Below are 144,179 nucleotides of genomic sequence, written 5' to 3' on the forward strand. Positions count from 1 at the left end.
TGCCCAGAGTTCAGGCCCCATAACCAGACTCCCCCCCCCCCCACAAAAAAAAAAAAACACCAAAAACAATCTTCCCAGCTATGGTGGTAAACAGAAGTAGGAGGATGTTAGACCAGTCCACCCCAGAAAAGCAAGACCTTATCTCGGCAAATAACCATTGCAAAAAGGGTTAAGGAAGTTTAAACCCTCAGTCTTGCCAAACCCAACAAAATGCAAGGAATAAAAAGTAAATAGCAAAATAATTTTAGAAAGACATGAGTACAAAATCCAGACTAGTCATGGGACTGAAATTCAAGCACTATAATGCTCATCAACATATGGAGTGCTGTAGAAATGTACTTTAATTTAGACTGTCAAATGTAAAAATGTAGGCAATTTTTTTTTTTTTGGTTGGTTGTGGGGACTGAACTCTGGGCCTGGGCACTGTCCTTCAGCTCTTCAGCTAGTGCTCTACCACTTGGGCCACAGCTCCACTTCCAGCTTTTTCTGCTTATGTGGTGCTGAGGAATCGAACCCAGGGCTTCATGCATGCAAGGCAAGCACTCTATAACTCAGCCACCTTCCCAGCCCTAGCAATTCATTTTTAATACAGCCATAACTTTTGAATAAATGTACCACATAACTCTTAGATTCTGCTAGTTCTGTGAGTAAAAGCCATTAAATATATGGAGCATGCTTACCCCTCAATACTTGCTGCTGGTACTGGGGACTGAACTCAGGGTTTTGTGCTTTAGATTGGGACTTTTACTCGTGATTGGCACTCAAATTACTTGAGCTATGCCTCCTTTTCAAGCATGTTGCAGGCTAACACTCAAGAGGTGAGAATCTTGGAGGTCTGCCTGGCTGGCTTTGAACCAAAATCCTCAGATCTCAGCTGAGTAGCTAAGGTTATAAATATGAGCTACTGGCTAGAACATGCTTCCAAATGCAGTATTACAATTCTAATACAAGTATTGTCAACATCAGCTGCAACCATATACTTATTATATTACCACTTTAAGGCATACTGTTAGCAAGTTTACAAAATTAGTTTTGTAATTTGTATAATTGCTTGAACTCCTTGAACAAACTAAAATGCATTATACTGCTTAATTTAATTTCACTATTTACAAAGGGCTCTAAGTTAGGCCAGCCAGGTCTCAAACTGGTGGAGGCTGGCTCTAAACCTAGGATCCTCCTCCTCCTTCTATGCCTCCCTAGGGCTGGTTTTACTGCGGTATGTCACGCCACCATACCCACAGAGGAAGTTCATGCAGACAGAATCGTCGGTTTCCTATTAAATTAAGACTTAAAGTACCTAGCTATAATTACTTACAGTTGGGCATCTGTTTGAATTTCTTTAAATGGCTGTATTCATGAACATTAATGTGCATATATTTTTGTAAATGTTTCCTACTGTACTCTATTTACAAAACTTGGAAAAATAAGAAAACAAAACCATGAAGACTGTTCACTATGATCATTAACTGAGCATTTTTTTTTCTTTTGTTGTTCGTGGGGCTTGGGTGCTGTCCCTGGACTCTTCAGCTCAAGGCAAGTACTCTACCGCTTGAGCCACAGCACCACTTCCGGTTTACTAGTGGTTTATTAGAGTTAAGTCTCATGGACTTTCCTTCCCGGGCTGCCTTTGAACTGTGATCCTCAGATCTCAGCCTGCTGAGTTGCTAGGATTACAGGCGTGAGCCACTAGAGTACAGCTATTATAAGCATTCATATTTCAAATGACCTTAGGATACCTACTGCATTGATCTCCAATGGCAATATATTAAGTACAACAGCCAAACTTGTGCTGTTACAATTAAATCACTAATCAAGACAAGAAAACACTTTTACCTCTTGAATATCAACCTGAAGTTAAAATAGTTAAAAGTATGAAGAACTAAAAGTGTTTTTAGTTGGGTGCTAGTGGCTCACACTTATAATTCTAGTTTTTCAGGAGGCTGAGGATCACAGTTCAAAGCCAGCTTTTCTCTAGCAGGAAAGTCTCCAATTAATCACCAAAAAAAGCTGAAGTGTAGCTGTGGCTCAAGGGGTAGAACACTAGCTTTGAGCACATAAGCTCAGGGACAACACCCCAGCTCTGAGTTCAAGAACGAGGACTGGCACACAGTTTTCTTGCTTTCTTGCTAGGTTTAAGTGGCTCATAGCTGTAATACTAGCTACTAAGGAGCTGAGATCTAAGAACTATAGATTGAAACCAATCCTACAGGAAAATCTCTTAAGATATCTTTTTTTTTTTGCTAGTCCTGGGGCTTGACTCAGGTTCTGGGCACTATCTTTGAGCTTCTTTTGATCAAGGCTAGCACTCTACCACTTGAGCCACAGCAGTGCCACTTCCAGTTTTTCTTTCTTTTTTGGGTCCGATTGTGGGGCCTGAACTCTGGGCCTGGATGCTGTCCCCCTCAGCTCTTCAGCTCAAGGCTAGCATTCTACCACTTGAGCCACAGCACCACTTCTGGCTTTTTTTTCTTTTTGCTTATGTGGTGCTGAGGAATCATACCCAGGGCCCTATGCATGCAAGGCAAGCGCTCTACCACTGAGCCACCTTCCCAGCCCAACTTCCAGTTTTTCTTTCTTTTCTTTTTTTTTTTGTCGGTTGTGGGGCTTGAACTCTGGGCCTGGGCGCTGTCCCTCAGCTCTTCAGCTCAAGGTGAGCGCTCTACCACTTGAGCTACAGCGCCACTTCCGGTTTTCTGGTGGTTTATTGGAGATAGGAGTCTCACGGTCTCTCCTGCCCGGGCTGGCTTTGAACCGCTATCCTCAGATCTCAGCCTCCTGAGTAGTTAGGATTACAGGCGTGAGCCACCAGCGCCCGGCAACTTCCAGTTTTTCTGTTTATGCGGTACTAAGGAATTGAATGGAAGGCTTCATGCCATGCTAGGCAAGTACTTTACCACTAAGCCACATTCTCAGCCCCAAGACTCTTGTCTTTAACTACTAAGAAGTCCGAGGTGAGGTGGAGCTGTGGCTCAAGTGGTAGAGTACTAGCCTTGAGCAAAAAACCTAAGAGAGGGCTGGGAAGGTGGCCCAGTGGTAGAGCGCTTGCCTTGCATGCATGAGGCCCTGCGTTCCATTCCTCAGCACCACATAAGCAAAAAGAAAAAAGCCGGAAGTGGCACTGTAGCTCAAGTGGTAGAGTGCTAGCCTTGAGCTGAAGAGCTGAGGGACAGTGCCCAGGCCCAGAGTTCAGGCCCCAAGACCAGACTTCCCCTCGCCCCCCAAAAAGCTAAGAGATATAGTGCCTAGGCCCTGAGTTCAAGACCCAGAATTGGCGCATATGCATGTACACACACGTGTGCGTACACCCACACATTTACACACTAACTGTCCAGAATAAAGATCTTCCACTGATAAATTCCATTTGCTAAACTCAAATGGTATGGTCAACCAATTCACTTATGGAAATAGACTATAGTAAACATTTAATTCATTCTAAGGGGAGGCCTAAAAAGAAAGGTATGTTGTTACCTTTTTGTTTTCTGCCTTATCGTCTCAAGTACATGATTTCCTTTTGTTGGTACTTCATTTTGGACTGGTTAAGATTTTAGATCAGAGATACAGAAAGGCATAAGACATAATAGCGGTGCTTTAAACTTCACAAACTGAAATATAAAGGATTATACAAACCCTTTGTATATAATGTACAAAACACTTCTTTCTCACAAGTTAGATACTTTTACCTGTTTCTTTTAGGGAATCAGTGTCTCAACAAAAACAGGGGCTGCTTTTTATAATGAACCATGGGCCTTTTTCAAGCTGTACAGGTACTTTGGCAAAATCACTTCATAATCACTGACTTCCCAGTCAACCCAGGCATTATTGTAATTGTTAATAATACAATTCAGTATGGGCTGAAACACAGTTTCCCTATATCCCCACTGTTTTGAAGAAACAGAACTGTATGTTGAGATCTTGTCATACAAACCTGACTTCTGATGAAATACCTTTTTTTTTTCTTTGCCAGTCCTGGGGCTTGAAGTCAGGGCCTGGCCACTGTCCCTGAGCCTCTTTTGATCAAGGCTAGCACTCTACCACTTGAGCCACAGCACCACTTCTGGTTTTTTCTGTTTATGTGGTACTGAGGAATCAAACCCTGGGCTTTATGCATGCTAGGCAAGCACTCTACCACTAAGCAACATTCCTAGTCCATGATGAAATACTTTTGAAGGTAACTGTAGTGTTTGCCTTTCAGGTCCCAACCAAAAACAACAACAACAACAACAACAAAAATCCTTTATACACATTCTCACCACCACTCATATTGTCACAGAGGCTCAGAATGCTCCAAATTTTTGTAATATCAAGTAAGCCATTCAAAATAGACTTCACAATCTTTTTTTTTTTTGGTCAGTTGTGGGGCTTGAACTCTGGGCCTGGGCGCTGTCCCTCAGCTCTTCAGCTCAAGGCAAGCGCTCTACCACTTGAGCCACAGAGCCATTTCTGGTTTTTCTGGTGGTTAATTGGAAATAAGAATGTCATGAAATTTCCTGCCTGGGCTGGCTTTGAATTCTGATCCTGAGTAGCTAGGATTACAGGCGTGAGCTACCAGCATCCTGCCAAAATAGACTTGAACCTGAAGAAGCAGAAATACATGATACAGATACTATTCAACACATTAGGTCAGTTTTGAGATAGAACATTCTTAAGAGGGGCTTCCTTCTAAAGACTGACCGGCTAAATAAATTTTGGTTCAACTCCTTGTTCTCTTGGTTCTTATTGTTCATTGGATAAGGATGGAAAGAACATGACAGGACTCTGAATACTGACTGAAAAAATTTAGTGAGCCAAAGAATTTGCACAAGCTAGGCACAGAGCCTGTAGTCCCAAACTTGGGAAACTGAGGTGGGCTTGCTTGAACATGGGAGCCTGAGGTCAGCCTGGGCAACAGTTATACTTCACCATTAAAAAAATAGTAATAGGGGCTGGGAAGGTGGCTCAGTGGTAGAATGCTTGCCTTGCAAGCATGAGGCCCTGGGTGCGATTCCTGAGCACCACATAAACAGAAAAAGCCAAAAGTGGCGCTGTGGCTCCAGTGGTAGAGCACTAGCCTTGAGCTGAAGAGCTGAGGGACAGCGCCCAGACCCAGAGTTCAGGCTCCATGACATGCAAAAAAAAAAAAAAAAAAAGTAATAAAAACAAGCTGGCTGTAACCGAAGTTACTCAGGAGGCTGGGATCTATGGACCGTGCTTCTGAGCCACCCTGGGCATATAAACTTTTGAGACCTTATTTCTAATAAATCAGCAAAAATAAAGCCAGAGTTGGAGGGTTGGAAAAAGCCCAGCAAGGGCTCGAGGCTAAGTTTAAAACCCCAGTACTAGCACCCAAACCAACAAAATAAAAAGGCAAAATAAATCTAAAACAACACATGCTTCTTTGTATTTTTCCTGTGTTTCTATTTTTAAAATTGAGATTCCAAAATTAAGATTAAGTAGAGACTGAATTGAATAACATAAGGAATTAAAACCTGAGTATAAAGAAAGAGGGAAACATAAAATGAGTTTGGGGGAAAGGGTTGGAAGAAGTAACTCTATAATCAAGAAGCACTGGACACATAAATGGATACGTTAAATTGCAACCCCATGGTACAACCATTTGAACTTTAAAAACAAAACACAAACAAAAACCCGGATTGTAAGAAAAAAAATCTAAAGCTTAAACAGGGAAAGAAAACTCAACTTGAAAAGGAATAGTTTCTAGTTTAGCTTTCCTCTTACTAATGTTGGTATTAGTACTAAAAATTTTTAATTCTATTGTTCTTTCTCCTTATATGAAAAAGACAAAATGATTTATATAATTTCTCAGTTCTCAGACCTCAAAATGAGGTTTACATTTACTCAAATATGAATACTAGCATCTATGACCTAAAAAAAAATTTAAGGCAAGAAATGGAGTTATTAAGGACATTTCAAAAAAATTTTAAAAATCCCTCAACTATCCTATTGCCTCTTTCTAGATACATTTCTTTCACATTTCTGTATAATAATTTTTGCACTGCACTGAGCTCTTATTGAGTGCCCCTTATTTGACTTTCTTTTCTTTTTTTTTTTTTTTTGGGCCGGGTCGTGGGGCCTGAACTCTGGGCCTGGGTGTGGTCCCTCAGCTCTACCACTTGAGCCACAGCGCCACTTCCGGCTTTTTTCTTTTTGCTTATGTGGTGCTGAGGAATCGAACCCAGGGCCTCAGGCATGCAAGGCAAGTGCTCTACCACTGAGCCACCTTCCCAGCCCTGACTTTCTTAATATCAAGCTAAACCCTTATCTTCAGAAATATCCAAGTAACTCAGTATATAGGAACTCATAAAGGTGATTTCTTCTCCCTACCTTCAATCAACTCTGCCCCCTATGCCATGTCTAAGGTTGAACACCAAGGGAATTCCTCTAAACATTTTTAGAGTTCAATGAGTAAAGCTAACAATAAATCTAGACTCTTTGTTCAAACCTTTCTTATTTGCACTACACATAACAAAAACAAATATAAGAGGGAGATGATTCCACTCAGTCTCTGTAGATGCACAAATAGTTTTAAAAATACACAGTATTGATAATTCAATTGGGATCTAGAGGCAACAATTCTATCCCTGTTGAAAACATTCTTGCTGCCAACAGTAACTGAATATACTTTAGTAAGCTATATGATTGTAGTACAAATCAACTTTCTAATTATATTTAAATAATACACTCTGCTTTCTCTAAGGCACTTCTAATTGCATTTTAGGATTATTTTCTTAGGAGTTGGGAGTGTGGTTCAGTGGCAGAGATGCCCACCATTCCCGAGGACCTAGGCTTGCTCCTCACCACTGAAAAAAATAAGAAAGTACTTCGTTAACCAGTGTTTCTTCTGCAACATGGGTTTATTTTAGAAGTTGGCAACATCAACTTGGCAAATATTAATTTTTAAAGAGTACAGAATATTTTTCTAAAAATTAAAAGTACAAAATAAGCAACTACTGAACGTAGAGAGTGGGAGGAGAAGTTCAAGGTCACTTTGGGCAAAAACTTAAAAAGAGATTTTATTCCAGCAACACACACAAAAAGTAGTGTAATCCCAGCTACAAAGGAAACCTAGATAGGAGGATTGTGATCCAAGGCCCATGTTGGTAAAAACAGACTATCTTAAAAAATAACTGAATGCCAGGTGCCAGTGGCTTATATCTCTAATCCTAGCTGCTCAGGAGGCTGAGATCTGAAGACTGTGGCTCAAAGCCAGATCAGGCAGGAAAGTATATAGACTCTTATCTCAAATTAACAAGCAAAAATGCCATAATGGAACTGTGGCTTGAGGGTAGAGTGCTAAATATAACCCAGAGACAGAACCCAGGCCCAGAGTTCAAGCCCCAGGATCTGCATCTCTCTCTCTCTCTCTCTCTCTCTCTCTCTCTCACTCTCACACACACACACACACACACACACACACACACACACTCACATTCCTAAAAGCACAAAATACACATGTATTAAATATGCCCCATGAATTTAAAGTATGCTAAATGTCTAGATTTAAGACTAGAAAACCCGATGTTATTAAACACATGACAAATTATAGAAATCACTACATTACACAGGTCTCATTTTTTTACATGCAAGATTTCAGGGCAATCTGTTACTTTTTCTCTGGATGTATTTGTCTTCCATATGTCAAAGTAGTTACGGCTTATATAAATATAAAATGTTAGCAGAGAACATCTCTATTATTACAGATCAGAAAGAAAATGTGTATGTCCCTTTTCCAATACTTACCACTTTTATGTGCAAAAGTATTTCTGAGTAATGCAAATATCTGTATGGGCAGCTGCACTTGAAAGGCTAATGCAAATGGGCAAAGGACACCAACACATACTATCCTTCCCTTTCCCTACATATTAAACACAGTAATTCATCTTGTGGCTTGTTCCCAGAAACAAGACATATAACTTGAATCTTCTACAGATGATATCTACCATGTTTTGGTCATTTAAAATCAGTCCTCCTAGCCTTTTTCTGATAAGAGAATCTATCAGCTGTAATTTTACTAACTTCTAACAGACATATTGTGCATACTTTTACTGGTTCAAAGAGACCAGTTAGTCTGAAGAATAAGGTGCAGAAGGTGGGAGGGACAACATAAAACACATATTATATCGTTTTTAACCTTCTGACACCCTCAGAAGGAAATGAAATTTCTCATCTATCCAGAGTGTAGCAAGAATCTGAAAAAGAACACACAGCACTGATTTAGTAAAACAACTGGAAACAAAACAGTTAGTTTGAAACACTGGACAGAATGACTTTAAAAGTTCTTAATCACACTATAGAGTACCCCAAACTAAACACTAAGTACATCTCTAATATAAATTGGTGAGGGGAAAGAGAGATTGGTAATGAGGCACGTGTGAGTGATTTTAAGTTTTATGCATGCAGGAAAATGTCACAAAGAAGCCCATTATTATGTACAATCAATATATGCTAATCAAACATCAAGGTGATCACACTAACGAGTCTTGGCCGCGTTTGGGCATACACCCTAGGTTTACCCAATAACCGTGGCTATTAAGCCTATTACCAATAATAGCTTCTTTCAGGTGCTTTCCCTGCTGGGTGAGATGTTTCAAACCCGGCATTACTCCTTTCGGCCGCTCCTGTGGTCTTAGTTGCAGGGCCAAAGCACTGTCCCGCGATCCCTGGCACATTTCTTGGGACCCCTTTGTTTGCAGGTCATTCCTATATGGCAAAAAAGCAAACCGGTGGGGGAATCCTAAACCTGAGGGAAGGAGGTAAGAGAGTGGGAAAGGAAGGAGAAGGAAGGAAAAAAATAAATCTGACAGGCTGGCGTGACTCTGGGCGAGGGCGGGTTTCCACGTAAAGGCGCGACAGTCGCCACCCGAGACCCCCTACAACCTCAACAAAGGCCACCGTCGACCCGACTGCCTGGCTAGCGGGTTTAAAGAGACCGGTCCAGCCCAGAAATAACACGATGCCCTCGATCCCTCGGCGACGAGACTGAGCAGAGGCGAGGGGCCTGCGCAGCCCCGCAGGACCGTGAGGCCCAGGTCGGCCTCCTTCAGTCAGACCCACCCTGCGTCCGTCTCCGGCGAGACCACCACCCCGTCCCACGCTGGCGCCCAGAGCTCTCCAGAAAGCTCGTCCTTCACCTCACCGTCCCCACCGCACCATCATTCTGCTCCTCAGTCCCTAAAAACTCGGCCAGCTCCGCGGAGTCGTCCCGCAGCACCTAACATGGCGGCCCAACTCTCTGCTTCTTTGCGCTGGGCGCGCCCGGCCGTGGTGCATCTTGGGCATTGTAGTTCGATGTCGGCTTTGGCTTTCCTTTCCTGGACGAAAGGGGACTACAATTCCCAGAATGCATGGCTCTCGAGCATGATTATTGGGGCCGCTAGAGCAGAGGGATGATGTCATTGCAAAACCCCACTGCATTCATTGTGCTACGGTTAATCCTCCCCCCTGCTGCTGTTGGGCTGGCGATTGCCGCTCGCTCCAGCTGAGCTCAGAGTAGCAGCCGCACCGGGGCAGGGACGGACTGCAGCCCTTGGACTCGGGACACCGCAGCACCTTCCCTTGCGAGCGTGACTCATTCTCACATCATTTCTGTTTATGCCCGGGGTGGGGAGAAAAATCCCAAACCAGGTGAGTTGCAGTGATTTATTCAGATGGTTCTTCCAAGTTATCCCTCGCGCCTAGTTCTCAAGGCTTTCTTTGCAGAAGATGGGGAGGGGGCGTGGGAAGGACGGTGATGGTGGGGTCCCCTCAGGCTCTTGTGCAATTTGGGTCACTGCCAGGAACAACTCCGGCAACCTGCCCCCGCCAGAAGACGGTGCTTGCCAGATTCCCTCGTCGCAACTCCCTTCAACCTTTTTTTTTTTTTGGAGGCTGGGAGAGGGGGCTGGGCTGGGAAGGATGTTGAGAAATGCTCTTGGAAAAATCAGAAGAGGGCAAAGGTGGAGGACTGCAGTCCTGTCACCACGGCCCGGGTGCGGAGGTTTGAGTGCGAAGGGGTCATGAGTGGGGAGACATGGAGACAGTGTTTCAATGTGATCGCACTACTTTGAAACATTTCTGTGTCGCTTGGACGGACATAGACTATTTTTTTTTTTTTAAAGATGAGCATACTGCTTCTGAGTAGCTTAAGTTTCTCAGGTCTTTATGTCGTGTGTGTGTGTGTGTGTGTGTGTGTGTGTGTGTGTGTGTGTGTGTGGTTTGTCTCGCCTTTTCTGCTAATTTGAGGTGACAGTGTCCTTTAATGGTGCACTAGTCAGAAACATTTCACGTGTCCGGGGAAGGTTCTCTTAGGCTGCTGGAAGCATCATTTTAGTTAGCGTTTTCTGTTCTCCCCATTGCAGGATTCAGGATTGTTTGGGAGTGGAGCCGAGAGACAGATTTGTGCTTGTGTGAGTGTTGTAAGTTACAATGCCATAGGTTCTTGCCGCTGACAATGGTACCCTAATGAGCTGCGGGTTCTCGAGGCTCAGTTACCTCTCACAAATAACTGTTTGCAACAGGATGGATTAGGGAACCTGGGGTTCCTTTGAACACACTATGTAAAGGGAAAGTTAGAAGTGTTATCAACCTTTACTGGCTGTCGCTGAAAGGCACCCCCAAAAGAGTGATCCTGGCCTAGGAAACCAAGGAGCATCGTAATGTGCCTTAAAACAAACAAACAAACAAAAAAAAACCAACTTTAATGAGAAACAAAACGTTCTGGCTTGTGTGATACTGGCTGTCCTTTTTCATAAAAGTTACAGGGATGATCAGTGCAACAACTATGTTACTTTCAGATAAACAGCTGACCGAGTCCAGAACAGATGGGGCAAGTCTTCCCTGAGAGATCTACAACCTTGGAAATGAATAGATCTGGGGTCAACCACACCCCCTCTTGGAATGTCAAAAGAAGGAAAAAAGCCAAAAGTATTTGCTTAACTTTAAAAAAGGTTAAACCTTTTCTTAAGCTGAGTCAGGCTTTGGGAGAAAGTCTTTACTAGCTGTCTCAGCTGCTTTGAATCAATTTTGATGATTTTTAAATTCAGATGTTTAGGTCTTCAAAGTTGCTGCTGGGTGATAACTTTGTTAATTGCTGCTTTTACTGAATACAAAGGAGAGACCATTGTATGGACTTTGTGGTTGAGTGATTTATTGGGATGCTGTGAGCAGCTTTTGGATTTGGGAAAAGAACAACTATAGGTCTTTGCCTTTTGCTTCATCTCAGTTTTGATTACTCTCTGCTCTTCTAGGTCCTCTTTACTTTTGTTTTTTACCTTCCTTTCTTGCCTTACCTCATCCACATCTATTGAAATTCTTTCTTTCCCTGTCTCTTCACTTACAGTTTACATTTTCTTCTGCTTTAGGATCTCCCCCTTACCAGCATATCACATCTGTTTGTCTGTCTGTCTGTCTGTCTGTCTGTCTTTCTTAGCCATGGGGCTTGAACTCTGGGCCTGGGCACTGTGCCTCAACTCCTCAGCTCAAGGCTAGCACTCTACCACTGAGCCACAGTGCCGCTTCTGGCCTTTTCTGTTTATTTGGTGCTGAGGAATTGAGCCCAGGGTCATGCATGGAAGGCAAGCGCTCTACCACTGAGCCACCTCCCAGCTCTCACATCTCTTTTTTCTAAGTCTCTTTCAAACCTCTGAATATCCTAACCCACTCAGTAACCCACTCAGTTTCTCTTCTCTCACTTTTGAACCCCAGGGTAGATGGAGACTGTGTGTGAATGTTTATTCAGAGTCCTCTATTATATACCTATGTACACGGCACGTGTGTGTATACGTATCTATGTATTTGGGTTTTTTTGGAGACAGGATCTTGCTATGTAGCCTTGAGCTTGTCATTCTTCTGCCTCTATCTTCTGAGTGCTATAATTTCAGGTATCACCATATTTATCGGGCTCAGTGCTCTTTGAAGGTTTGGTTTTGGTTTTCCTTGGGGTCTGTATTTGGCAGGGTAACCAGCAAAGATCCTGATTCTCAGCCTAGTGTGCAGTTTGTGTGACAGACATAATCTGGCCTCAGCAACATGAGAACAATTAAATGTTATATAGTTGAGCTCATGTCACTTTCCCTTTTGATGGGCACCTGTGAAGAACTTGCCAATGGGTTAGCAAGATTTTAAATGCTTTCTATGAAATGTTCTCTTAATTCCCAAAGAATAATTCTTCTTCAGATAGCTTCAACATCATTTAATTCTTTTCCCCCCCTTTCCCCACTCCTGTGAGTAGTGGAAAGAATACCTTTCTCCCTCACTTACTGTTTTCTACTGATTGCTAAAGATTTCAAATGTCCAAACTGTCCACTTGTTATTTTGAAGGTACCTGAAAGGATAACACCTTTCATTCCATCTCTTCTTCTTTGTGGAGGAAATGCATCTATTGTTTTGTACCCTTCTCAGGAAGAAGGATGTAGTGGTGGTTGAATGGTTTTGCTTAGCAGCAGTATTCCTTCAAGGCCTGAGGAGTCTACCTGCTGTCTCTTTGAAGGCAAGTGACAAGTGACTGGACAGGCAAATTCATATGCTGTCACTAAGACCTTATGATTTTTAATTTTCTTCTCAATATTTTGTTACACACCGAGAAATGTCATAGGGAGGAGAAGTAAGCTGAAATAAGCTTTCTCTGTGATCTTGCATAACTATGCAACAATTCTTTAGGTATAAATTGGTTTTGGGGAATTTGCTGAAGGAAGGGAGACAAACATAAACAATAATGTATGCAGAGGTATGAGAGCAATTACAGGAGCATAACCCCATGGAAGCAGTTTATTCTTACGTGATAGGGATGTCCAAAAGTGTCAGGGAACTTTTGACCCAAGACATCAAGGCAAAAACAGCCTTCATGAGTGCCTGTGTTCTCAGGCACCTAATAGTGTCTCACACAAATGGAGACTCAATTTATATTGAACTACTAAGCTAACCTAATTGTCTAAGGATCCATTGCAAAGCAGGAAATACTAGGACAATGGAAAGAGGGAATTAGTAATGCAAATGTCACACAAAAATCCAGTTAGCACATCTATTCCTGAGACCTGTGGTCTTTATGATATTTTGTAGGTAACTTTTAGGGAAATTCAAAAATATTTCAGTTCTGGTTTCTTTTGAGTTCAACTTCCTTGATTCTAATTGCATAGAGTTCCCCAAGTCAATGGGTCTCAGACTTTTGAATTTTCTAATAGAATAAAGTTGGGAGAGGTTTTTTTTTTTTTTTTGGGTCCGGTCATGGGGTCTGAACTCTGAGCCTGGGTGCTGTTCCTCAGCTCTTCAGCTCAAGGCTAGTGCTCTACCACTTGAGCCACTGTACCACTTCCAGCTTTTTCCTTTTTGCTTATGTGGTGCTGAGGAATTGAACCCAGGGCCTCAGGCATGCAAAGCAAGTGCTCTACCACTGAGCCACCTTCCCAGTCCCATGGGAGAGTTTTTAACAGTTATTTTTTTATAGTAAAGAAATACTTAAAAGTATCTCCTCTCTTTTATCTCACAAAAGTATATTTAACTTTATGAGGAATTTTCTATCCTGTTTTTCTTTTTCTTATTTTGTTCCACCAGAGGAAAATATAAGATGACAAACAAAACATCACAATGTTGCCACAATTTTAGGGAATCATCCTATTTTCTTGGCTATGGTGGAAATGTGGCTTGTCTCCAAATAAGAACAAACACTTGGGCTGAGAATGTGGCTTAGTTATAGAGTGCTTGCCTAGTATGCATGAAGCCTTGGGTTCGATTCCTCAGTACCACATATACAGAAAAAGCTGGAAGTGGTGCTGTGGCTCAAGTGGTAGAGTGCTAGCCTTGAGCAAAACAAGCTCAGGGACAGTGGCCAGGCCCTGAGTTCAAGCCCCAGGACTGGAAAAAAAAAAGGACTAACATTTCCAATTACAGAGGAATTTTATATGACCTACAGATAGATCACTTATTTGTGGTTCTTCTCCATAGGAATTCAACCCTAAAGGCTTTCTCAAGATCAGAGTACCATAAAAGCTTTAGCTTGACTCCAGAAAGTCCTCTGAATGACAGTAGACCCAGAAGGTCATGTTAAATGTGTGAGTGTTTATATTCTGAGCTCATATATAAGTCTATGCACTTTCTACCACTACTTGTGTGTGTTTGGGCAATTACTTAACTTCGTTGAACCACTATTTCTTTTGAATTTGTGCTCAGGCTTGAACTTAAGGCATACTTTTCTCTCTCAATTGGATTTTTTTTTTGTTCAAGGCTGATGCTCTACTACTTGTGCCACACTTCTACTTCTGGCTTTTTGCTAGTTAATTGGAGATAAAAAGTCAAAGACTTTTCTGCCCAGGCCAACTTAAACTAGGACCCTCAGATCTCAGCCTACTGAATAGCTAGGATTCTAGGCCTAAGCCACTAATGCTGTATTTCTTTGTAAGATTGTTGTAAGGATTAAATAAGAATGAATTTAAAATATCTGGCACTATGCCTGGTATAGTCGGTATTTATAGTATCTATCATTCACACTATTTATTGATCATTTTCAACATTTTATTTCTTGAGTGATACCTTGTAGTACCCATAGGGACAAGGTAAGGAAAAAGATAACAGTGTATCAGACAACCTGATGCCATCAAAGTACATACACATCAGCATAAAAATGTTGATATGGAAATCAGTATTGTCCAGAAATGTTTAACTTAGATTTAATCATGAGGCTATCTATAGACAAATCCAGATTGTGGGACATACTGCAAAACAGCTGGCCTGTGATCTTCAAAAATGTCACCGGAATAAACAACACACAGAAGAAAACAAAAGTTATCTGGGGATTGATGTACATTAAAGGAACAAGAGATAAAACAAAAAATTCAAGAGTTCATGCTAGACTGGATCCTGAATTAAAAGAAAACACACCAAAATAAAAGCTTAGCCAAGCACCAGTGGCTCACACCTGTAAATCCTAGCTACTCAGGAAGCTGAGAAATAAGGATTGAGGTTCAAAGCCAGCCCTACAGAAAACTCCCATGAGATTCTTATCACCAATAAGACACCCCAAAAAAACCAGAAGTGGCATGTGGCTCAAGTGGTAGAATGCTAGCCTTGAGCACAAAGAGGCTCAAGGACAGCACCTAGGCCCTGATTCAAGCTCCAGGACTGGCAAGAAAAGCTTATTATAAAGGTCACTTTGGGGACAGTTGAGGGAAATTTGAGTGGTAACTGCACATTAGGTAACAGTAAGGACAGTGGAACTTTTGGAGTGATAGTTCCCCTATTCCTTCAGGTTGACATCTAATTTAGTGTGTGCAACAGTTGCTGTCTTCAGAAGTGTCACCTCAAAGCCAGAGGTGTCCTTCTGAAGACTGCTTCAGGAGGTAGTAATTTTCATTGTCACAGCAAGTATCCAGTCTGTGGGCTAAAGTAGTATTTTTAGTTTTTGAATAGTGTATGTCCCTTTTATATCTTTCTGAACACAATCTTGTAATTTTCCAATGAAAATACATAGATGTACAGCCAGCACTCTGGTCTTGATATTGTTACTAGTGATAATGCTGGTGGGACATTGTTATTTCCCCAGCCTGGACTCAACCTATGATCCTCCTCATCTCAGCCTCCTATGTACTTGAGCCGCTAGCACTAAGCTTGCTTTTCCCTTTCTTTTCTTTTTTCTTTCTTTCTTTTTTTTTTCATGCTGGTACTGGGGCTTGAATTCATTGCTTTGCATTTTTGTTTACTCTTTTTTTTTTCACTCAAACTGGTACTCTGTCTCACTCAAATTGGCCCTCTGTCACATGAACCACACCTCCACTTCCAGCTTTTTGCTGGATGTTTCTGCCCTGGCTGGTTTCAAACTACTATCCTCCGATATCAGCCTCCTGAAAAGTTAAGATTACAACTGTAAGCTCACCAGTGCGTGGCTTATTTTTTTTTTTTTTTTTTGCTTTTTGTTCTATAGTTTAAAAAGTTTTCAAAATAAGTTGTGAAAAAAAATCAAACAAAGCATATAAATGGTCTGCTACCTCTTTGATCTTCAGTTGATACTATAATTGAGTATTTCTGGCCTCAGATAGCTAAGTAGGTCTACAGAAAATTTCCTCTATGCCTGAAAATAAACAGTCAGTCAGTCCTATCTTCAGGGGACTCAGTATTAGTTTTGGTTCTGGAAAACCTACCTAGGATCTACCATCTGCATTTTTCTTTCTTTCCTTTTTTTGGGGGTAGAGGGTAGGGAACATTTAGGGGAAAGATAACTTCAAAAAACAAGTTTCTTAGCCTTACTCAGAAATGTTTCCTCATTTGCCTGTAAAAATGGCGGTGAAGTTGATTGCACAGGATTAAGAGCATGAGGCAACATTCACAGTATACCTTTGTAGAGCATCTTGTATTGAAGACCAGCAGAAACTCTCTGATTCCATTTTACCACATTTTGTATGCTCTTTTCATCCCCATTCCCTTAGAGTTTTAGCCCAAGTGGCTAAGGGTTTGGCAAAGGTATATAGAACTAGAACTCTCGAATATTGCTGAGAAGAATTTAAATCAGGAGGAAATTAAAGGGAAACTTTGTGCCCTTTGGCTCACAATAGAAGTTGGGAAGAAAGGAAGTTATGGATGGCTGCAGCTTTGTTTCCCCGTTTTTGTTTTTGTTTTCATTTTACTTTTTAAAATCAGAACCCTCAGTACAGAACCTTATCTTTAACTTACATGTGCAGCACTGGCTGAAGAAATAACTCTTAAGATTTGAAAGAGAATTCCTAAATGCAAAACAAAACACCAAAAACAACCTTTCTGTCTACACATGCTATGGAACTAAAAGGCAAGATCTGTGTGAACTCACTCAGTTAGAGGTAGCAGTATATTAACAACAGCGGTTTCCCTTATTTGCATTAACTAGTATATGTCTGAGTCAAGCAGAAAAGGTCAGATAAGTTGATGTTAGGGGAATGAACCCCAAGATAAGTCTTCAAATTTTTTTTTTATTTTTTTTCCTTTCATGCAATTGTTTCTAACATATTTATAAGATGATTTCTATGTTGCTTTGTATATCCCTCTCCCACGGTATAACCCATGCTTTCACTGTATTTGATGTTGGTATAATTTGTGGAGGGGAAGGGAAAAAACAAATCGTTTAACTAGGGATACAGGTGGACCCATTGCAACAATGAGATGTACAAGTCGTTATGTCGAAAAATGAACTTTACAACTTTGGTAGGGGGTGGGGGCAGGATTGGGTGGCAGGACGTGGGGAGTATGAGAAGGGATGGGAAGGGGAAACAAAGAGGAGGCAACAATGCTTGATAAGAAATGTACTCGTTATCTTGCCCATGTAATTGTAACTCCTCTGTATGGTATTCTCACAAAAAAAAACAAACAAACAGCACATACTTATATACACATTTCATACACGTTGAGCCTCACAATAAACCCTGTTACAGATAAATAAACTGAGGCTTGAAATGGTAAGTTGCCCCAGTAATAACAACCCACATTCTCAGGTACAATGGCTAACAAGATGGAAATAATGAATGGCTGATGAGCTATTAAGATTGGCAAAGCCAATCCTAAGATCATAACTGCTTTTCTACAGAAAATGCCAGAACTCTTGCTCTAAGATTCCTTCTATTGAAGCTCAGAAAGATAACCATTTTGTCAGTGTTCCAAATTGTAAGTGGAGCTTGAGTTCTTCCCACTTTTTGTGGTTGTTATTTTTGTCAGCATACATTAATTTGTTGTACCAGGGAAGAGATTTCATTTTGATAATTCAACACATATATACGGTGTTGTGAGAGCCCAAAAGGCTAAGGTGTGAGGCCAGAAAAGATTGGACATCTAGAAGGCTGTTCTCCCAGTAAAAACTCTCAGAATGCTAAGAGTTCCCTTGAAGGATCAATCAGCCCTGGCTTAACAGGAATTCAGATTTCTTCCTTCCTTTTTGTTATTTGTTGGTTTTTTTTTTTCAGTCCTGAGCTTTAACTCAGGGCCTGGGCACTGTCTCTGAGCTTCTTTTGCTCAAGGTAAGCAACAGTGCTACTTCTGCCTTTTTCTGTTTATGTAGTACTGAGCAATCGAACCCAGGACTTCATGCATGCTAGGCAAGCACTCTACCACCACATTCCCATCTTAACCCCATGGGATTCAGATTTCTCTCCTAGGTGTGGGCTATTTCAACCCTAAACTGCCTGGGTTGGGGAATGGCACAGAGGAGCGTAGACCAAGGTTTATGCAATTTTTAACTGTTTACTGTTTAGCTGTAGTTCTGAAGATAAGGAAGTCATCTACCCCTTGTATATAAATTGTCACCTATTCTACTATTCTATTTTCTTTTTTTTTTATTGTGAAAATACTGTACAGAGGGATTACAATTACATGGGCAAGATAATGAGTACATTTCTTATCAAGCATTGTTGCCTCCTCCTTTGTTTCCTCTTCCCATCCCTTCCCATCTTTAAGTCAGAAATTAATAGAGATAAAAATGATAAAATTGAAGGGAGTGGAGATACCAATACTTACAGCATAGAGTGGTTGTAAATATTAAACAAAGCTCATGTCTCAGCTTTGTGCCCATTACCTGAAATATTATCTGATGTCATCAGACAATAGTGAGGCTGACTATAGCTCTTATCCATTATTAAGAAGTCAAATTAAACTCAGCTTGTGGCAGATAATGGCAGTATAGCTCCGAATCCAAAATTAGAACTCTTGGCCTAACAAAAAATTTTCTCCCTCCTTTGTAAGTTCATTTAATTGCAAAGTCCTACAAAAGTACATATGTTAAATTGTATTTAATTTTCCATTTAAAATTATCTCAATACAATGTTAAAGTTACATGAGGTTATGATATTCCTCGGAAAGCTAAGGGCAATGGCTTCTTTCCATTTGGACAGTACTAGCATTTGGACAACTACCCCGTATCCCACTACCTCCAAGTTTCTGATGTTGTCTTAAAGAGTGGTTTTAATTAGCCAAGCCAAATTTTGATAGTTTTGGCAGACAAAAGAAACTTGAATAGCCTTTTCCTTTCAAGATTCAAAAATTTTGCTTTCTAAGAGCTAACTGTGGAAAGGATGCTTGTAGCCTGGAAAATTCAGGTAGTAACCTGAAAAGAATTTATGTCCTAGAGGAGCTCTGAATAGGATGGGGAACTCAACTTCTTTTGAGAGGGACTGAAAGAAACATTTCTCTGAAATATAATACAGATCTCACTTACTTTTCCATTGCTTTGTTAAAAGCCTCAATAAGTGAATAATTAAACCCAAAATAGATTAAGCCACACACACACACACACACACACACACACACACACACACACACACACACACACACACACACAGAGGCTACTTTGCTTAGATAATTCTTACTGTAACATTTAAGCTTGCTTCTTTGAAGTGTTAAAATTTCCAGGCTGGGAAGGTAGTTTAGTGGAGAGTGCTTGTCTAGCATGCATGCAGCCCTGGGTTTGATTCCACAGTACCACATGAACAGAAAAGGCCAGAAGTGGTGCTGTGGCTCAAGCGGTAGAGTGCTAGCCTTGAGCACAGAATGGATCAGGGACAAAGCCTGGGCCCTGAGTTCAAGCCTCAGCACTGGCCAAAAAACCCCACAACAAACAAAACAAAATTTCCAACAGATTTAAAACTCAGGAGTTCACATTGAGTAACACCAATCTGGAGTCATTGTTACTGCTCCAGTACTATCCTTTTGTTTTGACTACTAACGGACATAAATTGATCTTAGAATTCTACCTTTTTTTTTGGGGGGGGGGCAGTACCAGGGTTTGAGCTCAGGGATTTTCACACTTGCTAGACTGGTGAGTACTCTTCAAGTCTTGCTTTTTGCTGGTTGTTTTGGAGATAGAGTCTAGTGAATTTTTTTGCATGGGTTGGCCTTGAACTACCATGCTCTAGATCTCCGCCTCTTCAGTAGCTAGGGTTATAGGCATGAACCACTGGCACTTTGCTTGCTTTTCACTTTTACAATTAGGGATAATATATAAAATGAGAGTGTGCACAATAAGTCACTTTTATTGTGTAATTTTATGCTAATAACACTGTCAACATTAAAAAAATTATATACCAGGTACTGCATTGGCTGCTTTACATAATTTATATCATTTAGCGGTTACAAAAAATAAAAGATGAAACTGAATCTCTGGCAGTTTAAGTAACATGCCTTACATCATTTGATTAGTAAGAGTCAAGAGTGTTGCCTGAGTTTTCTGTTGTGTATTTTATAACTGTGACAAAGATGTTTCGTATTTTACTTTATCTGTGAAGTGAGTCCTGTCTTTACTGAATAGGTATTTGTTGTGTGCCCCTCATATGTGAGGTACCTTGAGAATTATAGAGATAGTTGAGGCAGACATAGTCTTTATCTTTAGGGAGTTTAAACTCCATTAGAAGAGGTAAAATAGGTATACTCTAGTAACTCCATGCTCATAGAAAGATTATCTACTGTAGTCAAAAGAGTGGAAGCAACCCAAATGCCTGTTGATGGATGAGTAGATAAGCAAAATGTGAAATATGCATCCAGTAGACTATCACTCATCCTTCCAAGGGAAGGTTCTGATATAATTTGTAAAAAAGATGACTCAAAGATATGCTAGCTGAAGTAATAAGTCCATCATAAAAGGATAAAAACTATATGATCCTATCCCTTTGGTATATCTTGAGTAGTCAAACTAATAGCATCAGAAAATAGAACAGAGGTTTTTAGGGGCTAGAGGTGGAGGAGGAAATGGAAAATTGTTTAATGGGTATAGAATTTCATTTCTGCAAGATGAAAAATTTCTAGAGATTGTGTAAATTATTAAGATGATAAAGATCATGTTCTGTATATTTACCATTTACCATTTGTGCTGCCATAACAAAACACCTGAGCTTGGGTAATTTATAAACGATAAAATTTTGTAATATACAGTTCTACAGACTGGGAAGGCCAAGTTCAAGGCATCGACAGACAGTTTATGTTAGAACTACTGTCTGCTCCCAATGCAATGCTTTGTTCCTATGCTCTCACATACTGGCATAGTGACCTTGCCCACTCAAATGCTTTTATTTACTTATTTTAATTTAATTTTATTTTTTGCCAGTCCCTGGGGTTTGAACTCAGGGCCTGGGTGCTATCCTTAAGCTTTTTCTGCTCAAGGCTTAAACTCTGTGGCCACTTTGGGCCACAGTGCCACTTCTGGCTTTTTCTGAGTAGTTTTTTGGAGATAAGAGTCTCATGGACTTTCCTGCTGTCTTCTAACAGTGATCTTCAGATCTCAGCCTCTTGAGTAGCTAGGATTACAGGTGTGAACCACCTGTGCTGGGCTCTTAAATACTTTTATAAGATATTGATGCATTCATTCATTCATGAGTGCAGAGACCTCACCAGGAGTGGGAGCCTTTAGATACTTTATAATCCATGGGCCACCCAAAATTAATAATACAGCCATTGAGAAGCATAATTGTCTCTCCTATAATGTACCAAATGATAAAGCTCCAGGCCCAGATGTTCCTTGGCCCAGATATTCCTTGGCCCCACACCTTAATATTTTATTATTGAAACTTCAGTTTCAGGGTGGGACACACACCAAAGCACCCTTTTCTGTATAGTGGAAAACAATTGGGCAACCAGTGAGGACTGCTGACACCCTGGGGACTTGCTGTGGCTTCCCATGGGTGGGCCATGGCAGATGGGTCAGATTGGTATGGCAATGAGAAGAGTAGAAAGGGCCACTCAAGTGATGAGAACAATATGCAGTTATAAGAGAAGTTGGAGAGCAGCCTTAAGCCAACCTGTGTGGCTTTATAATTATGGGTAACCCAGTGACCTCCCAGGTAGGCAGAGACTTGAAAGCAAAGTCTAAACGAAGTTTCTGAAGTTGTGGTATGTTGACCAGGGACTCATTCATGACTCAGTAAACATGTATTTAGCACACATAGCTAGGTGCCATCCCAGGCATTGTATGTATGTTGGCAGGTTTATTAACCCCAACAACTCTGGAGTTATTCGTAGCCCACTTACCAGAAGCACAAATTGTAACTGGGAGAGATGAAGTAATTTGTCCAAAGTCACAGGACTAATGGGGGCAGAAGCAATACTTTGCCTACAGCCCATGCTATATCCATTAAGCAACACTGCCTCCCTTTGGGGGTGTGAAGTGATGCCGTTCTTGAGCTCACAAAGTGGAATGTGACCGCACCACTTGCCTTGCTGCTTTTTGAAGGTGCCTCGGGTGAGTTATCTAATATCTTTGTTTCAGCTTTCTCATCTGTGAAATGAAGACCTGTATTAGAGTAGATTATTTCTAAAAATTTGTTCCAAATCTAAAACCTTAATTCACTCATCAAGCGCTCATTGAATACTAATCTATTCACTGGGTGCCATCTGTGCTGTGGAGTATTGGAGATTTACTTTGACACTGTTCTTATATATGAGGAGATTTTAGGCTAGTGAAGGAGACCTAAAGAGACAATTGCGCAACTTGCTCACAGTATTGGTAGTGGTGATTATGGAGAATATCAGAGCATTGAGGGGGGTACCTGATTATGACTTGGATAAGAGGAAATGACCCCAAACCCGGAAGATAATACAGAAGACCACAAGAACTTCATCCTTCATGTTGTTCTTATGGTCAGCATAGCTTTGGTACACTTAGAACTTTTAGTAATTGAATTCAAGTATACACTATTTATCTATAAGGATTTTCTCTCAGATTGGAATAAGATTATAAAGTTAAATTATTTTTAAGAGAATTTAGGAAGCATGGAACAGGTTAGCAAGAGGCCCAGGGACCCAGGGTTAGTTATGTGAGATGTTCTCAACTAAAGTCACAGTTTGTTGTTTTAAAGAAGCAAGTGAAATGAACAAGATATTGAGCAAAAGGCCGATTTTTCTCACAAGTACATGGAGTAATAGTGCAAGGTCAAGTTAGTCCAAGTCAGTGTCTTTGCCTCTTCTTCTACCTCAAGCTTCTTCAAGAGCCTACTCTAGCCATTTCTGGAGGAACTGTGGAGCATCAGTGGAGTTCTTTATGGAATACAGGTGAGTGTAGGCATGAATGACCAGCTTGTCAAAGGTTTTAACATTTTCCATTTCCCATGTCACCCTTCTCAAGTAGTAGTAGATCATCAGCTTCCAGAGATAAGTCATTTTTTCACTAAAAAAAAATCATTCTCCCAACTCTTGTTTCCTAGGTAGTATCTGAGTGTTTGATCTTGGCAATTTGTCTCTTAAAAATGGCTCATAAAAATTATTTGGGAGTTTGTTGATTGAGGCCAGTCTTGCTTATGTAGTTAATTCTCTCTTCCCATTGAAGAATAATTTCAGCTTATTTCTCTAGATTCTGTCTTTGGAGACCTGAGAATCCTTGTCAACTGGTCCTCAGATGCCCAAACTCTTCAGATTTTGACTGGATCACACGGAGGTCTTGGCATTTCTTAATCCTCTGCCTCAGGTGTTCCTTCCATCCTACACGGGATCCCTGGTGGGCAAGGCATGTAAGGAATATGTTCCCAGCTGGCCTAGGAGTCAGGCAATGCTTTTGTCTCAAGCCTTTTAACCTTCTAGTAAGTTTCCCCATAGAGCTGTATGAAATGTGGAAAACCAACCTCTAAACATAGGTTGAATTATGAGAGTGGGGTGGGGGTGGGGGAAGTCTCCTTCAAGTTGTTTCTCTGCCCTGGTGTTCCATAGTTTGGGGTAAATGGATAAAAGATCAGAGTTCAGGAGATTAGAGTTTATGTCTTGGCACCATTCACAAGTCTTGGGTTTGTGAGCACTACCCTACTTGCTTGGGCCTCTTTTCCTAGCTGTAAATAAAGGGCTGATGACAACCCAGCTTCATTCTGTTCTTCTGAGAGTCAGGGAACTCAATGTGTAGTGCAAAAGGGCTTTCTAACAAGCCTGTAGCATGTATTATGTTGTATTAACAAGGCTTGTTGTTACAGACCAAATTGGCTTCAGAAGAAACCTTTCTGGATATGGGTGCAGCATGCCTACTCTGTCATCACTGGCTTTGGTTCCTGGCAAATCTATCATTGCACAAGGAGGGCTTTGTAGCATCCTTCTCCTGTTTATTCCTGTAATCTTTTATTTATGGTCTTGTAAATGCTACCAGAAGCTTTGATGATTACTGAATACTCATCTTTGAAAACTCTAGCTGGGCTTGTATGCTCATACCCAGAACTATTTACCCTAAAATAATCATTGGAATTCTTGAAGCTGCATGTGCGTTCACTCCCAGTAACTTCAGAGATAGGAGAGCAGACTATTTAAGATGACTGAAGTTTAGCTTGCTTGCTAGAATTCTGGATGATTAAGGACTCTTGAGATAGACCCTAAGGCAAGGCAGTTATACCTTTATGCAGTCTGGGAGAGAAAGGAAGGGGAAGACAGTCGCTTACTATAAGTAGTTTAAGTGCTTAATGCTAGCAACCCCTGGAAACTGGAAAGGGTCTTTGTGTCTTGTCATCAGTTTGAGGAATTTTTGAGAAGTTCCCTAGACACTTGGGAATTATTGCGTGCTCCCAGCTCCCTGGAGCCTCACATGATTGCTGTTTATTCTTCCTTGATGTTAATGAGAACTCTCTAAGTTTTAAATGAAAGAAACTCACCCCTCATTTGAGTCCAGAGAGAATCTGTGCGAAGAATACTGATGTATTTTATGTAACCATGAGAAGACTAAAACTGGAACAGGTGGTATTGGACCAGATAATTGCCCAAATCACCCCCAAGTTTCAGTGGTTAAATACAAATGAAGTTTGTTTCTGTTTTCTGTATTTATTTTTAATTTTTGGTTTTACTTCTTTTGTACTTTCTAGTCAGATAGTCTATCATTGAGCCACGCCTCCAGTTCTTTTTTGCTTTCTTTTTTCTTTCTTTCTTCTTCTTTTTTTTTTGTCAGTCATGGGGCTTGAACTCTGGGCCTGGGCTCTGTCCCTCAGCTCTTCAGCTCAAGGCTAGCGCTCTACCACTGGAGCCACAGTGCCACTTTGGGCTTTTTTTCTTTTTGCTTATGTGGTGCTGGGGAATCGAACCCAGGGCCTCATGCATGCAAGGCAAGCACTCTACCACTGTGCCACCTTCCCAGCCCCCAGTTTTCTGGTGTTTTATTGAAGAGTCTCATGGACTTTCCTGCCTTGGCTGGCTTTGAACTGAGATCCTCAGATCTCAGCCATCTGAGTAGCTAGGATTACAGGTGGAAGCCACTGGTGCCCAGCCTTTTTTGCTTTCTTTTAATTTTTTTCTTTTGTTTTGGAAGCACTCGGGTTTGGACTCGGGGCCTTGTACTTGCTTACTTAGCAAGTGCTCTTCCAGTTGAGCTAGTCCTGTTCCCCACTCCCATCATTCCTCTCTCCTTCCCTCCCTTTTTCCCTCCCTTCTTCCCTCCTGTCTTTCTAGATCTTAGCCTCCTGAGTAGCTAGGATTACAGGTAAGAAACAATGGCTATTTTTCAAGTAGGGTCTTGCATTTTTGCCAGGGTTGGTCTAGACTACCATCTTCCTATTAATACTTAATGCATAGTTGGTATAGCAGGCATGCGTCACCACACTCAGCTTTTTTATTGATTGAAACGGGATTTCATGAACTTTTTGCTCAGGCTGGCCCACAACCACAATTCTCCTAATCCCCTAGTCTGAAGTTGTTCTGATTAGCCAGGATCCAGACAGCTTCTGTCTTATAGCTTATTCTTATTCTGAGTTTTCTCTTTTTAACTGCAGGTGGAGTGGAGATTGAAGGATAGCATATAGGAGGTTTCCAGGAGCTAGGTCTGAAAGTAGCTTAACCATAAAACAGTTTGGGGCCCCAACCTAACAGTAAAGGATGCTGAGAAATATGGCTTGTTTTGCCTAAGAATCAAAGAAAGGATTTAATGAACACCTATTTGGTTTAAACTACATAGGATCTCAAAAACTGGTAAGATTATCTTTACTTCTGTATTATATGGCAAAGATCATGGTCACTGATTATTCCTGAACTCTAAATCTCACTATACTTAATATCAGAGAAGAACTACACTCCTGACTAGCTTTAGGTAAGTCATCTCAAATAGTAGTGATGTTTTAGTTCAGACCATGTGACCAATCACTGATGATTAAGAGGACAAAGTGATTTAACATAGATGAAGCCACTTGGAGTGGCTAGTCTTAAGAGAATGGGAATTTGGGGCTGGGAAGGTGGCTCACTGGTAGAGTGCTTGCCTCATATGCATGAGGCCCTGGGTTCAATTCCTCAGCACCACATAAACAGAAAAAGCCAGAAGTGGCGCTGTGGCTCAAGTGGTCAAGCTATCCTTGAGCTGAGGAGCTGAGGGACAGTGCCCAGGCCCAGAGTTCAGCCCCCATGACTGACCCCCCCCCAAAAAAAGAGAGAGAGAGAATGGGAATTTGTATGAGATAAAGACTGTCACTGCTTTTGCCAACCCATTAAAAAGGTCCAACCTCTACTCCTATGGAAAATTCATGAAATTTTGTTTTATTTTATTTGTGTCTGACCTGGGGTTTGAAGTCGGGGCCTGGGCACTGTCTCTGCTTTTGTGCTCAAGGCTAGTATTCTAGCACTTTGAGCCACAGCACCATTTGTGCCTTTTTGGTGGGCTGGCTTTGAAACATGATCCTCAGACCTTAGCCTTCTGGTTTCTTTTTTGATCGTAGGGCCTGAACTCTGGGCCTGGGCACTGTCCCTCAGTTCTTCAGCTGTAGACTAGCTACCACTTGAGCCTCAGCCCCACTTCTGGCTTTTTCTGCTTATGTGGTGCTGAGGAATCGAACTGAGGGCCTCATGCATGCAAGGCAAGCACTGCCACCTTCCCAGCCCTGACCCTAGCCTTGTGGGTAGCTAGGATTACAGGTGAGAGCCACCAGTACCCACTTTCAGGGCAGTTTTAGTCATCTTTCTAACCCGTTTTGCCATAGCCACGTCAAATGATTATATTTTATTGTTTTTTCATTCTATGATGTCATCATGCTCTACCACTGAGAGAGAAAAAGTGAGTCAGGTTTTAAGTAAACTATAACGTTAAGATGGCATCCATTGTAAAATACATCCTAATTTCCAAGCTGTGAAAATATAAGGAAAAGTGCTTTTAGAACTGATGAAAGATGTATTGCTTCATAATAAAGCTCTATACTTTTCTTTTCTTTTCTTTTTTTTTAATTGTGAGAATACTGTACAGAGGAGTTACAATTACATGGGCAAGATAAGGAGTACATTGCTTATCAAGCATTGTTGCCTCCTCTTTGTTTCCCCTTCCCATCCCTTCCCATACTCTTCCCCTCCTCCCACCCGATCCCCCCCCCCCCCCACCAAAGTTGTTAAGTTCGTTTTTCATTTTTTTTTTATTGTAAAGATACTGTATAGAAGGGTTATAGTTGCATGAGTAAGGTAATGAGTACATTTCTTATTGAGCATTGTTATCCTCACCTTTGTTTTTCCCCTACTATCTTTTCCCTCCCTACCTCCCCAATTCCTCCCTCCCCCCAAATCTCTATACTTTTTTTTTTTTTCTACCTGAGTCCCAGGCAAGAATTTAACATTGAGCACATATCCAACTCCAGTCTAGTCAATCTTAATATGAAAAAATGCAGTTTTTCAGATGAATCCGGAAATGTCATTTTTTTTTTGGTCAGTTGTGGGGCTTGAACTTAGGACCTGGGTGCTGTCCCTGAGCTTTTGTGCTCAAGGCTAATGCTCTTCTACTTTGAGCCACAATGCCATCTCTGGTTTTCTTGGTGTTAATTGGAGATACTAGTCTTTGGGCCTTTCCTCCCTAGGTTGGCATCGAAACTGCAATCCTCAGTTCTCAGTCTCCTGAGTAGCTAGGATTACAGGCAGGAGTGACCAGAGCCAGACAATGTTCTATTTCTAAGGCCAAGATGTATAAACTTTAGTATGACAAATGATTGAAGTGTATTGAGAACTCTAAGAGCTCAGAGACCCAGGAATGTGTGTGTGTGTGTGTGTGTGTGTGTGTGTGTGTGTGTGTGCGAGAGCGCATGGATTCTCTTTAAGGGTTGAGTTACTTTTTTTTAATTTTTTTATTGTGAAAATACTGTACAGAGGGGTTACAATTACATGGGCAAGATAGTGAGTACATTTCTTATCAAGCATTGTAGCCTCTTCCCTTTGTTTACCCTTCCCATCCCTTCCCATCCTCCCTCCCCCTCCACCCAACCCTCCCCCCCCAAGTTGTAAAGTTCGTTTTTGACATGACAACTTGTACTTCTCATTGTTGCAACAGGTCCACCTGTATCCTTATTTAAACGACTTGTTTTTCCCCTTCCCCTCCACAAATTATACCGACATCAAATACAGTGAAAGCAGGGATTACACTATAGGGGAGGGACATACAAAGCAACAAAGAAATAATCTTATAATTGTGTTAGAAACAACTGCATGAAAGAAAAAAAAACATTTAAAATACATATCTTAGAGTTCATTTTCCTAACATCACCTTATCTGACCTTTTCTGCTTGACTCATACATATACTAGATATTGTAAATAAGGGAAATCATGGGACCTATGTTTCTTTGGGCCTGGCTTACTTCACTTAATATAATTTTTTCCAAGTCTTTCCATTTCCTAACAAAAGGGGCAATGTCATTCTTTCTGATGGAGGCATAGAATTCCATTGTGTATATATACCACATTTTCTTGATCCATTCATCTACTGAGGGGCATCTGGGTTGGTTCCAGATCTTAGCTATGGTAAATAATGCTGCAATAAACATAGTTGTGCTAATAGCTTTAGTGTGGTCTTGTTTGTAAACATTTGGGTAAATGCCCAAAAGTGGGACTGCCTGGTCATAGGGGAGCTCTATGTGGAGTTTTTTGAGGAACCTCCATACTGCTTTCCAAAGTGGTTGAACAAGTTTACACTCCCACCAACAATGAAGTAAGGTTCCCTTCTGTCCACATCCCCTCCAGCATCTGTTGTTATTAGAGTTCTTGCAAATCTCTATACTTTTATGCCTTGTTCCTACTACTGATTTCTTCTGTCCATCCATTAAACCAAAAGCCATTTATAAACTAGGTAATCATAAGGTAGATTCAACTTCTTCCTTCTTAACTCTTACACTCTTTTATTTTTAGCCTCATATCACTCTAATGAGTGATAGCCTTCATAAGTCAGGTTACTTGTGGTGGAAAAGAGGTTTATATAGCTTATAGTTCTGGAGGCTGAGAGGTGGTGCAGACTCTTTCTAGGTTGTTCAAGGCTTACAATGGTATAAGTGCTTGAGATCACACATTTAGGCACGTAGCCAGAGAGACTCAGGAGTCAGGTTCAGGCTTTTACAACCACTAGCTCTCATGAAAGCTCACTCAGAGACCGGCTTTTCCATCTGAGGACAGCCACCTCACTTTAAGATGCATACCACCTCCTAACACCATCACCCAGAGACTAAGCCTCCAGTATATAGGCCTTTTGGGAGTGGACAGGCCACATCTATAAACAGTAACAGTCACCAATTCCCTCCTTCCCTTTTTTTTTCTATCCTAGAGGTAGGAAGTATATAACTCTGTTGGGCAATCTGTTGGGCACTGAGGGCTTATGAAGGAGTATGAAGGATCCTTGTCCTCAAGGGACTTACAGTGTTAGGTAGTAAGGACAGCTGGTATGGGAGGCAATCATATAAACAGATGACTTGGTGAAGGTTTATGGTTCCTTTTACTAAAGTCTGTAGGGTCCTTGAGTTCCCTAAAATGGGAAAAGTCCAATTTTGCTTTGAGGAGTAAGAATGGATGTTCTATGCTGTGAGATGTTCTATGTTCTGTGAGAGAGTAAGCAGTAGTTCTCTTTTGAGTGTTCTTACATTGTACAGTGAGAAAACAGAGCAGCCACATTCTGGGAGGTTGTATTAGGAGCCTTTATTGGAGTGCCTGTGGTCTACAGATGGACTCCGTTCACAAAGACCTGCAGCCCAGCGGACACATGACAGCCAGAGGAAAGAAAGAGCAGAAACACAATACCAACAAACCAGAGCAGCTCCAGGGGAGAGCTCAAGTGGGATGCCATGTGGACCAGGAGGAGCACCAGGAGACTCGGAGACATGAACTCCGAGACAGGAGATGTGGCATAATGACATCTAATTTGGTCTGACCCTAAACTAGGGTCAGGTCAGGGGATGGGGTCAAAGGAAACTCAAGAGTCTCCAAATTCAAGGCACAGGACTGACAGGTTCAGTTACTTATCAGCCAAGTCCCCACTCCTCTACCTCTGGGAGTTCAGGTATGCCCATCACCTGGGAGGTGAGACTTCCCCTTCCTCCACCATGAAGACAAGAGGGCACCAGTTAAACCCAATTTCCTATCCATCCACGCTGGTTAGACCCAGCATCCCCATTTCACTTATGGAATTAGTTCCATAGGTATCTGATAATAATAACTAAGCAGGCCACGGTGTTTTCTAAAGCCTATTTGAATCACCTCAAACTTGTTGTTAAACTTCACCTTTGAGAGGCACATATGGGTCTCCTTTCTTTGTTCAAACATTAACAAATCTTATATAGAGACGAATGGAGATAATCAGATATATATTTATTCTGGAGGCTGCCCACATTTTTTTACATCAATTATCTACCTTAAAAAAGATTCTTTTTAACCTTGTGATTATCTTTGCAGCCCTAGTCAGTGCTATGTATCACATGTTCTAGCAGGCAGAAGGCAGAAGCAGCCAAGAAGGGCGGTGACTTAGGGCCCTGCAGCAGGGATTATAGGGAGGAAATCTGGAGAAAATGTAGGTGAGGCTTGGGATCAGAGAACAAAAATACTGTTGCAAAACCTTTCCTCAAACAGTGCCAAAACCCAGACATTGTGGGATATTCATCTAATCAAGGATACCACCTAATGTTGAACTCATTTTTGTTGGTTTAAAAAGCCCTAAGAGCTGGATGTGGTGATGCATGCCTGTAATCCCAGCTATAAGGGAGGTAGAAATGGAGGATTGCAGTTTCAGGCCAGCTTGGGCAAAGAAGTTAGCTTAGAGACCCTATTTCAACAACATGCTGGGCATGGTAGGACTACAATCCCAGCTACCTGGGAAGTGGAGGGAGGGGGAGGGGTAGGTAGTAGGATGGTTGTCCTGGCTATCCCTGGACAAAAACAAAAATGATGGCTGGGAATGTGACTCAGTGGTAGAGTGCTTGCCTAGTATGCATGAAGCCCTGGGTTCGATTCCTCAGTACCACATACACAGAAAAAGCCACAAGTGGCACTGTGGCTCAAGTAGTAGAGTGCTAGCCTTGAGCAAAAGAAGTTCAGGGACAGCATATACACAGAAAAAGCTGGAAGTTGTGTTATAGCTCAAGTGATAGAGTGCTGGCACTTGAGCAAAAGAAGCTCAGAGACAGTGCTCAGGCCCTGAGTTCAAGCCCCAGGACTATTATTAAAAAAAAAAAAAAAAGTCTGGGGACTTGCCTTGAAAGCACAAGGCCCTGATTTCATATTCCAGCAATGCAAAAACAACAACAAAAACAACAAAAAGCTAAAAAAAATCCTCAATACCCTCCAACCACCACCATAAAAACAATAACAACAAAAAGGGATGTTCCCTTCCCCCAAAGCCCATTATGGTGGCAGATGCCCCTATTGCTCCCAGTAGAGAGAGGCAGGGATCTTGAGTTTGAGGCCAGTATTTAAGACCATATTGCAAAACAAAAATGCAGACAACAGGGCTCAAAGTGGTAGAGTGCTTGCCTAGCATATTTGAAGCCCTGTGTTTAGTCATCAGTACTGAAAACAAAAAACACACAAAGCAAACAATACTCGGGGAAGTATTGTTTTGGGGGTGGGGAGGTTCATTGAGGTCATCACAGAGAGCCAATGTCCATCTGTCTGTATGGTTATTAGAAAAAGCTTACCTACCTAGTAAGGCAAGGAAAAAAAATCCAAATTTCAACTCTTCTCTCTTTGGTCTATGATGAACCCTGAAATTTTCAGGACTTCGTTTTCAAGACCATTTTGTCCAGAATAGGGTTCTTGTCAGTAGTGCTGGTTAAAGGATGGGTAAAGAATGTGAATCTGTCTCATCCATAAGCTATGGGGAGACATGAGCTGCATTCTGGTCTTCCAAGATGGGAAAATTCTAAGGAGCTGCTTTAGAGGCAAAGAGAAAGGGCAGAATTGCTGGATTTGCTTTGTGACTTCTATGTAACCATGTAACTATGGGCCCTGTGGTTGTAGCCATCACATTACTAGAAGAAAAAACTGAGCAGCATTGCAAATATACCCCAGCCTTCTTCAGAACTCTTTGTAAGCATACAAAAGAATAGGAACAACAACAACAACAAAAAAAAATAGGAAAGAAAACCATCCTTTGGAATCAGCACGAAGTTTTATGCCTAGCCGAAATTTATCGGCACACAGAGAAGGAACATTAAAAGAATAATTGTTGGCTGTTTATTTTGGAAAAGTATGTGTAGTATGACTGGGGGCATGGGGCTTTATTTTCTCTTACCTTGTGCACACTTCCATTAATGTTAATAGGATCATATATTCTAGACTCTCCTTGGCTTGCTGCTCTGACATAAATGTTTAGAATTTCCTTGTTTAGTAATATGTATATATATATCTTAAAAACCTTATATATGAATCATATATATATATAAACCTTAAAAACCTTACATATAAACCACACACACACACACACACACACACACACACACACATATATAACCTTAACAACATTGAAAGACAGAATGGTATGGGCTAAATTATTCTCAGTGCCTTATTGTGGATAGGATTTATTCTCTTGGGTCGATAACTATTATCTGTTTGGATGGTCTGTGTTTCTGATAGCATCTACTAGATAGCTTTATAATATACCTGAAAGGGTTGTTTGGGGAGGTGGCTACATGTGCCTTTTATCTGGTGAAACAAGGTAAGCCTTGAACCTAGTTGTCTGAGCTCTAGACCCTTATCCAAGTCCACGTCATCCTCAAAGCCAATAGAGTTGTATCTACTCATTGCAGCATCTTACTAGGCAACCATTTGATAGACATTGACCCAATTTAGTGTCTTGGTGAGGGATTTATTTCTTAGTGTTGCTGCTGTAAAATCCAGTCTGTCAATTAAACAAACAGCAGCTGAGCTCCTGTAGTGTCTCAGGGTTTGTTTCAGACTTGGAAATACTCAGAATCAGAATCAGACTGTGATTCAAGGAAACCCAACAGAAATTGCATGTTAAAATGGCAGGCTTTGAAGTGATTTTCGAAATAATGGAATCCAGGAGTCAGTAGGCTTTTTCTACAAAAGGTCAAGAAGTAAATATATTAGATTTTGAGGATCCAGTGTGGTCTCAGATACATATGATTTTTTGTTTGCCTGGGTAACAATTCACAAATGCAAAAATTCAGCTAGTCATAGGCATAGGCTGGTTTTGGCTCACGAGCCATAGTTTGCTGATCTCTTAGTGTCCCCTCATTTTTATCAATTATGAAACTGAAGAACAGAAGAACAAGCTCCTGCTTCTCCACCTTCCCCAAACCACATGGCTAGTTCTTAACATAGCTGGATTGGAGACCCATGGTAAAGTATTGTGAGGACAGGCTCCCTCCTCAACTAGCCTAGGTCTCTTGCAAATGTATTGCTTTGGAAGTAGAAATCTTTTTTGTGTGTGTGTGCCAGTCCTGGAGTTGAACTCAGGGCCTGGGTACTGTCCCTGAGCCTCTATGTGTTCAAAGCTAGTGCTCTACCACTTGAGCTACAGCACCACTTCTGGCATTTATTGGAGTTTATTGGAGATAAGAATCTCATGGACTTTCCTGCTAGAGCTACTTTGAGCTGCAATTCTCAGATCTTAGCTTCCTAAGTAGCTAAGATTACAGGAGTGAGCCACAGGCACCCAGCTTGGAAGTATGAATCTTAATGAATTATTAAATTGGAGTATGTCTACTACCCTTCCAGGCATTGTGTTTAGGATCAAGGATACAGAGTTAAGTACAACATTGTCTCAATCAATTCAGTGGTTGTGTTGGTGTAAGCAGGCAAGATGACAGCATGGAAAGTGTCAGACAGACAAGTAGAGGTACTGTGGAGTTCCAAGAAGACACTCCTCCCTCAGAAAGTTGTGAATGAAAGAATCCACTCATTCATTGCACTTAGAACATACTGAGACAGGAGTTCAGCTTTTCCTTCAGTTGCTTGTTTCTTTATTTTGAAGACTGACCTTACATACATTCATAAATGCATGGGTAAGCTGATAAGGTTACAGGAAGTAAAATAAAAGATTCAAGATGGGCACAATGGCTCAAGCTTGTAATACTAGCTACTTTGTGGTTCAAGAATAGCTAGTACATGAAACTTCCATCTCACTCAATGTCTGGGCATGGTGGTACATCCCTATCATTCCAGCTGCAGGGTAAGATCCATTGGTGGACTCAGTAGCATGTACCTCTCATCTCCAGAGAAACATAAGTTGGAGGATTAAGGCCCATACCCACCTGGGCATAAAGTGCAACCCTCCCTCAGAAAGAATCCAAGACCGAAAAAGGGCTAAAAGCGTGGTGACATGTATAAAACCATGCAATAGTAACCATTGAGCCCTTTAATATTGCAGAACTTGAAGGATTTTAGGTTCTTTAAGCTTTAACCTCTCACTTAACAGATAAAGAAGATGAAGCCTGGGGATGTGTACTTACCCTGGATTACACAGATAATTCATAAAATGTCAGGATTTTTTTGATTCTACATTTCAAAAGATACACAGTAGCTTTTTATACCCAAATAATAATACAGATTAATTATTACAGGCAACATTAACTAAAGTTTATAATGATAAAATACTGATATTATCTCATTTAAGTCCTATAATAACCTCAATATAGTAGATATGATGATTTTATAGCGGGGGAGACTAAACTGTGAGAGATTAAGTAAAATCTATCCACAATCACTCAGCCAATTGGTAGTAGAGTCAGGAATCAAGCCCAGTTCTCCAACATGTACTTCTCAGAGCCTTGTATTCCAACTTGGCTAAGTTCTTGAAATATGCTTTGTAGTTAGTGATCTTCTGTGAACAGGGACCATATCTCTCTCATGTGTTTCTTCACTGTGGATACTTGGCATATAAAATTTGCTCAATAATTGTTCTCAGAATGAATGGACTATGTTTTGCCATCTGAACTTGGGGCACTGTGTTTGCATGTCTAGCTTGCTCAGGTGGTACTGTACTGCCTGAGATACCTTCAGCCTAGATTTTTTTTTTTCTTTTTCAGCCTAGATTTTTGTTAGTTACATTGAAAGGGATTTTCATGGACTTTTCTGTCTAGGCTGGCTTTGAACCATGATGCTGTGGATCTTATCCTTTTAATAGACACGATTATAAGCGAGAGAAACTGATACCTAGTTCATGTATGGTTCTTTAAACTGTTAACACTTGTAGTGTGAATGGGAACTCAATGATTTAACCAGTTTGTGTCCAAATCAGCTGATACCTAGTCCTTTCATGAGACAGAGGCTAATATGCAGATATATTCCTAGAAAGCCTGTTGCTTTACAGCTGTCTTTACTATGTCTCTGAACACTTTTCTTTAAAAAATTATTTTATTGTAAAGATGCTATACAGAGGGATTATAGTTACATGAGTAAGGGAATTAGTACATTACTTGTCGATCATTTTTACCCTTTCCCTTGTTATTGTCCTACTATCCATTCCCTCCCCCATCTCCCACACTTCTCTCCCTGCTCGAAGTTGTAAAGTTTGTTTCCAATATACAGTCTCGTGGGTATCATTGTTGCAATGGGTCATCCTTTGAGAGTTAATATGTACAGCAGAATTCTCTTTGAACATCAAAAATTCCTTGAAGACATGACAGCCTGGTTGGTGGTTCTGAGTCTGATGAAGTTTGTATAGGCAACTGGATGGTTTTCTCTGCATGTGGTAACTTCTACCTACTGCACAAACATCTTTAGTTTTGGTTTTATATTATATTGTGAGGCATCCTGGGGTTTGTGGGCCAGAGAATTGAGGAATTCTGTAAGAGCACTTGGGCATAGATTTGGCTTTTAGCCAAATAGCACTTGAAACAAATGTCCTTGCAGCATTAATTTTTAGTTCTGACCTATGAGAACAACTAACTCACTAAATGTACAATTCCTTGTGACTCACCCTTCCCCTGGTAGTGGAAGGACATAGTTCTTTTTTGAAGTTAAAGACTTTTGGGAAACAAATTGGTAGATATTGTTCTGAAAAGCAAACAAAAGAACACCTGTCTTTCTACCTAGATTACTTGTTTTTATCTAAAGAATGGTGTGAGCTTTCTATGCCATTCATTGTAAGGCAGAGTTTTTTCCATATAGCGTAAGACAGGCAAGACCCTTTGATTTGAGTGTAGAAAGCTGTATCCTTTGAACCTAGGCCTCTGGGCTTGTTCATTTAAGCTGGTACACAACATTAATGATTGCTGCATATCACTTGGGGGGATCCACATTAAATAAAGGAGGCTCTCATTATGCTGTGAAAACAGGCTTGGATTCTATTGGCAAGATTCTTTAGGGATTTTCAGGGGGGCAAAGATACACTTCTCATTTGTAGATATTTGAAAAATCCTTTCAAGTAGAAAACACATGGATATTTGTTTTCTAGTAAAAAACAGTTCAAAGACCTGTCTATATGTCCTGGGAAGCCTTCCCCCCCCCCCCCCCCCCCCCCGCCAAGTAGAACCCAATTCTATTCCCATATCAGGAGGGCAACTTCACTTAGGAATTGCTTGTTATGATAACCTACTTTTAAACATTCCTTAATTATTAATGAGTCCTGTAACTGTATCAAGGTGCAGCTTGATTTACTGCAGTTTATATTTGCTGCCCTCCACCTTTAGCAGCAGCAGTAGTTGCCACTAGGAAGAGAGTGAGGGTGTTGTCTAGAAAGAATGAGAAAGGTCTGTTCTCTATATGATGGCTTCTATGTTTCCAGATAAAGAAAGATTCAGATAGGTGTTGTTTTTGTTTGTTTTGCTCTTTAATTTTGCAAACTTTCCAACAGATACTGTGAAGAACCTTTACAATCCTTTTAGTTAGACTTAATTGTTGACATTTTGCAGGATTTGCTCTATCTTCCTTTATGCATGCATATTTACATGGGTGTGGAGATATCATGATACTTTCTTCTACAATGTAACTACAATATCATTTATGGTCTAGAAGCCCATGCCTGTAATCCTAGCTACTCAGGAGGCTGAGATCTGGAGATCATAGTTCAAAGCCAGCCCTGGCAGGAAAGTCTTTGAGACTCTTATCTCCAATAAACCACTGAAAACCGGAAGTGGCGCTGTGGCTCAACTGGTAGAGCCTTGCCTTCAGCTGAAGAGTGCAGGGACAGTGCCCAAGCCCAGAGTTAAAGCCCCATGATCAAAAATAAAAATAAAAAATAAAATGATCTAGAATTTTAGCATTGATTTTGTGATATTGTGATTTGTGATATTGCCTTCAATCACTTAGATTTTCTGTGCATCCAATTATGCAAAGACTTAGTGGCTTAAAATAATGTGCATTTATTAGTGCCTCTAGTGTAGCAAGTCATTGGGTAGTGCTTCTAATGTGGATCAGAGTCCCTGCTTCACTGGGGTCCCTCGTACATCCAGTCAGCTGCTAGATCCACTAGACAATCTGGTCCCAATTGGCCTGTTTGGGTGACTTGTGATTATTACGGAGTTCTATCATTCCCTCACAGGATAGGGCAGGTTATTCCCATGGCTATGTGCATATTCCAAGGGAGAGGAGACCAGCGAAGGCCTAGTGGCACAGCATTATTTACATTGCAGTCTTCTGGCCAAAGCAAGTCACAACATCCTTTTGATGGGATGAACTCTAAAGTCATTGCTCAGGGGAATGGATACAGAGTCATGGGTCATGAATAATTGCAGCCATTTTGTAAACAACCTATCATATTCTTATAATCAAAATAATAATAATAGTGTTAATGTTAATAATGTTACCATTTTTAACTTTGGATGCTATCAAGGATTATACATTAAATTTATATGTTTTGCATGTTGTCTTTATTCTTTGCTTTTTAAAAATCTGCATATATCTATAAGGAATTTCTGTGTGTTTTATATTTTAAAGATTTCAGTCCTGTTTCCTTAATATCCAATAATTTAAATATCTCTAATTATTTCTTCATGATTTTATGCAGGTTAAACGTAAGGCACAAGTATTCTAGATAACTGATGTATATTTATCATTGTATCACAGGAGACAGAAGATTTGTCCAGATTTTTGGTAATGCTGTGTAGTTCTTTGACTAAATGGAAGTTTTCCATATTTTACAATCACAAAGGTACTGTTTCCTAGAGATGGACTTAGGCCTGAACATTTGAGGTTAATATGTTTCCAATTGTATGAGCATACATTCATTAGATAAAAGCTGTATATTTAGTCCACCTAAGAAGGAGTTATGGAGAATCTTTAAAAATTGGTATAGAATACTGGGATACATAGTTCTTTTACCTTCGAGTAGTTACTGAACTAATGGTAGATGAGTGCTAATTATAAATTAATATATTTAAAAAAACTTACACACAGAAAAGTGCACATATTATAAATGTATAGGTTGAAGTTTTAAACTCAACTTATCAGTGTATCAGCACTGGACTAAGAAACTAGAATCTTTATAAGGCATTTGTGACAGGATAGAATGTCTATTCAAATAACTGTTGTCCTTCATAATACTAACTTATGGATGCCCTCCCCTGGTCAATGCCATTTCAAGCTAAGAATGGTGTCTGCTATGTAATGATCAGGTTTGATATAGACTAGCCTTTCACATTGCACACACACCAAGGTCTGTCCCTCTTCATTGCCATCTCAAGGAAGAAGGTGACCTCACCTTACAAGGATAGCTTTTCCCCGGTACCTTCCAAACTAGTACCTCTTTGACTTCATGGGATTTGGTGCCCTATGTTTTCTCTTCCTGTCTTTTCCATCTATTCTCTCTCTTCAGCTTTTTTTCCCCTTATTTTATTGTTAGGGGGCTTGAACTCAGGGCCTGGGTGCTGTCCCTGATCTTTTTCACTCAAGGCTAGCACTCTAACACTTTAAGCTACAGCACCACTTCCAGTTTTCTGGTGGTTAATTGGAGATAAGAGTCTTATGGACTTTCCTGCCTGGCCTGGGTTCCAACCATGAACTTCAGATCTCAGCCTCCTGAACAGCTTAGGATTACAGGCGTGAGCCATTGGTACTTGGCTAAACTTTCCTTTTTCCTTTTGACACCTTATTTTATATTTTTATCATCAGTCCTTTTACTCTTCTTCATCAGGCTACAATTTGTTCTCTCTCTTTCCGTTTATTTCCAAACTTCTTAAAGTACATCTTCTTTAAACCATTCATCCAGTTTGCTCCTTGAAACTTATTTTACCCCTACAAAGGCATTGACAAACACCAAATTATTAGGTCAGGTGTTTTTAAAAAATTTTTTTTTCCATTCTCCCTTTCCTTTCCCCTTCCCTCCTTTCTTCCTCACTTCTCATTCTCTCCCTTTCTCTTTCCTTCCCTCCCTTCAAACACAAGTATCAAACACAGGGCTTCATTCATGGTAGTCAAGTGCTGTACTCTTGAGCTACTTCCTCAGCCCATTTTTCTTTAGCATTTATTCTCTTAGATTTCTGCTTCCAAAAAGCTACGGAGCCAATCAATCATGGATGGGGACTTCCAAAGAAACCTTCTCTTGTGAGCCAAATAAATCTTTTCTCTAAAGAGACGTAGCACATCAGGGTGAGAATTTATAGTGGAGTAAAACTGTTCACCTCATGACCAGGGAGCAAAAAGAGAAAGGGGAAGGGACTGGAGTTTCCTTCCAAAGAATACTTCCAATGATCTAAAGACCTCCCATTTGGCTCTGTTTCTCATAGGTTCTACCACTTCCCAGTAGTACCTCTTTGGAGACCAAGCCTTTAACACATGGGCCTTTGGAGGACATTGAAAATAAAAGACTACTATGCTTATTTTTTCTTTATGACTATCATCTCCTGTGGCTTTGATTTCTGCTGTGCTTTTGGTTCTCTGCCTGATCCTTCAGATTACTCTAGTGGTTTTAGCTTCCTCGAGAGAGGACAGTGGTAATTCTGGTTTCTTTTAGTTTGAGTATGAGAATGGCATTTCTTAGAACCTTGGCAAATCTTGGCAATTTGTCTGCATTTTGAAGATTGTGGTTTTAAAAAACGGTCAACTTACTGTAAATTCTCTGTAACACAAGCCTATTTATTGATGCTGTGCCTGGTAAGAACTCAATAAATAACTGACGGAATCATTCATTTATTTAATTATTCATTTATATTTTTAATGAATATTTATTAAATTTGTAGCCAATGAATTGAGTTTACTAAATTCAGCAATTGGTCCCTTTCCCCCTTCCCCCAAATTATCTTAATATGTTTTTCTCTGGCTTTTTCTTTCAACCTTTGTTGAGGTTAGTTTGTTCTAGTTAAGAGAATTACTAGTTGTATGACTTGTTAATCTCTAGCAATAATTCTAGCAGTTTCCAAAACAAGTATAATACTGATGGTGTTACCTTCTGGGTGGTTGAAAGGATCTGAAGAAAACAATTGCTTGTAGACTATATCTATCATCCAGCTATAGATCTATTCCTAATAGAATGCATCAGGCTTTGTCCTCACAGTGAACATCCTGAATTAGGCATTGTTTTCCTCATGGTTCAAAGAGAGAAACTGAGACTCAAAGGACTTAAATAGTTTTTCAGAGGATATAGAGCTAATTATACATTTGGAGTACTCAGTTCCATCACTGTGCCTCCACCAAAACACCTTCTAGCACCTTGTGTGACCCTTTGAAATGAACTCTGAACTAGAGGTCATGTGGCAGTGACTGGCATTTGCTACTGTCATTGCTTCTGAGAAGCAAATACCAAGGGAATTCTGCCCTGTTGGGGGGAAACTCCAGTCCTGAGGGCTGCATTGATTTTATCTTAAAGCCATAGAGTTCTAAAGTTTAGGAGGTATTAAGCAGTATTCTGCTCATCCACTCTAACCATCTGGCTTGATTTTTTTTTTTTTTAACATTTACAGTGATAGGAAAATAATCCTACCCACCTCCCATGCTTTTGGGTAGCTCATTCTGCTTTCCCCGGCTCTATGAGACAGTCCATTCCTTATATCACACCAAACTCCTTTTTCTAGTCTGCCCTCTGAACATTGGTTCCAGCTCTCAGTGATGGCCACATGGAATAAATAGTGTCCCTGTTTTCTAAGGCAAAAGTATAGATTCTTAGAGTTCATAATCTGATGTCAAACAGTGTCTTTTCACCCCGTTAAGCAGTTTTAAGTTCATAGGGTCCCCTGAACGAATACAACTGGCTGTACTTTCTTTTACTTCTCCCAGTCTTTTTTCTTAATTCATGGTACCACCATTCAAGCATGCTATCCAAGCATGAAACCTAGGAGTTTGATCCTTTCACTATTCACATATTGTCTGCCCTCAAGTCTTTTCAGTTTTAATCTAGAATACAGAATCCATCTCTACTAACATCAAGCATCACCATCAATCCCCTGATCCCTAACTCATTCCTCCTCCACATAGCAACCACAATTATCCCTTGAAAGCACAAATCAGGTCATGTAATTTTCCTGATTAAAACCCTTTCGTTTCTCATTTCTCCAGAAGAGCCAACTCTTCCCCCATGGTCAGTATGGCCCTGCCTCATCTGAGCTATTCTGTCTTCCTCAGCCCTGCCCTTTGACCTTCTTTGTATTTCCTGGACATGCCAAGCTTTTTTCTGCAGCCAGCCCTTGCCTTCTTGTCCTTTCTGCCCACACTTTTCTTTTCCAAGCTTTCTAAACGGCTAACTCATTTTCACTTTTCAGGTCTCAGCTCAGATCTCACATCCTCAGAAAGGTTTGCCCCATCACCTATCCCCAGCCCAAGCTCATCATTCTGTAGAAAATCTTTCAGATTTGTATAGTTGTCTCTTGTCTCTTGTTATCATGACAATATACATGTTTAGTGACTCCACTCTTGCTTGGACAGTTGTTTCTTCTTCTTCTTTGGTTGGTCGTGGGGCTTGAACTCTGGGCTTGGGCACTGTCCCTGTGCTCTTCAGCTCAAGAAGAGTGCTCTACCACTTGAGCCACAGTGCCACTTCCGGTTTTCTAGTGGTTTATTGGAGATAAGAGTCTCACAGACTATCCTGCCCGGGCTGGATTTGAACCATTATCCTCAGATCTCAGCCTCCTGAGTAGCTAGGATTACAGGCGTGAGCCACCGGCGCCCGGCCAGTTGTTTCTTCTATAAGTGGGATAGTTGCTACCTCACAGGAAGGGGTAATCAATAAATATCTAAGGGGTAGATAAATGAACTCATAGTTGACAGAATAAAAAAGTATTGGAATCATATTGAAAAAAAGGTTTGAATGTGAGCTTGCTAACTTTCTGTGTAATTTCTGGCAAATTTTCATTATCTTCCTGCTAGCAAATGCATCTGCTTCATAGAGTGGTATGAAGGTTAAGATATCAGCTATGGTATTAATAAAAATGTCAGCTCTGGGCTGGAGGTGTGGTTTAAAAGGTAGGGCTCCTGCCTACCAAATATGAAACCCCGAGTTCAAACTTCAGCCTACTAAAAGAAAAGGGCATTAGATGTGAAGGTGCCATTATAGTATCTGGCAACTTTCAGGTGTTTTGTCTACCTCAAGGACTGGTGCTCAATTCTGAATATACCTAGAAAATGTCTGTCAAGCTTCAGCCTGATTAATGGGATTGTTTTTTTTTTTTTTTTGCAGTGTGCCTGTGTGTGTGTGCCTGGGTGTGTGCGTGTGCATGTGTGTGCGTGTGTGTGTGTGTGTGTGTGTGTGTGTGTGTGTGTGTGTGTGTGTGACATAAGCCTGGTGTAAGACACCTGTGATGCCCTTTAAGAAATATTTGCCTGGCTGGGCTCTACACCAGAGTGTCAACTGTTACTCTGGAGCATGTTCAGCCTGATAATCCAGGATCTTCACTGGGATGCCGAATATAGACCCCCCCCCCCCCACATCTAAACTATTCAACCTGACATTGTGTGGATTGGGATGTTCTGTCTAGACAGCCATCTCCCTTGGGAAATCACTGTTGCTCTAGGAGGAGGCACGTGGTCTCCTGTTCAGAATACAAAGTGGGCCTGTGGGCTGCTGGAGTGGGGGCTTCTGCGAATTTGTGTGGGCCTGTGGGTTGGAGTCTTGCAGAAAGAGCTTTCTGTCTCTAGATCACAGCACACTGTTCTTCTACAGGCAGAGCCCAAGGAATATGGCAATGAGCTCTCAGCCTTCCTAGGGCTGGTGGCTTCATGCCCTGACTGAAGGCCACTAGAAACAACTGAAAGGTAAGCCTGGAGTGTGGATTTCCTGAGAGGGAGGCAGGAACATTTGTGCAACTTAATTGCTTGGCATGGTGGCCTGAAATCTTCTGCTCTGTGGGTGATGAGTGTGTTTGAAAGTGAACACTCTAGAACTAGGTAGTACTGGGTTCAAATCTTGAACCCAGTGCCTGCCTTGGCCTTGGTCCATTTATATCATGCCTAAGCTGTAGTTTGCTCAGGGTAAAATAGGGATAAAAATAATCTTATCTTCCCAGCAGTGAAGTTGAAATCATATGCTGCACGCAGAATGCTTAGCTCGGTAACTGACACACAGCCTGGGTCAGAAAATACTTAGTCTTTTTTTTTGTCAGTCCTGAGGCTTGAACTCGGGGCCTAGTCACTGTACCTGAGCTCCTATTGCTCAAGGCTAGCACCTACCACTTGAGCCACAGCGCCACTTCTGGCTTTTTTCTGTGATTGAATTGGAGATAAGAGTCTCACGGACTTTCTGGCCTTTGCTGGCTTCGAATTGCTATCCTCAGATCTCAGCCTCCTGAGTAGCTAGGATTACAGGTATGAGCCACCGGAACCTAGTTTATGCTGATTCTTTTTTAGGCAAGGCAGGTCAGGGTTTGTTTGTTTGTTTTTTCTCTTATGCTGGTACTGGGTTTTGAACTCAGGACCTGGGTGCTGTCCCTTAGCTTTTTTGCTTAAGGCTAGCACTCAACCATTTGAGCCATACCTCCACTGCTGGCTTTTTTGGTGATAGAGATAAGAGTCTCATTGGACTTTGACTTTCTGGGATGGCTTTGAACTATATGATTCTCAGATCTCAGCCTCTGATTACAGAGGTGAGCCAGGTGCCCACTGATCAGGGTTTTTTGTTGTTGATGTTAGCTTTATTTTATTTTATTGTCTGTCTTGGGGCTTGAACTCTGGGCCTGAGCACTGTCCCTCAGCTCTTAGCACTCAACCACTTGAGCCACAGCGCTACTCCTGGCTTTTTTTTTCTGTGACTTAATTGGAGATAAGAGTCTCCTGGACTTACCTGCCCGGGCTGCCTTTGAATGGTGATCCTCAGATCTCAGCCTCCTTAGTAGCTAGCATTACAGGACTGAGCCCGGCTACTTGTATTTTTATTGATTATTTTGCTGGACCTCGGGCTTGAATTCAGGGTGAGGGCACAGTTTCTGAGCTTCTTTTGCTCAAGGCTAGCACTCTTCCCCTTGGGCCACAGCTCCACTTCTAGCTTTTTCTTGATAATTTATTGGAGATAAGACTCTCATGGACTTTCCTACCGGGGCTAGCTTTGAACAGTGATCCTCAGATTTCAGCCGTCCTGTAGCTAGTTATAATTGTGAGCCATCAGCACCTGTTTGTTGTTGTTGTTGTTGTTGTTAGTAGTGGTGGTAGTAGTATTTTTGCCAGTCCTGAGCATTCTCTCTGAGCTTTTTTTGCTCAAGGCTAGCACTCTATCACTTGAGCCACAGCATCACTTCCGGCCTTTTCTGTTTATGTGGTACTGAGGAATCAAACTCAGGGCTTCATGCATGCTAGGTAAGCACTCTTAACACTAAGCTTCATTCCAGCCCTGTCCTGTTATTTTTGCGGAGCCTCAGTCAGCCTCACTCATACTGAACTTTGAGTCTCACCTCTTCACTTTCAGCAGTGTTGTATTGGATAAGGTATCCAGCCTCTCTGAGTTAGTATTCTTACCCACGTGCAGTTAGCAGTTCCCGGCTCAGTGAAGGTAAAATGAGATCAGAGTGCTTGATAACATAGCAAGTGCTCAAAATACTCATTTCGTCCCCCTTTAGTTCTCACGTATTTGAAATACGGTCTCTTTAAGCTTGTTAAGATTCCCCTCTAGCCTTGTATGCAGCTGTGGGCAGACAGCTTTGGCAGAAGGAAAGGCTGTTTTTAAAAAAAATCTGTTTCATAATCTGTTGGCGCAGATCTGCTGTGGCCACACCCTGTGCTGCTCAGAGGCCCAGTCCTGTTGCAGTTAGCATGTGCCTCGCTGTAACCTAAATAAGCCTGGAAAGTGGCTGCTGTGAGGGGCGTAACTAAATACAAAATAGATTTTCTTTCCTGCTCCTTGGGAGGAAGCTGGCTCAGGGATTCGTGGCTACAGAGGGAGGGCCTGGCGGGCCTGGACTGCAGTCTGAGGACTTAGCAGCCAGGGGTTTTCTGGTTTTCATTAAAATTCTGTGGCTGTCTTTCAAGATTGTTCCATTGGCTATGACTGTGCACTGAAGCTGTTTATGCCGTTCCCTCAGGCACACACCCCCATCAAATAACAGTGGTCCGAAAATTAAAAGTAAACAGCCTGACTGATGGGTTTTGCTCAGCAGTCTTTGTGATGAGGAATCCTCAGATATAACTGCAGAGCTTGATTTTTGCTAAGTCTTAAGTACAGATGAAGAGGCAGACAGAGCTGAGCTAGGAATGGGCAGCAGAATCTGGTTACAGCTTGCTCTTGAGGACAGACAGCTCTTGGGGGCAAAGAGAGTTTTCCTGGCAGCTGCCATTAGTGTTCCCAAATGTTACATTAAAGAAAATTGTCTGGTCCGATCATTTTGGGGAGAGATGCTGATACCTTTATATGCTCAAGTTTTTCTGATGGTAATGAGCTGAATTAAAGAAGATTCAGTTACAATGTTAATTTCTGGTTGAGATTGATACTTGAGTCTATAAACCTAGGTTGCAATTAGGATTCTGCTGTTAGCTTGCCTTATGACCTCAGACAAGGTCTCTACATTCCTGGGCCTTGGCTTTGCAGTATGGTTGCAAGGACTGCATGAGATAATTTATGTAAAGCTCTTGGCATATCTTATGTTCTCAGCAAATGGTGGATGTTATTATGAATTAGGTTAGATTTGACCTGTCACTGCAGCTTGCCAAGATATAGCCTAATTCTGTCATCGAAAACATTTGTTCTTCATCCAAGCCAGCTATGTATCACTTATAAGTTTGAGGGCAATCTCTTCCCTAGGGCAAGCTAGAACTCCTCTGAGTGAAAATCTATATCAAACTATATACTGGGTTTCCCAGTGAGAGGCATAAGATGTCAGAAATTCCATCAGTAGGTTACTTAGTAGAAAGAAAGGATTTTCTCTGTCATTCTTGATAGGTAGATTGTGAGAAAGCATCATAATTGATCTTGAATTTAATGTCCTTTGATGATATTCACAAGATGGCATGCTGGAGGCAGGATAGTTTAGTTCTATTTGGCTCTGGAGTAAACACCATTCCTAGTCATCCTTGCCCTCTCTGTTCTAGCGACAGTGAACTGCTCACAGAGAAATAATGAACACAAAACATTTAATGTGTACTAAAGAGTGACTGGCATATACATTTTCAGTTTGAGGAAGAATGAAAATTGTGTATCTTCTATGCAAGTTATTAAATTGAACATGATTAGTACTTTAATAGTGGCTTATGAACTCTCTTCCTGGGAGATGATAATTATCCTGACTTTTGAGTTTATCATTCTCTTACTCTTCTGTATGGTTTACTCATGCATGTTTATATTATTAAAATATATGTTGTTTGTTTATGTTTTGTTTGAAGGTTCTGCGCTTTGAACTCAGAGCCTCATGCTTGCTAGGCTGGCACTCTATGGTTGAGTCTCACTTTCATCCCTCTCTGTTTAGTTTTTTAAAAACAGGAAGCAAGAACAACCTAGCAAGCTTTGGTAAGAACAGGGCAACGATACTACTACAGATCTAAACTCTGGGTCATCGTCTACCTTTCATTTCCCTGGGAGTCCAAAAGTGTCCTAATGAATAAGTGGGGTGTCAAGATTGTGAACCAATCCAAGGAGATATAAGGCCCATCATGGGTAGGATATCTGATGGGATTATAGTCTGGATATGTGCTAGGCATCCAGTTTGAATAGAGTTAAGAGTATACTGCTCTGAAGTTTCTGCCTCTAGTCTCTCTCTATTCTACCTCTGGCTCTCAAGAAGTAGGTCAAAGTGAAATTTCTGTACGATGAAGTGAATGCCCTCAGTACGTCCAAACTGGCAGCAGGAGGAGGCAAGCCAACTTCATCAGCATGTCGAGAAGACAAATGCAGTCAGAAGACAATCTGGAGAGTTTACCTATGCATTTATGGTTAGATTAGATAATGACTATGCTGTGCCGTGTGTGAAATAGCTTTACCTAAAAGTTGACCCCTACGTCTAACCATGCCAGTAGAACTCACTGATTTATTGGAAGTAGTGGGAAAAGAATGATAGGTCAAATGACACTCTTAAGGATGCAAATAGGTAAGTTCAGATTATAAAACATTCTGTTTGGCAACTGTTTTGGCTTCTGCAGTACATTAATGGCATGAAAAATAACAGTGACTTAAGAATTAAAATCTGCAATAATCACAGTATCTCAGGTACTCAGAAGGCTGAGTCAAGAGCATATCCTGCACCCAGGAGTTTGAGGCCAGCTTGGGCAACATAGTGAGACTCCATTTTTTTTTTTTTTTTTGGGTCCGGTCGTGGGGCCTGAACTCTGGGCCTGGGCGCTGTCCCTCAGCTCTTCAGCTCAAGGCGAGCGCTCTACCACTTGAGCCACAGCACCACTTCCGGCTTTTTTCTTTTTGCTTATGTGGTGCTGAGGAATCGAACCCAGGACCTTGAGCATGCAAGGCAAGCGCTCTACCACTGAGCCACCTTCCCAGCCCCGAGACTCCATTTTTTTTTAAAGAATTATAACCACATGTAATGTTACTCTGTTTTCATTTGGATAGTCTATGTGTTAGTTATAGTAGCCATAAGAAAATACCACAGGCTGTGTGGCTTAAACACAACAAGTTTTCTCACAGTTCTGGAAGCAGGAAGTCCAAGGTCAGGTACCAGTATGGTTGACTTCTTCTGAGGCCTCTCTCTATCGCTTGCACATGGCTGTCCTTTCATTGTCTCTTTACCAGTGTGAGAGTTCCTGGTATCTGTGTCCTAATCTCCTCTTTAATGATAGCCATCAGATTGGATCAAGGCCAGCCACATTAATGGCCTCACTTATCACTCTTTAAAAGATATTGCCTCCAAATATAGCTACATTATGAAGTTACATTATGAACACTTCAGCAATGGGTGTTGTTGTGATTGTTAACACTGGGACTTGAACTCAGGGCCTAGGTTCAGCCCCTTAGCTTCTCTGCTCAAGGCTGGCACTTTACCATTTGAAACACAGCTTCTGGATCTTTAGTGGTTAATTGAAGATAGTCTCATGGACTTTCCTTCTTGGCTGGGCTTCAAACTGCTATCTTCAGGTCTCAGCCTCTGAAGTAAGCTATCAGCTCCTGGCCCCAAATGAATTTTTGAAGTTATTTTGGAGTTGGTGACTCAGACTTTTCTGCTTGGGATGCTTTGGACCACAATACTCTAAATCTCAGCCTCCTGAGTAAGATCACAAAGGAGAACCACTAGTTGAGTTTCTGAGTTCTTGTGTATTGCAAAATACCTTTACTCTGTTCTCTTACTTGATTTATAGTTTGCCTAGGTATTGCATTCTAATTCGGACATCATTTTCCTTTACCTTTAAACCTTTAAAGGTAAAGATTTATTTGCTTCATTGCCTCTTAACTGCTGTAGAGTTGAGAGGGTTCTGCTTTCTGATTATATATAGCTCTTTGTTTTTTTTTCTCCTCTCTGACAGTTTATAGAATTGCCTCTTTGGCTTCATTTTTTTGAAATTTTACACTGTGCTTAGTGTGCTGGGTCATATCAACCTGGCAATTTGCACCCTTTAGTTATGATTTTATTTTTCTGTTTTTCCCCATCTTGGGAATTTATTCAGATAGAAATCCCCCGTGTAAGTCTACTAGAATGTTCTTAATTACTCCCTTTTGTTTCCTACATTTTTGTTGTTTGACCTTATTCTCTAGAAGAGGCTTCACATTTATATCTCTGTCCTTCCATTGAATTTTTAAAATTTTTACTATTACGTTATCAATTTGTAAAAGCTCTTTTTGTTTTCAGAGTGTTTCCTTTTTGTAGAAGCCTATTACTGTTTCATGGGTAGTTTTATTTTGTGAGAATATTAATGATATCTATTCCTCCAAGTTGCTTTTTTACATTTTAGTGTTTACCATAATCTGTACCTCCAAACCTTTCCCAAGATGTCACTGAATGTGATATTTGGCTGTGTTGCTCCTGATTAAAAGTGGGAGAAAGCTTGGCGCCGGTGGCTCACACCTGTAATCCTAGCTACTCAGGAGGCTGAGATGTAAGGATCAAGGTTCAAAGCCAGCACAGGCAGGAAAGTCCATGGGACTCTTATCTCCAATTAACCACCAGAAAACCAGAAGTAGAGCTGTGCTCAAAGTAAGTGAGTGCTAACTTTGAGTGAAAAGCTCAGGGACAGCACCTAGGCCCAGAGTTCAAGCCCCACGACAAGTGGGAAAAAAAAAAAAGAAAAGGAAAAGCATGAGGAGAAAGTCTGTTTAGACTTTGACAGCCACTTAAGACCACAGAGAGAATAATTTCATGTATATGAAATGTCCAGAGTGGGAAAACACACACACAGTTACAGGAAATATGACTGGGGAGAGGGAGAAATACAAAATGACTAAGTATGGGAGAGGAGTTTTATTTATATATGGAAAGACATGAAAATATTATAAAATTGGTGATGGTGATATTTATACAGCTCTGAATATCCTGAACACATTGAATTGTGCATTTTAAAAGGGCAGTTGTATGCTATATGAGTTATATTTCAATAGTGCTCTTTAAAAATGCTGTCAGGAAACGCTGAATGCAGGATGTAGATCATTAGCTTGGAGCTGACAGTTGATCTGCATGAGTTCTGTTCATGGGAGCCTGTGATGTCAGCATCTTCAGGTTTTTCTCAGTTGCCTTCTCTCTGGGCAGAGTGCATGGCAATGCTTTGGTACCCAAGAACTAAGGGGATCTGTGCACTGCACCCTCATTTGACACAGTGCCTTGGTTTTGCTGTGTTTCTCTTCAGCCTCAATGGGCTTCCTCAGTTCATGACATTCTGGCTTTCTATTACCCCATAGGAGACAAAAGTAGAGAACCTGGTCCAATGAAGCCCATGTACTCCTTCATTTCTGTCCCCCTCCCCCTTCCCAAACTTTTCAAGCAGATGCTAGGCATTTCTGTGTTTTGTGTTCCAGAGCCTGAGCCTCCAGGAGGCCGCCAGTGGGGTAGAGGAATCTAGGGAGCTCACTTCCTGAGCAGCTTCCCCTTCTGCTCCCACCTCTGTCCTGTGCTCCTGCCCAAGGAGTACAAGGCAATGCCAGTTCCTGTGCTTCTGAAAAGGATTCTGTTGTTTCAATTAGGTGAATTCTCAGCTTGCACTGCATTTGGTTTAGGACTCAGATTTCTTGTCTGCTAAGTCATGTACTTGTTCATCTGCTTCTCAGCTTCCAAAATTTGACAGCATTCTCTCCTTTCATCTCTCTCTGTACTTGTAAGGTTTTACTAGTGGGGCTGGGGAGCAGGGCGAAGAAAGACTTCACTGAATTTTTATGAGATATTTAAACATGGGAAATTAAATGCAGTTCTGTGTGCCACCTTTGCCAGAAGCTTATTTAAAAAAAAAACAAAAAACCCTTGCCTTATTCTATTCTATTTAGCCATGTACCCTGTCTTATTTATGTATATACGTGCTTATTTGCCTAGGAGACTCTTTGTTTATTTATTTATTTTTACCAGTCCTGGGGCTTGAACTCAGGGCCTGGCCACTGTCCCTGACTGAGCTTTTGTGCTCAAGGTTAGCACTCTACCACCTGAGCCACAGTGCCACTTCTACCTTTTACTGTTTATGTGGTATTGAGGAATTGAACCCAGGGCTTCATGCATGCTAGACAAGCACTCTACTGCTAAACCACATTCCCAGCCCAGCCTAGGAAACTTTTGGGAGTGTGTGCCAATACTGGTTCTTAGATCCTGTGTGCTGTCCCATAGATTTTTTTGCTCAAGGCTGTTGCTCTATTAGTTGAGCCACAGCTTTACTTTTGGCCTTTTGGTAGTTAATTAGAGATAAGAGTCTCACAGACTTTCCTGCCTGATCTGGCTTTGAACCAGGATTCTCAGATCTCAGTCTCCTAGGTATCTAAGATTACAGATATGAGCCACCAGTGCCTGGCTAAGTGCATGCATTTTGCCTCTTCCTTCCTTCCTTCCTTTCTTCCTTTTTTTATTTTCGGTCATGGGGCTTGAACTCTGGGCATGAATGCTGTTCTTCAGCTCTTCAGCTCAAGGCTAGCACTCTACCACTTGAGCCACTGCAACACTTCCGGTTTTCTGAGTGGTTTATTGGAGATAAGGGTATCACAGACTTTCTTGCCGGGGCTGGCTTTGAATGAAGATCCTCAGATCTCAGCCTCCTGAATAGCTAGGATTACAGGAATGAGCCACTGGCGCCTGGCCTACCTGGCATTTTCTACCCACCACTTATTTTTTTGGGGGGGGGGCGGGGGTCTGGTCGTGGGGCCTGAACTCTGGGCCTGGGCACGGTCTCTCAGCTCTTCAGCTCAAGGCTAGCGCTCTACCACTTGAGCTACAGCACCACTTCTGGCTTTTTTTTTTTCTGCTTATGTGGTACTGAGGAATTGAATCCAGGGCCTCATGCATGCAAGGCAAGCGCTCTACCACTGAGCCACCTTCCCAGCCCAGACCCACTACTTTTTATAGAATCATTTGCTTGCACTTTGCTGGCTACACTGTGGTCTGTCTGCTTACCTGTCTTCCCCTTTGCTCTGAGAAGCAGGGCTTGAGAGGTCTTGTCTTCTTTTCTCTGTATCAGGATTACAATGCCTTGCTCCCTATGAATTTGCAGATTGGATAATTCAGTATTGTGCCTGCAAGGGTGGGGACAGATAATCTTACAATGCCCCTTTCCTCCCAGTCTTTTAAGGCTTGACTGTTTGGTAAAGGTTAAAGGGGGAAATATGCCTGGTTGTTTCTTTTTATGCAGTATTGTGCCCTTTGCTTTCAAGTCCGTGTTTTTCACCCAATGGCAGGTTGGAGAAGGGAGTATGGCTACATGAATGTCAACATTCTAACAAGGCACAAACCCTGTCAGACATACATCCTTTCACTCCTTTGGTAGGGAGGTTGTTTGTCTACATTCTGCTTCACACTAGAGAAGGGGGAATGTCTTCTGTCTTGGCAGATACTTAGTTCCTCTTCTCTTTCCCTTTGGACAAAATGTTAGGAGAGTTTCAGAAATTACCTTCTTGAAAAGCTAATGTTAATGTTAATGCTGAGATGTGGCTTAGTGGTAGAGTGCTTGCTTAGCACGCATGAAGCCCTGGGTTCAATTCCTCAGTACCACATATACAGAAAAAGCCAGAAGTGGCCCTGTGGCTCAAGTGGTAGAGTGCTAGCCTTGAGCAAAAGAGACTTAGGGACAGTGCCCAGACCCTGAGTTCAAGCCCTAGGACTGGCAAAAAAAAAAAAAAGATAGTATCTGTGAGGTTCTGTTCTAGCCAGACACCAGTGGCTTATACTTGTAATTCTAGCTACTCAGGAGCTACTGAGATCTGAGGAGCTAGGTTTAAAGCCAGCCTGGGAAAAACTCCATGAGACTCTTGACTCCAATTAACAACCAAAAAATCAGAAGGAGAGGTGTGACTCAAGTGACAGAGTACCAGTTTTGAGCAAAATAACCCTAAAGAACAGTGCCCAGCCACTGAGTTCAAGCCCTACTACCAGCACACAAAAAATTTGCAAATATATAATATTGAAACCATATCAGTCAACCTATTCTTAACTAAAGTTTGCGCCGCTAAATTCTACAAAAAAATTAGTGGCCAAGTAAATTTGTCATGCTAGGTTAAACATAGTTCAATTGAAGTCCCTTATTTTATTTAGTACTTATCTCCCAGAGCCAGGACAGGGTGAGTTGTGAACATTCTAGAGGGATTATATATTAAATAGCATTTCTTAAGCTCATTTCACTTTTCATCAAAGGAGCAGTGACATAACTTGGGAAACGGTGCTTCTGCTTGAAACCATCCTTTGTGATCCAGTTTCAATGCCACTTCCTCCGTGGCTTTCCTGTCTACTTCCTTTTTTGAACTGCTCTGCTTTGGTTGTCTAGCTGTCTCCCACTTCTCTGCAGATATGTTCTACCACTTCCCATTGCAATTGGGACCTTGCTCTACACAAAGGTGGTCGGTCAAGAGATGTTTGCAGTGCTGCTTGGGTTCCTCAGCCAGGTCACCATGAATCCAAAGGGCACTGGTAGGGTGGGGGTGGAGGGCCAAGAGGACTGGAGGTTCAGTCTTTCACTTCAGGCATGTGGATAGTTGGTGGGCTCTACAGTAAGGACATGGGCCAGGGTGAGAGGGTGGTCTATGAAGGGCACAATTAGAAAGCAAAGCCAGAGATACTGAGAATATAAACCAAATGTACTCAAGGCCTGTGGTATTCTGAGCATTGAATACTTAAATGTAATCCCAAATTTAAAGCAAATGATATGCCTCTTACATCATTCATGAGGAAATGAAGCATCAGGCAGGCAGAGGAGAAGTGAATACGGGCCAAATAAATAAAACTCAGTCTTTTCTCCTTGTTTTTTTTTTTTTGGTGGGGGGGGGGGGGGATCCGGTCGTGGGGCCTGAACTCTGGGCCTGGGTGCTGTCCCTCAGCTCTTCAGCTCAAGGCTAGCGCTCTACCACTTAAGCCACAGCACCACTTCCGGCTTTTTTTTTTCTTCTGCTTATGTGGTACTGAGGAATCGAACCCAGGGCCTCAGGCATGCAAGGCAAGCGCTCTACCACTGAGCCAACTTCCCAGCCCTCTCCTTGTTTTATAATGTAGAAATACCTACAAATAGTTATAAACAACAGGGTAACTGCAGTGACTAAACTATGGTGCAAGGTGTTCTGGAGAACGAGAGGAGCTATGTACAAGGGTGAGAAGGGGAGCTGGAAGATGGCCAATCCAGGGAGGGAAGAGCATGGAGGGTGGACTGAAGGGGCTGAAACAACTAAAGTGGAAGGATGAGAAATAGCTTGAGGAGTTTGGTGTTACCAGGGGATGAAATCTGAGTTAGGTAAGAAACAAGGCCAGAGAAGATGGGAAGTGCTGACTTTGAAAATCATGGGTAACCATTATAGGATTTTTTGGCAGAAGAATGAATGGACTACTTACCAGGCTCTGGAAAATGAATCCTAGCTGAGCAGCAGCAGAGAACTGAGTGATCAACTACAGCTTGTACCAGTAGTGCAGACAGGATGTAGTCCATCCCAGCGATGTGGCAGGAGTGCAGGGGAGGAGAGAATTGGTTTGGTAAATATGTAGCAGGTATTGGAAAATAGGGCAGCAAGGAGTCAAGTACAGTTCTCAAGCCTTGTGCTTAGATACTCCTCTCCTTTCATTAAATGACATTTCTAGTCTGCCCTTTTCTGAGCTCTTGCCATAAGGAATCACCACGTGAAATGCATTATTATGAATGATATAGTAGTTTATGGAGATGGTGACACAGATTCCTTCAAGGGGCTGGGAATGAGGCTTAGTGGTAGAATGCTTGCCTAACATGCATGAAGCCCTGGGTTCGATTCCTCAGTACCACACACACAGAAAAAGCCAGAAGTGACCCTGTGGCTCAAGAGGTAGAGCACTAGCCTTGAGCAAAAGAAGCTCAGGGACAGTGCCCAGGCCCTGAGTTCCCCAGGACGGGGGGGGGGGGGGGGGGGGGGAATTCCTTCAAGGACTGTTAACTTCAGAGTATTTATATAACATATTATTCATTTCAGAATTCTTATTTGAATAATTCCACAAATAAATTGATTAGGTAAAGCAGTGGTAATTAAACCAGGTTGTGCCAGGCATTGGTGGCTGACTCCTATAATACTAGCTACTCAGGAGGCTGAGATCTGAGGATCATGGTTCAAAGCCAGCCCAGGCAAGAAAGTCCATGAAACTCTTATCTCCAATTAACCATCAGAAAACTGGAAGGAAGTGGCATTGTGGCTCACAAGTGGTAGAGCGCTAGCCTTGAGCTGAAGAGCTGAGGGACAGTGCCCAGGCCCAGAGTTCAAGCCCCATGACCAACAAAAGGAAAAAAAAAAACAAAAGCCCCAGGTTGTCACCAGAATCTCTTGTGAATATTTTCATCTTTAGTCCCAATATTAACTGTTAAATGTTGGACAATTGTTAATATTTGTCCTTGTTTACTAAAGATTATGCATTATGTATATATATTATATATACATGTACATACATATACACACATATAATATATACATATGACTTACACATATATATCTGAACCATTTGAAATAAGTTGCAGGTATTATAACCCTCTATTCCAAATGCTCATTTCATCATCTATCTTCTAAGAATACAGATGTTTGAGACAATACAATTGTACTTAATACAAATTGTTAGATTTAATACAAAAACCAAAGTGATTCTCTATATAACAACATATTCGTATTTCCCCAGTTTCAGCTAAGGGATATTTTTGCTTAAATTTTAAAAATATAATTTGATTGTGATTATTATGTTGTTATACAGAGGGGTTACCACTTCATAAATAATGAGTACATTTCTTTCTTGGACAATGTCACCCCCTCCTTCCTTTTTTGCTTAATTAAAAAAAAAGACCAACTGCATTCCTGATGAAAGAAATCACAATAGCATATACCACTCCAGAGTCTAGTAAAGTGTTTTAACATTAAACAAATCATACTTACATAAAGAATTTAAACAATACAGAAGTGTATATAGAAAAAAATCCAAGTAAAAATGGAAGCCTTTCTTTTTTTTATTTTTAACCTTTAATTAGATCAATATACTACTCAAAAAGGAAAAAGTTGTAACACATACTTCTTCATATTTGTTTGTAAATATGCACATCTATGACTTTAAAAATTACAGAATTAGGATCCTTTAGAGTTTAAAAATATAATCCATCAGATAATGTATCTGAATAATAGCTGTTATAAGATGTAAACTTAAAATATGGAGTGATTTTAAACATATCTGATAATTTGACTGCAAAAAACAAATATACATAAAAGCCTTATTACTCAAGTAAAAAAATAGACCTATTCCAAAAAACCCTAATTGTATATTGTAGTTCATGGCTGTAATCCCAGCTACTTGGTAGGATGCAGCAGAAGAATCACTTACCTCTAGGAGTCCAGGGTGGCCAGGCTGATCAACAGTCTCAAAAACAAAAACACCTAGCATAGTGCTCACATAGTTTTAGCATAGTGCTAAGATGCTGTCCTAAAATATGCTAGCTAGACTCTAGGTTTGATTACCAATACTACAAAAACAAAAATATAAATGAAAATGGCCATTATGTAGACCTTATAGTAAAATTGGAAGCCTTTTCTCAGTGAACATTAGTGAAACAGACTTTTTTTTTTTGTCAGTCATAGGGCTTGAACTCTGGGTCTGGGCTCTATCCCTGAGCTCTTCAGCTTAAGGCCAGTGGTCTACCACTTGAGCCACTGGGCCACTTCTGGTTTTCTGATGGTTTATTGGAGATAAGAGTTTCATGGGCTTTCCTGCCCAGGCTGGCTTTGAATCGTGATCCTCAGATCTCAGCCTCCTGAGTAATTAGGATTACCAGCGTGAACTACGGGCGCCTGGAGAAACAGATATTCTTAATCTGAATATTCAGGAAAGGGATCCAGCAACTTAATTTAAAGAAACTCTTTGGATAAGTTTTAGGTAGTTTACCTGGAGCCAGCATTTTGGAAACCCTTGTGTACTGGAAGGCATACCTACAGCTATTATTTTTATTTGAGCTCAAACAACATGATTATGTGATTAACTAAGTGCACAGTGTATTGAGCTGTGTGTCTGAGACTGTGGAAAATTTCATGGAAAATGTAAAATATGAGACATGTCTTCTAGAACATCTTAATGGAGAAAGAAAAAGCTGACATTTCACAAAATCATTAGGAGGGAGGGAATTATTATTATTATTTTTTTGTGGGTCATGGGGCTTGAACTCTGGGCCTGAGCTATTCTGCTCAAGGTGAGTGCTCTACCACTTGAGCCACGGCGACATTTCCAGTTTTCTGGTGGTTTATTGGAGATAAGAGTCTCACGGACTTTCCTGCTGGGGCTGGCTTTAAATTGTGATTCTCAGATCTCAGCCACCTGAGTAGCTAGGATTACAGGTGTGAGCCACTTGTGCCCAGCTTACTTCCAGTTTTCTGATAGTTAAGTGGAGATGAGTCTCATAGACTTTCCTGCCCAGGCTGGCTTTGAATCACAATCCTCAGATCTCAGCCTCCAGAGTAGCTAGGATTATAGGCGTGAGCCACTGGCATCCAGTGGGAATTGATATTTATGGAACATTTACTATGTGTAAGATACCAATGGCAGGTGTTTTATAAACATATCTCATTTGTATCTCATAGAAGCTATTGAGGTAGGTAATATTATTTCCATTTTCTAGATTAGGAACCAAGGCTCAGAGAGTGACTTATCCAAGGTTATGCAGTAGAACACAGCCATATTTTTGTCCTGAAAAATCTGTCTGGAACTTTCCACTATTAGGCAACCTCTGATAATGGCCAGTGATCATACTGAATTTTCTTCTGAAAAGTACTCTTCCCTAACTCTGATATTTGAATCAGAGAAAAGTTTCTAGGCCAAATGGGATCAAAAGCTAAATGTGTGTGGCACTTGCAACCTAGTATCACAAAGGCTTGGAGAAGAGTCAGGAGAGGTTTTTGTGAAGGAGCGGACATATTCATCACCCAGTAGTATGAAGAAGCAAACTAGAAGAGGCAATGGCAAGCTACAGAAAGATGGGGCGGGGAGGGGGTGGAGTTGTATCACCATGTAGCATAGAGGATGAGACACTTGCTACCTGAGGTAGCCACACAAACAAGAAAGAAGTAAAGCAATCATGTACTTTGATTTTCATCTTTAGTTCTGCTGAACACAAATACATAAATCTTATTTTTAAAATCTTTTTAGTACTTTATTAAGTACTAGAAAATTCACTCCCTATTGGTTGTTTACATGTTATTTTTTTCCTCTAAATCTTGATCTTCTCATCAAACCCTCTCTGAACATAAAGGGTAACAACAGAATGTTCTATAACTAATAGGACTTCTATTAGTTTTATTTCATATTTTAAGTTGGGTACATTGTTAATTCTGTTAAGTCTTAAGGGTCTTTAGAATTTGTATGCCCCTGGCTTTTTGGCATTATTAAATTAGTTCTCATCAATGTATAATTCTTAGTAGTAAATTCTTAGTAGTAAATAAACATATCAAGTCCCTTCCTTCCTTCCTTCCTTCCTTCCTTCCTTCCTTCCTTCCTTCCTTCCTTCCTTCCTTCCTTCCTTCCTTCCTTTCTTTCTTTCTTTCTTTCTTTCTTTCTTTCTTTCTTTCTTTCCCATTATAGTTATTTTCCCTGCCAAATATTTCTTTTTTTTTGGTCGGTCTTGGGTCTTGAACTCTGGACCTGGGCATTGTCTTTCCCTGAGCTCTTCAGCTCAAGGCGAGTGCTCTACCACTTGAGCCCAGAGGGCCATTTTCAGTTTTCTGAGTGGTTTATTGGAGATAAGAGTCTCATGGACTTTCCTGCCCTGGCTGGCTTTGAACCTCAGTCCTCAGATTTCAGCCTCCTGAGTAGCTAGGATTACAGGCCCAAATATTTCTTAACTAAGAAAAACTCAGTTCTGGGCTTGGAAGGTGGCTCAGTGGTAGAGCACTTGCCTTGCATGCATGAGGCCCTGTGGTTCGATTCCTCAGCACCACATAAGCAAAACGAAAAAAAGCCGGAAGTGGCGCTGTGGCTCAAGTAGTAGAGCACTAGCCTTGAGCTGAAGAGCTGAGGGACAGCGCCCAGGCCCAGAGTTCAGGCCCCACGACCAGACCCAAAAAAATAAAAAATAGAAAAACCCAGTTCCTCCAAACTCGCCAACCTTTTTCTAATTTTGTTCTTTAAGTGTTGGCAAACTAAAAAATTTTCATATATATATATTCATTGCCTATCATTAGCTTTTAGTTTCTCCATTTGCTTTTTGATTAAAATTTATAAATTGTCCATAGTTTGGCTCTGACTTTTCCCCATTCACTCTCATTATTTCCCATTATCCACCAGGACTATCCTGCCAGTATTAGACAATGACCTTCATGTTATTAAATCTACGGCCACTGCTTTCTTTAAATATTACTTTTTCTCTCAATACCACTTGACAAGGCCTATCATTGTTTTCTTTGACACTTTACCTTCTTGGGTCTCTTTGTATGTCTAGTCTTTCCTTAGGTGTCCCTGAGCCTCTAAACAGTTGAAAAGGTCTTGTGTCTCTCTGGTTATGAACTGCAAGGTTATTCTCCCCTAATCCAATGGCTTTAAGTAACATCTATTTGCTAATCATCATCTGTCTCATGTCTCCCTAGAATTTCAGACTCAAGTCCCTAGAGGTATCTATAAGGCATTTCAAACTTAACATGACCAAAAGAGAACTCCAGAATCAGCCCCAAGTCTCCTTATCTCACTCATGTTCCTACCCCTCCCTCCATGCTTAAGCCAAAGTAACTAGGCATATTTTTCATTTCTTCCTTCCCAACCTCATTGAATCTTTCTGAAAATCCTCTCTTCTATATATTCAAAACCTTTATAAATTTGCCTTCTCTCTTTGCTCATTGCCTGTACCTTAGTCTGGCCCACACTATTTCTCAACTAGATTACCTGCAGAAGCCTTCTTACCATTCTCTCCTTTAAAAATTTTTTGTTGTGGGGCTGGGAAGGTGGCTCAGTGGTAGAGCACTTGCCTTGCATGCATGAGGCCCTGGGTTCTACTCCCCAGCACCACATAAGCAAAAAGAAAAAAGCTGGAAGTGGCGCTGTGGCTCAAGTGGTAGAGCGCTAACCTTGAGCTGAAGAGCTGAGGGACAGCACCCAGGCCCAGAGTTCAGGCCCCATGACCGGACCCCCCCCCCCCAAAATTTTTTTTGTTATAAAGGTGATGTACAGGGGGATTACAGTTATATGAGTCAGGTAATGGGTATGTTTCTTTTTGGACAATTTTGCCCCTTCCCTCTCTTTCTCCTAGTTTTCCCCTGCCCATCTCCACCCACAAGTTCATTTTCAACATACTGTCTAGTGAGTACCACTCCTGCATTTGTTCTCTCCATTTCTGTGCCCTCCCAAAGACAAAGAAGACAAAAAGAAAAGAAAAATAACAAAGGAAAAAAATCCTCTTGCTTCTATTTCCTAGAGTTCATTTTGATACATATTATTTTATATGATCAGAGACACATAGGCATTATGCCTTCGTGTTCCTCCCCTAAGAGTGTCCTCCTTTGGCCTCATTCTGTGTGAATGGCTAGAGTTTTGCATAATTTATCATATGCCAGTGTGTTTTACATCTCACCAGTCTCTTTATTTATACTCGTACCCTTCCATTGTAGGGACCAGACAAATCTTTTTTTTTTTGGGTCCGGTCGTGGGGCCTGAACTCTGGGCCTGGGCCTTGTCCCTCAGCTGTTCAGCTCAAGGCTAGCACTCTACCACTTGAGCCACAGCGCCACTTCCAGCTTTTTTCTTTTTGCTTATGTGGTGCTGAGGAATCGAACCCAGGGCCTCAGGCATGCAAGGCAAGCGCTCTACCACTGAGCCACCTTCCCAGCCCCAGACAAATCTTTTAAAAATATTCATTAGTGTCACAATCCTTAAAAATCCTGCCCAGATGACCTCCAGTTGCACGCAGAATGGAATTTAAGCTCCTTGCCCTAGTTTTCCATCATCAATATGGCCTGCCCAATATCAGCTTCTCAGTCCACTTTTCCTAGATAATGTTCTTGGCTTCAGTGTTTCTTTTTCTGGTTTCACAAATATGTTCTCCATGTAGGGCCTTAGCGCTAGTTGATCTTTTAGCTAAAATGCCCTTCTTCTGATCTTTAGGTGTATGGCTTGCTGTTAGTCAAATCTCATCTTAAGTATTTTAGAGAGACCTTCTTTAACAACTCAGACTAAAATAGTCCCTTCATTTCTTTTTAATTCTCTATGTGTACCTATCAGTACCTATTTCTATGTATTGTTCTATTGAGGGGGAGGGACCTCATCTGCTTATTCTTCACTCTATCCTCTCTTCCTGTGCCGTGGTTACATATAGTATGTGGTTAATAAAAAGACATGAGATGAATGAGTATGTTATTCTCATCTGCAAAATAGGCTATCACTTAAGTCTCATGATTGTTGAGGACCTTTTGAAAATGTACAAAATGTGAGTTAGTCTGTGTCTAGCAGATTTTTTGGGGGGGGGCTTGAACTCAGGGCCTGGGCGTTGTGCCTGAGCTCTTTTTCTCAAGGCTAGTGCTCTACCACTTTGAGGCACAACTCCACTTCTAGTTTTCTGGTGATTTATATATTGGAGATGAGAGTCTCAACAACTTTTCTGCCTAGGCTGGCCTTGGAACTGTGATCCTTAGATCTCAGCTTCCTGATTGCAGGAGTGAGCCACCAGTGCCCAAGTATATTTTTTGTTTATGAAGAAAAGTTAAAAACAACCCACCATTAAGTCATTCAGTGAATACTATCAGCAAGTTTTAGAACCATTTTTTTTTTGGTCCGGTTGTGGGGCCTGAACTATGGACCTGGGTGCTGTCCCTCAGCTCTTCCGGCTTTTTTCTTCTTGTTTATGTGGTGCTGAGGAATCGAATCCAGGGCCTCATGCATGCAAGGCAAGTGCTCTACCACTGAGCCACCTTCCCAGCCCTTTAGAACCATTTTTAAGTTCATTTCTGTTCCACTTTCCCCAACGCAAAGTTACTGCCTTATGACTCACTAAGTTTGACTTTTTCTAGGGAAATTATAATTTTCTCTTTTCTCTGGCAATTAGGTCTACTTTGGATCAAAGTGTTTGGGGATTTGATTTCCTTTCCCTGGTGTTTAGCGTCTTTATTTTTTAAGTATACACTATGTTAAAAATTAGCTATATAATTGTGGGTGGGAACAAGAAGAAGAAACTGGGAGAGAGCAAAGGAAGGGGTGACATTGTGCAAAAAGAAATGTGCTCATTACCTGGCTGATGAAACCATGTCCCCTCTGTATATCACCTTAATAATAACAATAACAATTTTTAAAGCACTCCAAGACTTTGGTTTTATTAATCAGCTTTTTCCTTGCATTTATTTAATAAATATTAGAATCAGATCTAACAGTAGTAATTCAGGAGCCTATGCCCTTATGGCCTGGGGGAGAAACAAGATACAAAAACCAAGAAACATAATGAAGCATCTATGGAAAACACTTCTGCATAAGAGGTACAGTAGAAGGAATGACTCTCTCACATGGGAGGGGGTTCTGAGATCATGTTGCTATCCAGCCAGTGAGAGGAGAGGGCTTTGGAAGTAAGCAGTGGGTGTGTACTTATCTCTAGTCCCCACTCTGTGAGCTTTGTACAGCTTGTGATCACAGCAGTGGTGGTTGTAATATGAAGGTCATAAGGAACAAAGCTAGAAAATGTGCAGGGGCTGGGTTACTGATGCTCTATAAATTCTGCTAAGGTATTTGAACTTTTTCCAACAGTAACAATGACTGTGATAGCATGTAACATCAATTGAGTACTCCCTTCATTGTGCTATATTGTATTATTTCCTTTGTCCTGTACATTAACCCTATAAGGTAAATACAGTTAAAAATCTCTATTTGCTCATGCCTGTGATCTTAGCTACTCAGAAAGCTGAGATCCGAAGATCATGGTTCAAAGCCAACCTGATCAGGCAAATCCAAAAAAAAACTCTTGTCTCCAGTTAAGTGGCAAAATCAGAAGCATTGGTGGTTCACACCTGCCATTTACCTACTCAAGAGGCTGAAATCTGAAGAACTCTGTTCAAAGCCAGTTCAGGCAGGAAAGTCTGTAAGACTCTTGTCTCCAATTTACAACAAAAAAGCCAGAAGTAGAGCTGTGACTCAAGTGCCAGCCTTGTGCAAAAAAAGCCAAACAAGAGTGTGAGGCTCTAGTATTGCACATCCATGTGCATGAGTGCGTGTGCACAGTAGTGTGCATGCACACTCACTGGATTTGTTCCTTTAAAGCCTTTTCTGATCTGAAAACTTAATACATGACTGTATCTTTCTGTTTTCAAAGGCTAGCACAATCCATCCTGATTTTCAGTTACATCAGCTTTGGTAACACAGTACTTTTAAGCTCTTGGCTTATGGCTACTAATGTAGGAACTTAACAGGATAATGATCCATCTATTTTGTCACATTGATACTTCTTTCCTTAAAAACAGACATTCTATGAGGTCTTTTGATAGATCTTGAACAAAATCAGCAATGTTTTTCACTTAGGACTCGGGTAAAATTATCTGAGTTCTAAACATGGGAATGATTTTGTAAGAACTTTAAAAAAAATGACAACAGTGATGATAAAAACAAGGCAAAACTACTCAGTATGTAGGCAAATGAGATAGAGCACTCAAATGCTGATGGCCAAAGCGTCTCTAATGGCAATTTAGTTTCTTCTCTGTTGAGCTTGAAAAAATGGTCTATGTAAAGTGTTAAACAATGTTTTAAAAACAAAACTTAAAATATACAAGCTTCCTGGAATTCCCTAAATCCTAACATGGTTTTCCTTTTGAAATTCTCTTTCCATAGAGGATGATTTTTTTTTTTTACTGCAGCAGTCCTAACAAATGCAGCTTTGTATATTTCATTTCATGTTATAATTTATTGTCAACATTATTTCATATTTCAACATAGTTTTCATACTTGGCATTTCTAACTGCTGCCCTACATTCCATAGTGTGGATGTTTTATACTGAGCTATCCTTCTTTGGACACTGGAGTTTTTTCCATTTCTCTACTGTTTTAGATAAGAGGTACTATGCATTATACTCAGTACTTTGAGTTTTTTTTTTTCAGTTCTATCCTTAAAGTGAATTTCCAGCACTGAACTCATTGCACAGAAAGCCCAAATTTTGTTAATAGCAATTGGTGAGATCATGACAGAATTTCTAGAAAAGCCTATTGGATGTGGACAGCCATCAGTATCATATACGTGCACCTGGCCCTGGGATTCTTTACCCAGTATTCAGTCCCTTTGATACTTTAAGAATGTGCATTGTTTCTAGATAAGCCAAGTTTATTGAATAAGTCATGTTACTGGAGAAGATTTAGGGATGTATAAACAATAAATTATCCATAATCTCACCATCCAGAGCTGAGGATTTTTAAAATGTATGCTTTCCTGGGTCATATTTCAGAATGTTACATCGTGTGGCTCTATGAGTGTGACTTGTTCTCTATTGTTGCACAGACGTTTTACTCTATGCATCTGTACCTTGGGCAGGGGGCGGGAGGCAGGTCTAGTGTCATACTGAAATCAACTTTCTCATGAATAAGTTATTGGAAATTATTTCTTCAGAAAATTCCTAGAAGCAGAATCGCTGAGTCAAAGTTTGGACCTTGTTAATGCTTTTGATGGATGTTGAAAACTGGTTATTAAGGGAAGCTGTGTTCTTTGTTCCTCACTAAGGCTTAGATTTCATTCCTACCTTGACAGATTAAACACCAGTAACTGTTTATCTTAAAAGAGATTTGAATCTTACTTCTGGTTATTGGGCATATTGTTCCTGGGATTAAAAAAGAATCCCAGGATTTTTATTTTCCTTTTATTCCGTTTGTTGATGATTTTTTTACCCCGTTCATCTTCCATCCAGCCCTTAAACTTACCCTGTTTACTTGAATTCTTGATTTCCTAGGCTTTCTGAAATCTGGAACTTTTTGAAAGGTCCTGCTTATTTTAGCTTTAAAATGTCTCCCAATCTCACTCATTTTTTTTTCTAATAGATGCTTATTGAATGCTAGCTGGAGGAACTCAGAGTTTAAAAAAGCTGAATAATTATGGTGTAACACTCATACTGGGTTTTACTATTTACATAGGCCTTTGGGGAGGATAGAGCAAGATGACATTCATTCTCTGTGTGTGGGATTTGGGAACAAATTATAAATGAGGGGGCATCTGATCTGCTTCTTGAAAGTTAAGAATGCATTCTTCAGCAGAAAGGACATGCTAGGGAGGAGGAAGAACGTATGTGATGGGAAAACCTAAAAGGACATGCGGTATTTGGAGAAGAGGGGGAAAAAAATCTAAGTAGTAAAGTTTAATGTACATGTGGTTCATGTGTGTGTTTGGGGGAGGGTGGAGAGGTGAATTTTGTTCTGATTATAAAGAGCCCTGTTACACTCACCTAAGGAATTTAAACTTGGCAATTAAGGCTGTGTATTAGTAGGCGCTTTGGGGGGAACACAGGAAACCTCGTTAGGAGTCTGTCATAGTCTGCTGGTGAGACCTGACTAGGGCCTGAGCCATGGTGGCAACAGAGGAGGCATTCATGTTACATTTCTCACACATTGCTGACAGATGGTTTAGGGTATTCTCTCTCTTGTTCTGTCTGTCTGTCTCTCTCTTTGCTGGGAAGAATTTGTATCCTAAACTTCTCCATACAAATTTGTTAGGATATAGCTAAGATGCAGAAAGCACTTAGCAACCTGGAAAGTGCTCTGTAGATGTCAAAATTTATAGTGTCTCTGAATTCCTGCCCATCAGGACCATGCCAAGATGAAATGGGCCAGTGTGTGTAACACATCTGTACTTCTGGGGCACACCTAATCCTCTGAGGGAGACAAATTTAGGGTTTATTTTATCCTTATCCTGTGTTTTATTTGGGTCCAGAGCACAAAGACTCCTACTTTCCTTTTACAATTTGTCTTTCCTCCAGCAAACAGGGAATCTTTGAACTGGCCTGCCCTTAAGGAAAGACATGTTGTCCTTGTGAAGCCTCTAGTCGCTGGCTGTAGGCACAGAACTCTCAGGGGAAACATTTGAGCCTGGTTCTGGGCCGTGGCCCTGACCTCTGGCTGCTTGGCCTGGTTTGCATTGTGTGCTCAGCTCCTGGGGAGGAGCCTGGAGAGGCTGATAAAGAAGCCCTTCCTGTCCAGCTAAACACACACAGGAAGGCCTCTGCAGAGGAAAGATTAGCTACAGGCTCTGATTTAGAGAACACATACTACAGGGCACAGGGGCACAGGGGGCAAAACCCCAAAGCTCTTTGCCCTGGTATTTATTGGTCATTGTTGAGGAGGAATGACAGAGGGAGCTTGCCTGCTTGTGCCAAAGATGAAAACAGCAAGTTGGGTCTGGAAGGGCCTTAAAAAAAAAAAAAAGACTGATCAACAAACTTGTTTTGCAGACAGAAAGAAGCTCCCCATCCTAGAGAGGGATTAATGGAGGGATGGCATCTTTTCTTTCTCCAGGAAACAAAATACCCGTATTTCCAGGTGCATGCAAGTCTCTGACAAGCACCTGCTCCCCAGTGCTATAGTACAAAACTAATTAGCTCTGCCTGGGGAGTTAACGGAGTGGGTGGGAGTTCTTGGATCCCAAGCTGCAGCCCCTCCCTTCTCTTCCCACCAGAGAGTGGAAAACTAGATTTGTGCACAAGATGAGGATGCTGAGGACCAGCCTCCCATGATAGCAGGCCCGAGTGCTGAGAGAGAATTTCACTAATGGCAAATGCTATTTTGTGGACTAATGTTCTTCTTTCTTACACGTTTGGAACCTCAAATCTATTTTCCATTGTTAGGAGATAGGAACATAGAAAATGTAATATATAAGGGACAGGGCTGGGAAGTTGACTTAGTGGTAGAGTGCTTGCCTCGCACGCATGAGGCCCTGGGTTTGATTCCTCAGCACCCATAAGCGGAAAAAAGCCGGAAGTGGCACTGTGGGCGCTAGAAGAGCTGAGGGACAGCGCCCAGGCCCAGAGTTCAAGCCCCACGACTGACAAAAAAAAAAGGGACAAAATGCTTTGTCTTGAGTTTTGAAAATAATATTGTGGAGATCTCAGGCCTGCTTTTGGATTTTTTCCTTTGCATTTCTTAAAAACAAACAGGTAGACAAAGGATGGAGTTTCTTTCCCTTTGACTTGGGACAATCCTCTATTTTTCTGGAACTTCAGTATTCCTGCTTCTGAGGGCTTCACCACTGGGACTTCCGCCATCAACTCTCAATTCTCAAGACTTTGAATTTAGATTGAGACTTATCCCACTGGCTTCCCTGGTTCTCAGGAGCTTGGGTTGGGGCTGGACTTCTACCATCCATTTCCCTGGGCCTCCAACTTATTGGCAGATCATAGAACTTTTCAGTCTCTATAACACAAGCCAATCCCTAATAACACATTTCCTTCTATATACTTCTTGAAGGGTTAAAAATTAGGAACCTCACTTCACCATTACCATTATTAACTTGCTAACTGCTGACTTTGCTTCTGTAAATATGCTTGCATTCAGACCCCCTTTCCCTGCGAGATAAAATTGGGCAGTGACTCAAGTATTGGCCGGCCCAGATGTCTGGATATCAGCCCACCCAGGACAAGGACAGCGGTTATAGATAGTACATGTTCTTCAGTTCCAGATTAATTAAGCCATCCCTGGGACAAACCTTGACAATGACCACCTGGCCAGACCACAAACTGGGCCAAATGTCAACCAATCACAAGTCTGTAACTATGTGAACTCCCCTAACCCTTATTGTCCAAAGTCCCTTGAGTCCCCCGCGCCAATCATTTTACAAAGAGTGTTACAAAATTTCCCGCGTGGTAAAGTGATTGTTGGTGTATATGATGACCTTTAAATGGACCAATCATGGGATGCTTTGTGTTATGCATTAATCTTGTGGTTTTTGCCTTTAAAAAGGCTTGTAACCGCTGCTCAAGGCTTGTAACCGCTGCTCGGGGCTCCCTGACCACCCGGGGCAGGGAGTCCGTTTGCGCAAACATCAAATAAACTCCTCTTGCTTATTGCATCTCCGGGCCTGGAGTCTGAGTTTTCTGGGGCGCCCTCCCGTTGACGAAAGTATCCTAGGGGGCTAGGGTCTTTCACTTCTAAATAGCCTATTGGTTCTATCTTTCTGGAGAATCCTGACTCATACAATGTTGATGCCAGACACCTGTGGTTCATGCCTGTAATCCTAACTACTCAGGAGACTGAGATCTGAGGATCGCTATTCAAAGCCAGTCCAGGCAGGAAAGTCCGTGAGACTCTTATGTCCAATTAACCACCAGAAAAATGGAAGTTGTGTGGCTTAAGTGGTAGAGTGCTTGCCTTGAGCTGAAGAGCTGAGGGACAGAGTTCAAGCCCATGACCCACAAAACACACACACACACACACACACACACACACACACACACACACACACACATACACACACACACAAACCAAAAATACAACAAAAAAACTTTCTGGCAGCTCAAGCCTATAATCCTGGTTATTAGGGAGGCAGAAATGAGGGATCATAGTTCCAGGCAAGCCTGGGCAAAACAAAGTTGGTAATAGTCTGTTTCATTCAATAGCTGGGGGCAGCCTGTGCTGGTCACCCTAGCTGTGGGAGAAGCACCATGGCTGGGCACAGTGGCACATATCTGTCATCCCCAGTGAATCAGGACAGTACAATTAGGAGTATCAGAACCCAGGGCCAGCATGAACATAAAATGAGAACTTATCTAGAAAAAATAAGCAATGCAAAAAGGGACTGGAGATGAGGTTCAAGTGGTAGAACACCTGGCTAGCAAGCCCGAAGCCCTGAGTTCAGTTCTCATTACTGCTGAAACCAACCCTTCTTCCTCCTCTGATCTATGGCATGGATTCATGCCAGCAATCACTGGTGATTATCCTGGTGGCCTTGCCCAGTAGGGATTTATTTCACAGACCTTATTTGTCTTGGCAATGGCTTGGATTTAGAGTCAGGGGACCTGTGTATTGCGACTTACACACACTTGCCTATTTGCCTAGAACGTCTTGGTTTCAAATCTCATCTCTGTAAAGTGGGGGAGGAAAATACCGGTTCCTTTGGAACAGATTCTGTGTCAGTGCAGTGAGATTAATTTCTAAGCTGTCCCAATGTGTGAGAGTTTTGTTTTTCTAGTGCCACAAATGAACTATTGTTTGATCCCCTGGTTTTGGCTTTCATACAATGGGTACTTGGTGTTGAAGGATGTTGGTCTAAAAGAACGAAATCTTCCTTGTAAGAACTGTTGGGCTATGGTATGGCTTAACAGAGAAAGCAACAGTGTGCACAATGACCTGCAAAAGGCAGCTCCAGGGTTTGAGTGAGATCTTTCTTCCTTAGATCCTGGTTTCATGAAGGCACACAGCTGGGCACACTGAGAGAAAGAAAGAGAGAAACAGCACACCAGCTTTTTGGGGGAAGAGGCTTTCTCATTGTAGTCGGAAAACTATGCATTTCAAGCACTACTACGGCTTGACAAGATGGGCAGAGTTGGAGGCCATGTTCTTTCCTAGAAAGTGCTAACCCTCACAGTCCCTGCAGGGCTGACTGCTACTGCTACCTCTTCCATGTCATTCTCAAAATACTTTATGCATATACAGCTGCAGAACCATATGCCCGCCCACCCTTTTAAAATGCTATACTCCATTTTCTACCTTCTTCTTTCACCTCCTACGTCTTGCAGATGTCTGCAGCAGGCTGGGTGGGGTTTGTATGCAGTTGCTATAACCTATGTAACCATTTTTCTGCTGGTGTACTGTAAGGCTTTTATAATTGCTCTCATAAATATAGTATTGTTGTTACGAATATCCTACTCCATGTGCCATTGTAGTGGGTCCAGTGTAAATTTATGATATGGATTCCTGGGAGTGTGGAGAGTTTGTAATAGCATTTTAAGTTTTAAATCAATATTCTTTCTCATAAAGCCATTGCTTAGCTTTCCACTACTACCATACAAAGTTTCTATACTGTCTCTAATACAGATGACCTTTGCCAGTCTGAATTGGAAAAAATGGCTTTTTGTTACATATTCAATCTAGTTTTCATTATTGTTATAATTTAGTTAGACACTGTTATGAATTTAAATTGTAATTTAATTGTAATTTATAAACTATTTTGGATTAAATTTACCCTTATGATCATTTCTAAAGCCGTGTAAGTGCTATGTCTACTTTCCTTTATTTTCTTTCTTGTGAACTCTTTGGTCATGTCCGTGGTCCGTTTTTAAAATTTGGGCTGTTGGATTTCTTGTTCATCTATAGGAATTCCTTTTTTGTTATTAGTTTTGGAGGGAGGTCTTGCCTATAAAGCCTCAACTGGACTTGAATTTGCAATCCTCTTGCCTCAGCCTGTTCTATCTTGGGCTTTTAGCGGTGTGTGCCAACATACCTGGCTTGTAGGGGTTCTTCATGCATCCAACGGAATTAGACTTTTCTATTTGTATTGTAGATATTTGGACAGTTATTGATTTTTATTTCAGCATGTAGAATTTTAAAAAGATCAAACTTGTTCATCTTTTTATTTTATAATATAGCCTTGAATTTGAATAACTCTTAGCTCCCCCATTTAAGATTATATATATATATATATATATATATATACACATATGTATATATAGGTACATAGACATATATGTTATGTGTTTTCTTTTAGTATTTTCATGCTTTCTTTTAGTATTTTCATGCTTAAAAAATTCAAACCTTGAATCCAGCTAGAATTTATTGTTTAAAGACAGTGTTCCAACCGAATTTTTTTCCAGAAAGACCTAGGTTTTATAAGTCAGGTCTCAATAACTCATGTCTGTCACCTTAGCTACTCAGGAGGTTGAGATCCAAAGGATGACAGTTCATGGCCATCTCAGGCAGAAAAGTTTGGTAGACCCCCCATCTCCAAAAAATAACCAGTAAAAAAGCCAAGCTTAGTTGTGGCAAGGCCCTGAGTTCTGACCGCAGCAGTGTCCCCTTCCCCACCAAAACCAAAAAAAAAAGAATGAAAAGCCAGTCATTTTTTTTTTTTTACTTATTACCTGATATTTAATAAATTAACCTCTCAGAGTCTCAACTTCCTTATCTGTAAAGTGGAAAGCATAGTCCCAATCCAATGGGCTATTAAAAATGTGAAGACCACATATGGAAGACATTTAACACCATCCCCCGCATATTGTGTGTTTAAATCACGATCCAGATAAACCCAGAAATCGGAGAAGACAAGAGGGTGCTCTGGCAAAGAGAACTTCTACCTGGCCAAGATAGCCAACCTAGGACTCACCAGTGTGTGACTTAGGGGGAGTCGCTTCATTACCTCAGCCTCAGCTTCGTTACCTGCATAATGAATGCTAGGAATTCCATCTTGAAGATGTTGGGAGGTCAAGATGAAATCATGCGTGAAATCATTTTTGCAAACTACAAATGGCCATAGAACCAAGTGCTAGAGTTTATACCCTAGTGACTCGGGAGCAGCTCGAGCACAGGTGGGTGTTTGACATCCGTGGCCAAGCATAATAATTAACCTGCGATAACATGAGATTAGCAGCTGATGTAAAGCAAGTCCGCTTGCAGCAGTTGATTATAGTAATGGTTAGTAATTGCCTCCTAGTAATTAAGCAATAATGAGCTTCCTGGGACAGAACCTTGTTAGAGTGAAAGATGGATCAAAAGCTTTCAAGTCAATGTAAACTAATTGAACATAGCAGTGGGCTACGCAGAGCTGAGTGCATTGTGGGCGTGTGCTTAAGGAGAGTGGAAACAACCTGCATGAAGCGCACATCCATCTTCACCAGGCAGATACATACAAAGGAGGGAATTTGGAGGAAGATCCATGGTGCTCTGGGATTATCGAAGAAGGAGGGCCTTGCCTGCAAATCCTGGTTAATTTGACCTCTGCCTGGCCCAGACTCTAAAGGACTCCCCCCACAAACAAACAAACAAAACTGTCTTGAAATTTTATTGTGGAACTTGTTAGCCTTCTCTTTGCCTTTAAAAAAATAATCAGATACCTTGCTTGTTATGCCTCAGCCCCATCCTCCACAGTTCTAAGTGGGTGTGTTTGTTTTGCTTCCTTATACAGACTTTCCCTCAGTAGGGAAAACGTACTGTCGTCAATTAACTTTGAATTTTCAGATAGACATCAAATCATTTTTTTTTTAAGTAGAAGCATGCCCATATGCTATTTGGGTCACACATACCCTAAAATATTATTCATATTAGTGATCTGCATATACTCAGAAACAGAACACTTGCCTAGTATGTATGAGGACACAAAAATATTCATCTGTCTCATGCAATATTTGAAACAAAATTAATTTCTTGTTATCTGAAAGTGAACTGTTGGGTTCAATTGAGCTTCCTGGCTTCATCCCTCTTTTTTTTTCCATATCTGGCCATCCTACCTGTCACTCCTGACTTCACAGGTTATATTGAGCATGAACGCTACATGGAACTCTAGAAGTGAGGGAGGAAAGAATTGTCAGCTGCAGTCATGTTTGCTAAGTTCTGGATTCAACAAGGTTACCCAGTTTTTCATCATTGGAATTTTTGGAACTTTTAAAATCTCTACGACTGGGTTATAATAGTATTTCTCAAAGCCAGCCTTCCCACATGCTCTCTCCTCTCTTGAGTAGTTAGATCTTGGGAGTGAATATTACCAGTTTATAGTAGCTGGCTCTATTTGAAGAGCATGAGCTCTGATTTGAGGTTTTGGTAAAATACCACTCTAGAAAACAAAACAAATGAAAACAACTATATAATGCTATGCTGTTGTTGTTTTTAAATTCAGACATTCATAATAAAATATACACAGACATAAGGATAGATGAATCAAATGACTAGAAAGATGTTTGCCAGAATGTAAACTGTAATTATACCCAAGAGGAGGTGTAGGCAGGAAAAATGACTAGAGATGATGTTTTATTTTCCTTTTTGTCTGTACTGCCTGCACTTGGCATATATAACTTGTCAAAATGATTTGAAATTTTCTATTTGATTATTATATTTTAAAAGGCATACTTTGCATCTTAATATTTTATTTACCTCTCAAGCAATTCCGTGTAGAGCTTCCAATATGACCCCTACATTTTATTGTTGTTTTTTTTTTTTTTTCTAGTCCTGGAGCTTGAACTCAGGGTCTGGGCACTGTCCCTGAGATTCTTTTGCTCAAGGCTAGCGCTCTAACACTTGAGCCACAGTGCCACTTATGGCTTTTTCTGTGTATATGGTACTAAGGAATGGAACCCAGGGCTTCACGCATGCTAGGCAAGCATTCTACCACTAAGCCACCTTCCCAGCCCCTACATAGCTTTTTAACAGATGCAGTTCTCAACCTCATGAACTTGGTGCCACATGCTCTTTTGAAATGGGCCCTTGGCATTTGCGAAGATGAGGCCCTGTGACAGAAAAGGACCCAAGACACAGTCTTAAACAAGGACAAATATTTTGAGGACAGAGCTGGATGTCAAAGTAGGGTAGAGAATCTGTCTCTGGCTTTATCTATTAGACTGAGTGAGAGGGCAAGGGAAGTGAAGATAGTTGGTTGTTTTATAAGGCTACTTAAAAGTTACTTATATGCCAGGAGCTAGTGACTCACTCCTATGACCTGACTACCTAGGAGACCACAGTTTAAGGCCAGCCTGGGCAGAAAAGTGGGTGCGAACTGTAGGAGTAGTATTATGGGATGGGGATGTCCGAGTCTAGCTTTCAGAGGGACCTGCACTGGTAGTGCAGTGAGGAGCAGCGTCTGATCTGGAATCAATGTGTGGCTCCATCACTGTGGAGTGATATTTCAAGAGCAAGAGGATTCTAGAACATGTAATATATAACGGGCTCAGGATCTGTTCACAAGCGCCCCCAGCCCTCATGATGGGTGCAGTCCGTAAGACACGAAGCAGCAGCTTTCTTGGTCTGAAGGAGTCTTGCTTTCAAGCCACATGGAACTGGATGTGTATCTTAGCCCGAAGACTGGTTATGACAGAATCTCCCAGGATTCTGTCTCCTCACACAAGAATTGGTAATATGTGGGTTCTTACACCATGGACCACGCAGAAGTGCTTCCTCAAAGCATGGTTTGCAGAGAACCTAGTGAGCTTCTCTGTCCGCAATGTGTTTTCTACTCAAAACAGAACAGAAACCACAGCAGCTAACCTGGAGTTTACAGTCCCTCCCTTCGCCAGAGAAAGCCTGCAGTTTTCAAGAGAACAGACACATTTCCCTCTAAGGGTTCATTTATAAAGTACTTAGTGGTAAAACGGTGACTAGCTTGAGGCCCAGGTTCAATTGGCCCCCAAAAGAAATAAACTAAATAGAAACTGTAAAGCATTTAAGTACATTTCTTTTTTAAAATTTTATTTATTGTTATTTTCTCTTTTTTATACATCTTTAGTATCTTTAGTTGTTACAAAGGAGTTGCCAGTCAACAAAGCAGTTTATGAATACAGTGCATCTTGATCAATGTTGCTTCTTTCAACATTTCTTTTTTTTTCCCCTATATATGTATTTTTTTTTGGGTCCGGTCGTGGGGTCTGAACTCTGGGCCTGGGTGCTATCCCTCAGCTCTTCAGCTCAAGGCTAGCGCTCTACCACTTGAGCCACAGCCCCACTTCCAGCTTTTTATTCTTTGCTTATGTGGTGCTGGGGAATCAAACCCAGGGCCTCATGCATGCAAGGCAAGCACTCTACCACTGAGCCACCTTCCCAGCCCCTCTTTTCTTTCTTTGAGAAAGGTTCCTAAGTATTGGTAACCTTCTCTTAGGAGCCCTGAATCTCAGGTTTTTCTGTCAATTCACTTTTAGATTTCTTGCTTTAATACCTTGACATCTTACAGAGAGGTCAAAATAAATGTGTGCAAAATCTTCTAAGCCTGGGAGAAAAATGCAGCCCAGTCCTGTAGTTGTTGTTCGTAACCTGCTCACAAAAGGGGTCAGGCCTGAGCCTGAGCTCTAGAAATGCATGTGAATATTACGGCTCCAGAGATTCCTACAGCCATCCCTGAATTCTCTTTTCACATTGAACAGAAAGTGCTGACATACTATGTCCCTGAGATTTACCAGGGGTCCGCCTCGATTCTTACTTCAATCCCTATAGCTAGTAAGGTAGAGGAGTTTGAGTTTGAAAGCAGAAGGAAGAGGGGAATTGCCTTTCCTGAGCACGTGTCCCTCATCACATCTTTCTTGCATACTCCCGTCACTCCTGGGTAGTAATAGTTAAGGGCCTTGCATGCGTGCGTGAGATGCTTGGGTTTGAATCTGAGCTTTACTAGTTATGTTGGTGGTGGGAATTCTCACTTAACTTTGCTTGTGTTTCAACACGCTCATTTGTCAAGTCAGGAATGCCAACAATTTCCACCCCATATGGTTCTGGTAAGATGAACTGACTTACTAATATACAGCGAGATGACGACGATGACAACAGTGATGACGGGGAAGGGCCGGGATCAGGGTTCAGCTGACACTTCATCGCCCTCCTGCTGCTGTCATGACTGTGTGTGTGGAAATAGTGTGGAGCTGCAGAGGGATGCAGGTGAACTACAAACAGATATAAACAGCTCTAGAAATGCATGTGAATATTACCAAAGGAGAGGAGGAGGAGGAATGGATTGTGGGAACACATACCAGAGTGGGACCAAGCTTCCTTCTCAGGTCAGAGAAGCGTCCTAGAGAGTGTGCTGCTTTAGCTGAGGCCGAAAGGAGAAGTGAAAGTTAGAAGGGCTGGCCAGGGGAAGTGGGTGGGGGGGAAGGGGGAGAGGGGAAGGGGGTGTGGAGGGCAGTGTGGAGGCAGGCTGAAGTAACTGAAGATAATCAGTGAGCCTGGTATAGGCTCTGAGGAGGCAGAGATCAATGAGGCTGATCATACAGGCCACCAGATGGTGGAATCCTTGTGATGTTAAGTAAGGAGTTTGGGTCATTAAGAGTCCAAGTACAAGCAGGGTGCTGGTGACTCACACCTGTAATCCTAGCTACTCAGGAGGCTGAGATCTGATGATCATGGTTCAAAGCCAGACTGGGCAGGGAAGTTTGTGAGACTCTTATCTCCAAGAAACTACTCAGAAAAAGCTGGAAGTAGCACTGTGGCTCAAGTGGTAGAGTGCTAGCCTTGAGCACAGAGAGGCTCAGGGACAGTGCCCAGGCCCAGAGTTCAAGCACCAGGACTGGCAAAAACAAACAAGAGTCTAAATACTGTTCTCAAAGTTCCCAGGAATTTTTTTCAAGCATCACAATTCTGGGATGAAGTTTTTCCTCTGAAAAATTACTACATGCCCAAAGACACGGACTTAGAAAGCAGATAGTCAGGATTTAAACCTTTATCTCTTTGACTCTAAGGTTAGATTTGATTGATTGATTGATTGATTGATTTGTGCCAGAACAAGAATTTGAACTGCAGACCTTGTGCTCTTGCTTACTCATAGCTGGCTTTCTCCTACTTGAGATATATCCCCAACCCTGCTTTTTGCTGATCAGATGGAACCCAAAGCTCATAGACTTTTCCGTTGTGGGTGGCTTTGAACCACGATCCTCTAGATCTCAGCCTCCTGAGTAGCTAGGATTACATGTGTGAGTAACTGGTGCCACTGTTAGAATTGTTTTGATAAGATATATACTTTTAGAATTTGGAGCCTGGCTGTTTGCTTTGGGGTCACCTTTGATTTCCTTTAACTTCACTTTGTACAATACACAATAATTATGTATAATAAGGCACAGTATTAATAAATACCAGCCTCACAGATAATTGAAAACATGTGGAAATATATGAAAAGCACCAAATGTAGTACAAGACACATGGACAGTATAACTGCTGCTCATGACAGTGCCAGGGATCTGAGGTAGAACCCTAGGAACTGCTGCCTGTTTAGGCTTGGCGCTGCCAGTCTTCTCTCCAAGGGCCACTGGAATCCTTTGCACACAGAACCAACGCCAGCTACATGGCAAGTTCCAAGCTCTGGGCTCTCTGCTCTTAAGCCAGCAGCCACTGAGCTCTGGTAGGGAGATCTGAGGCCTTGCTAACTCACGTACCTTTCTCCCTAGGGCTCAGTGTCCTTGACTTTTAATGCATCTCTTCTGTCTAAGACTTAAAGAACTCAGCTGTTGGCGACAGTTGTTGAACTTCTTTGTTGCTATTTAACTTAACTTTGCTCCTATTTGATCTTAGGAGCACATGTTGTCTCTAGGTGACAGGGTACCGCAGTAGGCTCTCAGTAGGCAAGGATTACTTTCACCAAAATGAGCTTATGTAGGTACTGAAACTCTTTGGAGGTTTTATTGAGAAATAGAATAGCCAGGCACCGGGCTCATGCCTGTAATTCCAGCTATTCAGGAGGCTGAGATCTGAGATTGCACTTCAAAGCCAGCTGTGGCAGGAAAGTGCGTGAGACTCTTATCTCTACTTAACCACCCCAAAAGCTGGAAGTGGAGCTGTGGCTTAAATAGTAGAGTGCTGGCCGTGAGTGGATAAAGCTCAGGGAAAACACCTAGCCCCTGAGTTCAAGTCCAAGGCCTGGAACCAAAAAATAAAATACACCAATCAGGGTGCAGGTGGTTATGTCTGTAATCCTAGCTACTCACAAGGCTAAGATATAGAGGATGATGATTCAAAGCCAGTCTGGGTAGTAAGGTCCATGAGACTCTGTCTCCAAAATAACCATTGAAAAGCTCGGCTGGGGCTGGGTGCTGGTGGTTCACACCTATAATCCTAGCTACTCAGGAGGTTGAGATCTGAGGATCACAGTTGGAAGCCAGCCTGGGCAGAAAAGTCTGTGAGACTCTTATCTCCAATTAACCACCAGAAAACCAGAAGTGGTGCTATGGCCCAAAGTGATAGAGTCTTAGCCTTGAGCAAAAGAGCTCCAGTGAACTCAGGACAGGGCTCTGGCCCTGAGGTCAAGTCCTATCACAACTGGAAAAAAAGAAAAAGAAAAAAAGATTGGCAAGCTGTGAGCAAGTAAGCTGAACAAGCTCAGGGCCTGAGTTCAAATCATGGTGCCAGCAAAATAAGTAAACTCTTAAACAGTCCTTTAAAGTAGACAGAGCATCTAGTATTCTTTTCAGCACAACTGGGGAAATGAGAGCAATAAGCCCTTGTTTTTCTTCCCTTCTGCAGAGTAGACATTTCCTATGTGTAACTCTGCCCTGGAGTTTAGAAAAATAGAGTTGAAGGACAGTATTCCCTCAAGGCTGAGGCAGACGTTGGACCAAATAACTACACATTATCAGTAAAGTTTTAGGACAGAGGAATGATGAAAGCATATCACTTTATTTGTGGAAGACCAGGAGAGAGAGAGAGACAGAGACAGAGACAGACAGAGAGAGAGAGAATGACAGAGGGAGAGAGAAATAGAGGAAGGGAAGGAGAGAGAGAGAGGGAAGAAGAGAAGAAGAGGGAAGGAAGGAGGCAAAGAGGGAAAGAGAAGTAGAGAGAAAAGGAAGGAGAGAGAAAGGGAAGTGAGGAGGGAAGAAGGGACAAAGAAATAGAGAGAAAGAGGGAAAGAGGGAGGGCAGGCTTGTATTGGGCCCATAGGATTTGGGCCTTGAAGAAAATGAGTGTGTGTGTGTGGGGGGGGGGCTGTCCTAGGCACAGGACACAACATATACCAAACCCCTGGGAACAAGAAGCAGCCCTTGGGGATGCCCTGTGGCATCTGCAGGGAGGGCAGCCTGTGGTAGTGGTAGGAGTGGGCTGGGTGCAGAAGGCCAGGACGACCATCACTCCCATTGGTATGGAGACGGATAGGGCCCTCCACTCAGTCTCCAGGTCCGATCTCGAGCACTTCTGCCCAGAGACAGTCCAGCCCAGATACCACCCTTAAACTCGGGGCTGTCTCCTTTGGTACTGCTTCTCTGCACCCCCCCCCACCCCCCCAACCAGAAAGGTGGAACCCAGGGCTTATCACTTGAGGTCCTGTGACCTGACAGCTTGGAGGAACAAAGGTTACTGGGCGAAAGGGTACCTGTGTCATTTACTTTTTGTGGCATGAAGTAGCTGGAGGATTAAAGTCCATCGTGACCAAACATGTGTGTACCTCTCTGGCTGGCAGGGTCATTAAGTTGCTCTTCAAATCAGTCCGGTCTGTTGCTGAGGACACACAGCTGACATCCTCGTGCTCCCTAGCAGGCCTGACCTGGCTTCTCTCACTGTGGCCTGTGTTTGCTTTGCAGCTGTGTAAATGAGTATGGAAGATTATGACTTCCTGTTCAAAATCGTTTTAATTGGCAACGCCGGTGTGGGGAAGACGTGCCTAGTCCGACGATTCACTCAGGTAAGGGAACTTGGAGCCCACGCTTGCGTGTCTGTTCAGCCCCCTTTAGAGGAGTCTGATAGATGCGTGGTAGGGCCTGTGAGTTTGTTTGCTTGCTTGCTTGAGTTATTTTTCAGACAAGGTCTTGTGCTTTTGTCAGGGGCTGGCCTCAGCCTGCAATCCTCTTACTTCTGTCTCTCACATAGCTGGGGTTTGGGGTAAACACTACCGTGGCTGGCTTGATTTTTGAGAGGAGGTCTTGCTAACTTTTTGTCCAAATGAGTCTAGAACGGTGATCCTCTTATTTCTGTCCTCTGAGTAACTAGGTTATATGCATAAGCTACTGTACCCAATCCACTGATGGTACTAGGGTTTAAAATCAGGGCTTTGTGCTTGTTAGGCCTCCAGCCCACCTCTCCTTTTATGGTGCTGGTCATTTTTTTTTTTTAATTTTGTTTTTGGGTCCGGTCATGGGGCCTGAACTCTGAGCCTGGGCGCTGTCCCTCAGCTCTTCGGCTCAAGGCTAGCGCTCTACCACTTGAGCCACAGCACCACTTCTGGCTTTTTTCTTTTTTCTTATGTGGTGCTGAGGAATCGAACCCAGGGCCTCATACAAGCAAGGCAAGCACTCTACCACTGAGCCACCTTCTCAGCCCAGTGCTGGTCATTTTTGAGAGGGGGGTGTCTCATTTTTTGCCTGAGCCACACTGGACCATGATCCTGTTTAAGCTTCTCCATGTAACTGGGCTGGTAGGTGGGTACCACCATACCCAGCCTTTTCTCTTGAGATGGGATCTCATGCACTTTGTTGCCCAGGATTTCAGTCCTCCTGATCTCAACTTTGAATGTAGCTGACACAAACTACAGCACCTAGCTCTTGTTTAATATGGCCTTAAATTGTGATTCTCTGTTAATCACCTCTTAAGTAATTAGGATTTCCAACATGAGCCATTGTGCCTGGTAACTATGGGTTCTTCATGCATCCTTTGGAAGCTGCATTGTTTGTGGCCTAGTATTTGTTTAAACTGCCTAAAAGAATCATAGCTCTGGGGATAACCCCAACTTCCCACGTCTTGTTTCTGCTCTCTTTTTATGAAAAGAACATGCCATTTTACTTTCAGTGTGCAGCATCAAAAATAAATTATTGCCCAAGTAAAGTGGCTGACACCTGTAATCCTAGCTACTCAGGAGGCAGAGATGGGGCCAATCATAATTTGAGGCCAATTTGAGCAAAATGTTTGTGAGGTCCCATCTTAACTAATAGAAAATTGGACATCGTATTGTCATCTGGCTTCAGAAGAGGCTGAGATTGGTTTGGGCAGGCCCAGGGATAAACTGAGACTTTATTCAAACAATAATGAATGCAAAAAAGGACTAGGGGCATGGCTTCAGTGGTAGAGCACCTGCCTGGCATGCCCAATACCCTGAGTCAAAACCCCAATGCCCAGCTACTTAAAAATAATAATAAATAAAGCCCCAGTGATGCCTATATGTATACGTGTGTGTGTGCACACATGTGTGTGTATGGATGGACTGATATGTTTAAAAACTAGATGAGTAGTTCATAATGATCCAAAAGGAGAAACAAATGAATTTGGACCTTAAGCTAAACCTAAATAGTCATAAGCAAACAAATACAAAGGAAACCTCAAACTCCTTGCCTTTGCCCTCTTCCCTCCTCCCAGCAAACTGAGAGAATTGTTCTGGTATAGAAACAAGTATGCTGATTTTCTAAGTCTTTGAAACAGAAATGAAATGAAGACTGTAAAGGAAGACTTGCACCAAAGCCAGTGTCTTTTCTGGCTTGAACCCTTATCATATGGCATAGCTACAAGTCTCCTGTGGAGCTGTTCTCTTGAGGTTCACCAACAGGACACAGATATTTTCAATGCACTGAGAAGTCATTCTAAGGCTGTGTATCCCCTGGAAAAATGAACGATGCCCTTCTCTGGACCATCGTGCATATAGCTGTGTCTTCATAACAAGCATGTTGGGAAAGTTGAAACTGCCACTTCCATTTCCTCCTCCTCTTGTGTTTTTGTCTTTCTAGTGCTGAGCTTGAACTTAGCTGATTCACTCTTGGTAGGCAGGTACTCTCCCACTTGAGCCGTACCTCTAGTCCTTTTTTGCTCTGGTTATTTTTAAGATAGGGTTTTGCTCTTTGCCTGTACTGGCCTGGACTGCTATCCTATTTATGCTTCCAAACATAGTTGGGATGAAAGGTTTGTGATACCAAGCACAGATTTTTCTGTGGAGTTTACCACTAACTGGTTTTTTTTTTTCCCCCAGGCTGGTCTTGTACTATAATCCTCACATTTTCGGGCTCTCAAGTAGCTGGAATTATAGGTATAAGGCACTGTACTCCGTTGAGTAAGCTTGTGGCTCATCTGCTTGTATTGATAATTTTGTGTGGCCTGCAAATGATGTTATCAATACCAAATGGTCCTTGGCTAAAACAAGGTTTCCACACCGGGTAGGGCCACCAGGTATGATAGAAAGAGCACTAGCTCAGGAGTGGAGACTCGGGTCCAAGTCATGATCCTGTCCCCGGCTTTCCTGGTGAGCCTGGGTGAGCTCCCTGCCCTTCCCAGCCCTCCCATGGTACAGGAGGAGCCTGGTGAGTTCCAAAGCCTGACAGTGTGTGAGTCTGAGGAAAACTGAAGAGGCAGTTTGGATAACAAAAGCAGCTTTAGGGCCCAGAGTCACTCGAGATTGTTAGGTTTTTTAAAAAAGAGGTGGCCAAGTAAGAACAGCACCACACACATGGTAAGGGGTAGGTTTATTCATAGTTCCAGCTGGCCATGTTGGCACTTCACATGGCTGGGAAAGGCCTGGGAAAGACGTGGGAAAGACCTGGGGAAAAAGGGGGCGTCTGGGCCTGTACTAGGCCTTATCTAGGGTATGGGTAGAGAAAGGTGTGGCTACATGGAATTCAGATGTGACCTCAGCAGATGCAGACATGACCTCTTCCAGGTGTGCCAGTTGCCTAGGTAACACAGGTACTGGGTGGAGACTTTACTGTGAGGAGGGTGGAGTCTGCTCGCCTTCCAGGAGCAGACCTTACAAAAATAAGAGAAGTTTTCCTGTGTTAAGTGAATGCACAAAGAACCCGTGCTTTATATGGAATCTGGTGAAATCAAGAATAAAGAGCTATCAGGTATCGGGGCTCTTCATCCAATGGGATGGAGAGATATCTCTTAACTGGTTTTACATCCACTTAACATCACTAATTGTTTCTGCTTTTGCCAGAGGGACAAGATTCTGAATTGCAGAGAAGGAAGGAAATTGGTGTCATTACCAAAAGATCACTTGGAGATTATTCAGTGTATTCCTCTCATTATTCACACAAAAACCTCCAATGTTCAGAGGCTAAATGATGGGCATGTGATCTCATACTGTGTCAGGGGCAAAGCCAGGATTCCACCCAGTTTCCTGGGCTAAGTTTCTTAGCCTGATAATTTCTATCTCTTGCAGGTTTGAACCTCTGACACCACTCTCTATAAACCCAAGCCCTATCATTTAAGATGAAAATACTTCCTTTTTTCAAACAGTAAGATTGGCAAAGGAGCATATTTTACTTCTTTACTTCTTTTCCTTTGCTGGCTACCTTTTGTCCTTCTAGCCTCTCAGATCTCCACCTCCAAATTCATATTTCCTAGACAGGATTTTGTTTATTTTTGTCCACCAGTAAGCAGTTAAAATGGATAAGATTCAACTGTTTTTGAGGTATGAATGGTTGGGGAACAAAATAGTGGTGGGGGGGTGAGGGAAGAAAACATTGGGAAGGAATTTTTTTTTTTAGTTTTTGACATTTGGTAGACTACAAACAGCTGGAGCTATAAACTTGAAATTTGTCCACCTTGTATTGGAGCCAAGTCAAAACAGAAGAAAATTGATTCAATATTTGTAAGGAAAGTTATGAATATATTTATGTTTTTTTTGCAGGTCTTCAATAGGAACATTTTCTTTTGGGTTCAAGCTCAGCCTTTTAAGTTCAAACTTTAATTAAGGAACTCTCTTGTTAGGGATTAGACTTGATTGAAGATCCTTTAGTCTTGGCTGCCAGAATTAATAAGGTCCATTTTAGTTCAATTTCTGAAATATGAGAGGAAAGGGAAGGGAGACTAAATAGAGTCCTTTCTTGATAGAACTCCTTGCTATACCATCAACTTCCTTCGGAAGCTTAAAGGAAACATTATGCAACAGTAAACAGCATTAAACATCATTTTACTAATATCCTATCTTTTTGGAAATGACTGTTTCCAGCTTACAAAAAGCTCCTCCCCTTCCCTCTCCCCTCTCTTTCCTCCAGCTCCTCCCTCTCCTCCCCCTCCTTTCCATGCTCATTTCTACTTCACACTTGTTGGACTGGAAAACCCAGAGGGAGAGTAGCTTTCTCTTTCTGAGGCCACTAGTGACCCAAAGCCTTCTGCTTCCTGGTTTATTGCTGTTTCTCCTCCACTGTCTCTCCCTGAGGACAATTTTCTTAGACCCACCGAGCCTGGCCCCAGGGCAGAAGACAATGTTCATTGTCTTGTGTTCATTCTCCTGCTCAGTTCTTGTTTGCTTTCCTATTGGCCATGCATCCTCGTGGCTGACACCTTCAGGATGCATAACCAAATTTAAGCTTCCTCTGTAGACTACCTATCCATTTCCCTCAATGCAACAACCCTGATCTCATTCCTGGGGTCCCCTGCTCCTCAGTGTTACTACCTGTGTCTGATTTTTGTTTCTTTCTTTGAAATCAGCACCCCTTGCACCCCCATAGCCCTTCCCTAATCCTCTTGCTTTTTTTGTCCCCATTTCTGTGTTGGTTTCTCCCAACAATTTTCTCTCCCTCTTTGCCCGTCCTCTCTTCTCAAAACACACATCTGGAGTTTCACAGTGCTCCTGTGACGTCAACCAGAGTTGCCTTTTCTACCAGTTAACTCAGCCAAGGGAAGGGTCTGCAGTGAATAGTGGGCAGAGGGGGCTGTGGGGGAGGCAGAGATTTCATCTAATGGAAAGATGTGCCTAACTGTTACTCACCATTGTTTCCTCTTTAGGGTCTTTTCCCCCCAGGTCAAGGAGCCACAATTGGAGTTGATTTTATGATTAAGACAGTGGAGATCAATGGTGAAAAAGTAAAGGTAAGGCTTTAAATGTGCCCTAAGGCTTTCTTGTGCCCTATAAGAGTTGAGATGAAATAGTGCTATCCTATCTGCATCACATTTATTCATTGTTTTTATGGTAATCCACCTGGAGCTGGGTATTGGTGGTTCCACCTATAATCCTAGCTACTCAAGAGGCTATGATCTGAGGATCAAGGTTCGAAGCCAGCCTGGGCCTGACAGTCTGTGAGCTTCTTGTCTTCAATTAACCACCAAAAAGTTGGAAGTGAAGCTTTGGCTCAAATGATAGAGTACCACCAGCCTTAAGCAAAAGAAGATTGGGGACAGAGCCCAGGGGAAGGGAAGGAGGGAGGGAGAGGGGGAGGGAAGGAGGGAAGAAGGAAGGAAGGAAGGAAGGAAGGAAGGAAGGAAGGAAGGAAGGAAGGAAGGAAGGAAGGAAGGAAGGAAGGAAGGAATCTCTACACCCAGCCTTGATGGCTTCCTTCTAGTACCTTTATGGAGCAGGAAGAGGTTGTGGATGACAAAACTTCTACACTGGAAGATGGAAAGAAGGGCTAAATAGATTATCCTGTCTTCTGTCATGTTTGATGATGTAAAACCAGGGAAGAAATTTCTTTCTTGATTTCCTGAGTTGGACCAGTAAACAATAATATTTCCTCTAAACAGCAGCCCCATGAGAAAGCTGCCAGGTCCCTCACATGTCATTTTAGGTTATTCAGTCATAGAACTAGCTTATTAAAGTTATCTTGACTCCCCTCACACCCTTATCCCTAATGAAAGAGAGATGCTAAATAAAAATCCAAGAAAGGAACCATGATCTCTACTCTGTCCCTAACTTGGTGGCTCCCCAGTGGATTGGTACTGGGAGAAGTGGGGTATTCCCAGGAACAGGAGAGGATACAGTGCTTTCTGTGGTCAGGGCAACTGCCAGGAGCTCTTACATATGGGTTTGTATTTATTTGTTTTGTTTTGTTTTTTGTACTTGTACTAGGGCTTGTATTCAGAGCCTGGGGGCTGTCCCTTAGCTTTATTGTTCAAGGCTAGCATTCTTACCATTGGAGCCACAGTTCCACTTCTGGCTCTTTGCTGGTTGATTGGAGGTAAGAGTCTCATGAACTTTCCTGCCCAGTCTTGCCTTTGAACTGTGATCCTCAGACCTCAGCCTCCTGAGTAGCTAGGATTACAGGTGTGTGCCACTGGCCCCTAGCACATGTGTTACTGTAGTAACCATAACCTTCAGTATAAACCCTGGGAGGCAGGTAGATTGTCCTTTTCCTGGCATCAGGAAGGTTAAACTCACTTATCCATGGCTCTAAGCCACCAGGAAGGGAGATAGACAGGATCTGAACCAACTATCCACTTCTGTGGGCTTTCCCCACTAGAGACAAGGGTGGAATAGCCCTGACACCTTGTAGCAGGGATGGGAGTAAATTACATGGGAGGAGGGAAAGACACTGATCCTGGTACTGTGTTCGGCCTGCCACTCAGTTCTTGAATTTTAGTCAGGTGTTTCCAAGCCAAGTCCCATGGAAAGAAATGCTAACCAGGCTATCCAGCAGCACAGAGAAACAGGCATCAGATCCTAACATAAACACGCCAGATTTGGTTGTGTTATGGCATCTGTGTGTACCGGCACTCCTTTTTTGAATGCCCTGGGAAGGGCAAGTAAGCTCCAAGATGTTCATGTAGCATCTCGTAGGTGCAATTGCAAAAGAAGTGTTAGGAAGAGGCTCTTGAGCTTTTCCAGTCTTTCTTCCAGTCCTGATTCTTCAGAGACATTACACTGAAAACAACCATGAAAAGGAGACTTGGGGGCACTGGAAAGTAAAAGTAGGGTGTGAAACTCCCACAGATGCCAACCAGATGGGCAAGGGCCAGAGGGGAGGGGCAGGAGTGGGCTGCATACGCAGGCAAAGTCTTTGGAGTTCCTTTCGTTCCTTTTGCAGAGGAGCTGGTTACCAAGATGGGAACTGGGAAAGGATGAATCCACTTTATGAGCTTCAGTCCCATGCCTGCAGTTCCCACTTAGACACGTATGAGAGTTCATGTGCATGTTAGAAATGTCATGTCTGGCACTGACCGAAATAAGTGCTGAATAAAAAAAAAATGCTCCCCGTGGTAAGAACACACTTAGTGTCTGAAATCTCTAGGCTTAGTCTTCCATTTATTTTTATTATTAAGGTGTTGTGCAGAGGGGTCACTGCTTCATAAATCAGGTGAGGAGTACATTTCTCTTTCCTCTAAGTTCCCCCTTTCTGCCCCTGCCCACAAGTTGCAGAGTTCATTTTCTACGTAGTGTTTACTGAGTCCCACTGCTGCATTTGTTCACCCCTCCTCCCTCCATTTCAGTGCCCCCTTTTTGCCCCCCTCAGAAGACAGAAACAAAGAACCAACAAAAAAATAAAGCAAAAAACAAACAACCACAAAAAGAAATCCATATTGTCATTTCCCGGAATTTGTTTCTACAAATAGTATTTCAGACGTTTAGAGGTATTATACCTTTGGGTTCCTCCTCTAAGAGGAGGGGCCTCCTTTAGTCTCACTGTTTGTATGTGAACGCCCAGAGTCCTGTATAATTTGTCTTGCCCTGGTTTATATTAGATCTCGCTTCTGCATATGAGAGAAGAAAACATGTACAGTTTGTCTGTCTGCTCTTGGCTTGCCTCAGTGAGTCTGATTTGTTCTGCTGTAATCTCATTTTATTATTTATTTATTTTTTATTGTGAAAATATTGTACAGAGGGGTTACAATTACATGGGCAAGAAAATGAGTACATTTCTTATCAAGCATTGCAGCCTCCTCCTTTGTTTCCCCTTCCCATCCCTTCCCAGTCTCATTTTAAAATGCTGATTACATTCCCAAAATTCATCTTTCTATGGCTTCTGAGTCCACAGCAAGAACACAGGCTCCCAAGGCTTGTGTTTTACGCATCTTTGTATTCCTAACACAGTTCCTGTGTCCAGCACCTCTTCAGACTAAACCCCATTCTGGTCCAGACCAGTCCATCAAGACACAGAATGGCCCTCTTCTACCATCCTTGTCCAAGAGCCTCATGTGGCTGGTGGAATGGCTCAAGTGGTAGAGAGTCTGTCTAGCAAGCACAAGAAACTTCCCAATAGTCTTATTAATGTGTGAAAATATAAGGACCTCTCCCCCTTTCTTGGTGTGTCAGCCCTAGGATTTGAACTCAGGGTCTGGGTGCTGTCTCTGAGTTTTGTTGCTCAAGGCTAGTGCTCTGTCACTTGAGCCACAGCTCCATGTCTAACTTTTTGGTTGTTAATTCAAGATAGAGTCTCACAGACTTTCCGGGCTGGCTTTGAACTGTGACGCTCAGACCTTATCCTCCTGAGTAGCTAGGATTACAGGCTTGAGTTGCCAGGACAACTAGAAGACAGTTGTGTTATTGTCACTGGTGTTAACATTTACTGCACACCTCCCTTCTTCGTGATGATTAGTTACTAAGCTTTGCAAGCTTTCTCAGAGCCCTATGTGATCAAGGGAAGGAGAAACCACTATGAGTTTGTGCAACATCAAATGTAGGACCAGAACAAGGGTCTCTTTCCTCAGCTCCCCTCAGTCTCTCAGGTTCACACAAGTGATCATTCTTTCTAGAATGGCTCCCAATCACAGGCAAGCTAACCCAGGAATTAGAAGATTCTTATAACCATTGAGAATAAACGCCAGATTCCGTGGAGGTCAAGTTAAGGAGTCTCCTCCCCACCTTTTTACTATTACAGAGGCTTGACCTCAGGGCCTTGTGTTCTTAGGTGGCTTTCTTGCTCATGTCTAGTGCACTAACACTTAAACCACACCCCCAAGCTGACATTTTGCTGATTAATTAGAGATGGAGTCTCACATGCTTTTCTGCACAGGCTGGCTTTGAATAATGATCCTCCAAATCTCAACTTCCTGAGTAGCTAGGATTCTAGTTGTGAGCCACCAGCAACTGGCTAGTAGGCTCACCTCTTAAAGGAGTATGCAGTATAAAGATGAGCTTGAGCAGAAAATGTAGTTAAAACATGTAGCCAGGTGCTGGTAGCTCCCAGCTGTAATCCTAGCTACTCAGGAGGCTGAGATCTGAGGATAGCGGTTCAAAGCGAGCCCAGGCAGGAAAATCTGTGAGTCTCTTATTTCTAATAAACCACCAGAAAACCAGAAGTGGTGCTGTGGCTCAAGTGGTAGAGTGCTAGCCTTGAGCTGAAGAGCTGAGGGACAGCACTCAGGCCCAGTTCAAGCTCCATGACCAAAACCAAACCAAAACAACAACAACAAAAAACAGCCATCTAGCCCACTAACTTGTATCCTTAAAAACTGTTAAATGATGATACATTTTGATGTATATATATATATATTTGTTTTGTTTTGTTTTTGGTCATGGGGCTTGAACTCAGGGCCTGGGTACTGTCCCTCAGCTCTTCAGCTCAAGGCAAGCACTGTACCCCTTGAGCCACAGCACTACTTCCAGTTTTCTGGTGGTTAATTGGAGATAAGAGTCTCATGGACTTTCTTGACATGGCTGGTTTTGACCCATGATGCTCAGATCTCAGCCTCCTGAGTAGTTAGGATTTCAGGCATGAGCCACCGGCACCCTGCTTGTACTACTCTTTTAAGGCTAATTAATTATTCTTTCCTTGGGGATTCCACAATTCTATATCATTTAATCATTGTTCCAATGTGTCCACCACACAGGGTGTTAGGCAGTCCGGGTATGATGTCGAAGAGAACACAGACTGCTCAGGAGGTAGGCTAGGACACTAGTAATGTTGACATTGTTGCCAAGTAGCAACAATCCATTGTAGTGAGAAAGAGGCCGTAGTGATTAAGTAGTGGTACAATCAAAGAGAGGATAAGCATTGTGGTATCCCTATGTTGTAGGTGGGAAGCTAGAATATTCATGGCTGCAGTACTGAAAATATATAATGACTGTCATGAGACAACATTAGGAGACATGCTGTCTTTTTTGTTTTAATCTTTTGTGGTTTTAGAGAGGGTCTCACTATAGAACACAGATTATAGTCTTAAACTTGGGATTCTCCTGCCTCTGCCTCCTAAATGCTGGGATTACAGGTATGAACTACCATGCTGGCCTTTTTGATAAAACATCTCATTTGTGCTGTTGTTACTTACACTTAGATTTGAGTCTCACAGTCTGTTTATACAGTGTTTTTAGACAAAGGATCATGTTTGACATCTTGGGTCCTCCTTGCGCCTTGCACAGTGTCCTATAAATGCTGAGAGAGGCAAATGGATTGCAGAGAAAAGCAAAGGCAAGCAGAGTGAAAAAGGCAGTAGCATATAAACATTCTTAATAACCAACTGTCAGGCGGAAAACAGCCAGCTTCCCCGGGCAAAGTAGCATCTATCTTGTCAAGGCTGCACAATAACTCTTGTAGAAAGTATTTAATGCTCAAAGCGGTTTCTGAAATGTGCTAGTCATGAGAACACAGGGTATTCTAATGACAGGCAGTATCTCAATCAGATCCCTTGCATTTAGAGGCTCCATGGGCTTTAAAACAATAACCTGCTAGACTAGGAAGGTGGCTTAGTAGTAGAGTGCTTGCCTAGTATGTATGAAGTCCTGGGTTCGATTCCTTAGTACCACATACACAGAAAAAGCCAGAAGTGTCACTGTGGCTCAAGTGGTAGAGTAAATGCTAGCCTTGAGCAAAAACAGCTCAGGGACAGTACCCAGGCCTTGAGTTCAAGTGCCAGAACTGGCAAAAACAAACAAACAAAAAAACACAATAACCTGCTACTCTTAAGGCAAGACCTGCAGAAGAGAACTATGTTCCTAGGTTTGAGGCAGAGAAGAGCTTTTAAGTTCCAGCAAAAGCTGTTACGTCTCTCTGTTTGCAGTTTGTACACTTAGACTCCAATGTATGTCAGCTGTGACTTCAAATCCAAGGAGTGTGCCACTAATTTGTGGCAGGGACCACCCACCCCTGACCAGCTAAGCTGGCAAAGCGGAGGGCAACACCACTGACTGCGCTCTTTAGAGTCACCTCTCCACTTAAATAAGTCTTCAGTGGCAAATGCAACAAGTAGGTGGGGGGGCCAGGCCTCCCTGGGGACAGGAGACGTGGAGTCTGCTTGCCAGCTTTGTGAGTATCTGGTTAGGAGACAGTTTCCCGTCAGTCTCCAGCGAGACTGTTGGTAAATATTTGACTATCTTCCCTTTGCTGGGAACTGTATTTGGTGAGTAAAACGAACCCTGCAGCCTCCATCTTGAGGCCTTGAGCAAGTGGGAAAGACACGGATGAGTCACTACACCAAGAATCATGAGGTGAATGACACACAATGTGTCGCAAGGGTGATCACACTGTCCCTGGGAAGGTTACGGAAGGCCTTTCCTGCAGAAGTGGTGGTGTGTCGAAGGAGATCCAGCTGTGATGTGTGAGATGTACAGTCAGAGGACGGAATGGCAGAGGACAGCAGCGGCTGTGGTTGGCGTTCCCCAAGGTCTCGTGACCTGCTCTGGGCAGACTCTCTGTCTCACTCCTCCTCTGCTCCGGGAAGAGACATTGAAGAAGAGATGCAAGGAGTAGTTTGCCTTCTTCTTTGTTACAAAAGCCACCCGTTATCAGGCTTCAGAAATGATTCCACTTTAGAAGGGGTTCAGCAAGAACCCCTTTTGAGAAAGAAACAACAGAAGCCCAAAGAGGTTCATTGACTCACCCAAGGACACAGAGCAAAGGGCAGTGTTTTTCTGTCTGCTGTGGCAGTGTTCCTGTTTCTGTTCATACGAGGGTGAACACAAGAAGGAACACAAGAAGGGTGCCTTCTTATGTTTTTTTTTTTTTTGGATTGTTCACTAGAAAGGGTGGTAAGGTTGGATTTCTTCCTCTTTCTGTAACATGACAGCCTGCTCTGAGCAAAGCCTGGGACATAGCTCCTGATAAGTTGTCTAGGAGACTCTGAGCAGTAGCTCTGTACTGTACTTTCCTCAGGGAAGAAATAGGTATAATTGTACCTAACTCATAGAGTAATTATGAGGATTGAATTATTACATACAAAGTACTTACTATGTTACATATAAGCTTCTGGGGTTTTTTAAATTTTTTTTGGTGCTGGTACTGGGGCTTGAACTTAGCACTTAGGTAAGGCTGATTCTTTACCACTTGAGTCATACTTCCACTTCTGGGTTTTTGGTAGATAATTGGAGATAAGAGTCTTGGACTTTTCTGCCTGAGCTGAACCATGATTCTCAGATCTCAGCCTCTTGACGAGCAAGGATTACATGTGTGAACCACAGTGCCCAACATAAGCTTCTTAAAATACAACTTGAAACACAATAAATGTACAGAAAGCTATATCTTATTTTATTTTTTTAAGAATTAAGAAGGAATTCTCAAATAACCAAAGAGGAAAAAAAAAAAAATCAAGCTTTAAAAAAAAATCGAGGGCTGGGAAGGTGGCTCAGTGGTAGAGTGCTTGCTTTGCATGCATGAGGCCCTGGGTTTGATTCCTCAGCACCACATAAGCAAAAAGAAAAAAGCCGGAAGTGGCACTGTGGCTCAAGTGGTAGAGTGCTAGCCTTGAGCTGAATAGCTGAGACACAGCGCCCAGAGTTCAGGCCCCATGACCAGACCCTCCCCCCCAAAAAATCCAAATACCTGACAATAGCAACAGATCATAAATGGCTTCAGGGCAGAAAATAACCATGAAATTATTTGGGTGTAGGTCTTCTCATTTCTAAGCAAAAGCAAGGCATGCCCTTGAAATTTCCTCCTAATTCAAGCTGATCCTCCCCTTCTCCCTTTACAGCTACAGATCTGGGACACTGCAGGACAGGAGAGATTTCGCTCCATTACCCAGAGTTATTACCGCAGCGCCAATGCCTTGATCCTCACCTATGACATTACCTGTGAGGAATCCTTCCGCTGCCTGCCTGAGTGGCTGCGAGAGATAGAACAGTATGCCAGCAACAAGGTCATCACCGTGCTAGTGGGTAAGTAGGGAAGAAGGAGCAGGAAAGTTGATTTGTGGATGTCAGGAAATCTATAATCACATAACACTTAGGCTTTGGTACCTTGTAAGTCATGAATTCAGTTCTTCTGCACCTGAAGAGTAAATGAAGAAGACTCATAGTGATTGTTTAGAAAAATAAAGCTGAAGATATTGCAGTTTGATTTTTCTATTAATGTGGGCTCTGGGGAGAAGTTGGCTGTTCATGGAAGTTATGTAGGTGGCTATACAATTTTTAAAAATTGAGTTACAAGATGGTGGAAACTGCTGGTTGTGAGTGACAGGGAATTCGTTATTTAAGCAATTGTTCATTCCTTAAAAAATAGATTTTGTTTAATTTTTTTGTGCTGATGTTTGGACACTGTGTTTCAAAAATAATCCTTAAGGAAATGCTGCCTTTTCTTTCATGTCAATATGTTTGGAGGGATGGGACCAAAAACAACCCTGTCCTAAGAAATACATCCATTAAAAATGGAATCACAAGCCAGGAGCCGGTGGCTCACACCTATAATCCTAGCTACTTAGGAAGTTCAGATCTCAGGATGGCCATTGGAAGCCAGCCTGAGCAGGAAAGTCCCTGAGTCTCTTATCTCCAGTTAACCACCAGCAGACCAGAAGTGGCGCCATGGCTCAAAGTGCTAGAGTGCTTGCCTTGAGCGGAAAAGCTCAGGAACAGCTCCCAGGACCTGAGTTCAAGCCCCACAACTGACAAAAAAATAAATAAGTAAACAAAAATGGCATTACAGGTGTGGGATGTAGCTCAGTGTATTCAAGTTTGATGTCCTAGGTTCCAGTATCCTTGGAACTGGGCTCCAACCCTAGTGCTAAGAAAGAAAAGAAAAAAGAAAATACAGTTTAAAAAAAAAAACTCCAAAGCAACAACAAAAAAGAATTACAGTAAAGTGGACCAAAGCTTTAACAACTCCTCTAGTCAGATAGAAAAATAGTAATAACAGTTAACTTGTTAAAATATTTCCTTCTAGGAAGGAATTTTTATGATTAGTCTAGCAAGACCTAAGTTTTGGAAGTATGTGCAGAGAACCTCATAAACATGGCTACCTTACAAATTAAGGCTCATAGTAAGCTAAGTAAACATTTCATTGTAAGCACAAAGTTCATATGAAAAACTTTACATGTCACAATTCCTAATTTACACTTGAGATACGAGGCTCAGAGTATTTGTTGGCGTTCGTACCACACATAAAATCAATGCTCTATAGTCTACTTTTAATGTGCTGCTGTGGAAAACACTTTTAGACTTTTCACTTGATGCTGTTTGCTAAATATCTGCCTTGCTATGAGCTGGTGCCCCAGCCCCGACCTGGAACCTTTCATGCTCCGTAGGGAACTTGTGCCGCGAGCCATTTGAAAGCTGCCAGCTCTGGACTTAGTCTCTCTTTTTGTTCCAAGAGAGTTTGTGAAAACTTGAGTCAAACCATTACTATGTGAGATTTTTATCTCAGGGAGTTGAAAATGAAGGCTTGAGGAGAGACGATTAGTTCAATAGAAAGAGGGATGGGCTTTATAAAGGAACATTTTAGCATGGAAAAAATCAAATGTAAGCAAAGTAGAGAAATCTCTAGAGAGAAGTCCCTATGTGTACGTTTCAACTTCAACAATTATCAGCTAATTTATGGCCACTCTTGTTTTATCTGTTCCCCTCTATTTTGCCTACCCTCCCTGCCTAGATTATTTTGAAATAACCCCAATGTTTGTACTATTAAAAATATATACATGCATTTATGAAGGGTAAATTTTATTTCTTTCTTTAACAAAGAAAGCCTAGCGTCTGGGTATGGTGGGCCAAGTCTATAATTTTAGCCATTTGTAACCTCAGTTCAAAACAACCTGATATAAAAGCTCACAAGCCTCCAACTCAACAAAAAAACTGCTTCAGGAGTACATGCCTGTCATCCCAGTTATGAAAAATGACTGTCATCCCTTGCAACACTAGGAAGAAAACGAAGGAGGATTCTTCCTATCTGCTAAGGAGGGTGAGATCCGAGGATCATGGTTCAATGCTAGCTGGGGCAGAAAGTCTGTGAGCCTCTTTATCTCCAGCCAACCATCCAAGAGCCAGAAGTAGAAGTGTGGCTCAAGTGGTTGAATGAAAAAGCTAAAGGACAATGGTTCTGAGTTCAAGCCTCAGTTCTAACACTAAAACACACACACACATACACACACACACACACACACACACACACACACACACACACACACACACACACACACACACACACACCAAACAAAGAAAGCAAAACAAGAAAAAGAAAAAGGAAGACCCAAGCTCAGGCTGGCCTGGGCATAAAGTAAAATCATAAAATCCTACCTTGAAAATAATGAGCAAAAAGAGGCTGAAGATGTAGCTCAGGTGGTAGAGATCTGTGTGTTCTTTGAAGCCAGATGCAACAGCTTAGACAGAAGAAGATGTTCTGAAGAAGATGTACTGTTTCTTTTCAATGGGAAGTTGATATTTAGAGGCCACAACCTAGGTGCTAAGGGTCCTCCTTACTGCGGGTTTGGTCATTGCTTATAGACCTTGCAGTGTTCTGTGCTGACATGTATCCTTGTACAGAGCGAATTCTCTCTCTCTCTCTCTCTCTCTCTCCCTTCACACACATATTCTTTCTCTCTCATACACACAAACACATGTGTGTGCACACACACACACTCCTTATTGGCCCATACTAAGTGTTCTCACTCACAAGACACATAGACCACATTTGGCCTCAGGTTCATTTAAAAGGATACAGGAGAGCAAAGCAGCCCAGGGGCAGATCGGCACTTGGCATCCTCCTTCAAACAAAGTAGTCCCCCCATAGCAGTCATGGAGCTTACCGCCCCTCCTTTTGTGGGGATGATGTCTATCTCTCACCGTAGGCAGGTGTGGGAACTTTCCTGCTTAGAAATGCCCAGAGGGGCAACTTCACAAGCACAACTTTGAGAATCTCCAAGTGAAGAAGAATGGGCACTGACAGGAAAACCCAGACACATTCTATTCTATAATTCATACCCAGCATTCCCAGGCCAGAGTAATTAACATTACGTGGTGACATTTCACTTTAGTCATGTTTCCTGAAGAAAGATATAATGTATCATAATTATTCACATATTTGCATTTATAATTGGGGGGTCTGTGGAAATTTCATTTAACTTCATTAACCTCAAATCTGTATTTGATTTTATTTTTTTATGCCCAAAAAAATCCCAGCTCCCTAGGATACCAGCATGATTACTCATTTGCTTTATCCCTTAGGGCACATAAGGCAGCCGCAGAATACCAATAGAAGCACTGCCTTGAACAAGATGATTCCCACAACAGTTAATTTGCTTTCAGTCCTTTTTGTCCTTAATGCATATATGTAAGGATGCATGGTTAGCCAGGCGCCCGTGGCTCATACCTGTAATCCTAGCTACCCAGGAGGCTGAGATTTGAGGATTCCAGTTCAAAACCAGCCCTGACAGAAAAGACCATGAGACTCTTATGTCCAATTAACCATCAAAAAGCCAGAATGGGAGCTGTAGCCAAGTGCTAGCCTTGAGCAAAAAAAGCTCAGGGACAGTGCTCAGTTCAAGCCCCAGGACTGGCACAAAATAAAACAAAAAGATAAGTTATCATTTATTTATTTTTCTTTAAGTGGTACCAGAGCTGGAAGTTTGTGTCTTGCACTTGGCAGGCAAGCACTGTTGCTTGAGTCACACTTCTAGCTATTTTGTTTTTGTGCTAATTACTTGACTTTTTTTTGTCAGTAATAAGGCCTCATGTTCTGGCTCAGGATTTTGCTCGTGGCTGATGCTCTACCGTTTGAGCCACACTTCCATTTTCAACTTTTTGCCAGTAAATTGAGATCAGTCTCATGACTGTCTGCTTAGGCTGACTTCAATTTTCAGATCTCAACCTCTTGAGTAGCTAGGATTCCAAGCATGAGCTACTGGTGTCCAGCTTTGCTGGTTATTTCTGAGGTAGAACTATCACTTCCTGCCTGGCTATACAGCCAGGATGGCTATCCTATTTTTCATTTCTTACCTTCTGGGATGATAGTCATGTATCATCATACCCCACTTCTTCCATTGAGATGATGTGTTACCTGAAGACATAATCCTCCTAATCTCAGCTACCATGTAGCTAGGATGACAGGTATATGTCACCATACACCCAAATTTTAGTCAAGAAGGGATCTTAGGAAATTTTCTGCTAGGACTGATCTTTCCTGATCACAGCCTCCTAAGCAGCTAGGGTTACTGGCACCTGGAAAATGATCACATCTTCCATTCATTTGAAATACTTGTGGGTGTTTGTACTGCTTTATAATAAGCATGTTCACTTAATTTTGCTTTCAAATTTTAGAGATTTCTTTTCAAATCTGATTTTGTATTAAATTCAAATGATAAATTTTTGAAGCCAAAACTTTTGAAGTATATTCAGAGAAGTATGCTTTCTACTCTTATCCACTCAATATTTTTCTTTCATAGGTAATTATTTTTATTTTTGCTTTTTTGTTCAAAAAATTATTCACACTTTTTTTTTTGTCAGTCATGGGGCTTAAACTCAGGGCCTGGGTGCTATTCCTGAGCTTTTGTGCTCAAGGCTAGTGCTCTGCTATTTTAAGCCACAGCTTTACTTCTGGTGTTTTGGTGGTTAATTGGAAATAAGAGTCAGAGAGACTCTTTCCTACCTAGACTGGCTTTGAACCAGGATCTTCAGATCTCAACCTCCTGAGTCACTAGGATTACAGGTATGAGCCAGCAGCATCCAGCTCAGACTTTTAAAAAAAACATAATAGTCCCTACATGGAAGCATTCCTAAGGCCAATCAGATAAACAAATTGTCATATATCTATGCATTCTTAAATAAATATATTACCCATCAAAAATTCATGCAAATATTATATTTTAAGCTTTTATTTATTCTTTTCTTAAAAAGGAAATGAAATATAGACTATATGTCTATGTAAACATCTATACATTTTTTCACATAATTCCCTCTATCAAAGAGGGAATAGTTGTTAATTATATAAATTTTTGTTTTTTTTTCCCTTCTTTTTCCTCTTGTACCACTTGAGCCATGCCTCCAGCTCATCATTTTACTGGTTGATTGGAGATGGAGTCCTGCAGATTTTCCTGCCCAGGCTGGCTTCAAACTATAATCTTCTAAGTCCAAACTTCCTGACTAGCTAGAATTACAGGTGTGAGCCACTGGCGCCTGGCTTCTCCTTGCTTTTTGTGCGGAATTGTAGTTTTCTTATTTCATGGTAGTATATAGAATATTCTTAATTTTTTTCATAAGGACAGATATTATATTGTGCAAATGCAGTGTTATTTATTAATCAGTGCCTGACTGATGGGTATCTGGGTTGTTTGTGGTTCGTTGCTGTTAGAAATAGCATTGGTATGATAAAATAAACACTTCTGTAATCGCAGTCCTATTTGCTTTGTTTTATTAACCCATCTGTCTAGTGTGACTTCAGATCTGGAAATGAATTTTGATGGCTCTGATCCTGTGAAAATGATATGATGATTCTTTTCTTTTTACCACTGTTATAGGCAACAAGATTGACCTGGCTGACAGGAGAGAGGTCTCCCAGCAGAGAGCTGAGGAATTCTCAGAAGCTCAGGACATGTATTACCTGGAGACTTCAGCCAAGGAATCAGATAACGTAGAGAAACTCTTCCTTGACTTAGCATGCCGACTCATCAGAGAAGCCAGACAGAACACACTGGTGAACAATGTATCCTCCCCCTTACCCGGAGAAGGGAAAAGCATCAGCTATTTGACTTGCTGTAATTTCAACTAAAGGCTGAGAGACGAGGAGAAGCAAGAGGAATCAGCAGCTGCCCTTGACGGGGCCATGAGTTGCTAGGGAGCTCTGGCGGTGACTGTGGCCCCCGCTCTCGGACCTTCTGAATCCTGTGGGCTCCTGAGCTTACAAAGCATGCAGGCCAAGGGCCTTGTCCATAGGCCAGCATTAGCAGAACCTATCTTTCATCTTTTTGCAGTCTGGAGCTGGAGCAAGGAGAAAATTGCGCCAAGTGCTCCATGATCTGCAGAGCATGTTGCTTTTGTTTTTTTCAAAAGGCAAGTTAAAGCGCATTCCTGAACATAGTCCAGGGGGTAATATACTGTAGGATTCCCTCCTGCACGTCAGCGGGTGCATGCCGGGTTGCGGGGGGGGCGGGGGCTGCTCTTTAGGGCTTCAGTGGTAATCTCCTGGTGGCCCTGTTGTCTTGTCCACCAGAGACAGCCAAACTGGCAAGGCCAAGGACTACCTCTGTGGTGGGTGTTAATGACCCCCCCCTTCCCCACCATGGAGAGTTTGAAAAGTGTTATTTCTTCCGTCCACAGGCACTTTCAAAAACTTTGGGAAGTAAACATGAAATGAAACCTTTACCCATGACCAACAGTAACACTTAAATTGTTTTAATAATATATACAAGCTCCATGACTCCTTTTGGTGCTAATGATTCTGCTCTATCACAGACCAAACATGTTTAGTACTTCGATGTCCTTACATGTATTCCAGAGAAATAAAAAAAAAAAAAAGAAACTGGGGGAAATCTATGAATCAGCACTCTTTTTCAAAGTCTCATTATTACCTAGACTAGATTTGTTGGAAAAGAGGATCCTTTTTTTTGCTTTCATTATTCCCCATTAAATCTCTTCTGGCAGTTTTCTTCTATTATTTCAGTTTTCCTGCTCTTTGAGCAAATAAAGATTGGAAAAAATAAGAATGATTAATGCTATTCTAATGTCAACAATTAGTTGTAAGACTTTGAACATAATATGAAAAAACTGAACAGATACGACCAAAATACTGTGGATTAATGGACTGCAAAGCAGGGTTCCAGGCAGAGTGCAGTCCTTAATAACAGGTCATATTCTTTACTTCCTGGTACTATCCTTGGACAGACCAAGGCTTAAGATTTTGTAGATATCTTAGTATAGTAAGTGAGAATAACAACAGATGAAGTCTCACAAACCAGTTTTGTATATCTTCAATGACTTTAGAAAAATCCTGTATGTGGAAACAGGATGAGCTGTCATTTATCATCTCATAACAATGTTACTCTCAGATCCATAAGACATTCTTGTGTCTTTCTCTTCTGTTTCCTGGTCTCCTTTTGGTTCTCCTCTCTCTCTCATTCTGATATGCATGTGTTACTGAAAATCTCCAATTCAAATGGAGGGATCTAGGCCTTTACTTAGCCAGTTTTAAAACAGGAGTCAAGTAGGAAGATGTGCTGTTGAGCATGTATTCCTTTTTTTCAGTGCCGTACTCTCATACCTTCCTATTTGTTCACTGATAGGCATGCAAATTGGGGAAGTAATTAAACCTGTATGCTGTCAGTACTGTCAGATGTTTGGGCAGCTTGCTGCCTACCAGACCTGAGGGATGAATATAGAATAAGGATATGACATGTCATTCCATTGTTGCTTTAGATGGTGACAGTCTCGGCTCTGATGTGTTGATGATGTTTGAAAGCTATTTCATTGGAAAGGGTTGAGTCATGCCAGGCCTGATATTGATAAAGCATTTGTGGAACTTCTCTGTCAGGCTCCAGAATAACCAATCTTTTCACATGAGATGACATGTACACAAATTGTGAAGGGACTCTTACTTCTTGTTGGTTCCACTGTTTTCTTGGAAGGCCAATTGGACCCCAGAAAATTTAAATGTCTCTATAGAAAGGAAAAATCACTTGGATAAAAACCAAAATAATTTATAATGATTACTTTTCCCTCCTCACTTCCTGCTCTAAGCCAGTAACTAAAGATATCAGAAAATAAGTTAATCTAGGTAGGCAGTTGAGTTTTTTTTTTTTTTAATGGTAAGAAAAATGTTTCTTTGGAGACACAAATCTAATGTTCCTAACATGTGATGACCCAACTTGGTCTCAGAGTAGCTAATGTGTTTTAAAAAAATAATTGATCTGTGAATGTAAAGGGTTTTGTTACATCTGATTAACTTGGTTCTAGCCTAACAGCTTCTTGGGCCACACTTACAGAATTGTGTGTGTGTGTGTGTGTGTGTGTGTGTGTTGGGACTTGAATTCAGGATCTGGGCACTTGCTGTCCCTTAGCTCTTTTTGCTCAAGGCTGGCGCTCTACCATTTGAGCCACAGATCTACTTACACTCTTTGGCAGTTAATTGAAGGTAAGAGTCTCACAGACTTCTGAGCTGGCTTTGAACTGTGATTTCCACCTCCTAGGAAGTTAGGATTGCTGAAGGCTTGTGGTATAGAATTCTTATACCTTGGGACCTAGCATCCCGTACCTTCTCTTGATCAGACCCAGAAGAACAGTGACCTCTATTCTTGGCCTCTTTTCTTAAACTCCTGGTAGTCTTTCACTAGCTGACAGCCACCATGCATGCATGGCCCATCAGCAGAGACACAGGAATATGTGGAACTTTTGTTTCTTTTTTCTTAGTTCAGTGACTTTCAGATTAGGCCTTATGGACTTTTGTCTACTGATAAGTACATCTCAAGTTTGAGAACAATCACTAACAATAGTGCAATAAACAGTTGGATAAACAATTTAGTGCCAAGAATAATTTTTTTTCTTGTTAAGTGGACATTCAAGTTGAACTTCACAATAGATGTTAACTCATTGTAATCCAGGTCAGGACCTAAACATTCGTTTGTCTAGTCATTCTTATTGTCAGGGCAATGTGTGTTGAAATGAGCCTTCTTTCTATATGGTGGATAAAAAAAGCATTGTTTCATCATAATTTAGTTTGTTTCAGCTTAACAACAACATTGGAGTCCATGTCTACTTGCATTTTTAGTGTGATCATTTTCTTCTTTTAATACACCTGTTGAATGTGTGGTCTTTCCCCTCCCCCCCCATTTCTGATGAAAATACATATACATACTTGGGAAAACCTTTGAAACAATGTAATTTTCTAATACTAGTGATATTATGACTATATATAGATTATATTTCTCATAGAAGTTTGTGCTTTCTCCTGTACTTGTGGCAGAGCTGTTGTTCTTTTGTATGTTTTTATTAGCTTTTCTTTATTATATAGTGCCAGTTCTCTATAGATTATTATGTTAAACCACTTACTTTTCCTGGTCTTTCATTTTTGTTTTTGTTTTCCTGGCTTTTAGTCATTTTATGTTAGCCTCTCTCCCCCCACCCCCTCCAGGAAAGTGCCAAGAAATAACTAATAAGGAAATGCAAATGAACTGACTTGACAGTATGTCACATTCTGCTTTAGAGTTTGGTTTAAAAGAGTAGTAAAAACTACTGGTCAAAATAAGATGTTTTGATTAGGGTTATTGAAAGCAATTGGATTTGTTGGAGAAAGGGAGGGGAATCAGCACAGGACTGGATTCCTCAGCTTTCTTCTGGTCATGGCTTTATGCTTTGGGAGGGTGCTTGGCAACTCGGGCTGCGTTGGTCAATGATTTTCCTCATCTGTCTGTTAAACAATCTCACAATTCCTCCAGATCCAGCAGCACGTTTCTGGAAGTGGCTTGTTTAGAATATCAGTTGCAAATGATTTTGGACTGGTCTTCTAGTTAAAGTGAAACATCTTTTTTTTTTTTCTTCTTTAAATAAATCCACAGAATGAGATGCCATAATCAGAAAACACTTTTTTATATGTATGTCATACCAATGGCCTTAAAGACAGACATTTTCTTACTCCTATAGAACTATGTATTTAATATCATAAATATGTAGAGATCACTTCTCCATTAGCTCTTTGAAATTTCCTTTCTTACGTATTTTCTTTGTTTTCATTTTTATTTTAACTACAACTGGTTGTTTTCTATCCTCAACCATAGTCCCGATGGGTGTGTCTTAACGTACCTACAAAAGACTTTTGAGACTTTACAGGCAAAGCACTAACAAAGACATTTGCATTTCATCCTTCTGAAAAATAATTCCATTCCACATAAGTAGTTGTTAAATATAATTTGAAGATAAGGGAAGCAAGCATGTCTTTTCTTCTTTTGGGATTTTTGTCTTTGTGATATCAGCTTATTTGTTTTTCAAAGGTAAGTTGCCTTTCCTTGTACACACAGTTATACACACTGATTATTTCATCACGTGAAGAGACCACTTGTTAATAATAGTGATGTTAGGATAAGGAAGATGAAACTTCCTTTCCTAAAATCCATCAGGTTGGAATATTACCATACATCTGAGAGACATACTTTGAATTTTAAAACAAACTGAGCCTAGTGAAGGAATTTTAAAAATGTAAGACATTTGAGAAATACTTGATGGATTTTGTCAGACTTATTCTGGAAGAAGGGAATATAATTAGTACATCATAGTAAGATGGTCTATAATTCAAAGATGTGGAATGAGACACACTGAATAGAGGCCAAAGGGCCACAGTTTTGGGCTCTAGGTTAGGGACAATTTGCTTGAACAGTTGGTTCACTGTGAAAGGCCTACTGATGGTAATGGCTCTTTAAAGCAGGAGGTAGATTAAAAACTGAGCAAAGGTAATATGGAAAGGGATCTAAGCATTGGTTGGGGATTGACCTAGATAATTCAACAACCTAAAATTCTGTATTTAAAATACTTTGCCCATGAAAAGATGTTCAGTTTAATATCTGTTGACCCATACCATCTGTTGTTTTGGGGTTTTTTAGAGATTTTAGAAAACTCTTGAAAGGCACTTGATGGGTTTCCTTGATTCTCTTGAGAAAGTGAGCTTAACAGAGCTGAGGCCAAATTACTTTGTGGAGAAAGTAACAAACCACAGGTCTTTAATTTGAAGTTTCAATTTATCATAACTTTGATGTGAATAATTATAAGCAATTTTTGCTAATCAAAGCTAATGGAAAAAATTGTTTCACTTGCAAAAGAACTGATATCCTTGATAGACTGATGGCTCTTCCTTCATCTTTGAAAGTAAGTTGTTGGCCCTGAATCAGTATGGGGACAAATATTCTTTAGTTTGGGTGAAACTTTTGACTCCTCTGAACAAGAGCACAAAGGCTACTCAGCAGTTAGTTCTCCATTGACTTCCTGAAGTACACCAATCAAAGTTTTACTTTTCCACTGACTTACAGCAGAATCAGACATTCTGTGCTTGAGTACTTGAAGAAATCTGTGGTAGGTGGTAGCTTGGAGATACACAGAAGGGGGACTAGTTTAGGTGTAAGAAGCCCCAGAATGTACAAGTTACCTGTGACTTTAGGCAAAACACAATATCTGGAGCATCAGTTTTCTTACAGATGAGACAGACCTGTCAGGATTAGTGTGCAAATTAGATGAGACAACTTGAAGCTGCAATGTTCAGTGGATAGCATTCCAATATTAGTTCTTTTCTCCCCAGTGAAGAGACAGGAGCCTGTACTCTTAAGATACTTGGGAGACTAAGGTGGGAGGAACACTTTGAAATTGGCTACCACAACACTGAAATAGTTGACAAAACAAAGAAAGTTTCTGCCTTTAAAGAAGGGAATTCCATTTCTGAAAAGGAAGTCACTTATTTGACTTGCTTTTAGACATTACTGTCAATAGTTGGTTTCTTCACATATTTCTTGAAAGACATTGTATCCCACTACCTGTCTCTCGGTGGCAATTCCAGGGTTACAAATTCCTTAATATCAGGAAACTTAGTCTTAGAGCTGAAATACCTCACAATGCAATTGAAACCTCTTCTTGATCTCATTCTCCACGGGAAGAAAAATGGGCAGATCCATATATTTTTAGGGAGCCATACTTGGCATTTATTCTGTTTCCCTTCTGGCTAATACTTAAGGTGATAATTATTTCCTTGGTGAATGTCAGAATAAGTATTTACTCTTAGCTTCTTATTGGAATCACATTTAGATCATAAGCTTATTATTGTTTAACTCCAATTATACATGTATTTTTCTTCTTTGGTTATAATTGATAACTGATTCATAACTGAATGCTTCCTTATTGAAGAATGATTCTGGTTGTGTGGCTCTTTTATTTCCATCTCTTGGTAAAAATGGAGTCATAAAACCTAGTTATATGGTCTACTTTTAGAATTTACTTTCATATGTGACATTATTTGTGAATGTAATGACCAATACTGAAGAAGTCTTTTTCCCTCTATTTGTGCACTGTATTTTGAAATAAAAATTGGAGTGCCAAATGCCTAATAAAACCAAAATTCATATACAGAATAACAAAAGAAATCTGGTCTGTTAGAATAATTTACCAGGTGGCTGAACAGTGTACAGTGTTGTTGTTGTTTCTGTTTTTGCTGGTCATGAGGCCTGAACTCTTGGCCCGGGCACTGCCCCTCAGCTTTTCAGCTCAAGGCTAGAGCTGTACCACTTTAGCCACAGAGCCACTTCTGGCTTTTTCTGCTTGTGTGGTGCTGAGGAATCGAACCCAGGGCCTCGTGCATGCAAGGCAAACACTCTACCACTGAGCCACATTCCCAGCCCCAGTGCACAGCTTATTGTTTAAGGTTTGCACAGTGATGCCTGGATTAAATAACAATAATAAATGTGATTAGCCCTCTGGAAAACCAAGCTGCTAAATACTGATTTCTGCAATGTAACCAGTAGGATAAATATTCTCTCATTCTATACAATTGAAAGATGTTAGTAGAATTTTCTTGTAGGCTATTTGATAAATAACTTCAATTTTTTAAAACTTTTTTCTTATTTCTTTATGGCTGGTTGGGTTTTTCATGACATGTTGTAGAACATTTCAAATGAATGGCATGCTGGCTTTAATTTTTACTCAATGACATATCTTCTACACATACAAGATGGCTGGAGCTCCTTTGATGATATAAAAGGAAGCTCCATAAACCTAGTTGAACTAGTGCATGAGTAAAACCACTGTTTTCAGGAAAAAAAAATCTTCTCAAAATTTCAAATAATAAGGACCTAAGAAAAGAATTTTGGTAAAAAAGAAGTGTGCCATATATATATATATATATATATACACACACACATACATATATGTGTATATATATATACATATATATATATTACTGCACACATTTTAATGCATGACTTTTAGTATAGGGCTGAAGTAAAATGCAAAATATATAATTCTGGGATGTTAGCAGCTAATTAAATATTTAGCAAGGCTGCTTTATAAAGAGTTAGAAAATCCTTGCTCTCTCTCCTTTTCCTAGCTCTCTTAAAACTTGAGTGTTTAACATACACATTTCAACAAACAGATGGATCATTGAGTTTTATGAGCTCAATTTTTAATATTTGGCTATTGGTTTATGCATAAGATCTCAGTAAAATTCATATACACATTATATATAACCTAATTGTCAGCTTCAATATAAGCATAGTACTTAATTTTAAATGTTAATGTGCAAATATTACAAGGTATGCTTTGTCTATGTAATATTATTTTTACTTAACAAAAAGCCCTTCAGAAATATAAGCCACTGATAACCTGTGTGCATTAGCTTGAAAACATTCTGTTGAAACATTCTGTGACTTATGAAAAATTCAACATAAAAAATGCGGACTGGAACAGGAACTTGAAAAAATATTTTTAAATAAAATTATATACCTCTTTTTAAAATGAAGATGTAATTCGTATACCATGGAAACTCACTATTTAAAAGTGTAAAATTCAGTATTTTAGTATGGTCACCCCTTGTGCAGTGTTACCACTAATGTCAGATCATTTCATCATCCCCCCCAAAGAAATTTTGTGTCCATTAGCAGGCATTCCTCCCTCCCCAGCATCTGGCAACAACTCATCTGCTTTCTACTTGTCTAGGTTTGCCTATTCTGGACATTTCATAGAAATATAATCCTACAATATGTGGCCTTTTTGCATCTGGCTTCTCATATTTAACTTTTCTAGGTTCATCCATATTGCAACATGAATCCAAATATGGTTCATGGCTAAGTAGTATTCTATTGTATGTATATACCACATTTTATTTCCCCATTCATGAGCTGATGGGCATTTGGGTTGTTTCCACCTTTTGGGTAAGTAATGCTGCTATGAACAATTATGTGAATTGTGTGTGTGTGTGTGTGTGTGTGTGTGCGCGCGCGCGTGCATGTGTGTGTTACCACATCTCTCCTAAAAACAATGAACCTAACAAATCCAGTCATTTGAATTTATTCAAAGAGAACCTCTTAAGTCCTTCTTGGAGAATGCAAGTTCTGATTTTAGTTAAATCAATTAGGAGACCCCTGAATTGTTAATTTTCCAATACATACAAAAGAAATTTTCTGAGTCTGTCATTTAGATAGGATAATTTTATGAAAACTCTGCAGGCTTGTAGAAATTGCATTGTTATCTCAGATAATTTCTCAAGGACAGCTATAAGTGATGCTGAAGAGAGCTAATCTTTTGGGATTCAACAAAGAAACATTTTTAAAGGTATATTTTCTTTTCTATATTGACTGTCTTTAAAAGTTTGGAAAAAGGTCATGAAATCATCAAACCACCTGACTGTTCATTGTAGCTTTTTATTATTAAGAAATAATTCATACTAAGAGTAAAAGTAAAAAGAATGTATTTTGTGTGCTAAGAATGAATGTATTTAATGAAACCTTTTTATTTGTAACAGTTTTTTAAAAAGCTAAATGGAAATTGCTTTCCCATGTACTTGTATGTAAATAAACATTTCCTGTTGCCCACATTTCCAACTGGCTACTGTAACTGGCTAACATCTGATATTCAGCATTTTTTACCATGTTTTTTCCCTCAATGAAGTAGATTCCCTTTAAGGCCTTCTCCATGTAATAAGACTACTCTGTTATATTCAGGATGTGAAAATTATGTGCTAATTTTAGTGATGAGAGAGATGCTTTATCCAATGATAAATTAGGAGTATTACACGAGGAATCAAGAATATAAACTGTAATCCCAGTTCTGACACTGAGAGCTAACCTAAAAAAAAAAAAATCCTACAATTTGTATGGAAGTTCAAAATGACCCAAATAATCTTGAGTATGAAGAGATGAGATGGAGGCATCAAAATACCTAATTTCAAGACATATTACAGAAGATGGAAGATGGCTCAAATGGCAGCATATTTGCTTAACAAGTATAAGGCCCTAAGCTCAATCCTCAGTACTGACAAAACAGAAACAAAATAACACATACTGTAGACAATATATAGCCGGAGCTGGGAAGGTGGCTCAGAGCACTTGCCTTGCATGCTCGAGGCCCTGGGTTCGATTCCTCAGCATCACATAAGAAAAAACCTGGAAGTGGCGCTGTGGCTCAAGTGGTAGAGTGCTAGCCTTGAGCTGAAGAGCTGAAGGACAGCGCCCAGGCCCAGAGTTCAGGCCCCACGACCGGACCCAAAAAAGAAAAATAAATAAAAGAGAATATATAGCCAAAATAGTATTGCACTGACATAAAAATATACCAGTGTACTGAGAACTGGTAGCTCATGTCTGTAATCCTAACTAATCAGGAGGCTGAGATCTAAGGATTGTGGTTCAAAGCTAGCTTGGGTAGGAAAGTTCATGAAACTCTTACCATCAGTTAAATACCAAAAAGTGGGAAGTGGAGCTGTGCCTCAAGTAATAGATTGCTAGCTTTGAGGGGGGGAAAAAAACCCTCAGGGACAGAACCTAGGCCCTGGGTTCAAGCCCCAGGACCGGCACATAAACACAAAAAATAGACCAGTGTCAGAGAATAGAGAACTCAGAAATGAACCCACATACCTACAACTATCTCATTAGTAAAAATGCCCCCCAAAACCCATACATTGGGGAAAAGCTGTCCTTTCTCCAATGTATGGGGTTTTTTTTGTTGTTGTTGTTTTTGCACCTTTGTTAGAAAGAACAAATGGTGCCGGAAAAACTGGATATCCACATGCAGAAGACTGAAATGATTTTTATATAGGATGATTTCAGCCCCACAGCTGAACAACAAAAGCATATCAAGGTGTGTAGCTAAGTGGTACAACAAATTCTTAAGTTACACAGGGCCCTGGATTCAATCTTCAGTACCAAAGCCAAAAAAGTACAGAAATTCATGTTCTGATTCTGTCATATAAAGGTTTTCTTGCTCAAATTTGAGCTACATGAAATTAATGTTCCTATAGACCAAAACATGGCAATTTCATATGAGCTAGTAAAGCAAACTGTTGTAGGAAAAATCTTGATTCTTAAGCTTTTCGTTTTGTTCCATTTTTGGTACAAATTAGTTCGCCTAGGCATTGGTTTCATTAGGTAATCCATATATTCATTATTACAGATGACTGGAAGGTAGTTATAAATATAATTTGTTCCCTGAAGATCTAAATATTTAGATTATTGTGTTTCTCATCTCAGCAATGTCATGCTTTAAAAATAATTCTTTGGCAAATAGGAGAATTATGTTATGAAAAATCTGATGATCATTATCATCTGTTGATTCAATTATTTCTGGTCTGGCAGACTGCAGCTGATATATGTTATTTACATACTGCTGAACTCATCTGCAGCAGAGAGATGAAACCTGGAGCTATATTTAAACCATAACCTCATGAGTTTTGGCCAGGTGCTCACATTTGAATATTTCCAGAACTGTAGTACAATTAAGGAACTGAAATATTCTATTTCTATTACTTGTAAGAAACCTCATTAATATCTAACACTTTAATACTACTACAGGGAAATATCATGAGAGCACTTGAATATATAGGCATAAACAATGACTTTCTGAATAGAACCCCAAGTACTCAGGGACAAAGAACAAAAACTGATAGATGGGCTGGGCACTGGTGGCTCATTCCTGTAATCCTAGCTACTGAGAAGGCTGAGATCTGAGGATTGCAGTTCAAAGCCAGCCTGAGCAGGAAAGCCACAAGACTCTTATCTCCAATAAATTACCAAATAAGTTGGAAGTAGAGGTATAGCTCAAGTGGCAGAGTGCTAGTCTTGACCAAAAGGACAGTTCCCAGGCCCTGAGTTCAAGCCCCAGGACTGGTATTAAAAAAAAAAACCTGACAGATTGTGTTAAATTACAAACTTTTTGCATAGCAAAAGAAACAGGAGAATAAAAAGATAACCCACAGAATGGAAAAATCTTTACAAGCCACTCATTGGACAAAAGATTAATACCAAAACATATAAATGCTCAAAACATTAAATACCGAAAAGAATAGCTAATCTAATAAATGTGAAAATGAACTGAATAGGCAGTTCTCAAAAGAAGTACAAAAGGCAAACATATATATTGAGAAATGTTCAGCATCCCTGCCCCAAAAGAAAACACATATCAAGGTAACTGTGAGATTACATCTTACCCTAATCAGAATGGCTGTCCTGAAAACAAACAGATGCTGTAGAGGCTAGGGAGGCTGGGGTGTTGTTGGGAATGCAAATGAGTGTAGGCCCTATGAAAAATCATTATGGTGGTTTACCCAAAGAGTAAAATCAGAACTGTTTTATGATCCTGCTATACCACTCTTGGAAACACATCTGAAGGAATATAAATCAATGTACAATAGAGACACCTGTACACCTGTTTTTAATAGCAGCAAATATGTAATAGTCAAGCTATGGAATATGCATACATGTCCCAAAATAGAAGAATAAAGGAAATATAGTACATATATACAATGCAGTGCTCATAGCCATAGCTGGGTGTGGTGGATTAGGCTTGTAATTCTAGCTAATCAGGAGGTTGAGATCTGAGGATCAAGGTTCAAAGCCAGCCCCGGTAGAGAAATCCTTGAGATTGTTAACTCCAATTAATTATCAGAAAACTGGAAGTGGAGTTGTGGCTCAATGTGGTAAGAGCTCTAGCCTTGAGCAAAAAAAACCAAGCCTTATGACTGACCAAACACACGAGAGCGCGCGCGCACACACACACACACACACACACACACACACACACACACACACACACACACACACACACACACACACACACACACACACACACACACACACACACACACACACACACACACACACACACACACACTCTATGTTCCTTTCAGAAAATATGAACTGGAAGCCGGCCGCTGGTGGCTCATATCTGCAATCTTAGCTACTCAGGAGGCTGAGATCTGAGGATTGAGGTTCAAAGCCAACCCAGGCAGGAAAAGTCCAATAAACCACCAGAAAACCGGAAGTGGCGCTGTAGCTCAACTGGTAGAGTGCTCACTGGCCTTGAGGTGAAGAGCTGAGGGACAGTGCCCAGGCTCAGAGTTCAAGCCCCAAGACTGGAAAAAAAAAATGAACTAGAAACTAGGCACCAGTGGCTCACTCAAGTAATCCTAACTCTGAAGGCTGAGATTTGAGGATTAAGGCTCAAAGTCAACCCTGGGTGGGAAAGTCTCTGAGACTCTTATCTCCATTTAACTACCAGAAACCAGAACTGGTGCTGTGGTTCAAGGTGATAGAGCCCTAGCATTGAGCTAAAATAGTGATAAAACACTTAAGAGACAGACTCCAGGTGCTGATATAAACCCCACAACTGACAAAACAAAACAAAACTGGAGGTATCATGTTGAATAGGATAAACTTAGCTCAGAAGATAAATATCTTGTGCATTCTCTTTTTTTTTTTTTTTTGGGTCCGGTCAGGCCTGAACTCTGGGCCTAGGTGCTGTCCCTCAGCTCTTCAGCTCAAGGCTAGCGCTCTACCACTTGAGCCACAGCACCACTTCCTGCTTCTTCTGCTTATGTGGTGCTGAGGAATCAAACCCAGGGCCTCATGCATGCAAGGCAAGCACTCTACCACTCAGCTACCTTCACAGCCCCTACAAGGAAATCTTTTTAAAGGAACAATTAAGAAATGCTAATAAGGGGACTGAGAATGTTGAAGGGACGACACTAATCAAAATGCATTTCATTCATAAAGTGATTTTTATATAGTACCTCCTTTGTATACCTAAAGATTAAAAAAAACTTGTAAGATATCGTGTGTGAGTGTGTGTGTGTGTGTGTGTGTGTACGCCTGTCCTTGGGCTTGAATTTAGGGTCTTGGAGATTTTTGTTCAAGATTAGCACTCTACCATTTGATCCACAGTTCCTCTTCTGGCTTTTTGGTAGTTAATTGAAAAGAAAAGTCTTGTGGACTTTTCTACTTGGGCTGGCTTTGAACCAAGACCCTCAGATCTCAGCCTCCTGAGTAGCTAGGATTAAGGCATAATCCACTGGCACCTGGGTCCTACATACATTTTTATCCTTTGAGTTTATGCAGATTTTCAGAGAATCATTGTATTTTCACATCTAGATCAAAATAAGTTAGGAAAAACTTATTTTGAATATAGTTTTCTCAGAGAGGAACCTCTAAGAGCTAGAACTCAGAAGTGGAGCTGTGGCTCAAAATGGTAGCACACTAGCCTTTAGCAAAAAGAGCTCAGGGACAGCACCTGGGCCCCAAGTTCAAGCCCATGACTAACCCCCCCCCCAAAAAAAAGAGGAACTGTAATAGGCCTAACATTCTTTATAGCTTTTATACCTTACTTTGCAAGGAAAGAAAATTACTGAAGGAAGTTTCTTACTGATCAGGAAGTGAACAGGTTTTAAAGGAAGACAAAGATTAATACCCTGTGTTGAATACAGAAAGCATTCTGGACAAAAGGAATGAAGAGTGCAAAGGCCTTGTGCATGTGAGGTAAATGCTATGCCACTTGAGCTATGCCCCCAGATAGTCTCGTTTTTAAAAGATGATATATATTCCATAAAGTTAATCATGGGATGATTAATGAAACAATGGCATGAAGTCACTGTCTGTAGTGTCTCCAAGTATACATGAGGAAGGAACAACCAATTTGATTCACCTTTAGTACAAATTAGGAGGCACGATAGCATCTATAGGCATCTAAGTGCAGAATGAATTCACACATATGTATATACACATACATATGTACATATACATATGTATATGTCTACACACATATACACACACCTGACATATAGAAGGTATAGAACAATGTTTGGATTGGTGGGAGTGAAAGGAGTTATGGTGCTGGGGACTGCACCTAGTATGTTGTACATACTGGGCAAGCAGTGCTCTACCACTGAGCTACACACCAACTTTTGTGTTTTATTTTTTTAGTTATTATTTTTTTTTGGGTCCAGTCGTGGGCCTGAACTCTGAGTCTGGGCGTTGTCCCCCAGCTCTTCAGCTCAAGGCTAGCACTCTACCACTTGAGCCACAGCGCCACTTCCAGCTTTTTTCTTTTTGCTTATGTGGTGCTGAGGAATGGAACCCAGGGCCTCAAGCACGCAAGGCAAGCGATCTACCACTGAGCCACCTTCCCAGCCCTACTTTTGTGTTTTAGAAAGAGATTACTAACTACTTGGGCCACAGTCTGTTATTTTACTAATCAGTGTGTTATTAAGACAAAAAATATTGGACTTTAGAAATTTGTGCAAAGCAAAACACAGGTGAAATCATTTGTGCAAAGCAAAACACAGGTGAAATCCTGACATAAATGGTATTTTGTTAGGATTAGTTGGCCATACACAGTATGTGTTAAAAAAGATTAAGGGTTTGGATGGAATTGGAAGAGATGGGGAGATAAAAAGGCGGGGGGGGGGGGGGGGGAGGGAGTGATGATAATCAGGATGCATTGTACTCAAACTGAAAAGTTGAATTTAAAAAGGGATGGAGAGTTTATAACTCAGTGTTACGACTGCTTGTGAGGCTCATGTGAGGCCTTGGGTTTGATCCCCAACTAAAAAGAAAAAAACAACAAAAAGAGAGAGAAGGAAGAGGAGAATGTGTCCTTCTCCATGAAACGTCTAGAGGTTGCGGGCCTGTGTTGAGTACGGTGCTTCCATGGTGATTCCAGTGCTCTGCTTGTCTCTATTCTATTATTGTTGTTGTTGGTTGTGGCCTGGGCGCTGTCCCTCAGCTCTTCAGTTCAAGGCTACCACTTAAGCCACAGCGCCACTTCCAGTTTTCTGGTGGTTTATTGGCGATAACAATCTCATGCACTTTCCTGCCTGGGCTGGCTCTGAACCACAATCCTTAGATCTCAGTCTCCTGAGTAGCTAGGATTACAGGCATGAGCCACCTAAGCCCAGGTTCTAGTCTATTTTTAAGGGTTAGGGATCTTTTTTTTTTTTTTTTTTTTGAGTGCCAAAGGCCATTTGGGTTTTTTAACATCATCCCAGGGCCAAACAAATCATCAATACAGGCAGCTGAGCAGATGGCAGTGAATGAGAAGCATAGGAGAAACATACCAGTCTGCCTTATGATCTACCAAATGAATTTGTGGGCCTTTTCTAGCCAGAGACCCAATATTCCCCACCCTGGTGAGGACAGCTAGAGCCCTACCTACTGAGTTCATGTCTTAGTACCAGTGTAGCATTAGGGAGAAAGAAGAGCCCAATTCTTTCATTTTAAGACTTCTTAGAAGTTCCATGCAACATCTCCACTTACATTTCACTTGCTAGTACTGGGAGTGAGGTAGGAGGAGGCTGGAAAATAAAGTTGCATTAGTGGGAAATATTATTGCTCTGAATGAAATAAATTTTTTTCCACAAAGAAGAAAACAGAACATAAAGTAGGTAGTTAGTAACCTTTGTCTTAATATTTATGGGAAGAGCATGGTTTTACAAACAAATCTGTTGAATTCTAGCTTTATCATATACCAACTGTGACCATAAACAAGTTATTATGCCTCTATGCATCATTTTTTCTTCTCTAAAATGGAACTAATACTACCTTCTACAGTTTTATTCTGAGAATTACATGAAATATTACAGGCAAAATGTCATAGTGTCTGGCATATAATGAATAATAACCAATACTACACATATAAAAGAATCATTACTAGGCCATTGAATATTTACTATTTAGTTAGGTAATCAGACTGATTTACTAATTAGGTTTCCTTATAGATTTAATATTAGTGACCATGTCCATGTGCCCCGTGTTAAGAAAGATCTACCTCAAGCTTAAGAGATAAGACTTACAGCATATTGTCAATGGCACTGACTCTAGTTAATCTTGTTCTTTTAGTTTCTTCAAAGTAATGTTTGTGTAACTGTTTTTAGTCAATCTCCTCTCATCTGTTACCAGCCAGGCTGAAACCCCTAGGAAAGCTAATCTTCTTAGGGCTTAATGAAATACAGTTATTTTGCCAAATACACACAGCTTATGCTTAGGTCTTCTAAGTGGGAAATTTTTTCTTAAGCCACTACTGGTTTCTGTAGCTCTATTTTAGTCTTCTTGGTAGTATCTATTTTCACAATGCTTTTGATTGGTCTTGTACATAACTGGAGTCATAATAAATAGCAAACATATATAGCTCCTAGATCTGAGTGCAGGAGTCCTTTGCAGTTAATACAAAGTTAACACAAAATGAAAGCCTGCTGGTAAGCCATGGGTTTTATGTCATGCCTTATCGTTTCCTTCTCAAAGCAGGCAAGGAATGCACAAACACTTGACTCTTGGTGGAGTGGGTGCCTTTTGCCTCTTGTTAGCAGAAAATGCTTCATCTTGTGAAGAGAGCTGCAAGGAAGACAGACAGGTCAAATGGTCATGTATTTCAGTTTAGCACCAAAAGAGAACTGCAAGACTGGATCCTACTAGAGGGGGGAAAAAGACCCAGGTGATTAATTTTTCCTTGAGAGAAAATTTTCTCTCATTACATTACACATTACTTCAAGTTGAAAGGCATGTGACTCATCAGAGAAAAAATATTGCAGAATATTTAATCTGTTTAACCCTAAATTATTCAAGTAGCTAAGGCCATGAGTCAACAAAAAGAAAAAAAGGTATTTCACAGAGACATGCTTCCACTGAGAAATGGGGGTGTATGTGCAGAACTGCCCTTTCCCCTTAGGACAGTAGAGTATACTGATTCTGCCACTCATTCGTCTTCTGACTTTGACCTTCAGTCAATTACTTGAATATTACAAGGGTAAAATTCTCAAAAAGGGTTTCTTTTCCAACCCTCAGATTATTTAAGACATGAATGACAAAATACCTGAGATGTCACAGATATTTCTCATTTCAGTGCCCGTTATGCCTCTCATTATAATGCAGTCTTTTTTTAACAATAATTTGTAAATAGATTTAATATAAATGAAAATATAGAAAACATAGTTTGTGAACTATTGTGATATTTAGGTCAATGAAGTTTTTCCAGCCATTTCAGAATCTCTTCTCAAGTAACTATTCTGACTTAAGACATGTATAATTTGGTATGTTTAATAAGAGATCTTCCCTTAATCTACTTAAAATATTCTTGTAAGGAAATAAAGGAGGGAACCAGGCTTGGCTTCAACCTTGGCAGTATAAAAGAACTTTAAGGTATATTAAATAGGTACGTTTCATTAGGTAGCAGGAAAAGAAATTTACCTAACTGCTGCCCCTGCAATGCATGGTGGAAAGGGGCGACCCACTCCCAGGCCAGGGACCTATGTAGGCCAGGGACAGGAAGAGGTGTGGCCATACTGGATCCGGATATGATCTCAGGGCCTGGGACCCTCCCACAGCCAGATGGGAGTTGTGACCTTGGGTAGCCCAGGATGTGACCTAGCAGGAGGGGAAGGTGACTGGGCAGAAACTTTGCCAAGAGGTAGGGAGGTGTCTGCACTGGGCTTGCATGGCCCAGGGCAGACCTTACAAGAACAAACTAGAATTCAATACTTATGTATATTGGCTTGCTAGAAAAAGGATAGTCAATTAATATAGTTCCAAATGTCAGAATATATTAGCTAAACATAAACTTACATGAGAACTTAAGTTTTAATGAGAAAGTTTTAATTTAATTTTATTATTACCTCCTCTCCTTCTGCCCCATGGTGAATTCCAAACCAATTTTATGGGACCTTATATAAATGAAACACACTAGGAATGGGTCCAACAACTTAAAGGAAAAATTGCAACTGAGTAACATTTATGAGCTCTTTCTTGCTTTTTATTTGTGTATTAATTGTACAAAGGTATACAAATTGCACACTACCATACTTCTCTAGGTCTAAGTAATCTTTATACTTTCCCATCAGCTAAACTTCCAACCTCAGGTTTCCAGAGCCTATTTTTCTGCTCATTTGGTCAACAGTGCCAAGAACACAGAAAGCATCTGTCTGTTGTATAGACTCTGAATTCAAAGAACTGTGCTGCCAACCTTTGTTCAACATGCTATAATAAGAAAGGAAGCCCAATGGGTAATAGAATTTTGGATTAAGATGCAAGGTTAGAGCTGGGAGCTGGTGACTCATGCCTGTAATTCTACCTACTCAGGAAGCTGAGATCTGAGGACCCCAGTTCCAAGACAGCTGGGGCAAAGTCCCTGTGAAATTCTTATCACCAGTTAACCACTCAAAAACTGGTAGTGGAGCTATGGCTCAAAGTAGTAGAGTGCTAGTGAGCAAAAGAGCTCAGGGCCAGCACCCAGGCCTTGAGTTCAACCTCCACAACCAACCAAAAAAAAAAAAAAAAAGGAATATGTAAGTTAGGTTAGGATGTAACTCAGTGGAAAAGGATCTTACCTAGAATGTCCAGTTTGGGTTTGTACCAGGAAAAAAAAAGTCATGCCAGCCCCAGGACTCAGAAAGTGGGGGAAAGACATTAATTTTAAGGTCAGCCTGGGCTTTTTATCTAGACTTTGTCTAGATAAAACATTAATCTTATATGTATTAATGTAATCTTTAACAAAATCTTTAATACCCACGTTTCCTTATTTATGAGGTTTAGATCAGCATTGTTTTGCCACACACTAGAAGCATCTAGACAGTTTTAGTGGTTTTATTGTTTTTTGAGGGTGTGAGTGGTAGGTCATGGGGCTTGAACTCGGGGCCTGGGTGCTGTCTCTGAGCTCTTTTGCTCAAGGCTAGTACTCTACCACTTTGAGCCACAATGCCACATCTTCACCTAGACAATTTTACAGAAATATTAATATGAGATCTATCCCATGAAATTCTGACAAATCGGGTCTACAAAAGAATCCAAGTGTCATTATGGATATATATATATATATACATACGTATATATGTATGTATACATACATACACACACAGAGTGGGGGGGTTGTTTCTGGTTCTGGGGATAGAGCCTAGGGGCTCTAAATGTTTACATTTAGTGTTCTAATACTGAGTTATACTTCTTGTCCCATTGTTTAAAAAACATTTGTTTGATCTGAATGGATAAGAACTGTCAGTTAAAAAAAAAGAAACCCAACTATCAGTTTAGATGATTTCCAAGATTCCCTCTAGTTCTAAAATGTTAAAAAAGAAAAGATTTCTGATATTTACAAGTTTAACAGTTGCATGGGGGGAGATTTTAACATCTCTTTTAGTAACTGATAGTGTAGAGAAAAATCAGTAGAGATATAGGTAACTTGAATGATTGTACTTATTACACCCATTTGAAATACTCTAGACACAGAATAATTTAGGTAAATATCATTCACAAAGAGATAATGAGAAAAAGTCCTTCATATTTTGGGAATCAAACACACAACTAATTCATGGATTAAAGAAAGTAGAAGGAAATTATAAAATACTTTCAATTGAATGAAGACAAAAACTAACATACAAGTTTGGTCTCTGGATAGTCTACAGATATGACTTATTATAGTGTATTAGTAGTAAATATAGGTGAATGGATAAATTTATTCAGGGAATCCATGTAGAAAAGGGCCAGTAATAGAAAATTATCTCTTACAATATAATAGAAAACCATCTCTTACAATATAGGCAAATAGGAGTCAGTAAAGCATAAGGAATGTTTTTTTGTTGGGGCGGGGAGATCCGGTCGTGGGGCCTGAACTCTGGGCCTGGGCGCTGTCCCTCAGCCCTTCAGCTCAAGGCTAGTGCTCTACCACTTGAGCCACAGTACCACTTCCAGCCTTTTTTCTTTTCGCTTATGTGGTGCCGAGGAATTGAACTCAGGGCCTCATGCATGCAAGGCAAGCGTTCTACCACTGAGCCACCTCCCCAGCCCCAAGAATAATGAATGTATGGTAAGAAATAACTTCCAAAACCTAAGGTTCATACTTTAGTAACTTGTGTTTTGGAGTGCGGTCCTCAAGATTAAAAAGAAAAAAACCCAGAAACTTCATCTGCTGCAGGGATCAAGCAAAACCAGACCTGGTCTCATGTACAGCCAGGTTGCCACAAATGTCCGAGGTAAAATTTTCCAAGCCTCCCTTTTGCAGCTGGGACAGTGCAGTTGCAGTTTCTCCCAGAGGAGGCAATCCCTAAACCTCTATAATGTGCTTGGCATGTACCATATATGCTTAAAAGCTTAGGGATTTGTGCCTAGGGAACCATCCTGGGCCTTCAGAAATCATTCTCACTGGCTGAGGCATTCTTTCTACATGGTGAAAATTAGGACTGCTAGAATGGTGTTGACACATTTCAGATGACTTTCACATTAGACACAAGGTGCTTTGAGGTTACCAGGTGAACAAAAGGTTACTATTGACCCTTAGGACTGAGTCATACAGATGGGGGCCGATTTGTGGGTTCTCTTTGCTCTATGAGAATGGTAACATCTCTTTACCTTCTCTCCCCACAACTACCATCAGGGAAGTTACCCCCTCCTACATTGTCATGTGATATCTACCTCCTCTGAGGCAGTAGGTCCTTATGATCAATGTCCTCTCCAGTGGGTAATGATGTTGCGCTTTATAGGTCTGGAGTTAAGACAAGTTGACAGGATAGATCTTCCTTGGACAAATGAAACCACTCATCTTGTTCCAACCTTGGGCTTTTTGCTGTCCTTCCAGGGTGTGACCAATATCTGGAGATCAGCATTTATGAATGTAGTACAATAAGTTTGCTTTATTAGCTGATTTATTACATGTAGAGCAGTCAAAATATAAAAAGAATCAAAGTAAAACTAAAAAATTGATTCTGACACACATGCATTAAACAGCTCACTTGATGCAAAGTAGCTCAGGCAAACCACATATTATTGCCAATTGTGCTTAAACTGTGTGACCTGCTGCTTCCCTGTCCTCAATTTTGTAAAAACATGCCTCCAAAAAGCATGTGGTGTCTAAAATTCAAGGCAAAAGTTACAGTAATTCCCCTAAATCAAAGGGCGCATTGTGTAATTAATGTAAGTGCCAATGCCCAAAATTTAAATTCGTTGAAAGGCAGATTTATGGGAAAAATAAATCAAGCACCCACATTAGAGTACTGAATTTTGTGCACCTGAGCACTTGTGGTTTTTCAAGAGTAGTCTCCCCAGAACCATACACCCACAATATCAAGAGACTATTGTATTGTAGCCTAAGACATCTGAGAGGCTATGGTTGGCCTACATGTTTAGTGTTTGTGCTACAGAGGTCTACATGGTAAATAAGTAGAAAATATATTCATTTTCAAGCACACTGAATAGTACTTGCCTTTTTCTGCTTTTGGCAGTCATGGAGCCTGAACTCTGCCTGGACACTGTCCCTTAACTCTTCAGCTCAAGGTGAGCAGTCTACCACTTGAGCCACAGCACCACTTCTGGCTTTTTTACTTGTGGTGCTGAGAATCGAAACCAGGGCCTCATGCATGCAAGGCAAGCACTCTACCACTGAGTTACCTTCCTAACCCAAGTACGTGCCTTTTTGAACTCACCAATGACAGTTAATAAACTGAGTCATTGGAAAACAATATTCCTGAACTTTTTTGCTCAATTCTAGTGCTCTACCAGTTGAGCCACAGATCCACTTCTGGCTTTTTTGTAGTTTATTGGAGGTAAGTCTCATGGACTTTCCTGCTTGTGCTGGCTTTGAACCAAGATCCTCAGATCTTAGGCTCCTCAGTAGCTCTACCACTGAGTTACCTTCCTAACCCAAGTACGTGCCTTTTTGAACTCACCAATGAGTTAATAAACTGTTTTCATTGGAAAACAATATTCCCAGTGGTACAACGATAATATTATGGATGACGTAATCAACATAAAGAAATGGTATAAAAATTGCAGTCCAATATCAATAGTTCTGGAAAGCCATGGCACTGTGAATACTAGCAGCCTGGGTAGCTACTCATATTGCTCATGTGAAGGCTTGATACCTAATGTAATGTTCAGAAATGAACTTCCTTGAAGTGATTGGATCATGAGAGTTCAAGCCTAATCAATGGAATAATCCAGTGATGGCTTCATAACTTGATGGCATTGGGAGGTAGTAGAAAGTAGGAGGTAAAGTCTAGTTGAGGAAGTAGGTCACTGAGGCTATGCATTTGAAGGATATATCTCATAGCAGACTCTGCCTCTTTATTTTCTATGCTTCCTGGGTGAGATGAGGTTTTGCCTTGTCATAAGCATAAAAGCAATGGAGCACGTTGACTATAGACTAAACCCTTTTGCTCTTCATTGATAAACCATTCTACCTTACATGGATTTGTGACTTTGGGTATTTTTTTTTGGGGGGGGGGGGTGCTGGCTTTAGGGTTTGAACATGAATTCAGGGCTTGGGCCCTGTTCCTGAACTTTTTTGCTCAATTCTAGTGCTCTACCAGTTGAGCCACAGATCCACTTCTGGCTTTTTTGTAGTTTATTGGAGGTAAGTCTCATGGACTTTCCTGTTTGTGCTGGCTTTGAACCAAGATCCTCAGATCTTAGGCTCCTCAGTAGCTACGATTACAGGCACGAGCCATCAGTGCCTGGCTGTAACACATTTTTGACAAATTATTTAGGGAGGAGTACTGCAGCAACACTTGACCTACAGGGAGTCTGGTAAAAAAAAGAATAAAACGGGGCTGGAAAGGTGGCTCAGTGGTAGAGAGCTTGCCTTGCATGCATGAGGCCCTGGGTTCCATTCCTCAGCACCCCATAAGCAAAAAGAAAAAAGCCAGAAGTGGTGCTGAGGCTCAAGTGGTAGAGCGCTAGCCTTGAGCTGAAGAGCTGAGGGACAGTGTCCAGGCCCAGAGTTCAGGCCCTACAACCGCCCCCCCCTCAAAAAAAAAAAAAAGAGCAAATCCTAGGAGAAACTAGAAACCATGAAAGTAGTACCTTAGAAACAAAAACCTCAAAAGTAAACAAAAAACAAATTCAAAGAGACCATATAACAGGCAACATCTTAAGCAATATTAACTTTATGATATTGTGCCTCCTAATGAGATATCCTGAAGGACACAGGGATAAGATACTAAAAGAACAAGGAACCAAATGTTCAGATTTAGAACACAGGACTTTGCAAAACTTTGTTTTGATTTTTCTTCATAAAGATGATCGAACAAGAGAACAAAGACAACCAAATAGCTGGGTGCAGTGGTTTACTCCATAATCCTATGTACTCAGAGATCTGAGCATTTCAGTTTAAGGCCAGGTCCAGCAGGAATCTGTGAGTTTTTTTTTTTTTTTTTTTATCTCTAATTACACAAAAAAGCCAGAATTGGCCTTGTGGCTCAAGTGGAAGAGTGTTGGCTTTGAGCAAAAGTGCAGGTACAGCCCAGGGTCAGATTTCAAGACCTAGGACCAGCAAGACCAAATGAACAAAAAACCCAGGGAAAGGGAGAAGATAACCAAAACCCACAGAAGAAACTTGATGAAATCCTGGTTAATTAACATCAACAATCATAATCCGAAAATAATTAGGAAAAATTTGAATATGGAATATTGGAAGATGTTTAAGAATTTTTTTTTTTGGTTGGTTGTGGGGCTTGAACTCAGGACCTGGGCACTGTTCCTAAGCCTTTTCGTGCTCAAGGCTGATGCTCTCTGCCACTTGGGCCACAGTGCTACTTCCAGTTTTTGTTTAATTTTTTTTTTCATGTTTTTTTGGTTGGTTGTGGGGCCTGAACTCTGGGCCTGGGTAGTGTCTCTCAGGTCTTCAGCTCAAGGCTAGTGCTCAACCACTTGAGGCACAGCACCACTTCTGGCTTTTTCTGCTTATGTGGTGCTGAGGAATCAAACCCAGGGCTTCATGCTTGCTAGGCAAGCACTCTATCATTGAGCCACCTTCCCAGACCTACTTCTAGTTTTTGAGTGGTTGTCTCACAGGACTTTTCTGCCCAGGCTAGATTCAAACTGTGATCCTCTGATCTCAAACTCCTGAGTAGCTAGGATTACTGGCATAAGCCACCAGCTCTATTTTTTTTTTTTTTTTGTCCGCTGTGGGGTTGAACTATGGGCCTGGGCGCTGTCCCTCAGCTCTTCAGCCCAAGGCTAGTGCTCCACTACTTGAGCCACAGTGCCACTTCTGGCTTTTTTTCTGCTGATGTGGTGCTGAGGAATCGAACCCAGGGCCTCATGCATGTGAGGCAAGCGCTCTACTACTGATCCACCTTCCCAGCCTGATATATATTTTTTAATATAATGATAATATTGTAGCAATGTGGAAAGCAGCCCTTCTTTAAAGGAAATTTATGCAGAACCATTCAAGGATAAAATGTCTTACTTGTTAGTTTACCTCTAAAGAATTCAACAGGCTAGGCACTGGTGGCTAATGCCTGTAATCCTACCTACTCGAGAGGCTGAGATCTGAGGATCCCACTTCAAAGCCAGCCCGACAGGAAAGTCCATGTGACTCTTATCTCCAATTAATCACTAGAAAACTGGCAGTGGCCCTGTGGCTGAAGTGGTAGAGCTGAAGAGCTGAGGGACAGCACCCAGGCCCAGAGTTCAAGCCCCATGACCAACAAATAAATTTTAAAAATCAACAAACCCAAAATTCTCTATCTAGGCACACAAGCTTTGTAAGAAGACTTTTTTTTGAAAACTGTATGGTTTTCAGAACATGATCTTGGTAAAAAAAAAAATCAGACTCTGCATATATGCACATATACAAAAGGCAAAATGTTGAACATGACTGAATCCAGGTGGTATGATCAGATGCTACATTATTATACTATTCTGTTAACTCATTTGTAAATTATTAAAGCAAAAGGTTGGGTGTAGAGAGAGACCAAAAGTAGAGCAAGGAGTTAAAAATACAGGAGGAAATATTTGATATTAAGATTCCAACAGAGGGGCTGGGAATGTGGCTGAGTGATAGAGTGCTTGCCTAGCATGCATGAAGCCCTGGGTTCGATTCCTCAGTATAACATCAACTGAAAAAGCCAGAAGTGGTGCTGTGGCTCAAGTGGTAGAGTGTCAGCCTTGAGCAAAAAGAACTCGGGGACAGTATCCAGGCCCTGAGTTCAAGCCCTAGGACTGGCAAAACAAACAAGATTCCAAAAAGAGCTATAAGGACTCACTAGCCCAGACAGATGACCACTAAGATGGTGTGCATCCCTTTGAGACTAGAAGCAGTGGCGTTCTGAGTATTGTATAGGTATGAAGAAGGGAATGCCAGATGTTTTCAATATTCCCCATAAGGTGGAGCAAAGAGCAGGCAACTGGCTGGAGAGAGCAAAGAGAGCGAAGATTTGGAATAGTTGAAGAGAAAAGCAAAGAATAGATAAAAGACTTCATAGGTGCAGAGGAAGGTCTGGAAACTGCTGTTGATTTGGGCTACTGTTCTCACTCCAAACACACTTGTTATAGAATATGCAGGCTTCCAACCATCTGTGTATTCTGCTTCTATCAGACCAAGCCGTGAGTAAAGGGTCTCACTTAAATTGTTTACCTCTTTTTTTTTTTTTTTTTGGGTCCAGTCGTGGGGCCTGAACTCTGGGCCTGGGCACTGTCCCTCAGCTCTCAGCTCAAAGCTAGCGCTCTACCACCTGAGCCACAGCCGCACTTCTGTCTTTTTCTTTTTGCTTATGTGGTGCTGAGGAATCGAACCCAGGGCCTCAGGCATGCAAGGCAAGCGCTCTACCACTGAGCCACCTTCCCAGCCCTGTTTACCAGACTCTTATCCAATATACTAAAATCTTTTCAATTAAGTGGTCTTTTAGCTTTATCTCACAAACTTAGGATAGTTGATTTACTACATAGCTGCTGTTTCTGATATCAGAACAATTTAAGATTTATGTCTGTTCTTCAAAGGCTTTATTTCTATATATACCTGAGATTTTTAAACTATAGTCAACAGTATAAGATAAAGTGCACAGGCAGGGGAAACAATGTATTTAAATTTTTAAAGGATCAGTATTACTACATACGTTTTTCTTTACTTTTCTCCAAGAGTTCAAAATGTAAAGAATTACCTCTTATGCCACTGGAGGCCAAAAAGTTTCCAAACATTGTGTTCAATGACTTTTTATGAAAACAATTCAGGTGACCAGGTGCTCTCAGCCATGAAAGGTGGGCGGTTTTCTGAAAATGGAAGGCAAGACCTAACATCTGAAAAAGAATCAAGTCCAAGAACTGACTCTTTGGAAATGCAGACTGACCTTTCAGAGTTACATTTAGGACTTTTCTGTTTTGCTTTACTCCTATTTTTAAATTCCTTCTTAATTAAACACACACTGGCTTTTTGTTTGACTTGTTTTTGTTTCTTTCTCGGTAACTCTTTTTGATTGGAGGAATTATTGGCAGCAAGGCATTTCCTTAGAGCCATGACTTGAAATCCAAGCGTATCTGAAATAAATACTTTTTGTGTGGTAGGAGGTACCCATTCATCACTATCAGTCTTAAGGCACTCAGCAATTGGAGAGTGATTGAAAACCTCTGGTGGTGTAATTCTCGACGTAATGTGACTTCTGGACTTCTGGGTAGGTGTTTTAAAATTTTCTGGACAGCTTGGAATAATTCGCTGTTTGTCATTTTCAGAAGGAACTTGTATTTTTTTATCGTTAGCATCACAATTGCAGTAAAAGGCAGTTAAGTTTCTGAAAGTTCCATTTATCCCATGGATTCTTGTTCGGTGGAATCCTGCAACTGGTGTTGACTGTGAACAGGGAATGAAGTCTTGGCTATCTTCAAAATCATATTCTGAATCTGAGTGAAATTGCGGTGGAGGTGAGCATGTTCTTGGATACCTAGAGGCTGACAGGCTTTGTAAGAAGACTTTTTGTGAAGACTGGCTAGAGTTTGCAGAGTGTGATCTTGGTAGAATATTATACTCTGCAGGGCAATTTTCAGTCAAAGATGTTTCCCCCTGTAACAAAACATCCTGTGATCTCTTTGTAATTTCTGTTGCAGTATCCATATTTTTGGCAATATTATTGAAGAGATCGGCAGAAGCATTGTAGCTACCTTCAAGATCAGCAGAATAGCTCTGTGTTAAGGTAGTATTGGTATGTCCATAAGACATTTCTTTCAGTGTATTAGTACTTCTATTTGGACTATCATGAAGAGTTTCTAAAGGATATGTAAGTTTTTTGCAAATTGTAAAACTGTCATCTTGGTTCCTAGGCCACTTGTAATACTGCTTCTTTTCTAATTTGCAAGGACCAGAAACACCATTGTACTTTTTGGGACACAATGTTGTCACCATTTCTTTCATTTCTGAATGTGACTGTCCTCCACATGTATTAAGGTATTTAGCACTGACATAAGAATGGTCACTCCCTAAAGTTTGGGGCCTAAGGGAAATTTCATCCCTATGTGAGAAAATCCTGGAAGTCTTTTTAAGAATAATTGTTGTTTCTAAATCTTGTGAAGGGAGAAACTGAGCTGACAGGTAAGTTTTTGATAGGAAATATTCTGAAATATCTTTTTTATTACTGCTTAAAGAAATAGGATTACTGCTTAAAGAAATAGGGTCTGCTGTATTATCTGGGTATAAATCCTTTTGAATACTAGCACTAGCATTCGCTTCACAGTTGGACAAGTAGTTATTTTTGCTGGAGCTTTCTTTGACTGTTGCTTCTAATGATGAAGATATAGGTGGTATTGCTCTGGTAGCAATCTGCAAAGTCACAGATGATCCATTGTGGTCTGCATCACATTTATGGGTGTTACGTCCTATAGCATACTTCCTTCTTTTGGCATCTATTGGGGTTACAGCAATCTCACTTTCAATAACAGCCAAAAACTTGTTCAGACTTTCAGACAATGGCAGATCATCCCAAATCATAGAATCACAATCCTGGTAACAGCCAGCTGTCTCTTCAGGTCTGCGGGATGAAGGCAGACAGCATGTAGATTTCTTGTGAAGGCCAGTGATGGTATCTATATCAAAGTGCTGGTGGGAATGACTATCCTTACCCTTCTTTTCTGCTGTACTGTTTTTATCCATATATGAAACAAAGCTCCATGAGCCCTGCGTGGGATCATGGCTGCTACTGGTACCAGTGATCTCTGCAAAGGAGGTATACTTGCTGTTTTGGTGAAGAGTCCCAATGGCCATGTTTTGTTCTGAAGCTGAAAATTCACCATTTTCTGTTAGTTGTGAGACAATGGAAGTGAGTTCAAGTGATGGTTGCCAGAATGTTAAAAAATTATTACTGTTATGGGACTCCACAAGATAGGAAGTGCTATCAGAGCCATGTATGCTGCTGAGATCACTAGATGAGTGGCCTTCCGGTTCCTTTGAATTGGAAGACTGCAAAAGATGATGGAAGTAGTCAATAACAGTGAAGCCTGCAACATGTGGGTCTGGTCGAACAATCTGGCAAGCTACCAGTGCTTGGACTTCTCTTTTGTGGTCGTAACACTGGTATAAGAAGTTACTGGAATCAGAACCATGTCCACATTGTTTTTCAAAATTCTACAAAAGAGTAAATGAATTTAAATGAGAATAACAACTTCTTCCTTTGGTTCAAATTAAGAAACAAGGACTTAAAGCTTTAATGAAATATAACCATAATGCTTCTAATTTCCTTTAGTGTTATAAGGAGAATAGCATATGTAAAAGAATATAAATCTTGGAATAAAGAGACATCTTCAAGTCTTTGTTCCAGCACTTTCTAGTAGTTGGGACCTGGGCAAGTTTTTTAATCATTTTAAGTTTCTGTTTTCTCATTTACAAAATGAAGATTATTTAACAACAATAAAATTGAACAGTTCTCAGCAAACAGCAGTTGTTAAATAGCAACTACCACTGTATTTGAGAGAAAGAAAATTGAAAAGCCAACCTTCTAATATTTAAAACAAGTAAAGCTCTATAACTCCTTTTCATCCTCTTGACTTTTTCCTTACTCTTCAGTTGTGGATTGCTTTATTCTCTCATTTTTAAATCCTGATTTTGCAATGGGTATCTCCATTTGTTCCCTGTAGTTAAAACTATTACTCCTTTAGAGTCTGTATATAACGCTTTCTTTTCTTTTTTGTCGGTTGTGGGGCTTGAACTTTGGGCCTGGGTTGTCCTTCAGCTTTTCAGCTCAAGGCTATCACTCTACCACTTGAGGTTTTCTGGTGGTTAATTGGAGATAAGAGTCTCATACTTTCCTGCCCAGGCTGGCTTTGAACTGTGATCCTTAGATCTCAGCTTCCTGAGTAGCTAGGATTATAGGTGTGAGCACCGGCGCCCAGCTATAACTCTTTCTATGGTCCCTTTTATAATTAAGATCATTTTAAGACCCTTCAACTTAGCCTCTTCTTAATATTTTTATCAATACTCAAAGAGATTTGTCTGTGTTACTCCCCCCTTTCCCTTTCAAACAAAATAAAATTAAAAATTAGAGAGATGATACTTTGAAGAAAATTCAGAGTGAAATAAAAACCAAATATCAAAATTAAATATCTAACACTTTTCTGAATTTACAACAAATTCATACTTTTAAAACTTTAAAAACATTTGACCTGGGCTTTTCTGACTTTTTAACAAGGAAGTTGTCACCTACGAAGTTTAAACATATCATCTATAGGATATTTTTAAAGTACTTCTATATATTTTCAAACTTACACAACACCTTAAAATGACTTTGTAAATTCAAATTATTTCATTAAATGGGAACTAAGAGAATGCAAAAAAGAAAGTTAGTTTTAATTACCGTCACTCCAAAAACAAAGCTTTGTCCAAGAAAGCATGTTTCAACTGCTTTAGTTAACAGGTTCTGAGTTGTATCATTATCCAGTATCTTTGGAACTTTAAGATTCTGAATATACCTTGGAAACAAAATAAAAATAGTAAAGAGAGAAGCTTTGAAATTTTAAGTTGTAATCAAGTCAGAAGACTTAGTTAAAAAAATGCAGTTACATACAGAGGAAAATGATTTTATAGTGCCTGTGCTGGTTGCTCATGCCTGCAATCCTAACTACTCAGGAGGCTGAGATCTGAGGATTGTGGTTTGAAGCTAGTCCAGGCAGGGAAATCCATGAGACTCTTATCAACAATAAACTAAAAAAGCTGGAAGTGGAGCAGTGGCTCAGGTAGTAGAACACTAGCCCTGAGCAAAAGAAGCTCAGAGAGTATTCTGGTCTGAGTTCATTTGTGGCGCAGGTACTGTGTGCATGCACGCACAATTCTATAAGGTATGTATTTTGTGTTCAGTTTCTCCTTGCATAGAGAGACAAAAAAATTGAAAGTCCACCAAAATTTATTCAATCAAGTGTGAATGAAATAGATGCTTGCCTAATCTTCAGGCTCAGCAATTACACTAGAAAAAAAAAGTAGCAAAGTAATGGTTTTTCCTTTCTGGCAATTCTGGTTCCTCTAGTATCCCCTCCTTCAAATCAGTTTGCCCTCAATTACAAAGACATGAACATAGATTTCCATCTGCTAAGTGATGAGGGAAGAAGGCAGAAGGTAAAGGGCAGAAAATTTAGTTATTTATGCAGGCTCTTACATTGTCAGGATACCTGGACTATTTTATTAGGTCAAATTGTGTGGAGAAAGTGTAAGTGAAAGAAATAATAAAATTTTGACTTCTGATATGCAAATATTCCCTCAAAAAACTTTCTAAGGAGACCATAAGCAGTGAAATATTAACTTCCCTTTAAATAGCTCTACAGTTTAAAACCATTTTATCTAGCTACTCAGGAGATTGAGATATGAGGATCACAGTTGAAAGCCAGCCCAGGTAGACAGATCTAAGTGATTATTTTCAATTGATTAGCAAAAAAGTGGAACTAGAGGCATGGCTCAAGGGGCAGAATACCAGTTACAAGAGCCAAGCTAGAGTGAGAGGCCTTTAGTTCAAGCTCCTATACTGGTATGTGTAAACATGTACACACATTAGATTTTATCTTATCTAAATTTCTCTAAATTGAAGTTTTATAATACTTTTATAAAAGCTTACTCTAATAGAAGTAACAGCAACCTGGTATGTATCAGTAAACACAGTTTTCTTTCCCAGTTATTATTATTTTTTTTGGTGGTACTAGGTATGAATTCAAGATCTCCTATTTGCTAGATAGGTACTGTACCACTTGAACTATGCTCCAAGCACTTTTTGCTTTAGATTTTTCAAACTGGGTCTCTATCCTCGGATCCTCCAATTTAGACATGCTTCATAGCAGATATAGCATTACCATATTCAACCTTTTTGGTTGACATGGAGGGCCTCATGATTGTTTTCCCAGGAATGGCCTAGAACCAGTCCTCTTTTAGCCCTCAAGTATCCAAGATTACAACGTGAGCCACCACACAGGGCTCATTTGATTATCTTTTAAGGGAATTGATGACCTTGAGTCAAAAGATCATCTTTTTATTGAAATTACATTAGCTTTAAAACACTTCCAATTTTATTTATATAGTATAGGAAAAAGAGTGTTTTAAAATATTCTTACCTGTGCAAAGCAGTGGCAGTAAGACCAAAAAATGTATCTAAGCAGCTCCCAAATACAGTGATGACAAACAATTTGTTTGATTCTGCAACTTTTACAGAAAGTTTATATCTGTAACTGGCATTTTCAGCTTCACTAGTATAGCCACATTTTGGACAATTAAACCTAGAAAAGTGGGGCGAAGAAAGTACCAAGATGATCATTAAAATCCATTTTCATTGGGGCTGGGAAGGTGGCTCAGTGGTAGAGCGCTTGACTTGCATACATGAGGCCCTGGGTTCGATTCCCCAGCACCACATAAGCAAAAAGAAAAAAACCTGGAAGTGACGCTATGGCTCAAGTGGTAGAGCGCTAGCCTTGAGCTGAAGAGCTGAGGGACAGCGCCTAGGCCCAGAGTTCAGGACCCATGACTGGACCCCTCCCCACCCCCCCAAAAAAAAATCCATTTTCATTTGAAGAAGTTAGTTAAACCTGAAAAGTGAAAAAAAAAATTAAAATATTTTATACAAATATTCTTTTTTTTTTTTTTTTGTCAGTCGTGGGGCTTGAACTCTGGGCCTGGGCGCTGTCCCTCAGCTCTTCAGCTCAAGGCGAGCACTCTACCACTTGAACTACAGCGCCACCTCCGGTTTTCTGGTGTTTTTTTATTGGAGATAGGAGTCTCGCGGTCTTTCCTGCCCGGGCTGGCTTTGAACCGAGATCCTCAGATCTCAGCCTCCTGAGTAGCTAGGATTACAGGCGTGAGCCACCAGCACCCGGCTACAAATATTCTTAGTAACTTCAATAACTTTGGAATTTCTTTATGCATAATACTTGCGATATTGAATTGATAGGAAGCTGATGAAAAATTGTGTGCATGTAGAGAAAGAGTAATAATCTTGAAATCTTTATATATCAAATACTTAACTAATTTCATTTTTAATCATTTTTAACTTTAGTAGAATCTTCAATATTTCAGATTATAAAATTACATATAAAACCCATAATATTTAACTTCTTTTCAAGGTAATAAACAATTGTACCAGTCTTTCAAGTCAAGAAGTATACATTGGGGGCTGGGGCATAGTTCAAGTAGTAGAGGACCTGCCTAGCAAATATGATGCCCTCAGTTCAAACCCCAGTACTGTAAAAACAGTATGTGCCAAGTGTAACTTAACAGTCATGTATTTTGAGTCAGCTACCAGGTTTTGGCACCCCAAAAATTGGTACCCCAATTTTTGAGTGACTTGTCTGTACAATTTTGGACTGAGAAAGGAAAAATGTAGCAGGCTAAAATAGAAATCTTGTCAGATAAATGTTAGCTTGCATCTTTCTAATATCAAGTATTGTAATTATTGACATTTCTTTCATCATTTGCAGTAACATAGAATTGTGGGTGTCAAGCTCACTTGAGCTATGATCCAAGCCATCCCCTAAGGTGCCTCCCCTCACCCCCAAGCATTTTTCTAGCACTTCAGGAGCTGGCCTTGAACTCATGGGTCCTGCTGCCTCTTGGAATATAGGGATGGACCACTATGCCCCATTTTTTTACATCTACTCTTAGCCTTGTGCATGCCAGGCAAGTGCTCTACCACTGAGTTACATCCCTAGCCAGTATTTTCCTCTTTTTTTTTTTTTTTTTTGGCTTTTAATACTTTATAATTTTGATTTCCATTTTGACTCCTCATCTAGCACATGGCTTAAAATGTATTATCATAGCTAATACTAGAACTTTGTTTTTCATATTGCTTGTAATCTGACCTAAAACAGAGTGTCAAAGACAAACAGCAATGTTAAAATCAGATATATAAACTTATTAAGATTGTTGCCAGATAGCCACTAGAGGGAGTAGCTCTCAAAATGACTTTTCAATAAGGCCTTCGTATAAGATATTACTGGTACAACCTGTGTTGCTTTATGTTTGTGTTGCCATACTGTAGATAAAGCTTTCCTAATTCCTTTATATACTTTTATGTAAGGCTGCTGGAGGTTGTACTGTAGGTTGGTCATAGAATCAAGTGACTCACTTCCTTTCAGGGGATACAGCTACTTCTCACTAGTACTAAGCTTGAATGAAATAAATTAAGTGTTCTACATATTAGAATATAAACTAAGTGTTTCAGTATATATCAGAATTTTTAAAGGTTATGTGTAATTATGTCTAATGTAATTTTTCAAGCAATCTCAGTATAATATGCATCAGTGTGTTGTAATTTAGAAATGTTTTCAACACACATTTTACATTCTCTATTTACCCAATTTACAAATGAGGAGATTGGGCTGAAGTTTTGCCCAAGGAGATAAAGTTAGTAAATTCTATGAACCAAATCCAAGGCTTTGTATTCCTAAACCTCAAGGTAAAAAAAAAAAAGAAAATAGAGTATTGATAACCCAACTAAATGTATACATATTCTATATGTATTTATAAATAAAGTACACATGTGTACTGAAGATATTTATTTATATAGTTGGTTCATCTGTTTGGGAATGAAGATGAATTAAAATAAATATTAGTATGGTATAATAGATATTACAGCCTCTCAAACTTAATAGCATTACAAATCATCTATGAATCTGTTAAAGATTTTAGTCAGCAAGTTTGGGACAAGGCCCAGACTTCTGAATTTCTGCTAAGTTCCTAGTTGTACTGAGCTGACCTAAAAGTTCTATAGCTCACACTGTTGATAAGGAACACATTCAAATCACAGTACCTATGCTGATATATATAAACTCTAGAGACACTATTTCTAAAATGAGTTTATTTTTAAAATTTTGTTTTTGGTTTTTTTTTTTTTTTGGCTTATGTGGTACTGAGGAATTGAACCCAGGTTCTCATGCATGCTCTACAAGCCCTCTACCACTAAGCCAAATTCCTAGCAACTTAGAAGGAGTTTATATATAGACTCTACAACATTATGTTATAGAATATCAACCTTCAATCTTTTTGGTCGTATCTTTTACACTCTTAAAATAATTTAGAACACTAAAGAACTTTCATTTATGTGGATAAAAATTTTTAATTGTTAGAAGACCTAATTGACAAAGATTATATATTCAAGGTAAACAATATGATTTGAAATAAAAAACACTGCAATGCAATGATTATCATCATATAGCCACCATTACCCATACTGAACACTTGATCCCTAAAACTTGTCCATCTTATGACCATCTTTCTATATTTCTAACTGGAGTGACAAATTACATAAAAGTTGGAAATGAAATAAAACTGAGAGAAATTTTTAAAAATAAAATAAAAAATATTAGAATATGAAACAATACTCATTAAAAATATACCCATTTCATGGTTAAAACATTTAAAAATGTAATTATGTCCTCAAAAAATAAGTGAAATGTTTTACATTCTGCAAATCTCTTCAATGTCTGGCTTAATAAATAAACAACAACAATAACAAAAACCTTCTGGATTTATAAGTCTGCTTTCCTTCCCACTGGTATAGCATCATGTCATCTGGCATTGAGAATCTCCCCTACATATTCATGACAGAATGAGAGTAAAAAATGAAAATAATAACTTAGAACTAAACATATCCCTTCAAACATTAGAAATACAGACTATACAAAATAACGAAAAACATTTTTCCCCCCAGTTCTGGGGCTTGAACTCAGGACCTGGGTGTTGTCTGTGAGTTTCTTCTGCTCAAGGCTAGCAGCTCCACTTCTGGCTTTTTTGGTAATTTATTGGGGATAAGGGATTTCACAGACTTTCCTGCCTGTGAATCTCAGATCTCAGCCTTCTGAGTAGGTAAGATTACAGGCATGAACCATCAGTACCTGACAATATTTCTGGGTTTTTTGTTTTGTTTTACTGGTCTGAAAGCAGGACTTGAGCTTGGTATCTGATGCTTTCCTTCATTGGCTAGCATTCTACCAACTTAAGTAGGCCTACAACCTCAAAATCTCTCTCCCCCTAACCCAAAATATTTCTTAAGGCTTCCATACAGTATTTCCTTCCTTAAAGAAGTAAGCTATAAAGTATGGTTAATGTGCTTGCAACTCAATTGGACTTGCTTACGTAAATGATACAAACTGGTTGGAAATAGAGGAGAGGATAGTCTGCTATGATTTTCATTTTAAAATAGGAAGTTATCCATATTTGACACTAATGGCTCACATCTGTAATTTTAGCTACTCAAGGGACCGAGAACAGAGGATCTTAGTTTGAGGCTAGTCTGGGTAGAAAAGTTGTTAGAGGGCTGGGAAGGTGGCTCAGTGGTAGAGCACTTGCCTTGCTTGCTCAAGGCCCTGGGTTCGATTCCTCAGCACCACATAAGCAAAAAGGAAAAAAAAGCCAGAAGTGGTGCTGTGGCTCAAGTGGTAGAGCGCTAGCCTTGAGCTGAAGAGCTGAGGGACAGCGCCCAGGCCCAGAGTTCAGGCCCCACAACCGGACCTCCCCCCCCCTCCCCCCAAAAAAAAGAAAAGTCTGTAAGATTCCAATCTACATTTGCACAGCAAAAGCCTGGAAGCATGGCTCAAGTGCAGTGGTATCTGAGCAAGCTTTTTAAAGACACAGTATCACAAAATAAACCAAACCAAACCAAAACTCATTAGGGACCAAGACAGAAATCTAGACTAAAGGTACTGTAGGCCCCTTGTCCATAATTTTTTTTTAGGAAAGCACATATATACATTATACATATACTATTTTTCACACACCACAGTCTCTTTGAGGCTATAAAATATTGTATTGAAAAAGCTGGTGGCCAATGGCTCACACTTTTAATCCTAACTACTCATGAGGCTAAGATGTATGAATCTCAGTACAAAGCCATCTCTATGTGTGAGTCCTGTGGCTTGAACTCAGGGCTTGGGCACTGTCCCTGAGATTCTTTAGCTCAAGGATAGCATACAAAGCCATCTTCAACAAATTGAAAAAGATATTTAGCTCTAATTAATCAGCAATAACCTCAAAATGGATGTGTCTTAAGTGGTAGAATGCCAGCCAGAACTTATACCATCTTCTAAAACATAAAACTGCTATGGCTGTTGTTGCTAAAGATTTGGAGTTCAAAAAAGCCTTTTTTCCTTGCCAACTTTCCCCATTTTAGCCAATTTCTAACAGGTTTCATTATATGATATTTACTACATATATGCAAAGTACTTTGAAAATAATCATCCATCCTCATTCATTACTTTTACTTTTCATTTCTCTTGTTTCACTAAAATTTTACCACTTGGGCCATAGTACAACTTCTGGTTTTCTCAGTGGTTTACTGGACATAAGAGTCTCAAAGACTTTCTAGCCCGGGCTGGCTTTGAACTGCAATCCTCAGATATCAGCCTCCTGAGTAGCTAGGATTACAGGTGTGAGCCACCGGCACCCAGCTTCCACTAAAATCTTTAGGGAACAGTCACTTTGCTCTTTAGTATTATTAAGATCTTCTGCAAAGGATAGTGTAGAATTCCTTTATAAACTTAATGTGTGACAGCTGTGGGAAACTGAAAGTGAAGAATTTCTTTTCCTGTGTTGGCCGATTCCAAGTAAGAAAAAATGAAAGCAGAAATAAAGTAAAAGCACCAGATGTTATGGGAATACTTTTGTAGTACTGTCCAAGGCAGTATTTAAAGAGAACAGGTTAACTGTTCTGTGGACTGTGTTTCCCCAGGAAATGACCAACAGCTGTGGGGATTTCATGAGCCTACCATGGTCTAGTTAGATCTCTTTCCTAGGGATTTTAAGTAGTTTGGAGGTAATATGGTGATTATAAATGTAGACAGCAGTCAAATTGTTTAGTCTTGAATGTTTCTGCCCCTAATTAGCTAATTGTGTGATTTTTGGCAAGTTACTTTTCTAAGCGTTAGTTGTTTCCTTGGAAGCTGGCATTGACAGTAGCATTCAATGTTCTGTTAAAAATACCACATCTACAAAGTTTCTAACAGTGCTGTAGCATATACCAAACATTTGTTAAAAAAAAGTTTTTTTCATGCCTGGAATCCTAGCTACTCAGGAGGCTGTGATCTGAGGATCACAGTTCGAAGCCATCCAGAACAAGAAGTCTATAAGACTCTTATCTCTAATTAAATATAAAAAAACAGGAAGTGGAGCTGTGGCTCAAATAGTAGAGTGCTAGCCTTGAACCAATAAGAAAAGTGCCCAGGTCCTGAATTCAAGCCCCAGGAATGCCCCCTCCCTGAACCCTTCCCCTGCAATTTTTTTTTAAGTACTAAGATCTGAACTCAAGGTCTCATGCTTGCTAGGCAGGCATTCTACTACGGAGTCACACAGCAAGATAATTTTTTTTGGAGGGCAGTACTAGGGTTTAGACTCTGGGCCATGTACTTGCTTTTCAGGTGGTAGTCACTTAAGCTACACCTTCAACCATCATAAATGTTATATATTGGCATTACTAGTCAAAGAAGTAACAATGGCATTATACTTCAACCTAAATTTTTGTTAAAGATTGTCTTTAACAACATGAAGAGTTCCAAAGTTAAAAATGTTATACCTACCTACAATATTGCATATAGACAACCAACTATATATCACAGAACTGTTCTAAGCATGTTATGTAATTTACTTGATCAGGTAATATTTTCTTTCTCCATTTTTAGGCTTATTGCCACAAAGCTGTGAGAGGCAGGGTTAGGATCTGAATCCAGGCAGTCTAGCTCCACAGAATAATGCTTTTAACCTTCATGAATGAAGTATATTTACAAAAGATTTTTAATAAAAGTAGCTATCATTTCAGAAATTCTAACATATCATGTACTTACCAAGATACTACTGTGTATTTTCTTTGCAATTATTTCACGTTGTAGGTATTGCTAATTCATTTTTACAAATGAATGATTAGACTCTCAGAAGTTAAATACAATTGGTAAGTATCAGAGCCTACCAAGTCATACTATTAGTATCAGCACCTACCTGCAACCTGCTTCTGAAATTTGAAACTGTTAACAATTATACTACACTACCTCTAAGAGTGGATCCTGGTAAGAAAAATAGCCCACGATTCTCAGTCATTTCCACTAACAGGCAAGAACATAAAAATGGGTGAACCTAATACAATTAAGACATTATCAAACTGTCACTTATTCATTTAGCAAACATTTGTTAGATATTTTCTATGAATCAAGCCCTAAGCTGGATGTCAAAGATTTAATGATGAATTAACAGTCTTTTTCTCTCAGAGCTTACAAATAAAAACTTGAGTGGATTAATACAGGAACAGTGATAACTATTTTGAGGATGACTCGATGTGAGACAGAACTGCTAATCCCTCTCCACTCACATTCAGTTCTTTTTTTGGGGGGAGAGGGGGTAGTACTGGGGCTTGAACTTAGGGGTTTCACCCCATTACTTGGTTTTTTGCTCAAGGCTGGTGCTCTACTCTAAGCGATTTCTCTACTTCTGGCTTTTTGTTGGTTAATGAGGTAAGAGACACAGACTTTTCTGCCGAGGCTGGCTTTGAACTTTGATTCTCAGACCTTAGCCTCCCAAATAGCTAGGCTCACAGCATAAAACACCAGTGCCCAGTTCACAATCAGTTCTAACGAGACAAAAAGGCCAGTTAGGAATGGCTGGCTCATTACTCTTATATTCTACTAGGTACTCAACATGTTTATCAGATCTCCAGAGAGAAAACACTTGTGAGGAACTATTACTTCTTCTCTACAAAGATGAGAGCTAGATCCTAAGCTCTCAGTTACACATGGCCTTCACCCTACACCCTAATAAAGAATCATGTGTCAAACACCATTCTAGCTCCTGAAAGATGACTACAAGCTGAGTATTCAGAATCTAAAAATCTGAAATTCAAAATGCTTCCAATTCTGAAATGTTTTAAGCATGGATAGGTCATTAAAAAAGTTTTGGATTTTGGAACATCTTGATTTTGCATTTTTAGATTTGGAATACTCAACCAGGAAAAGTGTATGGAAATATTTGTATATTTGAAAAATTCTGAGATTAAGAACATTTCTGGGGGCTGGGAAGGTGGCTCAGTGGTAGAGCACTTACCTTGCATGCATGAGGCCCTGGGTTCGATTCCTCAGCACCACATAAGCAAAAAGAAAAAAGCCGGAAGTGACGCTGTGGCTCAAGTGTTAGAGCGTTAGCCTTGAGCTGAAGAGCTGAGGGACAGCGCCCAGGCCCAGAGTCCAGGTCCCACGACTGGACACCCCCTCCCCCCCAAAAAGAACATTTCTGGTCCCAAGCATTTCAGATAATGCATACTCAACATTGATGATATAGTCTTACTTCACTGAAGTAAAACATGCTTGAGGATCATGCAAAAACAAAAAACCTCTTCTTTATTTCCAGAGATATAGTATAAATGTGGGCTATGAGCCAGGGGCCAGTGGTTTACACCTGTAATCCTAGCTTCTCAGGAAGCTGAGATCTGAGGATCATGGTTTAAAGCCAGCTTGCAGAAGGAAAGTTCATGTGACTTTTATCTCCAACAAACTATTCAGAAAAAGCTGGAAGCCGTGCTATGGCTCAAGCGGTAGAGTACTGGCCTTGAGCAAAGAGAGGCTCAGGATACTGTCTACGCTCTGAGTTGAAGCCCCAGGAGTGGCAAAAAAAAAAAAGCGGCGGGCGTGGGGGTGGGATGGGGTGGGGATGGAGGCGCAGGCAGGCGGGCTATGACTTAACACCAGGACTGGGATTTGGTCTCTGAGAAGTTACTTTTTCTTCTCTGAAGTAGGTATTGGTCAAAGTGTTGGCAGTAACTTGAAACTCCCCTCTAGAAACTGGATTACCAGCCAATTCTATTCTGGGATTTACATAAGAACCAAGAATCCCTGAGAGAATCCTGTACTGTTATAGTGATTTTAGTCCTCAATTGCCTTTGAGCCAGGGAAGTCTGTAGTGAATACTTTATTTATTCTCCCAGTCTTTACTTTTACCTTTTGGAGACCAGGATTATCCGAGAGAAGCACTTCTGACATGATGGATAGATAAAACTTGAATTCTGGAGAGCAAGTACTGAGGCAAGAAGAAATTTTCTTCTTCCATTCATGCGTTTCTACTGTGACCTACAACACAAAACAACAATGTGAATGAATAGCAAATTTCTAATTATAAGGAAAACCACATAAAACCATTTCAGCTAAGTTTCTTTTGTTTTATTTCCAAAGTTAAGGCAGCATTTGTTTGGAAGGCAATGAGTGTAATTGGAAAATTAAACTTTTTCTGCTTAATTGAAAATTAAGTTGAAAGTAGTGGCTCAAGCAAATACTATTTCTGAACAAATGCTCCATTACAGTAGTCTAGAAAGAATATCACATCCTATTTACCCTTTATAAGATATAGAATGTGTACTTTACAGGACGATGTTCTGTCCCTCAGCTCTTCAGCTCAAGCACAGTGCTCTACCACTTGAGCCACAGTGCCACTTCTGGTTTTCTGGTGGTTTACTGGAGACTAGAGACTCATGTACTTTCCTTCCTGGGTTGGCTAAGAACCCGGATCCTTAGATCTCAGACTCCTGAGTAGCTAGGATTACAGACATGAGCCACCCACACCCGGCTTTGCTGTTTCTTGCCATTCTGACTTGGACAAGACTGAATCTTCTCAGCATAGTTTTGATTTACATTTCCTTTATGGGTCAGAATGTTAAACAATTCTTCATGTATTAGCATTTTTCTTTTTCCTTTTTGTTTCAGCCCTGGGGCTTGAATTCAGGACCTGGTACTTGTTCTTGGGTTTTTGTCTCAAGGCTAGAGCTCTACCACTTGAGCCACAACTTCATTTCTGGCTTTTTGGTGTTTAACTAGAGGTAAGAATCTCATGGACTTTGCTTCTGGGGCTAGCTTTAACTTCAATCCTCAGATATCTTCCTCCTGTGTAGCTAGAATTACAGGCATGAGTGGCACTTGTATTTCTTAAGCTGAGAACTGTTCAATTTGTGTGCCCACTTATGAACTGGATAATTTTTTTGGTGTTTGAGCTCTTCATATATTTTTGGATATTAATCCTTTATTCATTCAATAATTGAGATTATCTCCAACTTTGTGGCTCTTGGTTCTGATAATTGTTTCTTTTGCTGTGCAAAATCTTAATTTGATAGTCTCATTTGTCAATTCTTGTTCTGATTTCTTGGACAATTAGATCCCTATTCAGAAAATCACCTATGCTTTTTCAGAGTTTTCCCTATTTTCATATAGTAGTTTCAAAGTTTTACACTAAGATCTAACTAATTCAAGTTAGTTCTTTTATAATGTGAAAGACAGGTCTTGTTTCAGTCTTCTGCACTAGGTAACTAGCTTTCCCAGCACCAATTGTTGAAGAGGCTACCTTTCTTCTATACGGAATCAAGGTGACCTTCTCTCTCTGCTCCTCACACAAAATGACTCTTTGTCTCAAGCTTTTATGTTCATAATACCTTTGCCTACAATATTCTCCTCTAGGCCTTGCAATAGCAGGCTTCTTCACATCCTACAGTAATGTTACCTAGTCATATAGCCCCATTTTATATTAGTAGACATTTCCTTCCTTAGCTTTTCTGACATCACCTGTTTTACCTAATCATAATCTATTAACAATCCTTTACATGAACTTATTTTTGTTTGTTCTATTCCACACTAATCCCTAAGCCTTCATAAAGATAGTCAATAGTCTGTTTTGTACTCTATTATATTCTCAGTGCTTACCACATAAGTACAATGAATATTCTCTGAATGAAAATAAGCAACATCTTGTAATTTAAGAAAGTTTTTAGCCCACTGCAGTCATATATACCCATAAGCTCAGCACACCTCAAGTCTTTATAGAAAAAGTGTCTTTATTTTCAGGGACTTTATACCTATCAGCATATTGTTATAGCCTGGCCACGCAAGAAAAATAAAGGAGAGGTTATTTTATAAACATAAGATATCTATTTTCTGGAACTCTCACCATACCTGGAAAAAATCTTTTTTTCTTTCTAGTTTTCTTATTGGTAGTGAATAGTTTTGTTTCTACTATGAAATAATGAGCCTTAAAAGAAGAGTTTCTCTCAGAAAACCACAGTGAAAACCAATGGAACATAAGCATGCATTTTGTTTACATAAAAAGCATTCAAGGGGCTGGGAAGGTGGCTCAGTGGTAGAGCGCTTGCCTTGCATGCATGAGGCCCTGGGTTCGATTCATCAGCACCACATAAGCAGGAAAAAAAAAGCCGGAAGTGGTGCTGTGGCTCAAGTGGTAGAGCGCTAGCCTTGAGCTGAAGAGCTGAGGGACAGCGCCCAGGCCCAGAGCTCATGCCCCATGACTGGACTCCCCTCCCCCCCCCAAAAAAGCATTCAAATCCCAGCGATAATCCCAGTTTATTCTTTCACCTCCTCATCTTTACAGATCACTTTTTTCCCATACTGTTCAGAATAAAGTTGTTATACATCATTTTGTCAAGAATGAATAAATCTTTGCTAAGAGAATCACTGACTAGTATTTAAGAGTCAATGCAATGTAAACAGCCAATTACTGTGTCAGAGACCCTGAAAAAGTGCTTGAGATTGACGGTGAGAATTACACAGATGAGAAGGCACGTAATTCAATTCATTTCACCATCGTTTTAATGGGGACTGAATGCCAGCAGCTGTGCCTATCAGCCTGGCTACTGGGGACACTAAGGTTGGGAGGCTGAGATTAGGAGGATAGTGGCTTAACATCAGCCTAAGCAAAAAGCTCATGAGATTCCCTCCACCCCCATCTCAATAGGAAAGGCTGGGCACGATGGTTTGTGTCTTGTCAGCTATAAAGGATGCATATATATGGGGTCATAGTCTAGTTCAGCTCAGACAGAAAGTGAGATTCTACCTCAAAAATATTCAGAGCCAAAAGGGCTGAAGTTGTAGTTCAAGTGCAGAGTGTCTGTCTAACAAGTAAAAAGCTCCTGAATTCAAACTCTAATTGCAAAATAAGTTAACTCTAAATTTTGAAGAGACCATATTAAAGTAAAGGATTCTTGCATTTCATTCAGCAGGCACTGAATATCTATAAAAGGTATGACATTTGCATGTGACATATACAGAGGAGCTCCATATATATACTTAATACTTATTACAGCTAATTGCATATGCCTAATTTTTTCACAATAGTGGTTATATCACAATATAGAGTAGAAGATAGAAGACAGAGTATCTTTTTTAGGGCTTTAAAATGAAATTCTATATTGTTCTAAACTATTCTTTACCTGACTTACCAAATGCTAGCTTTAGGAAATAGATTAAATCTGTAAAATGACTAGAACAAGATAAGTATGGTAGGATAATTTAAACTGACATTTCATATCTTAATGTTTTCTGCATAATTGGACACACAAGTTACTAACACTAAAAAAAAAACAAGCATGAGATATTGGATTGTTTGTAAATCAATTATGCAAGCATTAATTGCTGTTCTTTGAAAGCTAAATTGTCACTGTATATCTAAGGGCTTACTGCCCTCTAGTGGACTAATTATGTCTAAAAACTAGTAAACTTGGGAACTGAAAAGGCCAATATTATTAGTTTACTCTTTTTATTTTACCTGAAAAACTTGAACAAAACAAAACATCAAAGAAGAAACAAAACTAGGCTCTAATGTTCAGGAATATATGACTTATGGGGATCATACAATGTTTAACCGTCAATGAAGAGACAAATGAAACAACAACAAAACCCAAAACACTAACAAGATCCCCACAACTCCTCCCACAAAAAAAAGTATATTCAAACTTTAGACTTCTATATTGCAACTACTTATCTAAGGGCCAAATTTTATCTCATTAATATTGCAACGAGTAAAAGGCAATAAAATCTGAATTAAGTTTCCCTTCAAATCTTTCTAAAAAATGTTTTCCATTTCAGCAAATGGCACTATTCTCTAACCAGTCACAAGGCCAGCCAGATATGTGGGAACACATCATTTATTTCTCCTTTTTCCTCGCATCCATCAGTAAGTCCTTGAATCACTGCTACATTTTAAACCATCACTGTGTGCCAGTGGTTCATGCCTGCAATCCTAGCTACTTAGGAGGCTGAGGTCTGAGGGAAATCTCAGTTTGAAGCCAGCCAAAGCAGAAAAGTTCATGAAACTCCATCTCCAAAATAACCACCAAAAAGCTGGGCTGGAGGCATGGCCCAAATGATAGAGTGTCAGCCAAGTGAGCAAGTCAAATAAGTGCAAAGCTGAATTCAAATACTAGTTCCAGAAAAAACAAAACAAAACAATAAAGCAGCATTCATTCCCTCTTGCATACGCTACATTATTACATTACTACAAATCACCAGCATCTCCTGTTCATGCTGCTACATTAGCCTTTTAAACAGTATGATCTCTAGTGCACACCTGCCTCCCTAGACATATCTCCTACAGTTGCCTTTTCTGAAAATGTTCCAGCACCACTGGTCTTTTCTCAGGGTCATGAATACTAAGGTGTCAAGCTCTAGCCTTCTTTTAAGGATTGATCATTACTTTACTCTGGGCCTGGGCGCTGGCCCTCAGCTCTTCAGCTCAAGGCTAGCGCTCTACCACTTGAGCTACAGTGCCAATTCTGTTTGTTTGTTTTTTTTTTCTGCTTATGTGGTGCTGAGGAATGGAACCCAGGGCCTCAGGCATGCAAGGCAAGTGATCTACCACTGAGCCACCTTCCCAGCCTGAGTGTTATCTTTTTAACTATCAATCTCCTCAAGATTTTCTCAGTCCAACCAAATCTCAAAGTTCTGTTATTCATTTTCTGATTCTCCCACTAAGACAGGGTCTTGCAATGTGGCCCAGGCAGGTTTCAAATTCCTGATCCTTTGGACTAACTCTCTCCTGCATACCTGGCTCTGTTATTCACTTCCTTAGCTCGACTGAAAAATTCAATCACAAGAGGAATATATCCTTTCACTATTGTAACCCAGGCAGTCGTTGGTATAGAGGGAAACACTTAAAAATGCACCAAAATGAAGGTTTAAATGGTAGAATGCTAGCCTGAGGCAAAACGATCAATGATAGCACAGAATTCAAGCTCCAAGGCGGGGTAGAAAAAAAAAAAGTTCCCTTTGGCAAGGGGAGGGGAGAAGCAATTAATGTACTGTATAGTGAGTGAAAAATTACTTAGTTCCCTAAGACTCAAGGCTTCTGGGGTTAGGAAAAAGGATGCTTGATCTTTAAAAAAATTATTTTCAAACTGAGAAACAGGAATGAGTAAGAACAAGCTAGGTTGGGAATAGGGCTTAGCAGAGACCTCAAAGTAAGGGAGGATGTTCTTGAAGACCTCAAAGTAAGGGATGTTCTTGAAGAACAAGGAAGGCATTTGGGGATTTGGGGGCTCAGGGTCATGGTTCACTGGTAGCTGATATGTGCGAGCGCCACTAGGTTCAATCCCAGGACCACAAATAATACCAATGCCAGTAATAAACAGATTTTGTGTATTGCTGGAGCTGACTAGCTAGAGTGTGGAAAATCACTGAAGCTGGAGAGGCAGGCAGGGGTCAGACAAGAATGGGCTTGTAAACTGCATTAAGGGACTTTAGACTCACACCTAAAGGCAAACAGGAGCAGCTGACGTGTTTTAAAAGCGGAGTATCAGGATTAAATTTGCACTTTATCAGGTTATGAATGTGGAGATCCGATTGGAACGTGGCCAGCTAAAGCCGGAGAAACAGCCGGGAGGCTACTACCCACAGCTACAAAGCTGTCTTGGGGTGGAACTACAGCCATGCCGGTAAACAGTGGAGAGGGAAAT

The 144,179-nt window shown here is 40.7% G+C and overlaps 2 protein-coding genes and 1 long non-coding RNA gene across 7 annotated transcripts in view; 2 read left to right on the plus strand and 1 right to left on the minus strand.

Moving 5' to 3' along the window:
- The first annotated feature begins 9,436 nt into the window (after positions 1-9,436).
- Positions 9,437-99,910, plus strand: Rab30 (RAB30, member RAS oncogene family). Of its 3 annotated transcripts, none has more exons than XM_042690151.1 (5): positions 9,437-9,621; positions 79,095-79,195; positions 84,220-84,303; positions 92,050-92,233; positions 97,795-99,910. In XM_042690151.1, the coding sequence occupies exons 2-5, from the start codon at positions 79,103-79,105 to the stop codon at positions 98,043-98,045; spliced, it is 612 nt and encodes a 203-aa protein (XP_042546085.1). In that variant the 5' UTR covers positions 9,437-9,621; positions 79,095-79,102; the 3' UTR covers positions 98,046-99,910. The 3 variants fall into 3 exon arrangements, with proteins under 3 accessions (XP_042546085.1, XP_042546096.1, XP_042546103.1); XM_042690162.1 differs by lacking the exon at positions 9,437-9,621 and adding an exon at positions 10,353-10,382; XM_042690169.1 differs by lacking the exon at positions 9,437-9,621 and adding an exon at positions 29,507-29,529.
- Positions 99,911-100,418: 508 nt separating this feature from the next.
- Positions 100,419-106,829, plus strand: LOC122114506. The gene is made up of 2 exons (XR_006148580.1): positions 100,419-104,424; positions 104,644-106,829. It is a non-coding gene; the product is annotated as an uncharacterized LOC122114506 (long non-coding RNA).
- A 17,234-nt stretch (positions 106,830-124,063) lies between these two features.
- Positions 124,064-144,179, minus strand: part of Ddias (DNA damage induced apoptosis suppressor) — a 20,904-nt gene continuing 788 nt past the window's right edge. For 2 of the 3 annotated variants that reach the window (XM_042687673.1, XM_042687664.1), the window contains exons 2-5: positions 138,394-138,522; positions 129,547-129,708; positions 127,809-127,923; positions 124,064-126,583 (exon numbers count right to left, since the gene is read on the minus strand). In XM_042687673.1, coding sequence (XP_042543607.1) covers positions 124,190-126,583; positions 127,809-127,923; positions 129,547-129,708; positions 138,394-138,506 — 2,784 coding nt within the window. In that variant the 5' untranslated portion in view covers positions 138,507-138,522 and the 3' untranslated portion in view covers positions 124,064-124,189. The remainder of the gene's footprint in view (positions 126,584-127,808; positions 127,924-129,546; positions 129,709-138,393; positions 138,523-144,179) is intronic. The other variant, XM_042687680.1, reaches the window with a different exon arrangement.

The sequence above is a fragment of the Dipodomys spectabilis genome, unplaced genomic scaffold, assembly GCF_019054845.1.
Source record: "Dipodomys spectabilis isolate Male_0828 unplaced genomic scaffold, ASM1905484v1 ptg000003l, whole genome shotgun sequence".
Lineage (NCBI taxonomy): Eukaryota > Metazoa > Chordata > Mammalia > Rodentia > Heteromyidae > Dipodomys > Dipodomys spectabilis.

Excerpts from the sequence above, each read along its gene's own strand:
- Rab30 (XM_042690151.1), top strand. The coding sequence starts at position 79,103 with ATGAGTATGGAAGATTATGACTTCCTGTTCAAAATCGTTTTAATTGGC. Across the intron at positions 79,196-84,219 it reads TAGTCCGACGATTCACTCAG|GGTCTTTTCCCCCCAGGTCA; the intron begins GTAAGGGAACTT and ends TTTCCTCTTTAG. Across the intron at positions 92,234-97,794 it reads GGTCATCACCGTGCTAGTGG|GCAACAAGATTGACCTGGCT; the intron begins GTAAGTAGGGAA and ends CCACTGTTATAG.